Below are 143,556 nucleotides of genomic sequence, written 5' to 3' on the forward strand. Positions count from 1 at the left end.
GCCTTCTCTTCTCCAGCTAAACAAGCCCAGTCTCCTCCACCTTTCCTCGTAGGAGATGTGTTCCAGTCCTCTGATCATCTTAGCGGCCCTCCTCTGGACCTGATAGAAGAGCTCTGCATATTTCTTGTGCTGGGGGCTCCAGGCCTGGATGCAGTACTCCAGACGGGGCCTCGCAAGAGCTGAGTACAGGAGGACTACCATCTCTCTTTCCTTGCTGGCCTCCCCTGTTTTAATGCAGCCCAGGATATAGTTGCTTACGGGCTTCAAGCACATGACGCTTGCTCATATCCAACTTCTCATCCACCAGGACTCCCAGAATATTCACAAACATTTATGTGATCCCCCCTCAGCCCTCCTTTCCCCAGGATGAACAGACTCAGCTCCCACCATGTCTCATGTGTGATTGCCATGACATCACCCCCCTGTAAGCACGCACAGATCTCTAGTTCTGCCTGTTTATTCCCCACGCAGCGTGCATTGCTGTACAGGCACTGTAGGGAAGCAGAGGGTGCAGGAATCTCTAGAGGGATGCAGGAAGGTTTAAGCCAGGCTCTTGGCCATGTGGTCTTCCCTGAGGAGTCCTCACAAGATCCTACTGCACAACTGCAGGTTTCTCTCCACAGTTTACTTAGAAGACATCATTCCCAGGCCCTTCTCTGTTGCAAGTGACACGCGGAATCAAAGTCTATCACCACAGAGCAGTCATAAAGCAGGCATGTTCACTCAGAGCTGCGCACCTATGCTGGATGCAGGGGGGTACTGCCTCCTAGCCTGCGTACGGGAGGTCAAGAAAGGCACATGCTTAAAGAGCAAGCTGCTCACATATGCATTGGATGTCCAAGAAAAGGTTGTTTTATTGCAGCCAGTCCCCAGAACGATTGACATTTTTCCCCGCCCTGAGTCTCAGTTCCTTCATGCACGCGTGGCATTTCTCCCTGGTCATCTGGTGGTCTTTCTGATGAAGGCCGTTGTCTTCCTGGCTGTGTACTCTTTGGCCTGGGTGGAGCTGGAGGATGCTTGCCTGGCTCTGAACGGTCCTCTTATCAGCATCAACTCCATCCACCAATCCGCTGCTTCTTTGTTAATTTGTGGTTTACTGCCCAGCCTGCTGCCTTGCATTCCAGAGATGGGATAGCTAACAGTGTTATTTGGAGAAACAGGAGACTCGCTGTCCGCACTAACTCTCTAGGTCTGTATAAAAGCATCTGTTATCGGCAGCGAAAACCTGGCTTAGAAAGGTCAGATCTGTAGCTGCCAATTCAGCACCTCATGAAGGCATACAACTTCTAACCTAGCTTATTTTCCTCATTTCACAAGGAACTCCATTCCATTCCTCCATCAAATGTGGTTTAATCAATCTAGCCCGCTTGCTTTCCAGAACACTTTGGCCCCAACTCCTCAGCTGTGTTCCATCTCATGCCCACACACCTCTCCAAGATCAAGGTACACAAAACCTTGATCCCAACACCATCCCAGTAATCAGCCAAGAATTTACCACCTTTATTCTCCTCCTTCCTTCTGCGACCCAGCCTCCAGTCAGAAGGACAGAGGAGAACACTCCTGGTGCTCCCAATCCCTTTAGTGTCTTTCCATGGCATGCAAAGTCTCTTTCTGATATTCTGCCATTTCCTCGTGGCAGCCTCCCATGACCCTACTTGGATGACAATCAGCAGATGGTGGTGTTCTTGTTTGGTCAGATGCGGTGGAGTCTCCTTAACATCTCTGACACGTGCCCCCAGTGGACAGCAGAGCTCTGTGGAGAGGTTGTCGGGCAGCAGATGGGGGCCTCAGTGCCTCCCGGCGTGGAGCCCCCAGTCACTAAGACAACGCCGGGCAACGGTGCCCAGCAGCTGCTCCCTGGCAGGGGCTCTCCATCACCCGCTGAGGTCATTCCCTGCGTCAGCATGGAACCGGAACCCCAGAGCCGATTGCATCACACAAACGTGCTGTGTTTGAGGGCCTGCAGGGTTGCCCTGGGGACCTGCCTGCTCCCCAGCCCGGGGCGTGTCATTCATTCTCTGTGAGGTGACACTGCAGTGTGGTGTCACAGTGGCCGCCTCATCCACCCTTGTGGAGCGGTGGGAGCGGTGGCTCAGTCCGCTTGTGGGACCCGCAGGAAGTGGAACCAGAGAGAGCTTTGCGTCTACCTGGAGGCATCCTGCTATCATGGAGAGGCTGAGAGCCCTTCGAGGTGAGTCCCTCCACCTCTCTGGACACCACGACGCTGCCCGGGCACACGTGTGCCTCCAGTGTCTGTTTAGGACGTGCCAGCAGCGCTGTCCTTGCTCTGCCGAGTGCAGCTGCTCACCGTGGTTTCCCCAGCACCCCAGCAAGGGGAAAGCTCCCTCCCCTGCCCCCGCCAACCACACGCAGCCTCGCGCTGTGGAGCTGGAGGAGCGTTTTCCCCCCACAGCTGGCCGGGTGCTCGGCCCTGGCTCCAAGCAACACCTGCAGCAGCTGCTCTGCTCTTTCCTTCCAGGTCTCTTTGCTTGTGTGGGCTGCGTGCCCAGGCGTACGCGTCGCAGGGAGAGAAGCAGGGTGTCGAGCCCTGTCCCTACCTGCGCCGCGACCTTACTGCTTCGGCGCCTGCAAGATCAGGAGGTGAGTTGGGCACATCCAACCAGCAACCCTTGCCCTCCTGGCCCCTCCAGGGCCACGGTGCCGTGGGTGCCAGGCCCGGCAGCACATCCACCGAGCGATGGGTGGCAGCGGGCAAAGCGAGCGTGACTGATCCTTGTCCCCAGGGTGACCGAGCGCAGGCGTACTGTGAGCTGGAGAGCGCCCTGTGCCAAGACAGCAGCCGCCCGCCGTGCGGAGTGGTGAACCGGCTGCTGGCAGAGGTGTCCCGGGACCTGACGGCAGCCCAGGTGAGGGCTCACTGCCAAGGGCAAAGGGAACCGCCTGCCCACGCTGGTGTTCTGCTGGCGGATGGTGGTGGCTTTGCTCTTCCAAGGGCCTCAGGCAGTCTCCTGGGCCGCGTGTCACCAGTGACTCTCTTCCAGGGCGTGACCAGCAATGTCAAGACAGCTGCCAGCAATGTCCTGGTGGCTCTGGCTCGGACGCACTTCACCTTGGTGATGGCTGAGCTCCAGAGCCACCTGAAGGCCGCGGGGGACATGTGCAAGGAGTCGGTGCTCATCACCCTGAGCAAACTCTTCAGCACCTATGGTAGAGTACCCTCAACCTCCTGACACCTATAACAGCCGGGAAAGGGGTCTCTGCCCTCCGCGTGTGATCTGCATTGAGCTGGGGGATGCAGGGCTGCAGCCCCTCCTCCCTCGCTGCCAGGACTCTGACTGTGGCCCTCTCCTTCCTCTCTGCAGCTCCGCAGTGCATCCCCTTTGTGTGGCTGATGCTGGCAGGCCTGCGCAGTGTGGTGGGCCAGGTGAAGAGTGGCCAGATCCTGCGCATCGCTTGTGCTGGTGAGTGCCGGCCCCAGAGCAGCCCTGCTGCAGACTCTCACAGGCTCCCTTTTCTCTCACTCCCTTTTTCAAAAAAATAGTCTTATTATTGTCTAAGTATTTTGTTATGTTTTTTCAGTTGTGAAACAGTGGCTGGATGGCGTGAAGATTCACTTGTCCGCAGGAACGCAATGCCCCTGGCCTGCCATGGAGAAAGAGCAGATCTATGAGAACCTTCATGAGCTGCTCTTCTCCGTGATGTGGAACTGGCAGGACTGCCAGGAGGAACAGGTGAGCACTGCTGCATCCCCACATTCCCAGCCCAGGAAGGCAGCAGGGGCACCCATGTCGGCAGCTCTGTCTGTGCCCAGTGGGCTGAGAGCTGAGGGGTGATGAGAGGGAGTGGGCTGGCTCTGCAAAGGGCCCTGAAGTGGCTCCGTGCCAGGGAGCAGCTGCATGTCACAGCACTGTGGCAGGAAGAGCTGGGGATGAGGGGATGGGGAAAAGCTGCCTGCCCTCCAGAGCGAGCCCACCTCCTGCTGGGCGTGGGGGTGTGGGGAAGGGGAAGGGAAAGAGAAAGAGAAAGCCCTCTGTGTAGGAAGGGCAGACCTTCAGTCTTTGATGCCGGGCCTCTGCCATCCTCTCCAGGACAAACAGGCCGTCCTTGGGGCTGTGGCTGCCATGTTGGAGGTTCTCCTGCAAGAGGAGCGGCACCAAGAGCAGGTCTGGGAGCAGCTCCTCTGGCTCGTTCACCCGTGTCAGGAGATCCAAGACATCTGCAGGGTGGCCAAGGTGAGGCGTTGTGCAGGGCTCAGGGTGGACGTGGAGCCCTTGCAAGTGCCACGAGGGGTCAGGGGCATGCAGGGAGGAGGTGGGGAGCCCTTGGAGAAAGAAGGGATGGGTGTTCAAGGGAGGTCTGAGGCTTCCTGAGCTCTTCAGTCAGAGAAGGAATGGCCTGGACAAGAGCCGGGAGGGAGCCAAGACTCACAGGGGCTCATCTCCTGGGGATGGGAGACTTCGTCACCACCACCTGGGTGGTGGGGCTCTGAGTGCCTGAGGAGCTGTGTGCTAACAACTGAGGGGACCACAGCCAGTTGCATCTGATGGGGGAGAAGTGGGCTGCTGGGTGGGAAATGCCTGCAGATGATGCCCAAACACGGCTCGATTGAGAGCAGAGAGACTCTCTTGCTGCTGCTGGGTGGTGGAGGATAAACAAGAACGCCTGTGCAGGAGCTTCTCCCTGCAGAGAAACAATTGGGAAACAGTTTCTCCACTCCTGCAAGTGGCTTCATCCCTTTCTTCCTCTCCTGGTTTCTTGCAGAGCCTCACAGTCTTCCTGGAGGCCTTAGGGGGCACTGAGTCTGTCATTCCAAGGGACAAGTTTCTGGACGTCACCAGTGCCGTGTTCTACCAGGTAAGGGGAGCCTATCCTTGCGCCCACAGCAGTTTCCCTTGTGGCTAAGTCGACTGCAAAGCTCCGAGCCCCTGAATAAGGCGGCTCAGCCTTAGCTCCTGCATGCTCAAGGCTGTTCCAGAGCCGTGCATGTACTCCCGGGGATGCCGTGGGGCGGGCTGGGTTTTGTCTGCCTGTCCTCTTCCCGAGAGTGCCCAGGGAGACGAGAGCGGGCAGCACAGTGTCTTTTCCGTCCTCAGTGCTGATGTGATTGTATCAAATGGACCTTGTTCCCACAGCTCTATGACGACAGCAAGCAGCACAGCGAGGCTGGTCGTGCACAGCTGACCCACTGCATCATGCTGCAGGGTAAGGAGAGGAGCCTTGGCCATGCTTGGCGCTGCCCTGGCCAAAACCTCTCTCACAAACCTCAGGCATGGGCGTGAGGTTCTTGCTAACATAGCGTGGGATTTCCTCCCTGCAGCCCGGATCTGCCCAGAGGAAACCATCCTGTTTCTGCAGTCGCAGCTGGGCGATGACTGGGAGCCTGGATGCGTGGCAGCCCTGGGTCTGCTGGGTGCTCTGGCTCGCTCTGATGGTCAGTACCACGGGTTGGTCAGTACCACGCCTTGGCACTGCCAGGGCTCCCTTCTGCCATCTGCGCTGTGGCTCCGCTCATGCTTCTGTGCATCTCTTGCAGAGCCCATGATGACGGAGATGCTGCCCCAGGTCGTCGAGGCTGTGCAGCGTCTGTGCAGCGACCCCAGCATCCGGGTGAGCTGGTTTGGGAAGGGAAAGCGCTGTCGGGGTGGTGATGCTGCTGCCAGCACGGGCAGGGCTGGGGTGACTAGAGAGGTGCTGGGGCATTGGCCACACGGTCATGATGGCTCCTGTGGGGAGAGCAGGCAGAGTGGAGCGGGCAGGTCCCTGTGCTGTGCATGGAAAGCGCACAGCCTGGTGCTAAGGCCTGGCCCTCACGTCAGAAGCCAAAGCTTCTCCTCTGCTCTTGATTCTCTGCTCATGCCCAAAGGGCTGCCCTGATGAGCAGCTGGCTTCCCTTTGCCTTCTGACCAGGAAAATCACACCCATAATTGACCCCTTGCAGGTGAGGACGGCTATTCTGTATTTCATCAAGGATCTGCTCAGTTCGAACACCCGGAGCTGCTCAGCCTGGGATGTGGTGGGGCACATCTTCAGGGAGTTCAGCCGCGCCACAGGAAGAAGGGTAAGGGCAGTGGGCAGCATCTTCCTTTGGAAGACCCGTGCTGCTCGGAGGGTGGCACAGAAGCACCGCTGGGGCCGCACCTGAGCCTCCCGAGAGGCTCCTGAGAGCTGAGCATAACCAGTGTTTCAACACCACTGTCGTGCAGGCAGCCGGAGACCTTTCTGCCCGGGAAGCCCAGGAAGAAGGAGCTCTCCAGGAGCTGTGCATGGACATCCTGGGATCACTGGACGTCTCTGTGAGAGGGATGTCCAAAGTAAGTCACGCTCTGCCCTGCTGCTGCTCCCTGCCCTTGCTCCCCGTGTTCCTCGTCCCATTCCAAGACCCCAGGTCTCTCCTCCAATGTGCTCTGAAGCACACGGGACTCGGGGAAATTCACAGAGTCCTCTTCATCTCCGAGCAGAGGCAGGAATGCTGACCTGCTCCACTGCCTCGTTCCCTACAGCTCCTGTGGCCGCGGCTGCTGTTGTTTGTGGTGCCAGCGCAGTACACAGGCATGCTGATCCCAGTCTCCCGCTGTGTCTGTGCCCTGGCTGAGAGAGAGGAGCTGACAGGACGGCCGATAGAACACCTGGATCCCCATTTTGTCAGCTCCATGTTTCAAGGTAGGAGCAAAAACTCCCCCAGTGAGCTCTGCTGACCTGTGGTAGCACCCAGAAGGGACAGCGGAGGTGTGCATGGCTGGGCACGCAGTGTCTTGGAGTCTTACTCAGCACTTTTTCCTCTTTGCAGGCCCACTGCTGACGCCCCAGACACTGCTGGCACGACTGCTGGTGAGTAGATGCTCCAGAGGCCGGTGCTACGAGCAGCCAGGAGGAAACAGCGTGGCCATGGGCAGAGCTGTTGGCTGCTCCTTGCCTGCCAGAGCAGAGCCGAGCTGCTTCCATCCTGGAGGGAAGCCGTTGCTCTTGCTGCAGAAGTGACCCTGCTTTTTCTTGCTCTCGCTCAGGTGGTGGCAGGCAGCCCTGTTGCAGGCAGCAGACTCCAAGCTGCTGCCTTACTGCTGATGAAAAACCTCCACAGCAGGTTCCACAGGGCTGTGGGGGCCATGTGGGCTACTGAGATCCCCCTGCTGCTGCAGTGTCTTGAAGGTAAAGTACTGGAGGGGAAGAAGAGGCAGAGGCAGGGAAGGGAAGGGGGGGAGTGAAAATGCAGCTCTGCAGAGTGGCAGAGGGGAAGCACTGCCTGCAGCCCAATTCTTGCTCTGCTGCTGTTCCCATTCCTGGGAGTCAGCACTGAGGCCCAGGGACCCATCCCACCAGAGATCTGCCCATTCCAGGACATGGATGGGCCCTTCCTGTCCCCTCAGACAGCAGCCTTGGAGCACTTAGTTCCGTGTTCCTGTGGAGGCAGTGCTTGTGGGGAGGGACAGGTCATTGTGGAGGGGGTGCAGGTCCCAGCTTGGCAGTGTCAAGCGCCCAGGCCAAGCCAGGTTTGCAGCAGCTCTCCTTCTGTGCCTTGATCCCAAGTAAGGGTCTTTGTCTTCCTATTGCTGTGCAGGGAAAGATGAGAGCTTCCCGGACACTGCCGAGTTTGAGCGCCGTCTGCTAAAGGTACAGCACTGCCGGGAGGCGCGGTGCAGAGAAGTGCTTGCCTGCCCCAAGTAGCCCCGCTCCCACGTGAGCCACTGTGGGGCAGGAGCAGCCTCTCAAGCGCTGCTGCGGAGCGGCCGCACGCCTTTGTGGCGCTGCCTCTTCCGCTCTGTCCCAAGCCCAGGGGGGTCTTAGGAGAAGAGGGCGGGCGGCTTTAATGGAGGGAACGCTGGGGGAGCTGGGAGAGGCACTGTTCTTCCAGGCACCTCTCCCCAGAGGGCTGCGGTGACTTGGGAGTGAGGGAAGAGGCAAAGGGCAAGGGAACATTGTCTTCTCCTGTTCTCCAACAGTTCCTGAAGGCGTCGCTGGACACCATAGAGGAGAAGGCATGGATCGAGGCCCTGAGCTGTGAGCTGAGCCAGCGGCTGAGCAGCTCTGCCAGCAGCTCTGCAGAAAAGGTGAGTTCCCCCCGGCTCTACCCAGCGGTGCAGCTGCAGGTGTCCAGCTGGGGCTGGGGCTGCGGCTGGTGCTCTGCCCACGCGGGATGCTGATGCTGCTTCTCCAGTCTATGCCTCCCAGAGGGCCTTTCCTGCAATCTGCCCGGGGATGGCTAAAGCTGGGCCCTGCAGCTGCTCTCAGCAACCGCCAGGGAGCTTGGCTCCTTCCCACCTGGCCCTCCCCCAGCACGTTAAGCTGCTGCCACATCTCAGCTTCTTCCTTCCCTTCCTGTGCAGTCGTTCCTGTACAAGGCTCTGGGCACAGTGCTGGGATCCTGTCAGGGAGTCCTCCACGTGCAGGAGAAGCTGCTGCAGCACCTGGAGGAGGCAAATGCAGAGGAGCCACGTGAGGCCCAGGTGAGCTCTCCTTTCCTCCAGCTCCTGCGAGCATCCCTGCTCTGGCCCTGGGGCAGAGGGTTTCTCCTGGCCCTGCTCCAGGCCTTTCTATGTCCTCACTGCTGCCATTTTGCTCAGCAGAGGACCTGTAGATTCAGGCCTGTGCCAACGGCCCCTTGTTCTTTTGTGCAGGGAATCGTCTCTCTTCTCAGCCATGCTGCTGAGAACAACTTCCACACAGTCCTGGCCACGCTCACCATGTTTGCGTCCAGGCTGTGCAAAGGCCGCAATGCCAGGATTTCCAGGCGCAAGAAGGTAAAGCGTTACGGGTTTCCATCTTGGCATTCTTCTGCCTTGTTTTCCCTGCAGCTCCTGCCTTGGGAGCCCAGGTGCATCGCGGGGCACTGGGGGCCGTTAGCGAGTGTCTCAAGGCATTTCTTCCCACACAGATGGAGCTGGACAGCACGAGAGCTCATGCCACACGCAGCGCTCTCATGCTGGCCCACGGCAGCGTGGCACTGCGTGCCTCCAAGCAACAGCTGCTCGCCCACCTGGAGGGAGACATCGTGGGCAACATCCTGATGCTCTACAGCTGCAGCTGCCGGGTGAGAGCTCAAAGCGTGCCAGGGTGTCTGAGCGCCCAGCTGCAGCCTCTCCACATGGGGGGATGCTGAGATGGGCCTTTCCTTTCCAAAGGTCCCTCGGGGAACTGTTTGTGCCCAGATAAAGATCCAAGCCCTTCCCTTAGTGTTGTCTCCCCGTGTGTCCCTTGCAGCCCTTGTCCCTTCCCGCAGTTCAAAGAATGTTCTTCTCTCTTGCTCCTCAGGACTTGCAGAACAACCTCGCGCTGGTGCAGAGCATCACCGACTGCAGCTCTGCCTTCCAAGCTGTGGGTGGTTCTGCAAGCTTTAACCCCTCCTTGAAGAGCAAGCTGCTGGAAATCCTGATGGTGAGTGCCTGGAGACAGGGCTGTCTGCAGAGGAGCTCTGGGCTGCGCCACAAGGCTCGCTTCCCTGGGGGCATGCAGGTGTCCAGCAGCCACGCGTCTCCAGCTGGTGGGGACCTTGGGTGCTGGCAGGCAGCGGCTGGGCAGCGGGCTGGGTGCACCAGCTGCTGCATCCTGCAGCGCTTCCATGGGAAAGTGATGGGGCTGGTGTGTGGCAGCTGTGCCTGTCTTGGGGCCGGGTGGAACAGCTCTTGTGTGCCCCTTGCCCACTTTGACAGTGTGTCTCTGGGACTTGCAGGACCTGATGAAGAAGTATTACTCGGGCATGCCTGTCTCCCCAGTGCCTCTCAAGGTGGTTCTGGCCCTGGAGCAGCTGAGGTAAGGGCTGAGGTTGCAAGTCAGGATGGTGATCCCCATTTTGGGTAGCTCCTGAGGGCCCGGAGGGGTCGGGGGGGAGGAGCCACATCTACAGGAGAGACGGCTGGGCTGTTGTGCCCAGCAAAGCTGAGGTTCTGGGCAGGGAGCAAGGCCCTGGTGCTCCTGTCCCCTGGCAGGGAAGAGAAGGGAGAGCTGGGGTCTCCTTCCCTCCAGAGCGGGAGGTGGTTCACTGCTGCCGGGGAGGAGGTGGGCGCTGCTGGAGCTGAAGGCAGTGCTCAGCAACATGAGCTGGGTGGGGGTATTGGCTTTGTAGCTGTCAATTAGGAGAAACTCACATGTTGTCTGAACCAGTCTGGAGAGGTAAAGAGCCTTTCTGATTTCTCTCCTGTTTTCCTCCTCTCAGCAAGCTGAAGCCCTCTTTCGAAAGCAAAGACATGCGTGAGATGTTGGTCCTGTGCTGCAAGAACATCGTGACACACCCTTCAGCAGAGAAGATGCTGAAGATCAGGAAGTCACAGCAAGCAGCACAGTACCTGCAGGTAACCTGCCGTAACTTTCCCGGCCACCTCTCGGTCGGAACCCTACATACCTCAGCACACACAGCCTCTGCTCTGGCAGCAGCCGTGATGCTACACGTCACTCCCGTCTTCTGCTTTCAGCTTCAGCAAACAGCACTGAAAGCTCTGGGCCGGCTCATGGTGGTCCTGCTGGAGACAGAGCCCAGCGGCGGCTTCTTTCAGAACATAGTCCATGTGAGTACTCGTGGGGCAAGGGAGAAAGCATGGTGCCTGTCAATAGCGGGGGCAGAGATCTGGGGACTGAGAGGAGGATCAGAGGGGGAGAAATCTCCTGCTGACGTGCCAGCTCACTGCGAGCTGAAATGGGCAGAGAAATGGGCCCTGCAGGGGGAAAGCAGGAGCCAGCCCCTGGAGGCCACAGCCGAGGAAAAGCTCCTGGGTTAGGAGGCAGGAGTGACTGCAGAGAGCGGGGCGGCAGTGCCGGTGCTCAGTGAGGCAGGAGGCCACATGGAGCAACAGGGCAGGCCCTAAGGGAAAGTGCTGGGAAAGGAGGGACAGGGAGAGGGGTGGCAGGAAGGGAAAGAAAAGACATCCTCAGTGAGACAGATGCTCTACCCCAGGTCCTGCAGAAATGCATGGTATCGAGCAACGTGTGGGAGCGCGAGAGGGCCCTGCAGACCTGCTCCCAGCTGCTGTCTGTTTGTGAAGAGCTTCAAGTGAGTAAAGAGCCCCACCGCATGCCCCCTGCTCCCTCCCCAGCGCCCCTGAGCTTGAAGGCGAGCTCTGCCCAGCTGTGCATGCTGTGTCACGGTGGGAAGGCACAGATGGGAGAAGCTGGGGAGAGCTGGGGCCATCTACAGCTTTGTTCCTGCCTCTCACCCCTGCAGAGAGGAGATGCCTGTGAGCACTTTGGCTCCTTGGTGGGATTGCTGGCGCCTCTGACTTGTGACCCCATGCCCGCATCCCGCCAGCTGGCCGTCACCTGTCTGAGCTCCCTTCTGCGAATCCAAGGTGAGTGGAGCAGGCGTGCTCCAGCCCTCTGCCCTCCTCCGTAGCACTACCAGAGCCCCACGGGCTGGGCCCTCTTGACAGGAGGGAGAGGCACCGTGCACAGCTCTCTTCTTGTCCCCACCCTGTCCTCTGTCTTTCCCCCGTGGAAAGCAGTTTCATTTCCAGAAGCGTGACTTCCCTTTTCTCTCTGTGCTCTTTCCAGCCAAAGCGACCAACACAGACATCGAGACGGGTGACATCGGGAGCCTGTGCGAGGGGCTGCATGCCTGCAGCATCGCCTCTCAGCTCCAGACCACATCCAAAATGGCCATGGTAAGTGGACCCAAGAAGAGGTGGTGTGATCTCTGTGTGTAGGCTTCTGCACGACCCTGTGCAGCTCCCAGCCTCTCACACTGTTTCCAAAATGAGCTGTTACCCTGAGCCCTGTTTTCTCAGCAAGTAGCAGGAGGCTCTGAGCTACGTCTGGCCTTCAGGCACCCAGTGCAAGGCTCTGACTCCATGATGTGCGTTTGTGTGTGTGAGTGCACTTGCATGCATGTGTGACTGTGGCTGCTGGGAGGTCGGCTTTGCATGTAAGCAAACAGCATGGGTGCAGAAGCTGAGAGAAGGCTCAACCGCCTTCCGTATCAGCAGCAGGGTACAGACAGCTGCAGCAGAGCAGTGATGGGATCTCTCCCGCTTCTCATTTCTCTGCAGATCGTGTGCAGGAACTTCCCCCTAGAACGCACCGTTGACTTCATGACTGCCATCAAGGAGACGATCCGGAAAGCCAACGGAGTGCGTGTGCGTGCTGCTGGGAAGTGGATGACCACCTTCCTGCAGATGCACGGGAAGGACCTCAGTTGGAACGTAAGAGACTTTCTGCCACGTGTCTTGGACTTGTTCTGGCCATTGCACATGGCTAGGCCCTGCAGAGTGCAGGATGCAGCAAGTCATTCTTTCTCCCCTTCTTCTCTCAGGTGCCTCCGATCCTCTACATCCTGCGCAGCATCACCTCGTTTGCGCAGCAGAGCACGTTCCTGCCCTTCCTGTGCCAGGCGGTGGTCATCCTCACCCGCCGTCACACTGAGGCCATGATGAGCAACTTCTCCCGGCCGCTTGGGCCAACGGACAGGTACTGGCACTCCCGCCTTTGCTGTTGCTGCAGAGGGATGTAGGGAGGAGGCAGCTTTTCTTTTTTGTGAATAGCCTCAAGTTGCGACTCTACTTTTTCTAGTGAGACGTGGAGGAGAATAAGAGAATTTTGTCTTCAGCGATGGAGCCAATAGAAAAAAGAAGAAAGGATAAGAAAGGAAGGGAGGAGAGGAAAGGAGCAGGGAAGGAAAAAGGGAATGAAAAGGGAAATTTGAAAGGAGAAAAGGAGAAAAGGAGAGAAGAGAACGAGAAAAGAGAAGATGAGCTTAAAAATTGTACTATTTATTATAAATAAATAAATACATACATACATACATAAATACATAAATAAATAGTAGTTGTTTTTTTTTTTTTTTTTACCAAGTCTTTATTTCAATAGCTGCTGTCTCTTCTCCATACCAGTTACAGAATCACAGTCATCGAATTGTCAGTCAGGGATTGGAAGAAACCTCAAAAACTCATCTAATCTAATCCCCCTGCTGGGAACACCTAGATTAGGTCACACAGGAATGTGTCCAGGCAGGTTTTGAACGTCTCCACAGAGGGAGACCCCACAACCTCTCAGGACAGCCCGTTCCAATATTCTGTTACCACCACCATGACGTTTTTTTTCTAGCATTCATGTGGAACCTCTCATGTTCCAGCTTGTACCCATTGCCCTTATCCTGTCACTGGATGTCACTGAGAAAAGCCTGGCTCCATCCTCCTGACAGACATCCTTGACATATTTAGAAGCGTTCATTAGGTCACCTCTCAGTCTCCTCCAAGCCAAAGCTTCCTCAGACTTTCCTCGTAAGGGAGATGCTCTGGTCCCTTCATCATCTTTGTGGCTCTGTGCTGGACTCTCTCAAGCAGTTCCCTGTCCTTCTTGAACAGAGGGGCCCAGAACTGGACACAATACTCCAGATGCGGTCTCACCAGGGCAGAGTAGAGAAGCAGGATAACCTCTTTTGACCTCCTAACCATGCCCCTTCTACTATGTCCCAGGGTGCCATTGGCCTTCTTGGCCACAGGGGCAGGTTGCTGGCTCATGGTCACCCTGCTGTCCACCAGGACCCGCAGGTCCCTTTCCCCTACGCGGCTCTCCAACAGGTCGGTCCCTAACCTATGCTGGTATGTGGGGTCGTTCTTGCCCAGATACAAGTCCCTACGCTTGCCCTTGTTATATTTCATTCAAGTTCCCCCTGCCCAACTCTCCGCCTGTCTAGGTCTCGCTGGGTGGCAGCACAGCCTTCAGGCATGTCAGCCACTCCTCCCAGTTCTGTGGCATCAGCAAGCCTGCTCACAGTGCGCTTTACTGCCTCATCCAAGACACTGATGAGTATGTTGAATAGTACGGGTCCCAGTACTGACCCTTGAGGGACTCCACAAGATACAGGCCTCCAACTTGTCTCACTCTGTTCCACTGACCTCAACTCTCTGGCTTGTTTCCTTCAGCTGGTTCAAGTCCACGTCACTACTCAAGCTGTCAAGATCACGCTTCCTCAGTTTAGCATTTAGTATTTATCAATATTTATTTATGCACACTTTGCTTTGTTTTATTTTCTGCCCCTGCCGACAGGCACGGCTTAGGCAAAACGCTTGAGTATTTTGTCTGGAAGTATTTACTTCCTCAGAAACCTCCAGCCTGGCACCCAGTCAGATTCCCAAAATAAGCCAGTAAGGACTTAAGTAAACTGCTTGCAGGTGTTGCCCAGCTGCTTCATTGTGAAGAGCCCTTGAACTTTGCACAGGCCCTTCAAGCCAGAAAAGGATGGCCAGGACCTACCCTGCTGCCTACTCATCCTGATGGGCTGCTCCTGCCCCCAGGCTGGGATGGGGCTGCCCAGCCCTCCTCCTCCAGCTGCCTGCTGCTGCCTTTTTGCCACTCACAGTTGGCACTCTGAGAGCATCTTTAACACTGCTGTTTATGAGATACTTGGCCATCTCCCCCACCGCAGACAACGGAAGAGGAAAATGAAGCAATTGGCAGCAGCCAGCCAAATGGCTCCCTCCAGAAGTTGTCTGTTGTCTGAAGCAGAGGAAGGGGGCCCACGCAGAGACCTGGGGAGTCCTGTCCCCATCCAGATCAAGGGGCCTGGCAAGAAGGCAGTTTCATCCCCTGACTGAGCAAAAGCCAGATAACCAGGTTAGAACCTGGTTAGATAACCAGGTTATCTCCACCGGGTGTAGATGATGAAGAGAGAGTTTAACACCAGGTTTCTGCTGTCTGTAACATGCATACATCTGGACACAGACCTATGCTCCACCAGCAGTGTGCATACATCTGGACACAGACCTATGCTCCACCATAGCCCTACTTACCCCCAAGCTTTGCTCCCACAAGCCAACCCTGTCCCCCACTACCACTAACAGCAGAGCAATTTAAATCCAGGCCACAGGCAGAGCTGTCAGCTGCTGCAGCTGGGCTGGAAATCTGCTCCTGCTGGTGTTCGCCATAGGGAATTAGGCCAAGGGAACGGCACGGGGAGGTCAGCCTCCAAATCCAATGTTTAAAGGGAGCTTTTTTTACGCTCATTTTCACACATGCCTATTTGTGTGCCTTCATGCCATTGCGGAGCTCACCTGGCTGCATTTCCACATGCAAATAATCGGTATGCGTGTTTTCTGTGCTTGTGTATGCACGTGCATACATACACACTGCCGGGAGGAGAGGCATTGCATTAAGCTGACTGCATCTACGTTTGAAGCAGATTTGATAATGACCCTAAATATGGACCCAAGTGTTTCTTCTGCTGCTAACTGACCTAATGGATTTCATATTTGTATTTGTCACCACAAAATGCCAAGGAATCCTCAAGCTTGATAATGCCCCTCTCCTTACTCACTCAGCTGCAGCCCCTTACACAATACTTTGTCTGTCTGATTTACACCGAATTCCTGACAGGACCAACATACACCCCGATGGAGACCAGCTCAAGAAGCCTGGGACAGACGGGCTTAGGCTCTGGTGGCACAAAAGCAGTGTTTATTGAAGGCTCATTCTTTTTATAGACTGGATACACTACAAGATTGTAAATAATCAGGTGTTGTGAAACAAAGCACAAAGCAGAGGCTTGTGTGCAAGCAGCTGTTCTTGTACTCCCTTATCTTAGTTTCTTGCGTTCTGCCTACCGAAACATAAGTTCTTTCTTCCTTTGACAGTCAGTTACTGTTGTTTTTGCTAGAAGTATCCATCCGTTTCAGGATGAAACACTGTAACACGTTACTGACCCTTTCAGGCCACTCACGTAGTCTGCACAGCAACAGTTCCCTTCAACATACACCCTGTGTATTCACAGTTTCACTGAATGTCAGGGATTGGAAGGGAACTTGAAAGATCATCCAGTCCAATCCCCCTGCCTTAGCAGGAACACCTAGATCAGGTCACACACGAATGTGTCCAGGCAGGTTCTGAATGTCTCCAGAGAAAGAGACCCCACAGCCTCTCCGGGCAGCCCGTTCCGCTGTTCTGTGACATTCACCATAAAGAAGTTTTATTTTCTAGTATTAATGTATTCATTTTTGATCAGATGCGGTGGAGTCTCCTTAACATCTCTGACACGTGCCCCCAGTGGACAGCAGAGCTCTGTGGAGAGGTTGTCGGGCAGCAGATGGGGGCCTCAGTGCCTCCCGGCGTGGAGCCCCCAGTCACTAAGACAACGCCGGGCAACGGTGCCCAGCAGCTGCTCCCTGGCAGGGGCTCTCCATCACCCGCTGAGGTCATTCCCTGCGTCAGCATGGAACCGGAACCCCAGAGCCGATTGCATCACACAAACGTGCTGTGTTTGAGGGCCTGCAGGGTTGCCCTGGGGACCTGCCTGCTCCCCAGCCCGGGGCGTGTCATTCATTCTCTGTGAGGTGACACTGCAGTGTGGTGTCACAGTGGCCGCCTCATCCACCCTTGTGGAGCGGTGGGAGCGGTGGCTCAGTCCGCTTGTGGGACCCGCAGGAAGTGGAACCAGAGAGAGCTTTGCGTCTACCTGGAGGCATCCTGCTATCATGGAGAGGCTGAGAGCCCTTCGAGGTGAGTCCCTCCACCTCTCTGGACACCACGACGCTGCCCGGGCACACGTGTGCCTCCAGTGTCTGTTTAGGACGTGCCAGCAGCGCTGTCCTTGCTCTGCCGAGTGCAGCTGCTCACCGTGGTTTCCCCAGCACCCCAGCAAGGGGAAAGCTCCCTCCCCTGCCCCCGCCAACCACACGCAGCCTCGCGCTGTGGAGCTGGAGGAGCGTTTTCCCCCCACAGCTGGCCGGGTGCTCGGCCCTGGCTCCAAGCAACACCTGCAGCAGCTGCTCTGCTCTTTCCTTCCAGGTCTCTTTGCTTGTGTGGGCTGCGTGCCCAGGCGTACGCGTCGCAGGGAGAGAAGCAGGGTGTCGAGCCCTGTCCCTACCTGCGCCGCGACCTTACTGCTTCGGCGCCTGCAAGATCAGGAGGTGAGTTGGGCACATCCAACCAGCAACCCTTGCCCTCCTGGCCCCTCCAGGGCCACGGTGCCGTGGGTGCCAGGCCCGGCAGCACATCCACCGAGCGATGGGTGGCAGCGGGCAAAGCGAGCGTGACTGATCCTTGTCCCCAGGGTGACCGAGCGCAGGCGTACTGTGAGCTGGAGAGCGCCCTGTGCCAAGACAGCAGCCGCCCGCCGTGCGGAGTGGTGAACCGGCTGCTGGCAGAGGTGTCCCGGGACCTGACGGCAGCCCAGGTGAGGGCTCACTGCCAAGGGCAAAGGGAACCGCCTGCCCACGCTGGTGTTCTGCTGGCGGATGGTGGTGGCTTTGCTCTTCCAAGGGCCTCAGGCAGTCTCCTGGGCCGCGTGTCACCAGTGACTCTCTTCCAGGGCGTGACCAGCAATGTCAAGACAGCTGCCAGCAATGTCCTGGTGGCTCTGGCTCGGACGCACTTCACCTTGGTGATGGCTGAGCTCCAGAGCCACCTGAAGGCCGCGGGGGACATGTGCAAGGAGTCGGTGCTCATCACCCTGAGCAAACTCTTCAGCACCTATGGTAGAGTACCCTCAACCTCCTGACACCTATAACAGCCGGGAAAGGGGTCTCTGCCCTCCGCGTGTGATCTGCATTGAGCTGGGGGATGCAGGGCTGCAGCCCCTCCTCCCTCGCTGCCAGGACTCTGACTGTGGCCCTCTCCTTCCTCTCTGCAGCTCCGCAGTGCATCCCCTTTGTGTGGCTGATGCTGGCAGGCCTGCGCAGTGTGGTGGGCCAGGTGAAGAGTGGCCAGATCCTGCGCATCGCTTGTGCTGGTGAGTGCCGGCCCCAGAGCAGGGGGCCTCAGGACAGCCCTTGCACCTCACCCTGCTGCAGACTCTCACAGGCTCCCTTTTCTCTCACTCCCTTTTTCAAAAAAATAGTCTTATTATTGTCTAAGTATTTTGTTATGTTTTTTCAGTTGTGAAACAGTGGCTGGATGGCGTGAAGATTCACTTGTCCGCAGGAACGCAATGCCCCTGGCCTGCCATGGAGAAAGAGCAGATCTATGAGAACCTTCATGAGCTGCTCTTCTCCGTGATGTGGAACTGGCAGGACTGCCAGGAGGAACAGGTGAGCACTGCTGCATCCCCACATTCCCAGCCCAGGAAGGCAGCAGGGGCACCCATGTCGGCAGCTCTGTCTGTGCCCAGTGGGCTGAGAGCTGAGGGGTGATGAGAGGGAGTGGGCTGGCTCTGCAAAGGGCCCTGAAGTGGCTCCGTGCCAGGGAGCAGCTGCATGTCACAGCACTGTGGCAGGAAGAGCTGGGGATGAGGGGATGGGGAAAAGCTGCCTGCCCTCCAGAGCGAGCCCACCTCCTGCTGGGCGTGGGGGTGTGGGGAAGGGGAAGGGAAAGAGAAAGAGAAAGCCCTCTGTGTAGGAAGGGCAGACCTTCAGTCTTTGATGCCGGGCCTCTGCCATCCTCTCCAGGACAAACAGGCCGTCCTTGGGGCTGTGGCTGCCATGTTGGAGGTTCTCCTGCAAGAGGAGCGGCACCAAGAGCAGGTCTGGGAGCAGCTCCTCTGGCTCGTTCACCCGTGTCAGGAGATCCAAGACATCTGCAGGGTGGCCAAGGTGAGGCGTTGTGCAGGGCTCAGGGTGGACGTGGGGCCCGTGCAAATGCCACGAGGGGTCAGGGGCATGCAGGGAGGAGGTGGGGAGCCCTTGGAGAAAGAAGGGATGGGTGTTCAAGGGAGGTCTGAGGCTTCCTGAGCTCTTCAGTCAGAGAAGGAATGGCCTGGACAAGAGCCGGGAGGGAGCCAAGACTCACAGGGGCTCATCTCCTGGGGATGGGAGACTTCGTCACCACCACCTGGGTGGTGGGGCTCTGAGTGCCTGAGGAGCTGTGTGCTAACAACTGAGGGGACCACAGCCAGTTGCATCTGATGGGGGAGAAGTGGGCTGCTGGGTGGGAAATGCCTGCAGATGATGCCCAAACACGGCTCGATTGAGAGCAGAGAGACTCTCTTGCTGCTGCTGGGTGGTGGAGGATAAACAAGAACGCCTGTGCAGGAGCTTCTCCCTGCAGAGAAACAATTGGGAAACAGTTTCTCCACTCCTGCAAGTGGCTTCATCCCTTTCTTCCTCTCCTGGTTTCTTGCAGAGCCTCACAGTCTTCCTGGAGGCCTTAGGGGGCACTGAGTCTGTCATTCCAAGGGACAAGTTTCTGGACGTCACCAGTGCCGTGTTCTACCAGGTAAGGGGAGCCTATCCTTGCGCCCACAGCAGTTTCCCTTGTGGCTAAGTCGACTGCAAAGCTCCGAGCCCCTGAATAAGGCGGCTCAGCCTTAGCTCCTGCATGCTCAAGGCTGTTCCAGAGCCGTGCATGTACTCCCGGGGATGCCGTGGGGCGGGCTGGGTTTTGTCTGCCTGTCCTCTTCCCGAGAGTGCCCAGGGAGACGAGAGCGGGCAGCACAGTGTCTTTTCCGTCCTCAGTGCTGATGTGATTGTATCAAATGGACCTTGTTCCCACAGCTCTATGACGACAGCAAGCAGCACAGCGAGGCTGGTCGTGCACAGCTGACCCACTGCATCATGCTGCAGGGTAAGGAGAGGAGCCTTGGCCATGCTTGGCGCTGCCCTGGCCAAAACCTCTCTCACAAACCTCAGGCATGGGCGTGAGGTTCTTGCTAACATAGCGTGGGATTTCCTCCCTGCAGCCCGGATCTGCCCAGAGGAAACCATCCTGTTTCTGCAGTCGCAGCTGGGCGATGACTGGGAGCCTGGATGCGTGGCAGCCCTGGGTCTGCTGGGTGCTCTGGCTCGCTCTGATGGTCAGTACCACGGGTTGGTCAGTACCACGCCTTGGCACTGCCAGGGCTCCCTTCTGCCATCTGCGCTGTGGCTCCGCTCATGCTTCTGTGCATCTCTTGCAGAGCCCATGATGACGGAGATGCTGCCCCAGGTCGTCGAGGCTGTGCAGCGTCTGTGCAGCGACCCCAGCATCCGGGTGAGCTGGTTTGGGAAGGGAAAGCGCTGTCGGGGTGGTGATGCTGCTGCCAGCACGGGCAGGGCTGGGGTGACTAGAGAGGTGCTGGGGCATTGGCCACACGGTCATGATGGCTCCTGTGGGGAGAGCAGGCAGAGTGGAGCGGGCAGGTCCCTGTGCTGTGCATGGAAAGCGCACAGCCTGGTGCTAAGGCCTGGCCCTCACGTCAGAAGCCAAAGCTTCTCCTCTGCTCTTGATTCTCTGCTCATGCCCAAAGGGCTGCCCCGATGAGCAGGTGGCTTCCCTTTGCCTTCTGACCAGGAAAATCACACCCATAATTGACCCCTTGCAGGTGAGGACGGCTATTCTGTATTTCATCAAGGATCTGCTCAGTTCGAACACCCGGAGCTGCTCAGCCTGGGATGTGGTGGGGCACATCTTCAGGGAGTTCAGCCGCGCCACGGGAAGAAGGGTAAGGGCAGTGGGCAGCATCTTCCTTTGGAAGACCCGTGCTGCTCAGAGGCTGCTATACAGAAGCACCGCTGGGGCCGCACCTGAGCCTCCCGAGAGGCTCCTGAGAGCTGAGCATAACCAGTGTTTCAACACCACTGTCGTGCAGGCAGCCGGAGACCTTTCTGCCCGGGAAGCCCAGGAAGAAGGAGCTCTCCAGGAGCTGTGCATGGACATCCTGGGATCACTGGACGTCTCTGTGAGAGGGATGTCCAAAGTAAGTCACGCTCTGCCCTGCTGCTGCTCCCTGCCCTTGCTCCCCGTGTTCCTCGTCCCATTCCAAGACCCCAGGTCTCTCCTCCAACGTGCTCTGAAGCACACGGGACTCGGGGAAATTCACAGAGTCCTCTTCATCTCCGAGCAGAGGCAGGAATGCTGACCTGCTCCACTGCCTCGTTCCCTACAGCTCCTGTGGCCGCGGCTGCTGTTGTTTGTGGTGCCAGCGCAGTACACAGGCATGCTGATCCCAGTCTCCCGCTGTGTCTGTGCCCTGGCTGAGAGAGAGGAGCTGACAGGACGGCCGATAGAACACCTGGATCCCCATTTTGTCAGCTCCATGTTTCAAGGTAGGAGCAAAAACTCCCCCAGTGAGCTCTGCTGACCTGTGGTAGCACCCAGAAGGGACAGCGGAGGTGTGCATGGCTGGGCACGCAGTGTCTTGGAGTCTTACTCAGCACTTTTTTCTCTTTGCAGGCCCACTGCTGACGCCCCAGACACTGCTGGCACGACTGCTGGTGAGTAGATGCTCCAGAGGCCGGTGCTACGAGCAGCCAGGAGGAAGCAGCATGGCCATGGGCAGAGCTGTTGGCTGCTCCTTGCCTGCCAGAGCAGAGCCGAGCTGCTTCCATCCTGGGGGGAAGCCGTTGCTCTTGCTGCAGAAGTGACCCTGCTTTTTCTTGCTCTCGCTCAGGTGGTGGCAGGCAGCCCTGTTGCAGGCAGCAAACTCCAAGCTGCTGCCTTACTGCTGATGAAAAACCTCCACAGCAGGTTCCACAGGGCTGTGGGGGCCATGTGGGCTACTGAGATCCCCCTGCTGCTGCAGTGTCTTGAAGGTAAAGTACTGGAGGGGAAGAAGAGGCAGAGGCAGGGAAGGGAAGGGGGGGAGTGAAAATGCAGCTCTGCAGAGTGGCAGAGGGGAAGCACTGCCTGCAGCCCAGTTCTTGCTCTGCTGCTGTTCCCATTCCTGGGAGTCAGCACTGAGGCCCAGGGACCCATCCCACCAGAGATCTGCCCATTCCAGGACAGGGATGGGCCCTTCATGTCCCCTCAGACAGCAGCCTTGGAGCACTTAGTTCCCTGTTCCAGTGGAGGCAGTGCTTGTGGGGAGGGACAGGTCACTGTGGAGGGGGTGCAGGTCCCAGCTTGGCAGTGTCAAGTGCCCAGGCCAAGCCAGGTTTGCAGCAGCTCTCCTTCTGTGCCTTGATCCCAAGTAAGGGTCTTTGTCTTCCTATTGCTGTGCAGGGAAAGATGAGAGCTTCCCGGACACTGCCGAGTTTGAGCGCCGTCTGCTAAAGGTACAGCACTGCCGGGAGGCGCGGTGCAGAGAAGTGCTTGCCTGCCCCAAGTAGCCCCGCTCCCACGTGAGCCACTGTGGGGCAGGAGCAGCCTCTCAAGCGCTGCTGCGGAGCGGCCGCACGCCTTTGTGGCGCTGCCTCTTCCGCTCTGTCCCAAGCCCAGGGGGGTCTTAGGAGAAGAGGGCGGGCGGCTTTAATGGAGGGAACGCTGGGGGAGCTGGGAGAGGCACTGTTCTTCCAGGCACCTCTCCCCAGAGGGCTGCGGTGACTTGGGAGTGAGGGAAGAGGCAAAGGGCAAGGGAACATTGTCTTCTCCTGTTCTCCAACAGTTCCTGAAGGCGTCGCTGGACACCATAGAGGAGAAGGCATGGATCGAGGCCCTGAGCTGTGAGCTGAGCCAGCGGCTGAGCAGCTCTGCCAGCAGCTCTGCAGAAAAGGTGAGTTCCCCCCGGCTCTACCCAGCGGTGCAGCTGCAGGTGTCCAGCTGGGGCTGGGGCTGCGGCTGGTGCTCTGCCCACGCGGGATGCTGATGCTGCTTCTCCAGTCTATGCCTCCCAGAGGGCCTTTCCTGCAATCTGCCCGGGGATGGCTAAAGCTGGGCCCTGCAGCTGCTCTCAGCAACCGCCAGGGAGCTTGGCTCCTTCCCACCTGGCCCTCCCCCAGCACGTTAAGCTGCTGCCACATCTCAGCTTCTTCCTTCCCTTCCCGTGCAGTCGTTCCTGTACAAGGCTCTGGGCACAGTGCTGGGATCCTGTCAGGGAGTCCTCCACGTGCAGGAGAAGCTGCTGCAGCACCTGGAGGAGGCAAATGCAGAGGAGCCACGTGAGGCCCAGGTGAGCTCTCCTTTCCTCCAGCTCCTGCGAGCATCCCTGCTCTGGCCCTGGGGCAGAGGGTTTCTCCTGGCCCTGCTCCAGGCCTTTCTATGTCCTCACTGCTGCCATTTTGCTCAGCAGAGGACCTGTAGATTCAGGCCTGTGCCAACGGCCCCTTGTTCTTTTGTGCAGGGAATCGTCTCTCTTCTCAGCCATGCTGCTGAGAACAACTTCCACACAGTCCTGGCCACGCTCACCATGTTTGCGTCCAGGCTGTGCAAAGGCCGCAATGCCAGGATTTCCAGGCGCAAGAAGGTAAAGCGTTACGGGTTTCCATCTTGGCATTCTTCTGCCTTGTTTTCCCTGCAGCTCCTGCCTTGGGAGCCCAGGTGCATCGCGGGGCACTGGGGGCCGTTAGCGAGTGTCTCAAGGCATTTCTTCCCACACAGATGGAGCTGGACAGCACGAGAGCTCATGCCACACGCAGCGCTCTCATGCTGGCCCACGGCAGCGTGGCACTGCGTGCCTCCAAGCAACAGCTGCTCGCCCACCTGGAGGGAGACATCGTGGGCAACGTCCTGATGCTCTACAGCTGCAGCTGCCGGGTGAGAGCTCAAAGCGTGCCAGGGTGTCTGAGCGCCCAGCTGCAGCCTCTCCACATGGGGGGATGCTGAGATGGGCCTTTCCTTTCCAAAGGTCCCTCGGGGAAGGGTTTGTGCCCAGATAAAGATCCAAGCCCTTCCCTTAGTGTTGTCTCCCCGTGTGTCCCTTGCAGCCCTTGTCCCTTCCCGCAGTTCAAAGAATGTTCTTCTCTCTTGCTCCTCAGGACTTGCAGAACAACCTCGCGCTGGTGCAGAGCATCACCGACTGCAGCTCTGCCTTCCAAGCTGTGGGTGGTTCTGCAAGCTTTAACCCCTCCTTGAAGAGCAAGCTGCTGGAAATCCTGATGGTGAGTGCCTGGAGACAGGGCTGTCTGCAGAGGAGCTCTGGGCTGCGCCACAAGGCTCGCTTCCCTGGGGGCATGCAGGTGTCCAGCAGCCACGCGTCTCCAGCTGGTGGGGACCTTGGGTGCTGGCAGGCAGCGGCTGGGCAGCGGGCTGGGTGCACCAGCTGCTGCATCCTGCAGCGCTTCCATGGGAAAGTGATGGGGCTGGTGTGTGGCAGCTGTGCCTGTCTTGGGGCCGGGTGGAACAGCTCTTGTGTGCCCCTTGCCCACTTTGACAGTGTGTCTCTGGGACTTGCAGGACCTGATGAAGAAGTATTACTCGGGCATGCCTGTCTCCCCAGTGCCTCTCAAGGTGGTTCTGGCCCTGGAGCAGCTGAGGTAAGGGCTGAGGTTGCAAGTCAGGATGGTGATCCCCATTTTGGGTAGCTCCTGAGGGCCCGGAGGGGTCGGGGGGGAGGAGCCACATCTACAGGAGAGACGGCTGGGCTGTTGTGCGCAGCAAAGCTGAGGTTTGGGGCAGGGAGCAAGGCCCTGGTGCTCCTGTCCCCTGGCAGGGAAGAGAAGGGAGAGCTGGGGTCTCCTTCCCTCCAGAGCGGGAGGTGGTTCACTGCTGCCGGGGAGGAGGTGGGCGCTGCTGGAGCTGAAGGCAGTGCTCAGCAACATGAGCTGGGTGGGGGTATTGGCTTTGTAGCTGTCAATTAGGAGAAACTCAGATGTTGTCTGAACCAGTCTGGAGAGGTAAAGAGCCTTTCTGATTTCTCTCCTGTTTTCCTCCTCTCAGCAAGCTGAAGCCCTCTTTCGAAAGCAAAGACATGCGTGAGATGTTGGTCCTGTGCTGCAAGAACATCGTGACACACCCTTCAGCAGAGAAGATGCTGAAGATCAGGAAGTCACAGCAAGCAGCACAGTACCTGCAGGTAACCTGCCGTAACTTTCCCGGCCACCTCTCGGTCGGAACCCTACATACCTCAGCACACACAGCCTCTGCTCTGGCAGCAGCCGTGATGCTACACGTCACTCCCGTCTTCTGCTTTCAGCTTCAGCAAACAGCACTGAAAGCTCTGGGCCGGCTCATGGTGGTCCTGCTGGAGACAGAGCCCAGCGGCGGCTTCTTTCAGAACATAGTCCATGTGAGTACTCGTGGGGCAAGGGAGAAAGCATGGTGCCTGTCAATAGCGGGGGCAGAGATCTGGGGACTGAGAGGAGGATCAGAGGGGGAGAAATCTCCTGCTGACGTGCCAGCTCACTGCGAGCTGAAATGGGCAGAGAAATGGGCCCTGCAGGGGGAAAGCAGGAGCCAGCCCCTGGAGGCCACAGCCGAGGAAAAGCTCCTGGGTTAGGAGGCAGGAGTGACTGCAGAGAGCGGGGCGGCAGTGCCGGTGCTCAGTGAGGCAGGAGGCCACATGGAGCAACAGGGCAGGCCCTAAGGGAAAGTGCTGGGAAAGGAGGGACAGGGAGAGGGGTGGCAGGAAGGGAAAGAAAAGACATCCTCAGTGAGACAGATGCTCTACCCCAGGTCCTGCAGAAATGCATGGTATCGAGCAACGTGTGGGAGCGCGAGAGGGCCCTGCAGACCTGCTCCCAGCTGCTGTCTGTTTGTGAAGAGCTTCAAGTGAGTAAAGAGCCCCACCGCATGCCCCCTGCTCCCTCCCCAGCGCCCCTGAGCTGGAAGGCGAGCTCTGCCCAGCTGTGCATGCTGTGTCACGGTGGGAAGGCACAGATGGGAGAAGCTGGGGAGAGCTGGGGCCATCTACAGCTTTGTTCCTGCCTCTCACCCCTGCAGAGAGGAGATGCCTGTGAGCACTTTGGCTCCTTGGTGGGATTGCTGGCGCCTCTGACTTGTGACCCCATGCCTGCATCCCGCCAGCTGGCCGTCACCTGTCTGAGCTCCCTTCTGCGAATCCAAGGTGAGTGGAGCAGGCGTGCTCCAGCCCTCTGCCCTCCTCCGTAGCACTACCAGAGCCCCACGGGCTGGGCCCTCTTGACAGGAGGGAGAGGCACCGTGCACAGCTCTCTTCTTGTCCCCACCCTGTCCTCTGTCTTTCCCCCGTGGAAAGCAGTTTCATTTCCAGAAGCGTGACTTCCCTTTTCTCTCTGTGCTCTTTCCAGCCAAAGCGACCAACACAGACATCGAGACGGGTGACATCAGGGGCCTGTGCGAGGGGCTGCACGCCTGCAGCATCGCCTCTCAGCTCCAGACCACATCCAAAATGGCCATGGTAAGTGGACCCAAGAAGAGGTGGTGTGATCTCTGTGTGTAGGCTTCTGCACGACCCTGTGCAGCTCCCAGCCTCTCACACTGTTTCCAAAATGAGCTGTTACCCTGAGCCCTGTTTTCTCAGCAAGTAGCAGGAGGCTCTGAGCTACGTCTGGCCTTCAGGCACCCAGTGCAAGGCTCTGACTCCATGATGTGCGTTTGTGTGTGTGAGTGCACTTGCATGCATGTGTGACTGTGGCTGCTGGGAGGTCGGCTTTGCATGTAAGCAAACACCATGGGTGCAGAAGCTGAGAGAAGGCTCAACCGCCTTCCGTATCAGCAGCAGGGTACAGACAGCTGCAGCAGAGCAGTGATGGGATCTCTCCCGCTTCTCATTTCTCTGCAGATCGTGTGCAGGAACTTCCCCCTAGAACGCACCGTTGACTTCATGACTGCCATCAAGGAGACGATCCGGAAAGCCAACGGAGTGCGTGTGCGTGCTGCTGGGAAGTGGATGACCACCTTCCTGCAGATGCACGGGAAGGACCTCAGTTGGAACGTAAGAGACTTTCTGCCACGTGTCTTGGACTTGTTCTGGCCATTGCACATGGCTAGGCCCTGCAGAGTGCAGGATGCAGCAAGTCATTCTTTCTCCCCTTCTTCTCTCAGGTGCCTCCGATCCTCTACATCCTGCGCAGCATCACCTCGTTTGCGCAGCAGAGCACGTTCCTGCCCTTCCTGTGCCAGGCGGTGGTCATCCTCACCCGCCGTCACACTGGGGCCGTAATGAACAACTTCTCCCGGCCGCTTGGGCCAACAGACAGGTACTGGCACTCCCGCCTTTGCTGTGCCTGAGGTCACAGTTGTAGCTGGCCTCTGCCAGAGGAATCCAGGGAGGAGGCAGCTTTGAGTCTGTTTGAGGTCACAAGTCACAACTTGAGACTCTCCTTTTTCTAGTGAGACGTGGAAAAGAATAAGAGAGTTTTGCCTTCAACGCTGGAGGCGGTAGAAGAACAAAGAGAAAGACAAAGAGGAAGAGGAAGGGAGGAGAAGGAGAAGCGAAGCGACGAGAAGCAAAGCGGAGAAGCGAAGAGAGAAGCGAAGCAAAGAGAGAAGCGAAGCAAAGGAAAGCGAAGAGATACCATTAATCACATAGAGAATTGTAATTGTAATTGAATTGTAATTGTAACACTATTATTATTAATATCTTTAATCATAAATAAAATCACTATTTATATTAATATTATTAATATAAAAATCTCTCTGCTAATGGGATTGTAAAAGCCAAATGGGAGGTGGCAAAAGTTCAGACACTCTTCCTTATCATAGCTGAATCAATTGGTTTGTTCAGAAATATGGAACAGACTCTAACATCTGCTTCGAGCATTTCCTGCCTCGGAAGAATCAGATCACATTATTCTTGGAAATCTAGAAATGATGGAGATTAATCATCAAGGGATGATTAGTTATGGCTCTGACCGGTGAAGGACTTCCTCCCCAAGATGGGCTGCTGTGATGGAAATGATGTTCCTTGAGTAACAGACCAACAGCAAAAAGCACAGAGAGCAGCACTGCAAACTGGTGAAGCTGGTTGCGTGGAGGGCTTCTATCAGAATATTCTGCAGTGGTTTTAAAGGTTTGTTTCCAACTGCTTGAGTTTCCATGTGCATCCTGAATGGCCAATATGTTCATCCCTCAGTCTGTCACTGGCAGGAGATGGTATGTGACGAGAAACTGGATGGGAGCAAGCAGGGTGCGCTTGCAGCCTGGAAAGCCAACTGTGTTCTGGGCTGCATTAAAACAGGGGAGGCCAGCAAGGAAAGAGAGATGGTAGTCCTCCTGTACTCAGCTCTTGCGAGGCCCCGTCTGGAGTACTGCATCCAAGGCCTGGGGCCCCCAGCACAAGAAATACGCAGAGCTCTTCTATCAGGTCCAGAGGAGGGCCGCTAAGATGATCAGAGGACTGGAACACATCTCCTACGAGGAAAGGTGGAGGAGACTGGGCTTGTTTAGCTGGAGAAGAGAAGGCTCTGAAGAGACCTCACTGTGCCCTTCCAGCTCTTGAATGGAGCATACAAACAGGAGAGGGAACGACATTTTACAAGGGTGGATATGATAGGACAAGGGGGGATGGTTTTCAACTAAGACAAAGGAGATTTAGGTTAGATATGAGGAGGAAGGTTTTCACACAGAGGGTGGTGACACACTGGAACAGGCTGCCCAGAGAGGTTGTGGATGCCCCATCCCTGGAGGCATTCAAGGCCAGGCTGGATGTGGCTCTGGGCAGCCTGGTCTGGTGGTTGGTGACCCTGCCCAAAGCAGGAGGCCTGAAGCTATATGATCTTCGAGGTCCTTTTCAACCCAGGCCGTTCTGTGATTCTATGATTCTGTGACATGTCTTTGCAACTGCATCTATCTCTCAAATACAACAGATACCAGCCACATGAGGCATATGTCTCCTGACGGGGAAATGTAAATAAAAAAGAAGACTTTTAACATGCAACTCAAGTAGAAGTATGCAATTATATCAATCCCAACATAAAGCTCTCAAAATCATTTCCATCTTGTGTAGGAGGCAGCTGGGATAGCAGGAAAAGCAGAACACAATACTTTAAAAATGGCTTCTTTAGTAATTTAATTGATTGATTGGGATACCAAGTCTTGGAGTACAAATCTGGTCAGAGAGCAGTAAAAGGGGGCAGGCAGAAGAATATACTCCACAACTTGAGACTCCCCTTTTTCTAGTGAGACGTGGAAAAGAATAAGAGAGTTTTGCCTTCATCGCTGGAGCCAGTAGAAGAACGAAGTGAAAGACAAGGAGGAAGAGGAAGAGAGAGAGAGAGGAGAAGAAGGAGAAGGCGAGGCGAGGCGAGGCGAAGAGAAGCAAAGTGAAGCGAAGAGAAGCAAAGCGAATAAGGAAGGGAAGGGCTAAAAAAAATTGTATTACTTATTAAAGATAAATAAATGCCAGAATCCTGGCTAAGATGTGAAAAGAGTATTTCTTTACCAAGTCTTCCTATTAATAGCTGCTGTCTCTTCTCCATACGAACGGCAGAATCACAGAATCACCAAACGACAGGGATTAGAGGGAACCTGGGAAGCTCCCCGAGTCCAATCCCCTGCCTGAGCAGGAACTCCTAGGTTAGGTCACACAGGAACTCATGCAGGCAGGTTTTGAATAATGTCTCCAGAGAAGGAGACCCCACAACCTCTCTGGGCAACCTGTTCCAGTGCTCCATCACCCTTACCATAAACAAGTTCTTGTGCATGTTAGTACAAATCTTCCTATGTACAAGGTTTAGGCCGTTACTCCTTGTGCTCTTGCTACACACCATCGAGAAGAGCCTGGCCTCACCCATTTGCCTCCCACCTTCCTTTAGATAGCTATAAATATTTACCAGATCCCCTCTCAGTGTCCTTTTCCCCAGGCTGAACGGAGCGCGGTTACTCAGCCTTTCCTCACATGGGAGGCCCCCACTCATCCTTGTGGTCGTCCTCTGCTGGACTCCTTCTAGGAGGTCCCTGTCTTTTAACTTAACTTAATTGAGGTGCCCAGAACTGGGCACAGCAGTGTAAATGTGGCCTCACCAGTGCAGAGCAGAGGGGGAGGATCACCTCCCTCAACGTGCTGGCCAAGCTCTTTTGATGCCAACATGCAGTTGGGCGATTCCACATGGGCCACTTTAACTTTCTGTCAGTTTCCAAGAAACTTGTTACAGAGACTGGTATTTTCAGGGACTGCTACTTGCTTGCATCCTGTGCAAGAAGGTGGTATGAGTGCCTAATTCACCTAGGCAGCTAGACACAGAATTTGATTTTAATAAAACAGACCTTCAATCTTCTCAGTTTCAGGCACCCTGGTCTGCTTGAGATGCAGATGTCACACATTCTCCAAAGAGATCACAAAGGAGAAAATGGTCTTTTGCCCACGCTTCAATCATTCAGCTTTTCAGTACACGTGGAACCTGGATTCCAGAGCTTCCTTACACAGATGTACCTGCAGAGGCATGTGTGGCAGAGAGTGGCAAGATACCAGCTTCTACTTTGTGCGAGAAGAGTCTGCTTCCTTCTCCATTCCTGGGGAGGCGGGCAGCCTCTATCCATTTTGCTGAAGTCTGAAGAACATGAAGGGACTTGCAAAAAAGATTTATATTTCTCCATTGTGTCATGTAAGAATGAGCCTTACTGTGAGGCCACTAAACCGTCCTGTCTACTGGAAAATGAACATGGTTGTTTCAAGGCTCTGCGCAGTAAAGAAGGGCTGTAACCCAGCAGGAACTTGTCTGCTCCTGAAGGTCAGTACAGAGTGTGAAAATTTCTTTACTTTTTTCATTACCAGTTGGTAATATCATCTCTATGTGATGCATATTAAATGCCTATGAAAAAAAAGCGGATCAATCCTAAACAGTGATTTGTGTGACTTAAAGACACTGATGACAAAGAGGATATTTTGCATATTGTATCAGCAATTAAAATATTCCTCAAAGATGTGACTCCACTTAAAATTTAGCTCCATGAAGACAGGAAAAAAACCTCCTCATTCTTCTAATTGTTTTTTAATAAATTTACTATCTACATATTAAGTAAGAAGTTAAAATCACATCACCAGAAGTAGTAGCATCCTCTTCAACACTGCTTTGTGTTCTTGTGAAGTAGAAATGCAACAGACAACTTAAGAACAGCCTTGAAAAGAACTTTAAGGAATGAAAGCATACAGAATTTGTAAAAAAGCTAGACACATATTTTAATGCCTCAGAAGCCCCAACCTTGAGTGTTAAAATATAGTAGTGCTATATTCAAAGCACGTATCAGATCTAATTCATAAAGAGTGTGCTCTGCATCTTGCACCTGTCAGTTGCCGTTTGCATTGCTGCACTAAGTTCAAGGTACAGGTTTTAAATTTACGTTTTCCTTTTTTTTATAATGAAAAGATTAAAAATACACTACTAGCAAGGCAAGAGTTGAAAATAGGGCTAAATCCAGAATACTCAAAATATCCATTCTCAGGTGTCTTCTGGGCATAGACCAGGAACTAATAGAACATTGTCCACTCCAATTTCTCCAGTTTTGCCCTTCCCACGTTCTGATTCAAAGGTGATCTGTCACAAGAAAAGAGATGCATTAACAGTGAAAATGTAGTTTATCCAACCATTTAGTGACTCTTAAACAGTTTTAATGCTATATCTGAGGAATGTTTAATTGTAATTCATGAAAGACTTAATGACTCAAATCCCTGCAGCTTTTAGAATGTTTATATATTATTTAACTGGACTGATAATCCTCTGTACAGATTTACAATACCAAATGGATTCATTTAATAAGATTGCTTATTTTCACCGTACAAAGAAAATGCAAATGGAGTGAAATCCCATTATAATAATGTGGCATTATTACTTTATGAGACGTTAGTGCCCTCTTTTTTTGGAGACATTACAATTGTTCATTTTCCACCTATTTGGACCTTTAGTATTAGGTTATATAGCTGGTAAATACATCTATTTCAATCTATTTCAATCAATATATATAGTAGGCTATCCATTATAATTGCAGTCACACACATAGTAAATTCATTTTTATCAATAGAGTGTCTGGGGTTTTATTTTATAGACTGACTCTTATTTACGTAAGACTTCCTCCATGTCTTTCTGTCAGTGCAAAAAACTTCAAAAAGGACTTCAATTTCCTTTATGCTTCCAGTACTCAATTGTAAACATAACCCTTTGCCCTGCATTGAAAATATTCAGTCATATAAATGAAAATCAGGCTCTAGAATTTCAAGAAGAAACTTGCTGAAGTCTCTACTGAGGCAGTTTTCAGAGAAGTTACAGGGCAGAGTGTTCTCTGCTGGCAAACATACCCTGTACCTACGGTGACTGCCCAACCTTGATTATAAATGAGGTCTCTTTTTGCACTAATAATCTGTGTGAGTATGGCTTCAGAGCATCATCTTCTATGAAACAGAGATGATTTTCATTTTTCCAAGCACACACTTATGCCTTCTGTTGCATGAAATAATAAACAGAGATTCTGGTAGTTTGTGATAATTAGAGATCTGACGAAGTTTTTACAAAATGATGGGATTATTTGGCATCAGTGTCCTAGCAAACTGGAGTCATTCAGTTATGAAATTACAGTCATACAACTTCTCAGCCTTCTAAAATCTATACTCCTCCATTTCCAAACAGCCTTTCAGTTGCAAGCATACGATGCCTATAAAAGAGCTGGTGGAACACTGGAGGATTAGGAAAAAACCTCTTGTGTTGGCTATAGCAGTTAGGTTACACACTGCATTAGACTTACACTGTTAGTTGTTTCAGTACCCTGCCATATTTCCACTTTTCCAGTTCTCCACCTTTCATCTTTTCCCTTGTCCTGCTCCCAGACAGGAGCAGTTCTTTGGTTGGCCATGAACACTCGAAGTTTTCCCACTCTTTCGCCAGCGAGCCGATAACTGAAAATCAAGCAGTAGGTGCTCGTTGGTTTGAGGTCGGTCAGGAGAAGTTTTAAGCGGCCTATATCCTTCTTGTGACCCACAAAGGCTGGAACAGCCATGTAGTATCCATCACCTTGTAACAAAAAATGGAAAATGAAACTTGAATGGACCTGTACTACTTGTTAGTAAATTGAAAGCAATTTTGCTAAGAAAATAAGGAGAAGCTCTGTTACTTGAATAATTTAAAATTAGACTGGAGAAAAGCAGCAGGAAGTCTAAGTTTCAAGGAATAAGCTTTCTCTATTGGAAGTCAGATCCCTTCAGAAAGGAAATGAGTTCATATTTCACTGGCAATCACAGTCATTCTTCCTTGCGTTGCAATTTTCTGTATATTTCAAAGACAAAATCATCTCAAATGCAATAGCCTGAAACATGGTGCTGTGCCCCTCTGGTCAGACCATTTCCAGCACTTGATCTAGCTCAATACGCTCTGCAATCTCCTCTGCAGTGATGACAAACTCATAAAGGAACCAGCAGTTTATTCCTTAAATCCTGGAGGAACAACAAAATGAGAGATGACACACAAAGGGATGAAGGAATAGAAGAAGTGAGTCCATAAATAGACGTAATTAGCAGACCTGTGGTTGTGAAAATGAAGTAAGGCCATGGTAAGGGCTTCCTGAAAGCTGCAGGAAAGAGAAAGGTACTGGGAAAAGGAAATACAAGGAGCAGGAGAGGAAGGATTAGCAAAGAAAGACTGAGACGGAAAGACTGTGAAAGAAGAGAGAGAGAATGTGCATGTCGGGACTGGAACAAGTGCTCTACATTATCCACTGGGTCTACTGGAACATTTTCTGCAATGTTTCCTCACAAAGGAAGATCATAGAATCACAGAATGCTTTGGGTTGGAAGAGACCATTGAAGATCCTCTCATTCCAACCTCCATACCATGGGAAAGACACCTCTGACTAAATCAGCTGTGGATGGGGCATCCACAGCTTCTCTGGGCAGCCTGTGCCAGTGCCTCACCAACTCATCATGAAAAATGTCTTCCTTACATCCAATCTAAACATTTCCGTTTAAATTCACTGTGTCTATCACTATCACTATCACTATACTCCCTGATAAGAAGGCCTCCTCATCTTTTTTTCAGTCCTCCTTCTAAGGACTGAAAGGCTGCCATGAAATCTCCCCACAGCCTTCTCCAGGCTGAACAACTTGTTACAATTTCCATTTGGACACTGAAGTGCTGTCTGCAACTCTTCAGACACAGGCATACAGCCAATTCTTCAGCCATCTAACAGCCCATCTATCAAACTTCTATCCCTCCAATTGACTGGTAGGAATGTTGTCAGGGTCTGTGTCAAAGGCCAAGCAGGAGTAGATGACATCACCACTCCATTGGAGAAGCCAGGCACAGTTATCACAGTGCTATGTCTAAACCCTGTGAGCGACAACATTCCTACACCCACCTAAATGGTAGATGTGCTTAAATATCCTACCAGCCTTGGAGAGACACAATATGTAACTAAGAAGGTTTCAATTGTTTTGCAACTTGCAATTCTTAACCGTTAATTCAAATCTTTCTGCTCACCTTTTGATTCATTTGTACTGAAATATACTGCCAACTAGCAATTGCCACTGGAAAAGCAACTTCCACTCTCAGCCTTCTCTGCTGCCTTAATTAATTCTTGATTCTATTTTCTTCTTCACTTTCCCCTTTTTTTGGAGAGGATAAGACATCACAGCTGAGCTTAGGGATAGGTATTGAAATAAATACCTCTGTCTCGATCAGCAGGATTCCAGTCAAAGTCATCATTAGTATCTTGTTTCCAGTCGCAGACTCCTCGACTGAAACTGCAGTCAACTAGGAAACAAATTGGCAATAGAAACACACAGGTAAGAGAAGCGTTGCATCTTAAGTACTGATACAAACAATTTGCTCTTTATTCACCTCCTTGTAAGTGTATAGATCGTGCTAAAACTATCCCCAATTTCAATTCAGACAGCGTTCACCTAGATTAATTTCCAAAAGAAGCAAAACATCCCAATTTATTTAGCAACTCTTTCCTTAGCTCACAGCAAAACCTATTGTGTCTTTTCACTGCCAGTCTCCCACATGCACATGATTTTATATGCTATGACTTCTGTTTACTGCATGCCTGCTGGTTTCCAGGTGCAGTTTGAGATGTTGGTTTTTAATTTGAACATCGTAAATGGTTTGGGGACTGCAAATTTTCAAGCTCTGCTCTTCTCCACATGTGCAACTACACTGCTGTAGCTGCATCAGCTGAGATGCTCAAGCTTTCCTTCTTGCCATTAAAAAAAAGAAGCTGGCTTCCCATGAGAGGAATCTGTTGCCTCACACTAAATACTACATGGAGCTGGGAGCAACCCAAATATGTCGACCTTTAGAGCACACTGCAAAAAAAAGCGTCATCCAGAGCATACCACAGCCTTCATGGGCTGTGTAAATGAAAATGTAAATACAATTATGCATAAGCAAAAAAAAGAAGAACCAAGCAATGTTAGCATGACAGATCAGATTCATATGTCAGCCATCTGAATTTCCTTAGAAAGAATAATTCCTTTTGGTTCTTCGCTTGGATTTTATCATGAGACAGAGAAGTGTGGTATACAGCATTTAAAGAGCACTTTTATATAAATCCAAGTCTTGTTTCCAAACCTACTGCTCTCTGAATTGGAGAAGAAAAAACATCATCTCACACGGAATGTCAGCCATCATATTTGCATTTTTTTTTACAGTCTAGGAAGCACTTCCCCATTGCTTTCAATTGAAACCAACCTTGTCCTAAAATGAATCTCAGATACAGTGAATCCCAACTTTTCATGCCCTGCTCACTTAGCTGTTAACTCCACAGAAGAACGCTGCTGTCCTATAAGTGCATTAGCTCACCGTTTCCCCTCTAGGATTCTGCTTTTTTCCTTGGCTCTCATGATTCTCCAAAGCCATTTTTCAGCTTCTTGCTATCTTTGCCCATCTCATAAAGGCCGCACAACTTAAAATCAAGTTGCATCACAGAGAAACTTGTTTCCCATCAGCAGAGAGGGTGAAAGTGTCCCCTGATCTGCTCACACACTCTGCTTTGACCTTAGATACGCTGCGGTTTGTCATAGTTACCAGAAGGCAGTGTAGTTTTCTGTGTGGAAATGTATGAAGTGGTTTCCTAGGTCATGGCCAAAGTTTAACTTGTATGCATAAATTGACCAGTTTTGAGCCTTGTATGCTGACAACTGATTTTGCAACAATTTTAATGTTAAAAAAGAAAGAATCATCTTACTTTGATATCCACAGAATTTACTGATGAACTGGGAGCTATCATGAATTTATAGACAGGTTGTTAAAGGATAAATATTTATTCAGTTATTTTCAAGGGAAACTGAAATTAGGACAAGACCCAATAAAAATGGCTGAAGGGCACTGGGATATGGTTGCATGCTATACAACATTTCTCTAAAATGGTTTAATTTTATAGATGACCAATATGAGCTCATTTTTTCCTGAAAAAAAGATGTGAAATTCACTTGCAAATTAAATTTCCATGTGGGGAAAGAGCTAACATATGTTAGCTAACATATGTTTTGAAAAGAACACTAAAAAGAACACAAAACACAAAACAAAGGTTCTCACATTCGAACTGGCAAAATGATTTGGCCATATGCCATCTCACTAAACTTCTGTTGCATGTTAAAGACCTCTAACTGCTTCAGCTAAGGCTGATACAGGTTCTCAATAAAACACACAATATGAGATAAAATAAATATTACAGAATAAAAAGAATCTACCTTCATGCTCTTGTCTTGTCATCGCAACTTTTCTTTGTGCCAGGAGAGGGCCAAAGGCAGCTGCTTCTTTACCCTGAGGAACTGGTGAAAACAACTTGTCAAGGGCCAAATCATAACAAGAACAGAAAGCAGAACTTTATTTCTCTATACCAATTACAATCATTCATTTAAGTAATTCAATGTATGTGTTTTTCAAATTTCCATCAAATTTAATTTCCTAACCCTGGCTAGAGACTAACTCTGAATAGTAAAACTTCATTCAAATTGTGAATTCCCTCAGCACTGTGCCTTCTAAGATGTAGGCAATTCAGCTGCAAGGTCCACAAAATCAAAGATCTTTGCATGTGCTCTTTCTTCACCATGACGATCTGTTCTCTTGCTTACAAAATTTCAGCTACCAATTGAAGTACTTCAACTGCAAGAGATGATGAAGGCAATGATGTGAACACCTGGCAGCAAACAGGAAACTCAAAACATGGATAATGTGTGAGGTTTTGTAAAAGCCATAAATCTGGGGAATCAGAGGCCCATAAACTGCTGTAGTGAGAGCTCCAGGAGATTATTTTTCTGAAGCTGTACTTTCTTCTAAGGCATATGCAGGCCTCATCAGCTCATGTAGGCACACGCAGACTTCATCAGCTCATCTTCCTGTTGGGAAGGAAAGGCATGGCAATCGCTCTGCTCTTCCTCACCCTCCTTGCCACAGCTGGCAAGCACAGCCTGACAATTCAATCATCAGGCTTGGCAGAAACTCTGCAGAAAGCTCTTTTGTAAAAAATAGTTGACTTGTCCTGTGCCTAACCGGAAGAGTCAGTGAGTCAGCAATAAATGTCAGGTGCATTCTCTACAGTATTGGCCTAAAGAAGTATTGGCTTATGCAAAAAGTGCTATTTTTTAGCAACAGCCTGAGAGAGAAAGGCAAAATGTCTTAGGTCTGACAAACTCTTATTTTCCATGGACTGTCAGCCGGCGGACAGTCTTAGTACTTTTGAAGTCTAAGTCTAAGTACTTTTGAAGTTCTGTGGTTAAGCTTCTTCTGTATTACTCTAAGTGACAACTAGTGAAGTGCACACTAGAAAAACCAATGGTCTCAAATTCTTTGTGTGGTGTCTATGTAATTAACTAATCACAAACAAGGTGATGGCCAGAGATGCTTTCACTGGCAGAGGGCTCTATCCTTTGCAAATGCATATGCAGATACCTTCAATATATACATATATACCTATGAAAAAGGAAGAGCTAAAATGCCCCATTTTAGAGGAGAGAGGGAGGATCCTTTGGATTACTGCTTACAAAAAGTGCTTACAAAAGCCCAGCATAAGGAAGTTCACTTTTCAGACACACCACGTGGACAGCAGCACCAAGAAAAGCTCAGGTTTCCTCAGCAGCGCCAGGTGATAGGAGCTATGGAAATCAAAATTACATTTCCCTACTCAGTGCCACATTAGTCATGCCTTAGGAAGTTGCAGATGCCAAGTATTTTAAAAGTCATGAACTTCATATGTATGCTTCTTGTTTTTTTTCTGAGTTCAGAATCCAGTTTGTTCCACGAGTTCCACTTACCTACAGATTCTCATCAAAATACTCCAACATGCTTGAATTTGTAAGTACATGATCAATATTAAGAACATGTTTACAAGCCACTGCAAACCAGTCTCCTCGTACCATAAAGAATATGCCATTTCTTAACTTTTCTTCTCCTTCAAAACTGTCAAAAAATTGTTCTTTATGTACACCAGACAAAACACACAGCAATGAAGAGACCCTGGAGGCTGCTCCAAAGGGACCAGCTGAGCCAAGAAAGGAGACTCCTGCAATCTTACAAGCTTTCTGATGAACTGCCAGGAGCTTGTTCCCTCTTGTTGCCCTTGCAGTTTTTTCCTCCTCACCCAGAACACTGCTTACATCACCTAGATAATATTCTTACTTAAGGCAAAGACTAATATATCTTTCTCCAAATTAATCTATGTCTACATGTATACTTTTAGGAACAGGCACATAGGGTTTAGTCATTACATTTAATATCATGCCATAAACTTGGCCTCGTATTTTGTGAAAGAGGCTCAGGCTACGAACACCCTTGCCAAAATGAAGAAAGCTATTAAAATGTCAAAAGTTCTGGAAAGTGTGGAGAAATTTAATAGAAGATAGCAGCTGCCAGGAAGATTTATTTACAGAGTTACTGAATTATACTTGAGGGATACACATGCAGGTGAAACTATGCTGCAAATGCTTCCAGTGAATAACCATCATATACATAAAAAGGTCAAATTTTGTATCCAAATCTATTTTTTGCTTTCAGTGTCAGACATTACAGCCAGATTCTCCACTTACTGGAAGATATCACTAGTGAATCATGAGAAACTCTATGCTTCAGCTTACAGAAAGGCTTCCAAGAGCCCTTATTTCTTGGAAGGTGCCTACGTTTGACAGAGCCATCACTCCATCACTGGACATAACCAGAATCCAGAGTCTGTCCCCTCCTAAGTATTAGGCAGGAGTCAGGCTTGTTCTTTTCATCTCTTCTGCTACCCAGTGGTGCTTGCAGAAATACAGGCCTTCCTCAAAAGTCCTAATATCTTGATCCCTGAGAATACAGTCTCCAACAAAAGCTCACATAAGGCCCACTTCTGGTACATCAGAGTTCACCCCTTATTTCTGCAGTACTGGCATCTACAAACCTACATATCTGCAGCACTAGCTGTTATATTATCTGCAGTTATATATAAAATTCTTTGCTTCAGAGTACTACACATTCTTAAGGGCTGGTGCCATCAGTGTAGTCTTATGAGGTAAGATGTGCTTACCTTATAGGCAGAAATTAGTGACAAAGAGAACTAATACCCTAGTCTTCCGAGGTACCTATGTAACCAAACACAACCAATTCACCAGTTCACCAACTTGGACTACACGGCTTCTTGTTTGGAGCTGGCTTGCACTCAGATTGCTTGGAGTGCGCACAGGTCTACCTGCAAAGTATCATTTATATAGATTCTCAAGTCAGTCTACAAGTTAAATAAGGGATAAAGAGATCACAAACACAACAGGAAGTCTGCAGGAGCACATCTGAAAAAGATACAATACTAAAAGACTCAAAGTTAAAAAAAAAAAAAAAAAAACCCACAAACCCAATGAGTAGAATAGATCTGTGGAGTACCATTTTACGGGCATGCCTCAGAAGAACACCATTGGTAAGTGAATCGTGTGGTAAAGAACCTTACTAAAAACCCTGATAGATTTTCCTTTATGTGCACTTGATTTCACCTTTCTGCTTTGCCAGCTACTGCATTTAAAATTACATAAACTGCATTTTAAACTCCTGGAAATAGCATTTTGTCTGAAAAAATACTGTTTGGTTTATAGCTTGAACGTTATTTTCTAGTTGTCTGCAGTAATCAAGTGCTATCCTTAAAGCTTTAATTTCTTTTTGCATTTCTGTTAGTGGGTCTGTATTTCTTATAAATCACCAGCAGCATCAGAATGAGCTCTTCCTGAGACAACAGTATTGGAGGAACAGATAAATAGCAGAATACTGGAACCCACACATCTTAAGGAGTTAACTGTGGGGACTGTGGTGTATTTTTGTTTCTTGTTATGACTGTTCAGATTTTCCAATCCCTGGAAATGCCTATGCTTGTTTTTGCCTAAGTAGTCTAATTATTCTACGTACAGAAATAGCATTAGATCTGGGAGAAGCAACTCACTGTCAGTAATTCTCACACATACAATCCCAAAGTGTCTAAAACTGCAGCATGTAGGATCTCTCAGAAAAAAGGTTTTTGCTGTCAATCTGACACTGCTCTCTGATGAGCAGAGCTCAATGAAAACTGTGAACAAACAAACAAAAACTCTAAAAAACAACTCTAAAACCACTTCCACTCCAAAAACTAGAGTGAGCACTGTAAAAGAAATCTATCAGCATATAAGAGATAGTAAAATGTAGAGTGGTTTCCTGTACACACCGTAGATCACTGTCAGACTGAAAGGAACATGCTACATTTCTGCTACCCATCCTCCTCTGAAAGAGTTACATCTGCCAGATGCCCGACATCTTTGGAGCCCTTTTATCTATAGCTTTGGACTGAGCTGCAGCCTGAGCATTATTTGCTCACACAATGGTCTAATTATCAGAAAAGAATGATATTAAAAGCAAACATCTTGATTAACGGAGAGTTCTCTTGTTCAGAATTAAGAGTCAAGAATGCATAAGGAAAGCAGCCCACTTATATCACTGCTGAAGCCAAAACCTTACCACTGTTGGTGCTGTCAAAAGAAGGAGCTTGGTAGTTAACACAGCTGGCTAGATTACATGTTTGGGCTTTACAAATATTAATGTACTAATTTTCATGTGACTTTTAGTGACTCCAGTAGTTGTTTTGTTCACACATCATGGTGTGCATATCCAGAATGATACCTGGGTCTTGACATTTCAATGCCCATTGCATTTCATATCACTGTATAAAAGCAGTTCCTACTGAGTCAATAGCTGTAGTTGAGGGTGTTTATCATTTCTGGAAATCAGACCTTAGGATCCCATATCACACAGAAAATAAGGAAAGGAACAAACACAACTCAGAACCTGAAATGACAATTTTTTCCCCCCTTCCCTGCAGTTCCTGCCTCTTTTTCTGCGCATCTGCAACTGCTCTGATCAATAACACACAGCTATGTATATTGAACCACCCCTTGCACTGCAACAGATACTTCCTTCACACTGAACAAGACAAAGACCTCATGGAAAACACCCATTAAAATCCATTAAAGAATGTATCACAAAGTATAAGAAGAAGAAAAAGTAAGTTTTCACAACTAACAATAATTTTGACATTTCTTCAATGTTAGGGCTTTATTTTTGCTATCTTTAACTACTGCATTTAAAAAAAAAACAAACTGTGATGAGTAGTTTTCATAAACAACCTATTTTACGTGGCCTCTTTTAACAATTTAGATCTTCACATATTAATTCTTTTTTCCCTTCAGCAGTTTTCTGCAGCTGCCCATATGTTTCAGATGTAGTAAAGGTCCTGTGATAGAATAGTGCGTACATTTAAAAATAATAATTAGGATCTCTGAAAAATGTGACCTATCAATTATTCCTAATTGACTCCTTTTCCTGGAAGACAAACAATACAGATACTAATAACACAAAGGCAGATGCAGAATGAGTACTTCTGGGGATTACACGGAGGAACTTAATGTGGTAGTAAGGGAATTGTTGCCGAATAGACATCAGCAGAGGAGGAAGAAAAAAGGATGTGTAAAATTACCAGCTGTAAATTTGAGATACTCTCATACTCCAGAGATCATTCAATAACATTAACAATGAAAGTCGTTTTAAAGCCAAATGTTGAACCAGTTAAGTGGATGAATCCACACGTTAGTACAGTAATGAGGATCAAGAGGCTCAAGAAAATTTAAAAGGGAAGGAAACAGTTAATAAGCACAGCCCAACTTGAAAGAAAAATGTAAATGGAACAACACGTTAAGTCATGCGCATGGTTGGGATCAAAACAGAAAGTCATAAGTAAAACAAAGTTCATATACTTAATGAAACTACTTCTAGGACACAGAAGTGTCCCCGTACAAAGAAGCACATCGATCTCCTTCCAGAGCTCCCTGGTAGAATAACATCTCACCGGCATGTTCAGCAAACAAATCCCTTATATCTCTAATGTCAAATTCCAGCCAAATATGACTAGAACAAAAGAATAGAGGAACAAAATCAGATAAATCACAATGGTCAGTATTTTCAAGCAATAACAGTAAAGCCACCACTGTCAATTGTAATGACTATTTCATAGAAAAAACTGTTTCAAATATCCTGGCTTGGTTGAAAAAAACCTCAAGAAGGAACCCCACCAAACACCATGACAGAATTCTCTTGTGCATTATTTTGATTTTGATTTTGCTGTGGACAAAGGATTTTCCTGATGTGCCTTTAGTGACATTGACAACTTGGAATTGAATCCATTCCACACAGTGTAGCAGTGAGTATTCCAAAAATACTTAGAAAAAAATATCCAACCATACTCAGGTTTTCAATATCTGGCAATATTTCCTGGACTTTCCAAGCATGTTACATCTGAGTTACTTTCCTCTGCCTACCAATCCATCTATCACAGAAAGGCAGAAAGAGATCCGAGGGCTGACTTTATGATATTTTCATCAGACTGCATTGCCTCAGGAAATGAAATAACCTACAGTCCTTTATGGCACCAAGTTCTGAATAAAAGTATCAGTAACTTATAACAATGTTACTTATTCATATTTAGTTAATTTAGTTAAGACCTGGGCTTTATTGCTTCTTGTGAGACAATGGAGGTAAATCATCTAATTCTTTTGTCTGAGACTCTCACATGTATTTGGCAGTACCAGTATGGATGAGACTGGTTCAAGGGTAGCTTGCCATCCAGTGAAAACATCAGCCCCAACTTGACTTCATCTTCTGCCCCTGCTATCTTTTTCAGGGAAATTATTTATGAAGAGATCCTTAGAAGCTGGACAGAAAGCTGCATAAGCTTATCAAGAGTGGAAGGCTGGGTAAAGAGGTAGGGCGTATCTGGTGTGGCTGGCCAGAGGAAGAGTGGAGCCCTGGGTATAGGATCATCAGATTTGGAGTCGTGGCACCATCAGCCAGAAACCTTTCACAAAACATGGAGTTGAGTACAGCCTGGCGATTAGGATGCAGGTCTAATCACACTGGATAGCACTATTTTTGGTACTACATTGAAATGCTATGTTGAAAGAACAGAAAAAATCATAGAATTATATAGGCTGACCTGCTGATCAGGAGATTATCTGAGGCCCATCTATCAAATTATGAGTATCTCCAAGGATTCATATTTCACCTGTATTCCTGCACCAAATTTTGGCCGGCTTTGTGGAAATAAAGTATTCTCCTTCTATCATAAAGAGAATATTATACAAGATAGCAATTAAAAGGAAACATATGAAATCCAACTGAGAAAATTAGTCAATCTTCCTGATAAATGACTAGTGTCAGATATTAAGTGAGATACTTGAGATGCATGCTCAAATACCATCAAATGTTTTAAGAGTGAGAGAGTCCATCCAGATAAACTCTCACATCTAAACAAAAGAGATAAAAATCCTCTGTGATTCACATTATCTTTCTGGTGGAATGACACAAAAAAACAATGGCATCTATTGTACGCTTTATATTTTGAAACACAAAGGCACAAAAGTGTATGCTTTTAGTATGAATAATACACACTATTTGAGTGATGAATATGTCTATTACAAATCAAAGATAGTTCTTGTCTTAACCATAATGAAACAGCAAAATATCCTGTTTTGTTGGAGCTTCTGCGAAGAAAATGGGAAAAAGCTATATGTAAGCTGGTGTAGGTCCTTTCCAACCTTGTGATTCTATGATTCCAACAGCTGGAAGAGTGCCTCCCAGGATAACACACTCTTTTCTGTCAACATTGACTGCAGATAGTTTCCTCTAAAAGGGAGAATCACTAGCTCTAATCCCACAGTAGGTTTATTAGCTTGATTTTCAGTTTCTGCAAGTAAATTAGGATAGAGCAGCTACAATGTCTGGTAACTATTTTGTTCATATATATACTTAAATTAAAACTAGCATAAAAATCGAGAAACTTACAGAAGACATCTCCTCTAAGGCTTTGCTCATAGTCAATCTGATTCTCATAATCTTCCTTCTCCTCCTCATCTGTCTCATCGACTTCCTCTTCTATGGTGACTTCAGTTCTTTTTTCTCCCACAATGTAACTCCCACCAAGATCAAAACCGCCTTCATAGTCCAGTGACTGCAAGTGGGTTTTAGAAGCTGGCGTCATGGCTGCTTCTGGGATCACATTCTTGATTGCTTTATGCTTTGCCACGCTGTTTTTATGTGCAAGAAGTTTCTTTATTGTGTCCTTAGCTCTTCCAGGGATTCTTGGAATTTCCTTCACTGATTTTTCAGGAATAGCTAGAAACCAGAAGAAAGTAGTAAATATTCACCTAATGAACCATTCAGCAAACACGTTTATAAATGGCATCACATTGTCCTTGATAATACCCAGACACTCATACAGCTAAATTCTCTACCATGACATTTAAGTTCACCTCTGTACTATACTATGTATGCATTTACCTCTGTTGTACAGACAGCTCTCTGATTCAAAATCGTAGAAGCACCGAACGGTGTGGGTTGATAAAGAGCTTTAAAGACCATTTAGTTCCAGCTCCCATGATCCATTAGGCTGGGTTGCTCATAGCCCCATCCAACCTGGCCTTAAGCACCACCAGGGATGGGGCACAGCAGCTTCCCTGGGCAGCTGCACTAGCACCTCACCGCTCTCATAGTAAAGAATTTACGATGAGTTACAATGAAAACACAAAAGTTCCCTCTCTTACAACATCACTTGGCCTCTTGTGTAACACAGGCTACACAGCTCCTTATAGTCTATATTTATATACAAGAGCTTGGAGGAAAAAAATAACTCCTCATTTGGTGGACTACTAAAAATTGTCCACAGACATGATTCCCTAAAACAAATGTCAGCCTACTAGCAGTGAGAATTTTTTTTAGATATCTTCTGTGAAGTCCTCAGCCCTTTCACTACAGGCTGAAAAGCACTGAAATAAAGCATATTTTGAGGGGAGATATATCAAGATGATACATCATATTTCATTTAGTTCTAAAGGATAAAGCACTAAAACTTCAGAGAGGCATCCAAGAATTCCAAATTATTATCTTGAAACTGCAAGTTGGGCTAGAACATAGATACACAATTTCATAACATTTTTACTATTTTACGATTCCTCTTGACTGACAAATACTAAAAGAATATCCAGCCCTGTAGTATTTGCAACTTCTGATCCTGTCCAGAAACACATAGGTGAGAACTGTAAAACTTAGAGTGGAGTAAAAGTCAACAAAGATTGTTCAAATCTGTAAAATAAAAGACATAAATCAGAATGTGTGGGTTTTCTCCATTTTTGTTCCATAATACAGCATAATGAAGTCAAATATCCTCTACACCCAGACAGAAAACTTCAAAACACTTAGTGATAAGAGGGTATTTTTCAATTTAATTAGCAGCCATGATTTTCATATTATGCTTTTCTTCTCTATAAACTGCGTCTCAAGACAAAAACATTTTGTTTCTTTTCAAATCCAATTATTCTCTCTACGATCATCAAACTATGTTGGGATGCTTGAATGAGGGACTATTTTTACAGAATCCCATTTGAAGATACAATTCCATCGATGCAGGGAGCCAGAACTGATTTTCCAGCAGTGATGAAACCCAGAAGCAGTGCAAAGGGCTCCTTTTGGGTGGTCCTGTGTGGAGCCAGGAGTTGAACTCAATGATCACTGTGGGTTTCTTCCAGTTTGGGATATTCTATGATTCACCAATACTTTTTTCCGTATGTTTCTTTTCAAATAAGCAAAGACAAACAGAAGAGAAAACACCACTTAATGAAACAAAGCTACAGCCTAGTAGGAAAAGATGAAAAATCCCAGAATTTATATTAATTCCTGGATAATATAATCCTGATAAAAGTTAATTGGTCAGATTTTATTTAAAGGAAATGCAGCTACATTTTCTACTTCGTATCCCAGTACAATTTGACTCTTGGTTAATTCACTGGATTGTTCAGAGTTTCTGAGATTCTCTGAAATTGCAATTGGAGGCATAAAACAAATAATTGACAATAAAACATGAAATAAACAAAAACTGAAAATTTTGTTTTTCTTGTCCTTTGAATAAAACTCATAGCCTTGCTTGCCAGATACTTGCAAGTTAATGATACTCCACAAAGCGAGCCTTTACTCTGGAGGATGATATTCTCAAGGTTATATGTGATTTAACTGCTGTGGTTTTCTGAGTCTAACCTCAGAATGCAGCAGTGAAAGTTATCAGGAAGAACTCATTCCAAACAAATTTCCTCTTGACAATCAGTAACAAGAAGCTGCAGGCTGTTGATAAACATGCTATGGAAGTTTTCACGCCAGCCCAACTGCTTGGCAACCTGAACACCTGCTTTTAGTTCCTACTTTGAAGTCTTCCCAGTGAAATGAAAAATTCTTACAGCTTAACATAATAATCTCTGTGATGTCAGAAAACCAATCTTCTTGTACGTGCAAAACTAAGCAGTGTAGAAAATCAACTGACAGGTGTGACAAAATATAGGGACAAAAGCGTATAATCCCCACATGCTTGCAGACTCCAGTTTGCTGGAAATAAGAAAATCTTCATGTTCATATTTTATATCCTGGACAATGAGGGACCAGACACCAAGCATAGTTCAGGATATATTGTGGGTATCATAATCTGTATTCAGCTAAAGAACAGCCTGAGGCGTGGATTTAAGGCTTTTTATGTCTACCCATAAATTGCAGTAAGAACAGAACAGTCTAAGGATTGGACACATAAAACTCTGTCTGTCCTGCAGAAACCACAGCACTTGCAGGTTGCTGAGATAACACAGCTGAGGCACAAGTATCTCAAGATCCTTTGTGCCACTATATTTACATAAATAGACAGGTATTTCTCAGACATTTGCACATTTATGCATCTCTGTGACTGCACAGAGAATTTAGAAATTGAAAAGAAATGTAATGCATTTCATCCCAGCTCCTCTTTATGCATCTTCTGATGGGAAGCATGCAGACCAAGACCTCCTACTCCTATACAGTCTATAAATACAGACTGTATGAAAAATATCTCAGTTTCCAAAGGTATTTCATTTCTTTGAATCAGAAGGAATTACAGTAAGAGGTGGAAAAACAAAGGCAAATGGTGGCTGAGGGCTAGAAATAAATCTTCTAACATCTATTGCTGCGGAGGACTACGAGACCACAGATATGTGGTATGTCTAATGACTAAGTAGTGAAAGCTGAGCTGGAAAAAATATGGAGAACAGATGCCAACCTCCTGCCTCTGCTGTATCGTGTGAAGGGAAATGCTCTGGGGATGGTACAGGAGAGGGTCAGGCAGTAATCTGTTTTCCTCACACACACCTTGTGACTGCAACTGATGTTGAACAGGGCTCTGAGTGCAGGAGGGCTGCAACAGGAGATGGCTTACTCTGCCCACACAGACACTGCACTGCTTTCACCTTGCACCTAGCAACAGATTTGAAAATCTATTAAGTGGTAAGCCTTGAGACTGCCTTTCAAGTTCTTTTGTAGCTGTAGCTTCTGTATGTAAAAGTGGGAGAGGGGATGAGCAATACAGACAACCATTCACAGCATTTAGGGGTCTGTGGATGTGATTACAGATTAAATCAACAGTTTCAGAATTCACTCTAAAAAGTTCTAGAGCTCATGGTGAAGGATATCTCTTTCAGAGAAACCTAAGACATTCTTAAAGTTTTAACACCTAATTTAATACAGAGATTCTAGACTGTTATGGTCTTCTAAGCACCATCATCTTAAGTACTACACATCAAGGGATGGCAGCAGCATTTGAGTCTATACTGAATTGAATCATAAGGACCTGACAAGTGATATGACTAGAATGGCTTTTTAAGCTTTGAAATTGTATGATGCCAACCCAAACTTTTTTCAATACAGGCAAGTTAACAGGAAAACAAAATCTTGTATAGGTTTACCCTGTGAGCAAAACTGGAATTTGAGTAACATAAAAGGGACAAAGAGAGTTGTCGTGGTTTTGTATTGCCATTTAGATATCCAGCAAAGCAAAGCATAATGAAGAACAGAAACCTCTGTCTGCAGCAGGGCATTAAAAAGAGTGCCACTGTCAACATTTTAAGAGCAATGCCTGAAGGATGGAGGCTTTAAGATAGTTCTGCATTTTCCTGTTATTCTGTAGCTTCCTGTAAGTAAAGTGAACTAAAGACAGGTTCGCGTTTCCCCAGGAATCTTAATTGCTTATGGAACCTTCTGGGACCCTAATCTTAAATAAAAGCTGGAATACACATTGAAGCATATGGTGAGGGAAATGTGGTTTTTCAATTCACAATAGGAAATCAGGAAACATATGAACCTGAGCAAAGCAACAGATTGCAGCAAGATAGAGGCCAAATGTGGAAATGGCTAGGACCCTTTTAGGGAGCATTGGAAAACTTACACTTCTATAAATTGTTAAATGAAATGTGTGCTAGAGATAGTTCAGAAATAGTGTCCAACATTTCACACTGGATGGATAAAAGGAACAACCTCTGGTCATATTCAAACAAGCAGCACTGACTGCAGCTTGATGTCTCAGCAGCTTTCTGCTAAGTTGGCATATTGATATATGAATTGCATAAACCCCCAACTTCTGTACAAAGATGAATCTCACATCATCTCACTTATGTTATTTGGTAGCAGGAGGAGATACTGTCATAGAAGTTTCATTATAAACAATGTGCTTAGCTCCTCTCATTTCATAGTCTGAAAACTAAGCTATATATTAAAATGTTTTTCATTTGTTATATGCTGCTGTCATGGTAACCAGTTCATTATATATTTCAGAAAATTGCTATGAAGAATTGATGGTTCCTTGTGGAAATGGGATTGTCACCCTATGGGAGTAATTATATACAGTACTGATGGCATATTTGAGAAGCCCTTCTTTTATCTGCAGCAGAACCCCAGGCACATCTGCTGGGAGCTGGAATTGGCTGCAGAAGCTGCAGTCACTGCCACAGCCTCAATCCCCCACATTCTGAGGACAGTGTTCTCAGTCTATCAAATCCAATAGCAAAATCTCCTCTGACTTCAGAGAAGCTAAAGATTTTCCACAAATGTCTTATAACATGGAGAAAACTTTGCATTTCAGTGTATACTGCTATATCTAATTGTTGTTTCTGTCACTGTTTGAATAAACATTTGCCCAAATAAAACTCATCTGGCCCCGCTTTGTTACATTGCTTTTTTTTTTTTTTTTGACAATTTGAGTATAAATCAACTATTGAAACATTCAAAGTCAGCTTTCTCCCTCAAAGAAAGGCAGTATTTGTGTGGGAAGTACCACGTGAGAATCCAGTCTCTTTTTAGCACTGCTGCTTTTCACGTGTATATACCTCTGATTTTTTTTCTATTATTGTATTCTTCTTTGTAGTTGGTCCCTGCTTTTTGACCTTCTGCCAATGGCTCTCATTGCTGTGTCTTATTCCTCTATCCTCTCCTGCATTACATTTATTTTCTGTTCAGCATGTTCTAAGTTCACAGCTTCTTCCTCTTCTAAATGACAAATGGAATACAGTAATTAGAAATAGGACATGAGGAAGTGTGCAGAGAGTGAACAATTTAGTAGAAATGCTAGTGGAAAACAAGAAACTGTCCATCTTCAGCAATTTTTTTAACTAGGGCCAGACATTAAAAACTGTGTGATAGCCTTTCCATAAGCAAAATATTTCCTTTGTTCACATTTAAGCAAGCATTCCTCTTGCATTGTTTCTGCTTGAGGAAAGAATAACTAGGGCAAAATGAAATTTTCCTTTGAAAATTTCAGCTTCTCATTAAAAAGGAAAACCAGAATAATGCAAAGATATATTTGCCCAGAGATATATTTGATCAACACTTATTGACGATGTACTTTGTTTTAACAGAACCACGTTAAGATGTGTATTATCAATTTGTCCTGATGTTCACCCAGCTCTCAAGACTCATTGTGTCTTTCTTTCCTAGTCACTTGCAGTGGTAAATCACAAGGGATGCAGTCTAGCAAGCAAACTGGCACATAACTGGAATTTGAGAATGGCAATCCCTCCAAACAACTTTGCTGAGGTCCAAATCAAGCCTTTCATTATCAGCCAAGTTTTTGTGTATTTAGTTCTCCTCATCAAAAGTCAACATTTTTCACTTTAGTAGAAAGTAGAAATTTAACAGAAAATTAACTTAGGAGTTAAACTTTGTGTTTTTCTTATTTTCCCAAATACAGTTTTAGCCCTACTAAGGCAACTGCTTGCTTTGTGTTTAACATATGTTAACATGCTTCAATTTTACAGTGATAGGTGCTAATAACTTCAGATACTAATAACAGATAGAACCCTCTTCACTGGGCTTATTGCTCCCTTTACTTTTCATTGGAGTTGGAACCATTGATTTCAAACCAATGCCAATACACAGTGAGTGTATTTAAAATTAAAGGCAGAAAGGATTAGGATTGATAAACTCTCATGCAGATAAAGTGTATTCCAAATGCTGCAAGTGTCAACACTGATGCAATACTGGAGGTTTCAACTACCATTATGATGAGAGTAGGAACATGAGTAATAGAGAGACTCATAAGACACCAGAATTCATGGATAATAATAATACATATCTGATCATGGATTACTTGGGGAAAAAAAAAAAAAAGAGGAAAGAAAAGGTTTATATATCGTGTAGACTTCATTTTCTATAGAAAAGAGCTTTAAAATTATTCGCACATCCTTTATTAAAAAAATTTGAATATCTCCTGAGGAAAACATCTCTAATAACACTGTGAGGAAAATCTGCTAACTCTAGTAAAGGTAAGTAGAGTAAGTAAGTAAAGAGATTTATTTAAACACATAAGGCAGCCTTTTCCATCTTTCTTCTTGAAGGGTCACGTGCAGTTAGAAACAATGATATTTTTAAAGAAAGTCTTCAATATTCAATAGACAAAGGGGAAATTATAAGTGGAAATAATTTAGCAGAGGAGTCATGGCTTTCCTCCTTTCTCTCATTTTTTTTCTAAGTTACCTTGAATCTCTTCTGGAAGAAATTTAGTAGCCCTCCAAAAGGCTAGTTGTAAAAAATTAAAAAAAATAGTAATTGTTTAAAGCTATTTTCCCTGTTTCTTCATAATTATATAATAAATAAATAAATAAATAAATAAATCCACTTGACACTTCAAGTGATACTATGGGGAAGGCAAAGTTCATAGGCAAAGTTCATTTGAACTAATAATAATGACATATAATAAATAAATGATTATGTGTGGAGATTTGCTTTGGTGGATATTATAGTACTTTTCAGCTTAGTCTTTCCTAGAAAAGTCCTTGTAACCAAAAATTATTGCAGAAAAGGAAGATAGTACTGTTCCTGAGGTACTCACCAGCACAGTCAAATCCATTTCCTTGGTAGCCCTGATTACATTTGCATTTGAAGGATCCCTCTGTGTTGAGGCACTCTGCATGGAGGTTACACCTGTGTGTAGTTGTCACACATTCATTTTCATCTAGGGAAAGACAGAAATGCCTTAGAACTGGGCTGATAATCATGCTTCATGATAACCTGCTTGTAGCTGTACTGTAAGCACTAGAGTTAATAGTGCTAAGATGGTCCAGAGGCCATTGGAGGCAGAAGAATTAACGTTAAGAGAATATGCTTAGTTTCAGCTCTAGCCATACAGCTGTAGGCTTATGCAAAGCATCCCAGAAGAGTGCTACTGTCTTCTGAATGAGAACAGGATTCAAACTGTAGGTTGTGCACGGTATTCTGCTAACAAAAGGCATCGCGAAATGTGTAATGTCAACGAAAATAATTCACCAAGTCTTCCCCACTCTTTCACTATTTTGCTACATCACAAACACGTTTCTGACTTCTCCCACATGAGGGAGTCAAGTGACTGTACAAATATTTGAACCATTAGCATTCTACCCAGATTGTTTCATTTTTAGCAGCTGATAGATTCCAGGTAGGTCAAGTAGGACACAAGTAGCAGGAAGACTGACTCAAAAAAACAGAATTTCTGAGAGCAAGATCCAGGTTTCCAGATAAAGTGATAAAATCCTGACAACTGAGAATTCTCAATCTTTCCCCCATACACACATACTGTATAAAAAATTAAGCACTTTTTCCTCTTTAACACTGGAGCTACTTACAATACGAAGCTCTAATTCCAATACCCAGTATCCAAAACCTGCTTTGAGATCTCCCTCCCACCCTTAAGTGCCAATCTCAAGCAAAAAAAAAAATAATCAGAAAACATGAATTTGCTTTTGGATGTATTGTTGTGCTAACTCTTGCTGGCTCTCAGTTAGTGAACTACAGTGCCCAGTGCAGAACCTTACCCTTTGCCATTCTTTCACCATTAGCTAATGGTCTGAAACAGAAATAAAGGTCTTTTGATGTTTGTTTAACTGGGTAGATCAAGATAACAACTTTTCCTCTATTTCTGTTTGTGAGAAACGCCGACATGCAAAAAAGACCTGAAAAGTAATTAAGACCTCCTATTTTATACTTTTTTTTTTTTTTTAGGTTCCATACTATCCATCCAAACAACTATTTCTACTGTTGTGAACTGTCTTGATTCACATTGCTCATTAACTACACACAGAAAATAAAAAAGATTGTGAGACTGTTTAGTCATCAAAGGTTGAAAGTCGAAAGAACAAGCTCTTTGACTACAGTTATACCAAAATTAGCGCTTTCTTGGAGTTCATCAATTGTTGTTAACATACAACACCCTTTTGTACGTCATTTGCAAAAGCTTAAAGATGACTTGGTTCAAGGAGGCAATGTAATTTCCAAGTACCAGTGATCAAGTTTTTAATAAGGCCACAGAGAAAACCGAGAAAAAAAGCTCCAAAAGTCATAAAAAACATTCTTAGTGACATTTCTAAGGTAGCATCTCTAGACAAGGCCAATGTACTTCAGACAATGATGGGAAAGTTGCATTATGTGGGAACGAAAAAAAGATAAAAATGGAGAAATAAATTACATGGGCTAAGTCTTACCTACACAGTCATAATGGCCACTGATGTATTTCAGTTCATAACCAAGCTGGCACTTGCAGTAGTAGCTTCCAAATGTGTTGACACATCTGCGATTGAAAGAGCAGACAGCTCTGCCAGTGGAGCATTCATCAATATCTAGAGCAGGAATAGGGATGCTGGTCAGATCCAAAAGAAATTAAAACGGTCAAGCAGGAACTTGTTTGGTCTTGGCTATCACACAGCATTCAATAAATAAGTCCTATAATGAATACACTTGGGAATGGCTTTTGCATGTCTAAATATGAATGAAACAGCAAAACGTCCACTAACTTAATGGAAGATTTTGAGACTTGACAAGCAAAATCCATACTGACTGTATGGGCTCTCCACTGAGGTCAACAATTTCCCATAAGGTCACAAAATAGGACAGGGAGGGACTCCTGAAAAATCAGGGAATAGTTTAAGAGAGGGCCTCAGAAACAGGAAACAGAGCAGCAAGGAGTGGGGGCAGCAGCTCTTTCAGCTGAATCTTTGCACCGTCCCTTGCTGGGCCAAGTCAAGGCAGAGACTGCAGACTGCAAGTGCTCTGCCCAGCAGGAGGTAACAGTGGCAGATGTTCTGGACTAATAAGGCAGCTTGGTATGGGAGGAAATGAACACTGTTAAATAGTCACTGTAATTAAATGTTATCAATTTAATTCGTGAATAATGCAGCTTCTTAGGAGGATTCAGCTAAGACAAATAGCCATGGATCTTCAAGCATTTACCTATTTCTAACATTTCTGTAACTAATACTCAAGTATTAAGAGTATCTTAGAATCTTTTTCACATCCATTATGCTATACAGCAGGAAGTCGCTCTCTCATTTTAGAGATAGAGGACATGTGATAGAAAAGAGTGACCTAACACAAGTTGTATAGCAAGAAGGGGTATGCTATTTCTAACCACTGGATACACCTTTTTGTGCGTTTTACATTCTATCAATATGTACCAGCAATCTTCCAAATCCATTTGGGCAAGCAAGGTAAATGCAAATAGACTCAATACAAGAAAATAAAAATAACTGCCTGAATAATTCAGGAAGAGAACCACTTCTTGATTCTATTTAATAACATATTTCAACAGTGTTCACCTTCAAGTAGCTCTTAAACAATTCAAACAAAAATTAACTTGCTTGCTGGTAGTCTGAGAGCCTTGCTGATTCTTCAAAGCTGAATATTTCCAATTAAAAATTCATTTCACTTGAAAGAGAGAAATAATGTTCTCATGTTGGAGTGTTTACAGTTTAGAAATTAAGCAAAATATCCATATGGGCTTACTCTGTAATTCCTAAAAATGAAAAAATAGCCTCATGCTGTATGACATTCATACTTGACTTGATACTATAGCTGTACATTAAGGAGAATAATTCATATAGTAACTGTCCTTGTATGCAGCACTGCCTCTTGGATGATGCATTAATTTGTTTGAAATGTTAAGCATAATATTGTTTTGGCCATTAGAGCTGAAATTCATTTCTATATCTGACACGTCAAACTCCTCAACATTTAAAATATTTTTACCAATTTTATATATTTTTTACCAATTATATATTACCAATACAGTAAGAGATACCATTGGAGATTACCAATACATTGTTAGAGAAATACCATACTGCAATGTGAAATCAGGTATGTTGTTAAAGACATTGTACTGACTAGAACTCATTGCAAAAACTTGTTTATATTTTGAGCAACTCGAGAAAATGAAACATTTCCCAGCTACAATTTTCAATTTTCTATTAAATTTAAAGCAATTTAGCAGAGAGCATACAATCTGAAAAATAAATGCTTCCATAGCCTTTCAAGTTTGTTTGTGATGACCAACAACAGCAATGGAACAACAACAGCTTTGGAAATGTTTCTGTGCTGCTCCTGCACATACTGAGAGGTCTCGCACACTTGAACCAACCTCATCATAGATTTCCACCCAACCATGGGCTGAGGAGTCCTATTTCAGCTCCTCGGCCTTGAATTCCTGTCCAAAATGTGCTGCAATCACGTCCATTTCCAGTCCTGTCCCTGCATGGACCTCAGGACTACTCTGTTGGTAGTTTTATTGCAGATCCATCTCCTGGATGGACTCCTTGGATGTACATTAAAGCTTTATTTCCCATCTTGTATTCCTCCTGTTGACCAGACTCCTTGGACAGACACTGGACCTGATTTATCACCTGACCTTGTCACTTGCCCTGTTATAAGCACTGGTCAGCCAGTGTGATCAAATGCTGTGGGAGAGGACACGGGTCAGTGCAGACATAACACTGCTAGTGGTGGGGTCACCTGTGGCTCTCAGCTTATCCCCTTCAGGGAATAAGCCTGCTACTGCTGCTCCCTGACATGTGCTTCACTGCCTCTTCTTCTCCATCTTGGGCTGGTCCGTGCTTTGGAGGGTTCATTCATGTCCACTGATGTTTTGACGCTAGCTTAGTTTCAATATTAAAATGGGTACCATTTCAGCACCGGATTGCAATACTGTAGTCCTGCCTTTTCAGATAGCAGTGTAAAACTGTTGTCACTGAACAGTACAAGTGTTACGAAGCAATGCTACCTTATCACAGGAAATCCCTACGTAAAATGATGTCGAGTTTTCTGTAGAAAAATATAGAAGTTCCTATTGTGGGTCATCACAATACAGGAAAAAACAACCAAACATGACTCCCAAATCCTATAATGCATTATGTCACCGGGACATATATGTCCTATAGTGCACGTAGCAATTTCAGAGAAACAGAAAATCTCTTAATGACTACAGTATATGTCAAAGCATTTGATTCTTTATTGTGGAAGGAACTAGTCCAAAGAATTATATTATAAGAATTATTATTTAAAAAGCATGCACATTTTGCATCACTGTAAATAACAAGAAGCATTAGAAAAGCTAGTGAGGAGGGATAAATACTTATTACTCATTCTCCAAGCTCCTGAGTTTTTGGGGATCCTATAGAAAAGAAGCTGAGAGTGAGCTCTCTAACCATACCAATGCATGTCCTCCCACTTGGTCCCAAACGGAGGCCAGCTGATGGACAAAGACAGTGTACCTCCTCTTTGACTTCCTCACAACCATACTGGCAATTCGCAATGGCACAGGTCCTAGAGCCTGAAAACAGTTTTTAAAATAACAAAAAGAGCAAAAATCTAGGCTGGTAACACACACTTCATTATTAATTTAGATCTGAATGAGTGTAGAAAAATAATTAGGACAACAAAATCTCATTCATCATTAGTCAAAATGTCAATACGTTAACATATTAATAATACAATTCATGAGATAGATCTTTTGTCCCCTCTTCCCTTCATTTTGTTGTTTTCCTGTCTGCTCTTATTCCTCATTTTTTCTCCATTATCCGTTCTGATTTGCTGTTATCTTTTAAATACAGACAAAACTGCTCAAACTAGAAAAAAGGCTTTTTAAATTTTCCATCACTTCAGCTTTTTATCATGCAGTACAGTAGAGAAATGTTTTCATTATTAACATTTAACATGCTTTTATACAGACCTCGATTCCTAAAATTACTTAAAAATTACTTAGCCTGATGGACTTTGAAAGTGCAATTTATTTTGATCCTTTACAGAACAGATACTTGAATCTAAAGAGGCACTAGTCAGTACATAAGTCTTGTTTGTCCAGGATTGGCTAGGAGTGTGAATTACTGGAAATTATTTTGATCAGCCTTTAAACAGAAAAATGTGTTTAGATCTTGTCTGAGAGCGCGTTATGACAGGCTAGAAAAGCAGACTAAATGTAGTAGGTATATAAGAAGTCTAAAATCCTGAAAATATCCTGCATGCATTAGTACTGCGATGACAGGGAGAGAAGCAGCATTTGGAAGTGTTTACTAGAATAGTTGGAGGTGTATGCTAAGGCATTTTTTTTCTACTACATCACTTTTACTGCATTCAGGGAAACACAGCTTTATATAGGTTCTTTCTAACTGGGAGATCTGGAGTAGTTGCGAAGTAATCCGAGACAAAACCAACTGCCAGACTGGCGCATCACTTAAGTGGAAAAAGATACTTTTATTTTAAAATGCAACTTGTTCATTGGTGGAGGCACAAGAAGGTTCAAAATGCGTGCAATGAAGTGCATAGAAAAGCCACTGATGTGTGCAGGTGAACCTATAGCTACTGCCACGTAGTATTAATAGAATGCACATACTGTTGCTGCTAAATCATTTGTCTTAAGCTGGTTTGCTTAGGCTCTGTGCGTAAGTGATAAAATTGACAATATTTGAAATAGGGTTTTATTTTAGTATTGATGAAGACAGTAGCAGTAGGTTAGATTAAAAAACATGGATATACTTTTGTCACAGTTATCTACCTCCTAAGTGACAATAAAGAAACTAAGTATTCTTCTTTAATTGGTCATTCTGATTTCTTCCTCTTTTGTTTGAAGGTCCTATTGTTTGCCAAGTTAAGACAGTATTAGCTTAGACAAATTACTGCTATGATTTAGCACAGTAATTCCTGTAGAATTCAGATGATTTTGTGTTAGGCACTAACCTACTCTCTGCATGAGGAAGTGGCTCCCTGTAAACCCAAACACTTCTGATACCCTTCTACATCTGGTTCCACAGTACTTGGTATGGTTCCCCCCATCAGCCTGAATGCTCAGACTAAGTGTACTTCTGTTAAGGAGATTAACGTCATGGAGACTTTGATTTAAAAGGAACAACATTTGCTCAAAATGTTTGCCTGAATAAAATTATAATAAATAAAATTATAATAAAAATTTATTAATAATAATATAATAAAAAGTAAGTAAGCTAGTTGAGTAGTGAGTTAAACCAGCATTTCGTAAGAGTACGATCTTAAGTTAGCATCAAGTGAGATGGGAGTCAAGTAGAGTTAAGCAAGAATAACTTCTAGTTGAATAAACAGTTTATTATTTCATTTCATATTCATAGTTTCTGCTTTAAAAAAATACAAAATCTCTTTGGAAGTGGAAGATAGATTAAATTAAAGAAGCTCAGGATGGATGAACACACAGGTCTTTGTCTCCTCAATTATGTTTGTCTCCTGAAGTCATGAAGACTTCTTGTCCATTGAAAAATCACTTTTTTCCCCTGAAATTTAGTTTCATTCTGTATCAGTATTTGTCAGGTTCCACTGTTCTGTTTGGAAAATAATGTTTATGTGCCAAAATGAAATACAAGCTTCTGGGCTCACAGCTGTTCAGGCAGTTTTTTCATATATACTCTGAACTGGATACCGTTGCTGAGAAATTCAGTGTTTTGTATTGGCTTAAGTAAGGGACAGCGTATCTCTCATTTCTGTACAAATTTGGTACAAACATGGTTTCCTAAATCATGAAACCCATCCAGAACTAAGACTTAAAACTAATTCAGCAAAAATGTCTAGTTACAATCTGGATCTAGTTTTCTGACTTGGTTCAGTCAAGCAGCTGTACAGAGCATTCATGCTCAGAGTAGTGAAACCGAGGAATGGATGGCACAAAATAGGATCAAGTACCCTCTGGGTTCAAAGGGAATTGGGCTCAAAGGATAGGTTGCTTTTGACAGTACTTCCAGCTTCTGAAGTTCAGCTGTCCATAATACAGTGACCTTGCTGAAAACAGCTCACTATATGATGTCAGCAAATACACAGATTATCTTGGAAGAAACAGAAGAAATATATATATCCATTTCTTAGAGATCTCAAAGAATCCACAGCAGCTGTCTGCTGGTAAGATGCACCAATCACTGCAGGGAAGGGGAAGCCTCCAAAAGCTCTGGCCCCAGACACATTCTGCTGCAGTTTCAGTCTTCCTGCCATAACAAAGACAGAAACCAGGAGATCTAGGACTAGGGGAAATGGATCCAAGTTGAAGGAGGGAAGATTTAGGTTGGATGTTAGGGGGAAGTTCTTTACAAGGAGAGTGGTTAGGCCCTGGAACGGGCTGCCCAGGGAGGTTGTGGATGCCCCGTCCTTGGACGTGTTCAAGGCCAGGTTGGACGGGGTCCTGGGCAACCTGATCTGAATGTGTACGTTTGGTGGCCCTGCTAGGCAGGGGGGTTGGAACTACATGATCCTTGAGGTCCCTTCCAACCCGGGTGATTCTGTGATTCCATGATCTTACTTTTCTGTCTGCCCCAGACCTGCAGGACCCTGCAGTCCTGCTTTCACCAAGGCTGCATATTTTTCTAATTATCTCAAGATTGACAGCAAACTCACCAGATGGACACTCTGTCTGGTGAATAGCTGTCTACAAAGTTTGGAGATTAAATCTTTTCAGAGTTAGGGTTGTCTCTCTTATCCACAGGAATGACTGTGCAACACCTGATGCAGTAAGGTTCATTGGTTGAGGACAGATCTCTAAAACAGGTTATTCAATTGCTGAGATCAACTTGCTTTCTTGTCTCACTGATGTATCTGCTTCAGTCCAACAGACTCTAAAAAGGCCCCTGTGCTACCTTGAGTTTTGTGAAATTCAAAGCAAAACTACCTGTATGGAGTGGTTTTGCTAAGGTGGAAAAAGAAAGTATTGTTCAGAAACAAAACAGTATCACTGAAAAATAAGAAGTCTGAAAATTAGGCTAGCTGACAATGCAGAATACATGTTCAGCCACAAAGACAATAGGCAGAAATTCAGTTCAGATAAGACTTAGCACAGCAGACAAATGTTAGCAAGAAGCCAGCAGCAACTGTGGGAAGCATATCAGCACTCATAGAAAATAAATTATTCAGGGCATGCAGAAATTTAAAACAAAGAGTAACAGCATGAAGTTCAGCACAGTAAACTATACTCAGTATTGATGCACTGTTTGGATTGCTTCATTCATTCATTCAATAGATGAAACAGCAAGGCTGTGAACCAAGCTTATGTAATGACTTTCATTTGAGCTAGCACTATCAAATATTTTTACTTCTAAAAGGACAAAAATTCCTCTGGATCCCAGAAATACAGTTATGACCTAACTTACTTGGTCAAACTGAAAGCCTCTGTCAGCTGCTTACATTATCAAAATTGCTGAGGCAAAAATCCCATCCTAAATGAGCAAAATCCTTTTATCACAAAATGAAATTTTGCTGGAGTCCAATGTGATTAGGTGATCTTGGTGTGCCTATCCTGTCAGCTCTGTTACTTACTTGCACATGTGCCATCTGGCATGAGCATGTACCCGTTCAGACAATAGCACTTGTAGCTGCCATGTGTATTCATGCATCTGTGTTCACAGGGACGTGGTTTCAGTCCACATTCATTCAGATCTGCAGAAGTCATTGAAATGAAGTGAGTGTTGAGTATGTATAAGTATATATTAATGTGTATAGGCTTATAATATTGCTTAATGCCTTTAATTCCCCACAGTAAAAGAGCCTAGATTGAGAATGAGCCAGCCCCTTGCAAAATGAGAATGTAGCAAACCATCTGTCTGGAAGAATGCTTGGAAAACTATCACATATAGACTTCTGCACATAAACTTCTACACCTGAAAAACTAATGCAACTCTGACCACATCTGGCAGCCCATTAGAAAGAGGTGAAAGGGTCAGTTGCTATGTTTTCTGGGAGTTATTCTGCCAGGCTTCTCTGATTCTAGCTGGAGATTTTAGCTCTCCAGATGACCTCTGTACTAGAAGAGCTAAAACATTAGACTAAGAGCTGCAAATCAGCTTCAGATAAAGTGAAACAAAGAAACAAAGATTTCCCGAGTGCATGTGTCGGCACCAAGGTTTTCAGGGCAGGGATGTATAGTCAAGATGAAACTCAGTACATAAAAAGAATCACATGATGTTAAGAATAAAAGTACAAGAAATCTCAGTTTCTCAAAATCCAGAGAATAAAAGCATCCCAACAGCTTTTCACAATCTGCAATTTAAAAGATTCTGCAAGAAGCTAAGTTGATTTCAAACTCCCATTGTTATCTTTCACAGGGAGAAAACCAGAATCCCACCAAGTTCAATTTACGTGCTGTCAGTGCCACCGGTCCTAGAACAAAGGAACAACATCTGTACTTGTGATTTCTGTGAACTGATACCTTGGTCTCTAATATTTTGACACATGGTTTGCAACCAGACAGAACTTATAGCAGAACACATCAGCATATACAGCTCATTCAGCAGGCACTTAACAGCACAAATGACCAACTGTATAACTTCAATAGAGATGCTACTCTCCAAGCACTGAGACTGTGCAGCTCCAGATCTAATAGGAGAAGCAGCTGTTCTCACATCTATGCACCCTACAGATCAGAGAAAATGAACTCCAGACCACTCATAAACTTTGTGATACCTATATATGCACAGAACTATTTGTTACAGCTTAGATCAGGGGAGAAAAAGAACAGTGTACTGTTTTTTAAACATAGGGTCTGTTTGAAAAACAACAACCTATCAGCTCGGAAATCACATTGGACTTCTGATGTTACTTTAGTTCCACTAACAAACCAAGACCTCATAACAAAAAAACCAGAAGGGAATAGAAGTTATTCCACTTCAACCACACATTTTCAAAAGTGCTTAGCTGCACCTGTGTTGCACAGTAAAGCAGAGGTAGTGTGCACAGCCCTAAAAGAGAAACTGAGATAAGGTAGCTTTTTTAGCTCAGACTCAGAGGCAGACTAATAGAGGTCCCTATCTCTTATTTAAGTTAGTTTATAATGAACTTGTTCAATGGGACACTGCACTGTAAGGACAGACCAATGCTACATTTGCCTGTACACTGAGTGTCTCTGAGTATTCCTGGCTACTGGGACACAAACACCTCTGAGGTTTGCAACAAGTGAAACAGCTCTGAGGCATTTCTAGCCTCCACTTTCCTAAAAATTTCCTGGCCATGAAGATAGAACAGTCCAGGGAAATAACAGGCAATTTGCACGTGTAGGTGCATACATTACTTCCACAAAGTTTCAGTCTCCGAACCTACTGCAAGTGAAGTAGTACTGCAAGCGCAGTTGATGCAATAAAAGGGAGGGGAAGCCATCCAGAGGGACCTGGACACACCTGAGAAATATGCACACAGTAATCTAATGAAGTTTAAGATGACCAAGTGCAAGGTGTTGTAGCTGGGTTGTGGCAATCCCCACAGAAATACAGACTGGGACAAGAACTCAGTGAGAGTAGCCTTGCAGAGAAGGACTTGGGGGTACTGATAGGTGAAAAGCAGGATATGAGCCAGCAGTGCGCTCTTGCAGCCTGGAAGGCCATCACTGTCCTGGACTGCAACAAAAGAGAGGTGGCAGCAGGGAGCAGGAGGGGATCGCACCCCTCTGCTCTGCCATTGTGAGAACCCATCTGCAGAACTCTGTCTACATCTGGGGCCCCCAAAACAGAAAAGATGAAAAGCTTTTGGAACAAGCCCAGAAGAGGGCCATGAAGATGCTCAGAAGGCTGGAGCACCTCTCCTATGAAGAAAGGTTGAGTGAGATGGGCTTGTTCAGCCTGGAGAAGAGAAGGCTCTGGGGAGACCTCACTGTGGCCTTCCAGTACTTGAGGAGAGCTTATAAACAGGAAGGGGACTGACTTTTTACATGTTCTGATAGTGACAGGACAAGGGGTATAGCTTAAAATTAAAAGAGGGAAAATTAGGTTAGATTTTAAGCACCTGCAGGTGCTTAGGAAGGCAGCATGCATAGACCCCATCTGTTTCTGGTCCTTATGCCATGCTTCACTCATCAGCAGTGCAGTAGAATGGCTTCTCCATCCACAGTGACTCACTCCTTTCATCTGATCACATTCACGGGTTCCAAATATTTCAACAGTAACAACAAAGAAGCAGAGTTGTCAAAAATATGACATCTGAAATTTGACTGAGAAATAACACATCTAGCATATAATTGCATGTTTTTTCTGAGGAAGTTAGTTAAGAAAATAGCATGGCTTCTGGATTTGACTTTCAGTTCTTCTTGTTTTCTGTATCATCTCTCAATGCCTTAATTCTCTGAGACAGTTTGCCCTTATTACCAGTCTGAAGGAAATACACGATATGGGTTCAAACTTCTGTTTGCTGAAGGAGGCTTAGAGCTTGCATCTCCAGCACCCCTCTTGAGGTAAGAGCCTCAAACTAGTCTAAACTCTGCTATATAAATAAGAAAAGGTCTCATTTTAAAAGTTTGGAAAGTGACAATCCATATTAAAAAAAAAAAAAAGAGCACAGAAAATTATCAGTCTGTTTTCTGGAGTAAAATCCCCATGTGCACAAACCTTGATTACAGGTTTTTCCTGTAAATCCAGGGAAACATTTGCATTTGTTTGGTCCCATGCATTCGCCATACTTGCAGCCATGTCCACAGATAGCTGAGGGGATCAGGCAGAGAAAGGAGAGAAAAAGAAAAAATTAGAAATATTCTACTTGAGAACTCCTCCTCTGCTTAATTGTCCAGACATTTATAATGGAAATTCAGCATCCTCCAGACCTCTCCCTCTAGTTTGGACATCATAGCTTCCGATCAATGCTTTATTTCAGTTGGAGAACAGGGATGCTGGCCACAGCTTGCCTGAGTGAATTTTCTCAGTTTGTAAATACCTGGAAAAGAAGGCTCCTTTTAGCACCCTCTCCAATGCTCCTTTCTGCCATACTTCTGATGCACATTTTCATACTTTGTACATACTCTGCTCTTTTCCCATTTCCTATTTTGGGAAGCCACCTGTAGGAAGCAGCTAGCCAGGAGCTCCATTTGCTACATTTGGCTGCTGGAGCAGGCAAGAGGCAGGAGCAGTCTCCTGCAGCCAGAAAATCAGTCAATTGATGCTAGAGTGGCTCTGGGATCTCCTCACTTACATCTGAGAACATGTCTATCCCATAGAGGAATATCCAGAGCACATCTGTCAAATGATCAAACACCTGTCCTTACCACACATACCAATATTCACAATTTCATCAAGTTTGTATGAGAGGGCTGGGCTTACTCTGGATGTGTTAAAGAGCAAAAATTTTCTCAGCCTCATAATCAGCCAGAAATTAAATGCTGTTTTTTGTAAGGCTTAAGGCTAGACTTTCTAAAGTCAATGTAATGATCAAAATGAGTGTTCTTTAGGAAAAGCAATCCAATGTATTTAAATCAGCACTAGCTCTAGCAAAAATCAGCAAACAAGTATGCACCAGGTTGTGCATCCAGCCACTTTCTGTAGTTACTCTGCTAGCTGAAATATAGGAAACAGTAAAATCACAATGTAAGTTGCTGTATAGATAAAATTCACAATTCATAATTCAAACCCACAAAATTCATCTTGCTTAATTCAAGCACCTTCCCTACATTTAAAGGTTCATTCACAAGTACTGAAGCACTATGTCTGAAGGATAGACATATTTTGACATCATCCCTGGAAAACAAATGTGGATCAGTTGAATATTTGGCTCTGAATCAGAGAACAACATTATGTTTTGATTTACAGTGCAGGAGTACACTACAGCTTTTCAAAGAAATCTGACAAAGAATCACCTTAAAAACTTATGAAATCTGGATTCTAGTACGAAAGTAACTTATTGCTTTAAAACAGAACAGCTTACTCCACTGGCTCCTCAAAGTTACATTTGCGAGTTGTCCCTCCATTGATTCATTTGCACCAAACCTAAGCTGCTATTAAACAATACGGTAATATTAATAAGTGCATCTGTCACTTTTTTTTATCAACTGACATACTATACAGAGAAGAGACTTTGGGACACCTTTCCCTTTAAAACATCAGGATGTTGATTTTTAGCAGTGACTAATTCTAAGCCTATGTTCAAAATCACTAGATATATAACATCAAACTGGTGCAAAGATGCAACATCTGAGATTCCTCCAACACGTATTTTAAGATTTTTTTGTGTTTTGCTTAAGTAGAGCTAGGAGAGTCCACATTAACTTCCTCCTGGGACTTGTAACAGGTTAGAAAAGTCTACTCATTGCCTCTCCATTAAGCCAACAATCCACTGATCAGAACACTGGTTGCCTACCCAAGATCAAATCAGGTGCACCTACTGCTTAGGTTACATTTATATTTCCAGAAAGTTAAGCTTCCTGGTTCTCAGAGGCTGTGTACTTCTGAAGAAAAAAGGGAATCAATTGATTTCACGCATCCATATGTAGCACCAGAAGATGTTGCATGTTTAGCACTTATTTGACAGCTGTAATAGCAGAGGCATTGAATGTTTCCAATCTCTCAGTCTGAGTATGCAGGAGGTTAGAACAGATGGTCCCTTCTGGACTTAAGAATTTTTGAATCTATATTTTACTGCCTGGTGCCATTTACCTAAAGCTCTGCTTTTTTAAGGAGATAAAATCTCAAACACATTTTTTTCACTCTCCCAAATAATCAATATATTCAATCCCACACAAGCTTTCCTCCTCTGACTTCTGGAAGCCCTATATGAAACCCCTTTATTAATACTAAGTACACAGCCATGGAGAAGAAACAAGCATAAAGTGCTCATATTACCTTCACAGTGGCCCTTGTTGTTCTTTTTCCAGCCATAACAGCAATCCAGCCTAGAACCATAGCGACACACTCCTGGCTGGCTCACAGTCACCAGCTGCCCACGAGCTCTTGAGCTGCATGAGGAAGGATGAAGATGAGCTCCAGCAGGCAAATACACTTTAGTCCATCCTGCCCTACAGTCCTTTGCGCATTTCCCTAGTGTTTTATCCACTGTCAAGCATTTTCATCTCACCAAACCTTGGAGCATTTAATAGCATTTCTTGACAAGATTGTGAAATTGCACTCAGTTGGAGAAAGGGGCAAAGGGAGCATCCCACCTGCAATAAATCAGCTGCACAACATAAATCTCTTCTAATGAGAAACATGGCAAAGGCAAAAAAGTAGGCCCAGGTCCCCTGCTAGAATGAGTCTTTTTTAATCTCAGTGAAGTCAGTGGGGCTATTCCAGCTTGCATCAGAAGGATCAATGATGCTGTTTTGCTCCAGATGACAAACTACTGATTCTACAGCAAAGCACCTTCCCAAACATCCAGTCAGCCCCGTAAATTCAGTGCCCTGCAGGCTCACAGCCAACGCATATGTGCTCCTTGATTACAGAAACGCAGAGAGTACTGTGTGCTCTGGCTGCACACAACTCCCTGCCCATACAGCCATTTTAGTCATTCCAGTACTTCAGTGTGGCCCAAAATTGCTCTTCAGATCAAGTGCTGCAATGTTAGCTGTCAAAATTATAAGTCTGATGGAAATATGCAGCAGCCTAAGGTGTAATCTATGCTGCAAGGTGTGTGATGATCCCAGTTTTCTTATCTCCCTGGTCGTTGATGCTTAACTTGTCCATACCACATGCATGTCCCCCTTATAAAATTCTCTTCTTTAACCCAAATCCTCTATCTCTGTTGCTTTTTCCAGGCAGTAACTCAAAACGTACTTTCTTCAGAGTCCAAAGTGCTGTTTCTGACACAGTAAATACCTTTTCTGTGAGGGTTTCGCATCAAGTGATTTGGGGGTGCTGAGAGGGCAATATATAGCAACACCATGTCCCACAGTAAACAAAAAATCAACAATCCAGGAATTTTTGCATTTTTTTTTTAGTCTAATGCACAGTGATGGTATTGCTGGTGATAACACCTAACAGTAGAACTTCACACATATCCTCCTGCACTTATCTGTAAGAGTTGCACTCTTATTGGGAGAGGTACTGCAAACATCATTAATGCAAACTATTAAAAATAGTGAATATATACACACACTTCAAGCCACACAGCCTTCGCGATTAGCCCCATGGTTACATGACTACCTATAACCCATTTTGAGGCAGGAGAAAAGGTGTATGTAAAAGCTACAACTCCTCTAGATATACTGACAGTAAAAGAATCCTTTTTCTTTTTATTCGTCCAAACGCTGCTGGTTTACATCACTTGTGAGTATGCAAGTTAACTATCATGTTCTGCTTACAGGCTAGAAAGCTTCCCTGAACTTTATCTGTAATAGTAAAAGTGTTCTGCTTTCATTTCCAAGCCACCTCTGAATTCAAGTGGATAGTGCTTTTACTCCTCTGGAAGGTTAAACTGCCTGAAGCTTAGAGGAAATTGGATCTTATTACTTTCCAGAAGATGCTCATTTCCACAGGAAGACAGACTCACTCAGGAACTTTTTATTTAATAATTCAGTTCAGAAGCAGATAAATAAAAACGCCTTTCCAAAGTATATAATATCCACAGAACTTCAATATGAACTTCTGTTAAAACTGGGAAATCTTCCATAATACTGCAAACAAAAAAAAATGCAGCTGAACTTTATTAGATACGGCTCTGGACAAGGCCTTTGACTTGCTCCAACTTCCACAAAAAGCACCAAGTTAAAGCCAGCCTTTGGCAGTGGGAAAGGTAAACTGAATCACCCAGATCTCAAAAATCTGTGAGCAAAAACAGTTTTGCCAAGTTAGCTCATCCATAAAAAAATATCACTCATCAGTTCAGCTATTGCTGTCAGGAGTTCAGCATTTTGTACAAATGAAAGAAATAGATCCTGGTAGCGAGAACATCACTTTGACTTTTCCAGACATCGTTGGGAGAAGTAATACAAACCAGAGATGTCCGATCCCTTCCTAAATGATATTGCTGTATGATTTCATAAGGAGCACTGAGAGGTCTAAATGAGATAGCTGTGCTTGGCACTGTCCACTTGATGTAAGAACAATGCCTGGCCTTGAATAACTTGCAGTTTAAATATGTGAGTGAAGATAAAATGTACAGATCATCTGGCAAAATCAGTCTCCACATCTCTGCTGAAGTATTCTGTCCTCAGACTCAGTAATGTACAGCACTGGGACAATTTGGCCATACAGAAGGCCAAAACTGCAGCAAACTGGTATTATGGGACTGTGACTTTGCTGACACTAGTAAGATGGCATCTAGTAAAGTACATTCAAGATGGATTATAAGAACTTTTACAGTTAGGGCCTCACTAGTTGAGGTGACAGAAAAGGAGCTGGCCATTTTGTCTAGCAGAATATCACTGTGAGCCACTAGCACAGCTCTAAGAAGAGAGATGGGAATCTTAGGTATATCAGATGACATTCCAGTAGCGATAGAAAAGTTTAACTGCTGCTTTATCAGGTTATATTATGTATACTTCTTTACATTCATGTCCAAGAAATGTGAGTTACATATGGTGTGCATGGTGATAAAAGCTACAAAGAATGAAAACTTCAGAGGAGATAAGAAGAACTTGGCTTCAGTTGAACATTCCAAAAGCTTAGACAGGATCTGACAGCTTCCTTCCAAGCACTGAGCATTGTGTGCCTGGAGGTGCTCAAGAAACATGTAGATGCGGCACTGAGGGACATGGTTAGTGAGGCTGAGTTGGGTTGGACTTCATGATCTTGGAGGTTTTTTCCAACCTATGATTCTATGGTTCAGAAAGTTTATTTGCTCCACAGATCAGGATGCTAACAGCAACTCTGATCTAGTAACAGCAGACAAGGAAAAGGCTGAGGTACTCAGTAACTTTTTTGCTTCAGTCTTCACTAGCAAATAGGGTTGTGAAGAAACAGGTTTCCCAGAGAGGTGGTGGATGTCTGGTCCCTGGAGACATTCAATGTCAGACTGGATGGGGCTCTGAGCACCCTGATCCAGCTCTAGAGAGAGCTAGCTCCTTCTTCACTGCAGGGAGTTGTACCAGATAACCTTTGGTGGTCCCTTCTAACACCAGCCATTCCATGATTCTGTGATTCTAACGTCAGTTGATCTGGATTAGTTGATACACTGGGACTAATCTCCTCAATATTGTGGTGAGACACTGAACAGGTTGCCCAGAGAGGTTGTGAATGCCCTCTCCCTGGAAGAATTCAAGGCCAGGCTGGATGGGGCTTTGAGCAACCTGGTCTAGTGGGAGGTGTCCCTGCCTATAGCAGGGGGTTGGAATTAGGTGATTTTAAAGGTCCCTTCCAACCCAAAACATTCTATTATTCTATGATAGTAACTGGGCTAATAGCTGTGTTGGACTCTAATTCTCATTAGCAGCTATTATAATAATAACAATTAAAGTAAATGGAAGTAAAAATCTCAAAAATGGAAAAAGTTTCTTGTCATGTTTTCCTGACCAGCATTAATGAGGGATCTATTCCATCTGAACAAAATTATATGGCAGCAACAGCTGCAGATGAAAAGAGAGCAAGTCTTTAAAACACTGATATGTCAGTTGTGATTTGAGCTAAAATAGAGTTGTTTGTTTTCAGCCATTATTAATCTTGTCTTTTACTAACATTTTCTGTGGAGAGGAACATTTATGAGCTTTTACTTTTCTTTTTTTTTTTCTCTCCAAGACATCTGCTGAATAGATTTAGTGTACTATTTCCATAAGATCTCTACAGGATACTTTTTTCCAGCTCTTGCACACACAATAGTTGCCCACTGTTGATGGGAAAAAAAGTCTGTTATATTATTAGCAGTTTCCAGTTAACTTTAAAGACAGGATATTACCCATTTCTTTAATTTTGCTTCTAAAAGATTCTGAATATTGCTGCTAGCGAACAATTAGCATCAAACCTAACATTTTGACCAGTAAGTTTATTCAGGACCAAAAGATGTTCTCCTACAAGTTAGGAATTTGTAAAAAATTCTTAAAAACTCTCTTATGAGTTCACATCATACATTCTGCCAGATGACAGAACATTTTGTTTGCTTGTTTTGTTTGTTTTTATTATTTTTTTTTTAAGGGTGACTTCCTTCTAGAATAAAAAGTTTGCCAACAGTTTCTTTTTTTAAGTAAAACTAAAATGCACCCTATTATCTTTTAATGGCTACCTTTGAAATCCCTTTGGGCAGTTTCAGGCACTCCACATGACATTTCTGGGAGTCCCTCCCAAAGTATAAAAAAAAAAACAAACGCTCAGCTTAGGCTCACAGAAGTTCCCGTAAGTCTTCATGTGATCACCACATTCCTTAAAGGAAGTGCTCAAAGCAGGAAAGTGAATACTCCAGATGTGAAAGGCACTCTTCTAAGAAACAGAAATAAGCATAATTAATTCATTTTTTTCCAAACCGATTCTAATTTCTACTATTTCCTGTTCCTTCTTCCTAGCTATTCAGAGTGAATATAATTTCTTTGTTCACTTATATTAGAATCTTCTGTCATCCAAGACTTCTATCAAGATGTTTCAAATACTCTCTCTTTCCCCTTCCTTCCAGTACAAAACGGGGAATGATAATCTTAGTAGAAGATGCAGGTATCTGCCCAGAGAGGTTGCAAAGTTTCCTGTTCTGGATATACGCAAGATCTGATGCTTTTTCCTTTGTGATAGACAGTAAAGAACAAGCTTTAGCAGGGAGCTGGACTTGATGATCTCCAGAAGTCCCTTCCAACTCTTTCAGTTTTGTGATTCTATGATCACACAGCACCACCGTGGCCAAAACAGGCTGTGGAGCAAACTTACACAGGGTTTCCTGTAGGATTTTCCAACTTAGTGTAAAAAGCTTATGTTTTCTTACAATAGAAGACACAGCATTTGTTTTGCAGTTTTACATGTTCCAGTATGTTTGAAATGCAAATACACAACATCTCAAGAAATAATCAACGTGAACATTTGAGAGTTTTCACCGTAAGGAGCAAACGTACTTTCTACAGAAGCAGGTTTGGAATTCCTGAAGAGTGGACAACTTGCTGGCCTCAAAGATGCTAGAACAGCACATTTCCGCTTGATTATAAACCTCGATGCTAAGCAAAGAAGCCACACAGCATCCTGAAGACTGCTGCTGTAGTTGCTGTCAATCCTCCTCTCACTGGCTGCTTATTCGCTGTTGTATTTGTGGGTTTTTATTTGGTTTATCTACACTGCAAGGTGAAAGTTTGGAACAGCTTCATCAGGAGTAGAGTTTTATACATCCCTTCTCACTGAACCACAGAACCATGGCAAATCCCGAGTTGGAAGGGACCTACAAGGACCACAGAGTCCAACCCGTGGCTCCAAACAGCACCACCCAAAATCAAACCCTGTGTCTGAGAGCATCAATCCCAGCACTCGGGGCCGTGCCCACTGCCCTGGGCAGGCCGTTCCCCGCCCGCCGCCCTGTGGTGCAGACCCTTTCCCTGACCTCCAGCTGCCCCTCCCCTGTCGCAGCTCCATGCCGAAATGCTATTCTACTTCTGGCGCGTGCCTGTCACCGCGGAATACAACAAACACCTGCCCTGTCAGCCTTGTCAAGTACCTACTTACACAAGCAAAGCAAAGACTTGAACAGCTCACACCTTTCTACACTTGGTGTAATTGTCTCTATCCTCAAGAGCGTCTTGAAACTATCACTTCTCCCGAAGGAAGAGACACAACTTTGATGTCACCGTGCCTTCACCGTGCCCGGAGCTCCCGATCCGACCCCCGCGGGGCCGCCAGCTCCTCGCCGAGCCCCTTCCGCCCCCGCACCCCGCGCCGGCCGGTCACCCGTCCCCGCTCACCTGCCCGCGGCGGCCAGCGCTGCGGCGAGGAAGGCGGCGAGCAGGGTTCCCCCGGGCGCCGGCACCATGGCCCGGCCGCGGCCGGTGAGGCGGCAGACGCGGCGGGCGAAGGCTCTGCTAGCGGTAAGGCGGCGGGCGGCGAGCCGGAGCCGATCAACCTGGCGTGGAGGGGCGGTCCCGCCTCCGCTTTGGCGCGGCCCACACGGCCCGGGACGGGGCGGGCGGCGACCCCCGGGCGGGACGAGGGGAGCCGGGGGAAGGAGGAGGCCGGGGAGCGGCCCTGGGACGGGCGCGGAGCTGCGGGCGTGTGCCTTCGGTTAAATCCTTCCAACCCGTGTGTTCCGTAGGATAATCCTTGCATTTGCAGGGTGCTGGGTTTCAGATGAGATAGAACTTATTTTTATTCCCCCCCCCCCCCCATATTAATAGTATCCCTCGATGCTTTCCTTGTACTATAAAAGCATTCAGCAGGAGGAGATGTTTTTTGTGATAGCAAAACGTTCACACTAATCTACTTGCTAAACACTTTCTGACGGTCAAGAATATTGTGTCAAAATATCGTGTCATTGAAGACCTGGAGTGTGTCTACAGAAGGGCAACAGAGCTGTGAGGGGTCTGCAGCACAAGTGTTATAGCGAGTGGCTAAGGAAACTGAGATTGTTCAGTCTGGATAAGAGGAGACTCAGAGGAGCCCTTATCACTCTCTAAGGCTCCATGAAAGGAGGCTATGGTGAGCCGGGGGTAAGCCTTTTCTCCCAAGTAGCAGTGATAGGATGAGATGGAATGGCCTCAAGTTACACCAGGGGAGGTTCAATTTGGATATTAGGAAAACTTTATTCCCTGAGAGAGTGGTGAGGCACAAGCTGCCCAGAGACATGGTAGTCTCACCATCCATGGGGTTTTCAAGAAATGAGTAGATGTGGCACTGAGGGACATGGTTAGTGGGCATGGTGTAATGGGTTGGTGGTTGGACTAGATATTAGAGATCTTTTCCAACCTTAAGGATTCTATGATTCTGAAGTATTGATGCCAGTCCCAATTTCCAAAAGTACTAAAAACAATTTTCCAAATCCTGAGGTTTGGATAATTGTTCCTTCTGAAAGCAACACCTCAGCAGAGGTAAAGCTGTGGAGTGAGTGACTTATCAGGTATCACCCAGGAAATTGTGACAAATGCAGGGAAACAAAACAGCTCCTCTAGCCTAGTCACGTGGGTTATCCTATTCAGTTCTGAGGATATCAACATGCACTCCTCTGCAGATGAAGCTGGGATGGTTGACACAGTGCTGCCAGCTGTCTTCTGTCCCAGGGATTACCTGGAATGCTGAAGGAGAGTATTAAAGGGTAGATGTGGTGCCAAGGGACATGTTTTAGAGGGCATGGTGGTGATGGGTGGATGGTCGGACTAGATTATCTTAGTGGTCTTTTCCAACTTTAATAACTGTATGACTTGTAAGCTAGCAATTTAGTTTTTTAAGCACAAGTCTTTGGCCACCTTTTTCTTCTATCATCCTTACCATGGGATTATCAAGAAAGGGGATAACAACTCTTTGCCAGAATTTTAGAATCTAGAATCTCTTTCTAGAATCATAGAATCCTTAGACTTAAAAGGGACTTTCAAAGGTCATCATTTAGTCCAACTCCCCTGCAATGAACAGGGACACCACAGCTAGTCTGCCCAGGGCTTGATCCCGCCTCTCTTTGAAAGTCTCCAGGGACAAGGTATCAATCACATCTTTAGGCAACTTGTTCCAGTGCTTGAATGATCCAAAATGACATTTTCCCATATTGCCCATCCACTACTGGTTTTGAGTGTGTGTCAAACTGTCAACTACCATGGATTTCTTCAGACTCCTGAAAGTACACATGTCCTCCCTGAAGGAATTTAGATCGTTTTAGAGAGTGGAGCAGTAGAAAGCTGGAACTACTGAAAGAAGGGATTCAAAATATTTGTAATTAAAAAACAAACAATCAAACACAAAAACACTAAACCCAACAACCAAACAATAATGTATGCTATGTTGATCATATGCTGTAAAGGATGGCCCAGGCATTTCTTCCTCTGGCTGCTGGGCAGAAAAGCCATTCTTCAGCTATTCTGCTGACTTTCTGAAACACTGTAGTACCTTTAGACTTCTCTTCATTAGATTTGCCTTCCTGTATTTTAGTTAAATCAGCATTCCGATTCTTACGTCTGTATTCAAAGACACATGGTTTTCATTATGCACATTTATTCCAAATGGATATGAATGTGTTGTTTGATGCTGGACTTGCCATTCAAGAATTCTTGGTACTCAAGGCAAGTTTTACTGCTCAGAAGAAAGTTCAGTTATGTACATTATTACTTGTATTCTGTTAAGAGCTATAATTATCTCCTTAACATCTTTCTTTTTCACAAAGAGTGACTTTGGATAGATAATAAAACGATGAACTGAAGCTGTGTTTAGAATAATAATTGCAGAAGAAAATAGAACAATGTATTTCATAAAGAATGTTTGTATTTGCTGGGTTATTCAGATATATAATTGGCACGGGCTGCCCAGGGAGGTGGTGGAGTCACCGTCACCGGAGGTGTTCAAGAAATGTGTAGATGTGGCCCTGAGGGTCATGATTATTAGGTGTGTGATGGGTTGGTGATTAAACTAGATGAACTTAGAGGCATTTAATGATTCAATGATTTTATGATTCTATGTCTGTATTCTTTAGCCTTTGCAGTCTGCAAAATTCTGAGCTTTCCCAAGATTCATTGTCACGTGGCATTTTGCTGTATGAGAAGTCCTCATCATAGGTCATGATCCATTCCTGAAAAGAGGGAACAGAGTGAAATAGGCCATGGATACTATTCACATTTAAATTCTTTTTGCCTTAATGATTAAAAAATGTGCAAGCATTTTTGCCACAGAAGATGTCAAGTCTCCAACTGCACTTGCACTTGCTCCTGGCACAGCCTCCACATTCAGCTTCTATTCAGATGAAGATCCAGAGCTTGCTATAGAAATCACGTGTATACATATATATATATATATATATAAAACTATAATAGCCATTCTGATTATGTATTTTTATAGGTTACTGCTATTTCCATTTGTTTTGCCAAGTAACTTCAGATCAAATCATTGCAGAGTTCTTGTGCAGTGTAATGAATAAACTGAATAGACAGAAAATAGAGGAAATCATTCATTTCTTGTTGACGTGTCTTTACAAACACAAAAGTCATGAATGGAATTTCTGAAATGGATTAGAATCACGACTATGAAATGATTCGCGAATTGTTTTTTTATTTTGCCTGTTTAAGTCTCAGAAATAATTAGTATTGCTGGAGGCTATCTGGATTATAAAAATTAATATGTGAATGCTGAAATTCTTGTACTCGTTTAACTAAGATCTGAGGCCTTTAGGAAAACAGTAAAAAAACCAGAGATTTATGTGACCTGGTAATGCTGCTTCACTGACACTGTGTGTTTGAGGAAAAGCTGATAGACAGGTAGAGCACAAGTATAAACAAATCTCTGCTGCTAGTAATATTTAGTTGGAACTACTTCAACCTTCTTTTCTGGGTGAAATCATGAAATATCCTCAATAGCGGAGTGTTTGTGCTATTCTGATATTTGATAACATTTCTCGTGATTGTATGATAGTTAAATTCAACACAGTAGTTCATGGGGCAACACCTGCTGACTTTTGTGAAGCAGAGGATATGAATCTATTGGTACAGTCACCATGAATCTCAGATAACCCTAAGAAGGGATCAGTGCATTTAGTTAATTCTGGTTTCTATGAGGGAATCTTTATTTCTGGTCAAAATAGTGGATGACATAAAAGCTTAGTGTTTAAGAAGCGCTTTGCATTTTGTTATATTTAAATAATTAAAGATCATGCATTCAAGATGGTGGGTGGCTTGATACAACAATAACAATGTACTGTTGAAAAGACATAATTGGGTAGTAGTATACTTTTCTAAACATTTAAGTAAGAGGTTTCACATGTTAGATGTACATACCACAGTATGGATTTCCAAGTGGGGTTAGAAAGGTATTTGGCAGAAGTGGCTGAACTGGAGGATATACATAGATGCATATTTGATGGCTTATGCAAGAGAACCCGAAGAAGAATTCAGTGAAAGCTGAGAAATATTTTGCAAGAGAAGGAAAGGAAGACAATAAAAATAAAAATGTGCATGGAAATGTCTAGTCAGTGTTTTCTTTTCTCTGGTACAAAAGTTATTCACTGGTTTGGTTGCATTAGGTGTGCTTTTGGAGTACATGTTAACATTTCAGCTAAAACCCATGGAGTCTATTTCACAAGGTTTGTGTGAACCCAAGTATTCTAATTACACTCAGTCAGGAGATTTACTTTAAAAGTGCAGTTTTGCTTTAAAGAAAATGCAGACCTCGACACACTGTCTTTGCATTATGCGCTATGGACAGTACTGATATATATAACAAATAACTTGCTTTTTGAAGAACATCTTTCCAATGGAACTCCTCAGTTGTTTTTTTAACCTGGCTCTCTACCCTTATCTTTTTGTGACTCCTATTGTAAACTATTTCCTATTCTCTAGACTTTCATTTTTTTATGCTCAGAAAGTTATCTATCATTGTATTTCTGAAAAACAGAAAACAAATGAACAAAAAAACTCCCAAACCCCAGAACTCCTTACTGATCTCTTTTCCTAAATGAACCATATTGTGAATTTCCATGTGTGTGGAAATTGTATTTTAGTTCTGGAAAGCCTGTAAATGAACCCTGTAGTCTATTTCCACTGTGTCTTTCAGAAAATGAAGAGTACACCGTTGGTTTTTCTGGGTGACAAGTAACTTGGTATCTTGCTTTGGTTGCTTCCTTTGTCAGTCTACATAACCTTGATATAGCTTTCATTGTTAGTGATCAATCAACATGATTTATGCTTCTGATCACTATACTTACAATATTAATATCCCACTAAAATGCTTGTAATTTTTTCCTTTTTTTTTTTTTTTTTGTTTTGTTTGTTTGTTTTTTGTTTTTCCTTGCTGATATCACTGAAGCCATCCCAAACATCTGGTCAAAAGATGACTGCAAGATGATTTTGCTGCATTTCTCAGACTGGTGCTCAGTTCTTTGTTCCTATTTCTTGTAGGCAGAACAGAAGACAATGTCTGATACATGCTTTCTCCTTCTGGTAAGACTAAGCAAGACAAAAGAAATTATACCTCGTAATTTTCTGGGCTTCTAGGGGCTTCTGCAAAGATTTTTCTCAGCCTCTGAGTACTGCAACTGTAATATTTCAATTACAACATACTTTGGGATCTTTCTTGTGCCATTTTCTGATGCTTTTAAAGCTGACTGTAATATAACCAACATTTTCTGCATTGTCTATAAATTATGAGATAGAAAAAAATAAAATGCATGCGAACATTTCCTGATGAAAATTGTACTTGGAAAGGAAGAACCTTACATGAATGTTATTGCTCTTACTGCACTGATTGCCATACAGAAATCATTCAGGACTCTGGAGTCCAGTAGGATAAGATACGGAAATGTTAAGTAACAGTTCTGGAGGAGGTGTTCTTACCATTCACATGAATTTTCTGAATTCCCTCAATATTTGTCAGTGCCCTTTACCTCTTTGTCATAAATGCTCTGACTTCTCCCCATATACAAGTCTTAGTAAGATCTAGGGAATATGCAACAAAGACAAGCAATGCAGAACTAAGTTGAATGAAAAAAAATCTATAAACAAAACATTTTATAAAACTTAGTTTTTCATTAATGACTATTCACATGAACATTCTGTTGACGCTGCTTTATATTTACTAGTGCACACTTTTCATTCTTCGTTGTGTCAATGCTCTTGATACTGTTATCACTGGGTTTGGTCCCAGCCTGAGATCTAAGTATAACTGAGAGTTCAGTGATTACTTAATGCAGAATCAAAGCTATTTACCTTACATTGATCTACTATCTTTTTTCTTTTCTTTTCTTTCTTTTCTTTTTTTCCACAGTGCTTGAAATGCCAGGCTTTTGAAATTGAAAACTATTTATTTCTACTGGTAAGATAGAGACCTTTTATTGCTCCACACTGTTGTAGTATGTAAACATCTATGTCCTTGGTCTTAACCAGTCTATCTTGGAACTTTTTCCTCCGACGTGTATCCCTCTACTTTAAATTATGTATGTGAGCCAATTATTTCTTAAGTATATATCTGGGGATATAATATGGATATTTTTACAACAAACATCTGTTTAACATCTATCTGTTGCTAATATGTAGCATATAAAGCTAAGTGTGTGCCTTAATTCTCTCCTACAAAATATTTTTGCTGCATTTTGTGGCTTCTCTTTTTCTTAATGTAAATAGAATTGGATTCTGAAGCCACAGCGTTCATGTCCTACTGCATTTCTCACCCATCCTTCCTTTCCCTTCATTCAAGGTGGAGGTTTGGAAACATCTGCTTTTGATTACTCTGTTAAACAGAAAACAATTACAGTGCTCATTAAGAAGTTTCCATGCTTAATCTTTGCATGGCAACTGTCAGAGAAAAAGGACCTCCCAGCCTTTTTGTGAATAGCATTGTTATTTTCTCACCATAAACTCTCAAAAAAGCTTTCAGTGCTTTTCCGTGAGACTTATTTGCTTGTCTGGAGGCTCAATATTCTGAAATATCTCATTCACATACTCTTCAGGCTTCAAGTCACATTGGGTGCTTCAGTTAGAAGAATAGCTGTTGTTTTAACTTACAATAGTTCAGGCTTTTGTTGTTCACGCCACAACCAAGCAGTTCATTCCTATGAATGGATAGTATCATTCTAAGTGAAGTTTGTAAGGAGTCAGTCATTCTGTTTCATAGCTGTTTTGATGAGCAGACTCATTTGATCTACGATTTTGTGTGGTCTGAGTTCAGGAAGACAGAAAAGCTCTGTTCCTTGTCATTGGCCAAGAACTGTTGAGGAATATATGTTATAGGAAAAATTCCTCAGTGGAAAGAGAAGTTAATGAGATTGTATTGATGAGTAGTAATTTCACAGAAATGCAGTGATTCTTGTGATACTTGTGGAATTACAGCTGTGCAAGGCTCTAGCATTTTGAGTAACTGGTTCTCCTCCCCATAGGTGAGACTGGAGTTGTACATGGTTTGGTCTGAGAATACATTGTGGCAAACTCTTCATCTCAGAAAGCTGCTTAACTCTAACGCTTGTGGGAAAGCAGAAGAGAACCCAAACCCACATCAACTTATTGATATGTGAAAAAATACAGTAGTGTGAACACAAAATTTAACAAGGAGAAGTCATGTGTCTCATTAAAATACTACCAGATCATGAGTGATAATGCTAGGACGAAGAAAAGTTTCGACTTTGAGCTTGAGGATTATCTTTCTTTTGAGCAGAATAAGAATGATATCATTATCCCCGAACACAATGAAAACAAAACAAAAACATTTTCAGCACTAGCCTGCTTTGGAGTTTTTATTCAGTGCGGGGAAAAAAAACTTGATTTATTCATCTGTTGAGATGCTTCCCCTCTGGTTTCATTTTTATCCTTTGACAAGAAACAGTGGGACTGTGACACCATTGTGTTTGAGGAAATGGAGATCCCATTCCAAAGGCTGGAAGAAAGCAGACATTGCAGATTAACAGTAGACACTCCTAGCTGATAGTAAGAATGAACAGACAGCTGTATACTTTGTTTTATGATAGTGTCCCTCACTGGTATCTGCTGTTCTCAACTATGTGTTCAGTTTTTCTGTTCTTGCCACAGATTTCCCTCTTCTTGAGAAGGAATTGTTCCATTTTGAAATCTAAAGTGCTTCTCCATTGCAAGCATTTAATGTCCAGCCCTTCTATAATTCAACACAAATGGATTCATACACTGCCTGCCCTCCCCCCCTCCCTCCCCCCCCAGGTGGAGGTGGATAAGTATACATGCAGACAGAATGACAGAATGGGGGCTAGATATAGAAGAAATCTGCATGATGCTGTCAGCAGGGCTCAGCAGTGCTGTCAACAAAACCAGACTCACAGCCCTTGTATCAGCAGTTACAACCAGTGCCACAGTGGGGTGTTATGGGGCACTGTGCTTGTTAAGCATCACCATTCTTGATCAGGCACAGTAATTTCAGATCTGCTTTTGGAGCAGCACCAATATTTCTTACAAGGAAAATCCATACCCTAGGTTTCAATCTATTTTGTAGAAGAATGTAATTAGATAACACTCCTAAGGGATTTATTTTTTACTCCTCCTTCAATTATAACCAATCTCCTGAATACTCTCCATTTTTCATAGAATACATTGCAAGACATGAACCAGAGCATGGAGAGAAATCCTAAAACTGCACTGCTGCATGTTTAATAGTTGAAAGGATTGCAATAAAACTATTACTAACTTTATACAAAAGAAAACAAAAAGAATTATCAGAATCATTTAACTTAATTCTTGATTATTGCCATATCTGGTAAGATACTTTCTAGATTACCTTTACAGTTATGTTGAAGTCCTTTTCCAGCAAAGCATTCAGGCATTGGCAAATGGATGGAGTCATCACCCTGTGATAAAACTTGTGTACCCAACCCCAGAAGCTTTTTCACTATTTAATGCTCATTGACTTCAGTGAAGGTCACTCCATTATCACAGCACGCTTTCACTCTGCTCACACAAAGCCATCTTATTAGGGTTAAATTGCATTTCTCTAGCAAGAGAGAACTATATGGAACTATATGAACCTTTATGTCCACTTTACACAGTCCAGAGATGTTGGTTCAACCCACAGTTGCAGTCAAACTGCATAATTTATAAATGTATGTTGGGGCAATGCTAAAATAAGCATAGCTGTAACAGCTGCGGGCATATGTTGTATTTTGGCTCCTCATCATTCTGAGTAAAAATGTATTCTACTGTAGGCAGTAATGTTCACATGTTATGCATTTGGGGAATCTGCCTATAGCACATTCAAATGTCACATGATGCACAATTTTAACATTGAAAAAATTAAACGATATACTGAGGGGTATTTTATGTATCGCATTGTGATTTTCACATCTTTATTTAAATGTAGGCCATGGAATCTTCATTTTATTGAAGTAGTACACAGTGCAAGAAAATCTGCAGAAACAGTGCTTGCAAAACTGTTGGGGGGTTGGACTCGATGATCTCTGGAGGTCCCTTCCAACCCCTACAATTCTGTGATTCTGTGATTCTGTGAAAACAATTCCTCTCATTCTTTAACATGCGCAATGTTCTTCTGTCCTTTCCATAGATCTGCTCTGAGTTCTGTGACTTACCACAGTGGGTTTCCTTTCGCCAAATGAAGTCAAGCAAAGCGACTTTTTCATCCGTTATAAAACAAACAGTTAATTTTCTGATGTAAATATGTATTAGAAGTTTTGCTATTTTATGTATATGGAAGCTTCTTACTGCTTACATTGATATAGCAGATATTGGGGTTTTTTTTGTTGTTGTTGTTTTTTTTTTTAATAAGATTTTTGTCTTTAAGAATTAAAAAACTTATGTGTCTTCATTTTTAATCCTTAAATAAATAATTAATAAGATTAAGTACAATTGTAAACTTTAATACTGCATACAGGAGTTTCAAAAATGTAAAAATATGATTTTATTTTTAATATTATGATGATTATAGCATTGGGGTAATCTAAATATTGTTTAGCATTATTGCTATAACCTCCAGGATTGTTTGAGATTATGCAGGGAATGGAAGTATTTGTTAATGGCATCTATGCAACTTGTAAAGTAAATATTTGTACTTAGTTCTTTGTAACTACACACACACGCACCATTTATTCTACATATGAAATTGTTCTTTTTGCTCTTTTCAGTGCTGTGGTCATACACCATGTAGCAGAAATGCTGAGCCATGGCTTGAACCAGTGATTGAGCACCTGTTGGGAAGGCAGGGCCAGCTCAGGGGAGCAATGTGACGGAGAGACCAGGTGCATCCTGGCTCCACCCCTTCCCAGACCTCATCTAAGAGCTGGCAGCACAGAGAGGACTATCTCACTGGAGATCTCTGCTTACCTGAGGCCTTCCAAGGGTAAGCAGATTTATTTGTTTCTGCAGTCATAGCTTCGCCATTAAGCGTATCCTCACTTGCTATCTAGGACTTGGTTGTTCCACTATCACTGCAGTGCTTTCCATTGCATTATGGCATTATGCACCAGTATTGCACTTTCTGTCTAAGCAGTCTGACTATATGGAGGAAAATTAAAACAATCTTACTTATGGGTTTATGCTATTCCATTAATCGAAAACTTTTGTAAGTAGAAAAGCCCTATAAATGTTTATGATAGAATTTCAGAATACGGGATTTGAGAAACATGATGAAAACCCTTTGTTTATTCAGAGTAGCATAGGTGTCAGGATATCTTGACTTTTCAGAGAAGGCTAATATAGAACTAATATAGAAACAAAGAGTTTCTTTATTTAGTAGGTAGGTCTTATTTTGCTAGAGGAAATGGAGATTCATGTGCTTGCAGGAATTATCATGATAGTGTACAGTGTTACAGAGATACAGTAAAATGAAGAATACACTTAAATCATATACCATGAAAATTTATCAACTACAAGAGTGGATGATATTTAAAGGGATGGGATAGGAAACACAATTGAGGGGCAAGTAGAGAGAAAAATCTTCTTGCTGCATGCTGGTAGTGTGTGAGAGAGCCAAGCTGCAGAACATAGTGTTCCACTGTATAGCTTTGACAGCCTCTTCCAATACAGATGTGGAATAGGATCAGGAGAAGCACAGTTTTACAGCAGCAAGCTGAAATGACTTATTTCTACTATGCTATATGCATATCTTATGAAATGGGTAATAGTTTGTTTTACTAACATTCTAGCACTACAGTATTGTTTCTTGACAATTGTCACATCAAGAAACAGTAACTTTTTATTCTTTTTCTGAAATGAAAAAGTGAAGAAATTCTAGTATTTGCCTACAAAATGAAACTGTGGGTAAGGAAAAAGTCTGAGAAGAATGGTTTGAAGTGAAACAAACTTAATAGTAAACTCAGTCACAAAAATCAAAGCTTAAAAATTGAATGTATCATTGAATTTTTACTGACTGAATAATCTACATTTAGCCATAATCAGCTTGCAAACACTTGTATACTGCCTTGGTTCATTAAAGAGCACTAGTGTCACATATTGAGTTGTGTAAGATAGACTTTTTTTTTTTTTTGCTTGCTTGCTTGTCTGATTCCACAGCTAAGATCATCTGAAAAGAACAAGGACAGGAAAGTTCTATTAGCTGTAAGAGATTACGGCACCACCCAGTGCTTCCTTTTACATAACTGAATAAACACACATTTTGAAAACCTTCTCTCCTTCTTTCTTATAGGAAATATCAAAATAGAAAAGCAAAACATAAAAAAAAACCAAAAACAAACAAACAAACAAACCCTATCTCTTCACACCCCTCCCCCCACTTTCTCCTTCAACCTGACCTTACTCAAAATATCCCAACAGCCCTAATAAAAGAGCCTCTAATTAAGGCCCTATTTACAGAGCAACACAACTGTCTCAAAAAAGATGCTGAAAGAACTGATAGAAAACACCTGGTTCAGCAGCTGAGTCTGTTACCTATGCCATAAATAGTGGGAGCCTTGGCAGTCTCCCTGATAGTATTGGTAGCTAGGTTGTTGGGAGTGCTTTTTTTTTTGTTGTTTTTTTTTTAAAAATCTTTGTTTAGGTCACTGATGAGGGTGTTGGGCAGGATGAGGCCTAGTACCACTCCCTGGGAAACAGTCTAGTTACAAATCCACTGATAGCATTTTGATGATAGGGAATGACAGGAGATTGAAAAGGAAAGCGGCTTGTTTCCAGAAAGCAATATCAGTCATCTTGTTTGCTTGGCGAATTGGAATTTAAGTTCTTTATCATTAATTTAAATCAGCAAACTGAAGAAAAAGATTATTTTTTACTAGAATATGATGTGACAATGCTGGAAATTGGACAAGAAGCTGGTAAACCCTTCCTTGCCTGTATAATTCTGAGGCTTCAGAAACTCTCTGACATTTTACAGCAGTCTTCTATTTCCAATACTATTGTCAGTAAAAAGTATGTGGTGTTAAGCTAAATGATAATATTATATGCTGCTTATTTATAAGGAAAATCTGGCTTATGGGAGACTTTGTGTCCCATTCATTTTTCTGAAAGGGGATTACAATACTGAAAAATGCCAGCATCTGTAAGGACTTTAGTGTGCATGTTTGTGCTGGTTCTACTTATTTAACTGAAATTTATTTACAGGTGTGCTGCTAATTAATAAAGTAATCCCATGTGAGGGGAAAAAATGACAGGGAACAAAGTGGAGAAATCCCAGCCATCCCACCACAAAACCTGTGTTCTTTTGTCCATTCTTCTTGTTTGATAACTGTATGCTTCATTTGTTTAGAATTAAACCAAAACCCACTGAATTAAACTGATGATGAGCTCTTATTGCTCAGTTTGGAAGTTTGGTAACTGAGGAGTGTCAGCTGTGCTGAGTGTAACGCAGATGCAGGTGATCAGTGTGGGGACTAGATGGCAGAAAGGAATGAAGTCAACTTGAAGTTATCATTTTCTGGGGCAATTGCAGCATGTGAAGGCTTCTACAGTCAGACCAGCAACATAAATTCTACCATTGAATTCTAAATTCAGTATAAACTACTCAGCCATAACATTTTGCTTCTTGCATAATCTTGGAATTTGATGTGAAACTGGCAGCACCAAGCTAAGGTAAGTCTTTCTACAGAAAATAAGAAATAAATGAAGGCATAGTTTTGGAAACGCACAGTTCTTCGTGATGATACATAGCTGACGTGCAGACTGGATTCCACCCTGGGGATTATTCTCACTGAATATTGAATATTAGAAATTTGTAGATATTGTATATTTGTAGATATTCTGTGTACAAATGGCAGCGTAATCTACTGTGTATACTCTGTGTTCTGTGTTAACTTGCTTATGAGATAATGTGTGGATTTTCACCAGCACGTCCTGCTTATAGCCCCATCAAAGACAGCTGGGAGCTGTCTGTTGCATTCAGTGGACAACTTCACCCATACTTTCTGGTCCTCATGATACCAATCTCTGTCTCTGTTTCACACTGACTAGTGGCATTCTTTAAGCATGCAGTGATTAGTTTGGAAGTGGCATTCGTTTTATGTCTTAATGTTACTGTGCCTTTTGTCCTCTAATCTGTCATAGCAGAAATTTCTCAGCATGATTTGCAAAGGCTTTTGGTCTTTTCCTGCTGCAGCAGTAATGCATTAGTGACTTGAGCAGCAGAAAAACTTTGTTCTGGTATTTAGGGAAAGTCTCCACAGGACATAAAAGCAGTTGACTTAATTTTTGAATTTATTTCTCTTAAGGATGGCATAGTATATAAAACAGTGCATAAATGCTTTAAACAAAACTCATATAAAAATCAATGTGAATGAATAACTTGGAACAAAGAAATCACTCATCTTTTGGTTACCCCATAGCCTAGCAGAATGTCAGTTCAAATAGGCTGAAGAGGGTAAGTTCTACCAGTAACTGATAGGCCAAGTCGCATAGTCAAACCATACCATCCAGCCAGGTGTGGAGTCTTAAATGCACAGTAAAGGAAGAACTCGAAATCTTCAGATACTGAAGGCTTTTCCACTGGTGGGAAGGTCTGGGTTATTATTTCCCTTGCCTCATTTTTTTTTATGAGAGGCAAGTCAACAGGTATCAATGATTTGTCTTCCTGTAGCACCCTACTGATTAGTTACGTGAATGTCAGTTACGTGAATAAATGATTATTTTCAAGTATTTGCAGTAACCTCTTCTGAGGGAGGGAAGGAAAAGATACATTAAAAGGGGATCCTAGGGAGCAGCTGAATATCACTTTTCTGTATTTTCAGAGACTTGTTATTTGCAGTCATGTTAAAAATCCTCAGCTATTATTCTGGAAGAATAATACTAATTCATACTCCATCCATCTTCAGACTTAGGATACAAATTGTGTGCATGTGCACATTATTAGTATTTAGACAGGTACATGGACTGAATAAAAATAAGCTAGTTTGGAAGTGATCTCTGTAGGTTACCTGTTCCACTCCCCTGCTCAAACCATCTTTGATTTGATAAGGTTATTGAGTGCAGTTTCCTGCCAGTTCTTGAACCTCTCCAAGGGTGAATATCCCTCTACTTCCCTGGACACATGTTCCAGTATTTAACCACTGTCACTGAAAAATATATGTATATTCCTTAGATCTTATTGGAATTTCCCATGATCCAAGTTGTCTGTTGCCTGTTGTCTTATTCCAATGTACCTCTGAGAAAAAAGTCTGACTCTCTGTATCTTCCAGTCAGGTAATTGGAAGTCATGAAGAAGGCTTTCATTTTATTTCCTCCTATGAAGGCTGAGAAACCTTAGTTCTGTCTTATCATATGTGTGATGTGCTCCAGCTGCCTGATCAGCTGAACATGTTCCAATATATTAGTCTTTCTCACACTGAGGTGTGCGGAGGTGGATGCGGCACTCCAGATATCATCTCACAAGTGTAAGTGGACTTACAGAAAGGTCTGCTGGTGTATGATGTGCCCAATACAGGGCCTGGCTGTATCTGTAGTCTTCAGAGAAAGAGAGCACTTTGGCACTCTTCATTCCTAGGCCATAAAGAAATCCAGAGTCTAGAGTTAGATGTTAGCTCATTAAATCAGAGAAGCAGGGAAGGTAAATCATATTCTCTTTCCAATTTGATTGCATTCATGGGGCAAGATTTCAAAATGTCCTGAATGCTAGCCATAGTCTCTTGAGGCTTGTGGGAGGCTTCTATTTTTTAATGCACTTTTGAAGAGTAATTTCACATATGTTTCTCTGTCAGAAGTTTTGCATTAATCATTTTCTATCTTCATCTGCTAATTCTTGTCCACAGCGTCACTCTGTTGGGCCATTATAGTTGTTCTGTGAATATCTGACCTTTTTCCCCATCCATGTTGAACTGCATAGAGATTCAGGTCTCAACTCAATAGAGATTTGTTTTCAAGTTTCCTTCTTGAAGGCGTTTATATTAAAGCAGCCAGCCAAAGGAACATCTGCATTTGTCTATTTTGAGTTGAGACTTTCAGCTTTGTTAGTAAAAGATGCAGGGAAAACTACCAGAAGTGCAAGGAAAACTGTGTTTTACACTTAAAAGGTTTCCCTAATAAGAGTATGGAAGATTCTTACACTATAGAAAAATATAAGGCCTTAATTAACTATCACTACAGCTTTAATTTTGTCATACTAGTTTTGTCATAACATGCTAGTTTATCTAGCAAAATGGTGGACATCTATTTATTAACTTTGCTTTTGTGTTTTTGATAGACTCCAAGTAGATACGTCTTTCTCATTATTTCACTTTGGAGAGACACTGGAGACTGTCACTAAGATGTGAGTGAGAATGAGAAGAGATGGAAGGCTATGTTCCCTTTATTGCTAAAGGGGGAATTATTGTCTAATACCTTCCACGTCACTCTCAAAATGCATTTTTTAAGGTTTTTTGTTAAAGTATTATCTGTAAATAAATTCTCTTGAAATTTGAGAGATACTAAGCTGAAAGCATTTCTTTTAAAATGTTCTGCTCAAGTTACCAGTAAAAGGAATGAACGGTGTTGAAAATTACCATTAAATCTGCCAAGAGGATTATTACAACTACAGAGTAATCACTTTCAAAATGAGTTTATATAGTAAATGTTGCTTTAGTAAAATTGGAGACATTTCATAACAGCAAAATTATAACATTAAAATTGTCAAAATGAGACGATCTTTCCATCAGGACGTTACATATTGAATATGTGCTCCACCTTCTAGTAGAATTTTGTAAACCTGCTCTTAGATTATTGCTTATCTATGTGTGGATTATCTGTGAGAGAGTTATAGGGCTGTACCAAGTAAAGAAAGGCTGGAAGCTGTTGAATTTTATAGGTCAACAGACTATTCCCAAGGTACAGAGACCTTTTAGCTTTTTCTACAAACTAGGGTTACCTGCCATAGAAGAGCTGATTGTATGCTATTGTGTAATGTTCTCAAATCAAAATCCTAAGATCATGAAAATGGATCTTGTATATGCTCTGAATGAAAGGGTATTCAGACTCATGTATATTTTAGAAAAAGGCTTGCTAAAGCTCTTGAACAGAATCTCAGAATTCTTGTGGTTTTAGAACCCAGCTCTGCCAATTTTTTTCTGTTATGATGCTGGTAAAACCATATGAGGAAATTCCTACTTATGTGGAGGAAACAGAAATTTCTGTGTGGGGAAAAAGAAATGTAAGGATAGTGCTTGTGTTATACTTAGGTCAGGAATAATACATGTGGCGAAGTTCATAATTTAAGAAATGAGCAGTCTGTTTTTTTGGTTCAAGAGTTGATGATTGCATGGTTACACTAAAAACTTTCATTGTCTAAATTCTACATAGACTGCGTACTCTCTTCTTGTTCCCTTCTCAGAGCTAAAATAATGTTGGTTCCAATTCAAAAAAGGGAGAGAGAATATGTTCATTGTAAGATTTGCTCTTATAGTATCTCCAAAACAGCCTAAGAGGATAGCTTCCAACAAAAACTAGCCTTATGAATGTAAATTATAATTTAAAAAAAATACAATAATTCTATGAACAGAAATGTTGTCCTTTTTAACATCTGTGGAATTTTATAGTAAGTGTGTACTAAAGTTAGTGAATGGTGAATTGTGTCCATAAACTTCAAAAATTGAGTTTGCACCAAAACTTGAGATTCCTTTTTCTGTGTGAATGAGAAGAGAGATTTTATAGATTATTTTACTATTTGCCAATAAAATGTGTTGAACATAATAGTTATGAGGACTGCAAAGCTGTCAGTTTTCTTTAAATCATATTCCCCAGTCAAAACCGAATAAGTTGGTATTTCAGGTTTGAAGTCATATCCTTTCCTTTAGGATACATGGCAGCAGCATATCCAAAGTATGGCTGAAATTGCTGCAAATGATAAACAAAATAAGATCCTGTATTCTCCTCTTTGCTGGGACAGATTGTGGATGTCTGACCATAGTGCCTGTGTATTATCGAGTGACACATTTCACACCAAATCTGAGCCAAGTTGTTATAGTTGTTAGTTGTAGTCAGAATCATTTTATACATGCTGAGTTGCCTGAGGAGAATGCCACTGTGAAGCAACCTGCCATCCTATAGGTAAAATAGGACATGTGGCTGTTCTTTCCTTTCCCTCCCCTGTTGAAGAGTAACTCTGCTGCAATCAGGGTTTGCCAGAGTTCTTCATAAATCTTGTGAACAAAGACTTTAAACAGAGGGGAAAGGGGAATACTGTATTCCTCAGCTATAAGGAATCTGTGTTTCATGGTAATTACAAACACATTAGCCTAGGTGTAAAACAGCAAATGTCTGTAATTCTGTGTCTCTGTGGTAAAATACAGCTCTCGAGGTAACGCTTAAGCACAAGGACAGGAAGGAGTGTGTTCATACTATTATTGAGTTGGGAATATAGAAATGCATGAAGATTAGTTCAGTGCATTTGTACAATGCTTACTACTTGTAATATTATACTATGCTGGTGAAGGGTGTCTCTGCATTTGTATTTCTCTGTGCTTGCTTCACCAAATTGGGGTTAATTCACATTAGCCTTTTAAATTAAGGGAAATGAAATATTATCATTGTAAAGTATGAATTCAGCACTAGTCTGGCATGTAAGTAGAAAACTGACAAAATAGCAAAGGGTGTTCTGGTTATAGTTGACCCAATAATAACTACCATGAGACTGGAGAACAGAGAAGGATCACATCTTAGTCTGATATGTTGCTGTTTGCCTTCTCAGGGGGAAATAGATGTATGTGTGCAAGGGAATAATTTGGCCTTGCCGCAAGGTTTTCAGACCTGGCTCTGTGACTATCCTCCTGAGATGAACTCATAAACTGTTGTTCCTGTTGTGGGACTATTCTTGGAAAATAAAACGTGTTTCTCTCTCCTCATCTGTGCAATAATCTTTTCTCTGACTTTGTGAAAGGGTTTTAGACATTTCTTCTTCTCTTCCTTCCAAAGCTTTTCTGTCTCCATACTATCTAGGTTTCTTCTTTTCTGTTCTGGAAAATAAAATCATGTTTCTTATAGTTCTTGGAAACTTTGGTAACTTTTCCTGTGTGTGTCTTAGTTTGGTATACCAGAAATGTTAGTGAGACTTGCAAAATTAATACACTATTAAAAGAAACATAACAGACAGGTCCTTCTTCCTTCAAAGTATTGAATTTATACGCGTGATACACAGCAGTTACACTGAACGGACGAACTTGTACAGAGGCAGCCCAGTACTACTGCATTGTGCCAGCAGACTGGTAGTAGCTTTTCTGGAGATAAATGACTAAGATTTGCTACCTGTTACTTGGTTTTACTTGGGAGTGGCTCCACATGTTGTAGGATGCAGGTTTGGCCCTATTAGATTTGTGTTAACTTAAGGCATTTAGCTGTGACTTAATCTGTCATCTTTCTTGGGCACTGAGTCAATACCGTGTTTGCTTGGAAGCTTAGTCGGTGCGGAAGATAAATTTCTACTGAGAGTGTAAAATTACATACAGAAACCGTGTCTTTGAATTTCAAATCAAATGCTTAGAGATGTCAGTAACACTCAACATTTTTAGAGAGGAAAATATGACGTTTAGAATGTGTTGGAAAAAGTCTGGCTATTGTTGCCCACTGTCAGCATAAAATGTACCTCTAAAAAATGGAGAATGTATTTTCAGCACTGTACTTGCCAGCATGCTTCAGCTGCGAACCATCCCGATATGCGAAATGCTTCTTTGATTCAGCTCAGCATTAAAAAAAAAAAAATAAAGAAAAAAACCTAACAAGCTTTGATAAAATCTTTTGCATAGTTTAGAAAATAGCTGGCTATATTTAACTTGCTTGTCTGAACAACAGATCTTAGTTTTGAAGGTACCTTACTGGTGTGAGATTTGTAATTGCTCATACACCTCTTCTGGACAAAACAGTTTCTTCCTATTAGCCTTCCCCATTGGCTTGCTGAGCTAGTGCATACATGAATATTATCAAGAAACTTGTGTTTTAGGCCCATTTACAGTCTAAGTGCAGCAGTCTGATTTCAGATATGACATTCAAGTAATCAGATAAGGCTGAATGTGTCCATTTCAAGCTACTGTTATCTGACCAACTGTTAGAAAGGACTGCACTTTACAACATATACCACTGTATGTGAAATTGTAAGGAGACAGAAATTTTGCTGCAGCTCTAGTCGTAAGAGCCAGTATGTTGGTGTATTAGTTTTTCTATCATACACCTCCATTTTAGCGTTGTTTTTTTAAGGTCAGGATTAGAAAAGTTAAAACATTTATGGAAAGAAATATCATCATAAAATTTGATAATAAGTTTTAATTAACAGCACAAAATAGTTGAGATTTTGTTATTAATCCTTATTATGGTGGTCCTTGAGATCAACCACATTTGGGACTCTTCCATGTGAAAACAAAGCTGAAAAAGATTCTTTTCTTTTTGAATTTTGCATCTGCAGGTTGTCACCACACCTGAAGAGCTGTTGATGAGTTGAACTTTTTAAAGGATTGTTCATAGAAGGATGGCATGGCTGAGGTTGGCAGGGACCTCTGAGTTTGTATTGTCCTAATCATGCCCCATCATAGACACTGAAAGCAGGGGGACCCAGGCCCAGGTCCATGCAACTCTTGCAGATCTCCAAGGAGGAGACTCCACAACTTCTCTGGGCAGCCTGTTCCTTACCAAAGTTCATTAAAATCGGGAGAATGACTCCTATGTACATTTAGTTGATTTTTGGCATAAGTTTATGATGAAACTATGGCTTTGATATTCATGCTCTGAGTTGAAAGGTGCACGCATTTTTACTGTATTGCATGTCTTCTCCCAGCCTCTTCCACATTGCTCTTTTTTGTCTTTAGGCACTTCTGGAATAGCTCATAGCTATTCTGTATTCTGTACTTTTAGGTACAGAAATCATTATTTAGGAACTATCGAATCCTAACTGTTGTACCTCCTGCTTCTCTAATTGTTTTTGTCAGCTTCTTTGGCAGTCCATCTGTTCAGAGTCATGTTCACAAATGTGGACACCAGTGGCATCATGAGATCCTGATGATGCTTGATTGTCAATATTCTGAGAAGAACTGATGCTGTAAAGCGGAGAAGGCAAACATAAAAATGTACCTGGCAATTCTGCCTGTGACTAGAAAGATCATTACTAGTTAAACTAGAAAGAAGTGTCAAGTAATTCCATTTTCATGCAGCAATCTGTGATTATGCTGTTCTTTCCTTTGCACTGTTGCCTAACCATAGCTGGATTCCTGAGAGAGTGGCAAATGGAGTATCGAGTATTTCAAATATGAGAACGTGTAGCACATTTTTCAGCTTCACATCCATGTTTGTAAGTACGACTTGCAGATGCAAGGTTAGCAGTTGTCAGTTGCTCACAGACATGATCATATCTTTTATCACTATTCACATCATCCTGAAATTTAAAGCCTGGAAAGAATGTATTTTTTAACAACAAACATCCTTCCAGCTCCAGGTGCAGAGGAGTGTGTCCAGGAATGCTCAAGGCTAAGTGGTTTTGAAACTGCAGTTTAATTGTCTTGGAAATGAAGAACTGACCGTTATTTAAGGGAATTATTGGCAAGAAGTTGTCTTTGGTTTCTACTCCGAGAAAAGGCATGGTGTAACTCTGGGCAAGTTACCAGGAACCTGTCTCCTGAGTAGAATGTGAGGATGAGAAGTCAAGCCATTCAGTGATTTCTACCATATCACTCAGTGATGAACAGTAATTCAAAATTTTCAAAATGTAGAATAGTTATGAGCAGAACCACTCACAGCTTATTCCTCAGCTTTTGTGCAGTTTCACAGTTTAACAAAATTACAGGTGTGTAAAAGAATCAGCCTGAAAGAAATCATGCATTCTAACACCCACCTATGTCAGAGCTGCTTCACTGATTTACACCTGCTGAGTTAACGGCTTGTTTCTTGTAAGTAGATTGTGCATCCTCTTAATCTTAGAAGTTGTTGCTGTGGAGTGACCTGTGATGTAAGAGTGAGTTGGATCTTCTCTCTTTTTTTTTTCCCCACTTTTTAAGGAGGAGGCCAATAGGAGTATTATTTCTATAACCTACTTTGTTTTTCTGAAACAAAAACTAATTATATATTGGTTCTGTCTGAAAGTATTTCTTCTTTATTCTTCTCTTAAAGTGATTACTTTGCTGAATACAGAAAATAGTATGAAATGCACATTTACTTGTGCCCTTGAGTGTTTTTCTGATTTTGTAGGTCTCCAGAGATCTTCTTTTACGTAGTATCTATGTTCTATTGGTCTGAGAACTAGAAATTTTAAGCAGCATGAACACTTGATTACAAATAGAGGGCTGAAATTCTACCAGCTGTGGTGGTAATAATAGAGCTATTTGAAAATTATGTATTAGAATGAGTTGCATTTATTAAAAGTAGGAATATTTATTAGTTCTTGTGAGCAATGCTTATCACTGACTAAGGAAAAAACCCCACACCTAATTAGATAAGATTAAATCTAGTTCCTATTGTTGTCTCTCTTGCTTTTACCACCTCTGTTACATTATGGCTATGGAAATGACAGAGTTAGAGTTTGGCACGTTGAAGGTTGTGGCGACATCTGTACAGGAAAGTGAAATGTAAGAGAGAATCGAGGGAGCAGGAAACTACCTGATGTGGCTCTTACACTAACAGAGGCAACCTTAATTCTTTCAGAAGTTTTGCTGTTGGGGGCTTTCTGTTTTTGTAGTTGTCTTGTGCATCCAATGCAGCGTGTACTTTGAATGTACTACTAGAGAGCAGAAATGCCCCATAAACAGGTTGAATGGAAATGGATGGAAATGATCATCTGAAGTCAAACCAGTGACCATTCCTAAATATTATAATTAGGAGAATCATCTCTTGTTTATAGATCTAGTTGAAACTGATTCATAACAGAAAAATTAATTTCCATACTTCTTTGAAATGTATTCCTTAAAACTAGAGTAGTTCCATCATAGTTCTGAAATAATACCTTGTTTTTGAATTAATCACCACAAGCCTAATGTTCTTAGAGAACTTCAATGCATAAATTTACATTTTATTTAGGTTTGGAAAGAGTTTGTACTTAACCAGATCTATAAATTACAGTACAGTATTTATAAATCTCATTCCCATAGAAAGCTTATTATAACAGGAGAAATGCATACAGTTCCATTTCTGATGTTTTTTAGAAAACAGTACATTTGACAATACTTCATGCTTTTAGGTTATATATGGTAAATTTATTAAGATGAAGGATTTTTTTTTGAGTGTAGAAGGTGGCTCTGACATGTAATAAAAAGTAGAATATTATCAAAGGTAATACACCAAAATTCAACTTTGAAAAGAACTTCAGTGAGAAGGTAATATCCAATAAGTGAAGGAATGCCTATAGCCTGCTTTCTGAATTATAACATCATATGGAATGCTGCACCTTCATCAGAAATTCTTTTTTGACCTTGGCTGAAAAGCAATAAATGAAAATGAGTAGAGTACCTATGTGCCGGTAATGATTTCAATCACTTACATAGAATGCTGATAAGCTGATGGCCTGAATCCTATAGCAGAACTGGCGGGTCAGAGCAAACCCAGTAACCTATTTTCTGAGCTTTATTGCTCATTTTTCAGACTGATAGTAGCTCTTAGAACATGGAAAGGAAATTGCTGTTTTTCTGATAATCTCTTTTTGGTGCATTTCATCAGTACTTACTTCAGACTCTATTTTGCAGTCCATCACTTGTCTGCTCTCAGAATGTTCTCAGGATTTCTTAAATTAAGGAGCCTGTGGTTTATGTGAGTCTGCCTGCTTCATCATCTGATGTTACATTTTTTTCCCCATTGAAGTCTTTTGAAACTCCTGATTTTTAGCCAAATATGTGACAGTAAAATCAGAGTAATGCTTCAATCCATTTCAGGAAAATCAGTTAATTAAACTCCCTTAGGGCCCCAAAGAAAAGCCTCTCATCTTTTGTCAGTTTAATTTCTACTACATCTGTTTGTGTTGGTGCTTTGTGAAAGAACACTTCCATTCCATTGCTTGTTTAATTTACTTTTTCCCTTTTAGATAGTTCATTAGATTCTAAAGAATTTATTTTAATATTTGTAACAGACCACTGGCCTGATCTGGAAGCAAAACCTTAAAAATCTTACAACTTCGCATATTTCTCCTTTTCTCATGTTTGCCCTCTTGCCTCCCAGATGGCAAGTATCACAAACATCCTGTAAAAATGTTATTTATAATAAGTTGAAATTAATATGAAACAAAGGGCATAAAGCCTCTTCTCGCTTCTCCTTCAACCTTCTTTCAGTCTGCTTTAACAGCAGAACAGGTTGTGAAGAAAATTTGGAAGAAGAAGGGGAAATATGAAAGGTGAGGGAGGGAGAGAGAGAGAGACAGAGAGGGGGAGAGACAGAGAGAGAGAGACATGAAAATGGTAAGAAGTGAAAAAGCTAACACAGAAAACTTGCAGGACAGAGAAGACTTGGATAAAAATTCAGCTGAGAGGAGAATAACCTAATACACATCGAAGTACTCAAAAATATATCAGCTGAAGAAGTAAGCAGGGTAAGGACTCCCCTGCTTTGCTTTCCATTCCTCATCTCACAAAGCATAGACTGAACTTACTCTGTTGAATTTCACTATAGCAAAACTTGCAGTCCTCACTGCAGTACACTGAAACAATTCCCAGCCTTCATTCTGCTATGCTGTTAATAGAGTTTTATTATATCTCAACTCTCTGTGCTCCCATTATATGTAATGGAAAGAAACCATTAACTCCTTTGTGTCCCTGTGAACGTGTGACTTTCCACCAGTGAAGAGCTCTGCATGTGGCTTTACAAATGTGAGAGCTCTCAGGAGTTCTCAAGCTCACTAGCCCACAGTTGCCTTGAGTAGGCACAGTAAGTGGGTAAGTAAATTCCTGAGTGTCAGTTAAAAAAGAATGGGATCAGAAAGTGCATATTCTCCAGCACAGAATCAAAGATAATGGTCTGAAAAGGACCTCAGGAGATGCTCGTCTAGTTCTGAATATTTCTGAAATTAACTGCCAACAACTGCACTGCTGTATGAATACAGTGGAACAGCACTGTGTCGACCAACACCTTGATGTAAAGAATAACCAATCTCATACAAGAGGGGAAGGGGCATTTGTTCTGTTTTTTCCTGTGCTTCTATGGCACCATGACTTCAAATACAGCTATCCTCTTTTTCTGACACTGAACAAGATATATTTATACTCCTTGGCTCACTAAGATCCTGGTCTGTGCGTGCCTTCACTGTAAAACTCCTGTTGCTCAGGCTCTCTTGATCTCCATGTTTCCAGTTCAGTGGCTGGAGTAGTTTACACTGCTTGCCCTTTGCCTCTGCAGTAGGTGCAGGGGTCTTGTGTTGTGACAAGGTGTTTCTGGAAGCATTGTAGGTAAGTGTGGGAAGAGCTTCATGCTATGGACGTGGGAAATCCATTTCATTTTTTCTCCCAGGTTAATACAATCCTGGCTAAGAGACTACTATTGCTTCAAATTCTGAAGTTCATCAGTGCCTTGTGGAAATTCTATCACAAGGATCATAGGTGGATTTAGGATCATTTATCACGAAAATCACAACACCAAAATCCTGCTGTGTTCAGAATAATTGTTACAAGCTCCAGAGAGGAGGTAGTGACACCATCCCTGGGGGTGTTCAAAGAACCACACTGAGGGACATAGTTGGCATGGTGTGATGGGTTGGTGGTTGTACTTGATGACCTTTAGAGGTTTTCTTCCGACTTTAATGATTCTATGGTTCTAAGCCAAACCTGGTGCTGCACTCCTCCCTAAACTGTGGGAGCTTCAGTGCAAACTGCTGAGGTCTTCTTGCAGGTGCATGATGTCCTTTCTCATGACTTCTCTGGTGCCCTTAGCCCTCATCTTGTCAGGTGGCCGTAGGGCAGAGTCCCTGCTTAACATGAGCCATCAAGACACTAGTGGCTTCCATGTTTTTTCTGTGGCCTTTCCTAAAGAAGCAACTACACTCAAATTAAAAGACCTGCAAAGAAGTAACTGGAGAGACTGGCAGGAGCTATTGGGTGGTCTCTGTTCATCTTCTGCTCTCAATTCCTGAATCAGTTTGAGTCCCCGTGAGGAATTTTTAATTCATAAGCATAGCAAAACTCTTTCACTCCATGCACTTTGATCCTGCTCACTAATCAAATATGCTTTGGAATATATTTATGGATAGTATTCTTAAGGAGGATGAACTTAAAACCACTTATAAAATAGTATTACAAAATCTTTTTAAATTGATTGTATGACTTATTTTTGTGTACACTTAGGTCTTTATCTTTCTTACAAAATTCTCTAATGAAGATAATGCTTGAAAAAACAAGAAGCATTTCTGCTGATGTATCAATATCCTACTTCGCATCAGTTGTTTGGTTTTCTGCTTTTGGTTTTTTTTTTTTTTTTTTTTTTTTTTAATGAAAATCCCTCATAGGACACCAATAGCATGTTTGAGAGTCAAGATGGATCTGATGCTTCACTGCTTCAATTCTTTGCTTGAAGAGGAGCGTCAGCAGTACTTACGTGTCCTTATGTAGGTCAAAAATCACAATTTCTGAATGTGCTGCCGAGATCTTGTTATTATAAACGCTGTAAAGCAATGATGTGAGTATACAGTAGGCTTTGAATCAAGCTGTTTGAGAACTCTGAAATCTGGAGTATTAGCATGATTCATCTATTTTAAAGCAGGCTACTATGGGTTTTCTACAAATCACAACTGTGTCCTGTTTGAATACTACTGTATATATCTGACTCGACTCTGCTTTTTATGGCATCTGCTATGGCCACCTGATAAAGCATTAAAACATACTATATATATATATCATATATATATATATATAAATATATATATACACACACACACACTATCATTTGTACTGTACTCCACGGATTCTTGCATGGCTTTTTAGCCTCAGGGGCAGGATTTTTTAATGTCTTGACTGGGTGTTTTAATGTGAAGATTAAGCTTTTAGAATTTAAACATGGCAAGTAGAAAAGAGCAATTTATATTTAGAGCAATTATAATGTTTATTTTCTAGTCTCCAGAGGCAACGTGACTTAGGCATATTAAAGCAGTGTATTTCATAGTTAGGTTACCAGATTAGAGCAGGGGCTTTTTTTTTTTTTTTTTTTTTTTTTTCCCCACAGTAACTGAAAACTTTCATTGTGGATTAATGGAATTTAGTCAGGTTTTTAATCTAATGACTGGAAATTGCACCTTTTGTTATCTTACTATGAAACTTTTTTTTTCTGTGGCATGAACATGACACCAGCTTAGTTGAAAATTATCTTCATGGTGTGGGTTGAACTCATGGAATAAAAAGGGAATGATTGTATTTGTTTGCTTTTATTATCCTGTGCTTGAATATACAGAAGTTTTCCTTATTTACTCAAAATTTGTTCAATTCATATACTACTTTATTGCTTATGAAGATACATTAGTACAAATCAGGATGCCATTAGCCATTTGGGCATGGTGCTGGCTCATGTTCAGCCAACTGTTGACCATCACTCCCAGGCCCTTTTCTGTCAGGCAGCTTTCCAGCCACTCTGCCCTAAATCTGAACTGCTTCCTGAGATTGCAGAACCTGGTATTTTGTCGTCTTGAATGCTATACAACTGGATATGGCCCATTGATTTAGCTTATCCCAATTCCTTTACAGAGCCTTCCTATCCTCAGCAGATCAGTAGTACCCTTCTCTTGATTTTGCTCAAGTTTTAGGACTTTGTCGCACGTGGATATCAGAGCACAGCAGATTGAGTTGTTAACAGGCAGCCAGGCACTACACCATCTCTCTGCTTGAACTCTTACAGAGCACTGTATCATGTAAGTTACCCTAGAAAGCACAGACAGCTACTTCTAGCATACGGTAGATAACAAGCTGCAAATTCACACATTTCCTTACCTGTATTTTAACTTTCTTGTGTGAATAATGAGAAAAAAAAAAAAAAAAAAAGCTTGTTGAAGAAACTGGAGGCTTAGTAAAAATGAAGCATGAAGGAATGATTGGGAAAATCAGCCTTTCTGATGTTTTTTATTCTCTAACTGTAGGATGCTATGAGTAAAACCAGTTCTTTGATAAGATTAGCTGTGTCTGCTCTGTAGGAACTCTTCTCATAGGTGCAGTTATGAAATTCTGAATGCAGTGTTAGCAGTTTAGAGCATCCAGTGGCCATTAGAGGAAATGTGTTCTGCAACTTACTGAGCTTTTATGCTGGAGCTGTGTGTTGGAAATCCCCCTTTGGGGAAATTCTGAGTGTAGTCTCAGAAGTTAATGAAAGTGTTTGTTTTGACTTGCATTAATCTTCAGAGAAAGTTGAGGGAAATTCCAAATGACTGAAAAGATACAGAATAACCAAAGCCTTTGGACTTCAAATCTGCTAGAGCCTTAACTAATTTTGTGTGTCTCAATGTAAACATTTTCATATCCTCTAGGATACAGGGTCTGATCAAGCAAGTCTGAGATATGTTCCTTCAAGTCAATGATTTGGCAGCATATCATGAAGTTTTTTTCATAGTTTGTATGACCTACTGTAGTGCTGTAAAGACTGGTGGCCTGTCCCCATGCAGTTGCAGATATTTAATTTTCTTGTTCTAATGCCTGCTGTTCTTTCACAGAACGAACTGGAAAAAAATAGTAATGATCTGAGAAACTTGGTAAGGTTTTAGAATGTAGACCTGAAACTTGGGATATTTTAACTGTGCTTTATTTGTTTACTATTTGTTCATTATCTTGCTGATGTGATTCATATTTGCCTGACCTCTTACTTTTGCATAGAGACTCTGGGCTGTCTGACACACTTGAAGATTGTTTGGCTCATGATTAATTAAACTCATCACAACTGGATTTATGTACTGGGAACTATAAGGCAATCACAGTGATATCACCAAGATTCTAACTGTTCTCTTCCTTTAGTCTACTGCTAATATTACAGCTCAGTTTCTCTATCTGATAAGATATGCATGAGTGCACCTGTTCTAACCTGTATTTTAAATCGGTGCCCGAAGGAGAACTTAACAAGCAAAAATAGAAAGCAGTATACAAATTAGAATTTGAAGTGCATAGAGAATGTGAATATACGTTTGAAGAAATGAACCGTGCATTTGCATGAAGAGCATGTGGCTGAATGTGCTTACTTCGTGTCTATGCGAGTCTTCCTGCATGTTGGTGTTTAAGTTGTACTTGTGTGAATCGAGACCGCCATCCCATGGTTGTTCTCGGATTTGTTCAGAGAGATAAATGACTGTTACCCCCCACCCACCTTTCTCAGCAGTGTGGTTATACTGAAACAAAAGACCACATCCTTCATATATTCAGTGCTGTGTTCTGACATGCTGTGTATCGAGTTAAACCTCCTCAAGCTGCCAAAAAACCTCAACTTCACTTGCTTATAGTACGTAACTTTCATAGCTCTGAAAAGTTATCAGAGGGCAGGAGGGCACAGGAAAAGAATAAAACAAAAAAGATTTTATAGCCAGACTATGGTGAACCTGTAGTATAGTTATGTTGGTATCATAGAAGTAACATTTTGGATGCTGCTACATTTGTTTGCATAGCTAAATGTATAGCATTTTTTTGCATAGCTAAATGCTGTAGCAGAGCTATGGCCAAATGAGTTCCTGTAAGTAATCTTTATTTGATAAAGAGACAAAATGTGGTGCCACAGTAATTTTGTATTGCAGTATTTCACTATGCTGTAGTTTCTCACAGGGGAGGGTTGAATACCAAATGTTGTTTAGGGAATCATGATAGCTTTTACATTTTTATAGATGATTTCTAAAATAAGCTAACATCACCTGCTTGTTTTCCAAGCATTCTCTGCAGAATGGCTTTAGTGCACTCTTAATACAACAATTTCTGTTTTCAGTAGGAATCCTCAAAATAAATCCTGGTGATGGGAGGGAAGGGCAGGATAGCTTTCTGTTTCTGAAAGGGGAATAGCTGTTTGTTTGAGATTACTTACTGGTATGTGTCCCACTTGAAATGTTGAGTGTTGCTGCTAAGTTTTACAGGACATTTATCTAATATGAGTTTCTGCTGAATGAGTAAATTTTCTTGACTACACTGTGCTTGTCATATCCATATGTGAAACTTAAGAGGGCTGATCTGCACAGGAACAATCCATAAACGTAAGGAAATGGGTTGAACACATAAAGTCAATACACCTAAATTACTCTATCTTAAACTCTCCTGTGTATAATCTCTTTCTGGAGTAGAGTGATTTCATTTTGTTGCATAGTAAGCCAAAAGGCAAAATTACTTCACAATTGAATGAGAACATCCATGCTGTGTAACTGACTCTAATTGAGGGTGTTTGCAAACATCTTCTTGTGGTTCTGGTTAAATTGAGGTAAGAAACCTGTTTCCCAAAGCAAACCATCATCATTTAGAAGACAAAGGCTGCTGTCTTTACCTATACAGCCAGTTATCTAACAACTCTGACCTGTTTCAGTACAAATTTAGACAAACCACATTAATAATTTTTAATAACTAAGTCACATAATTTGCTTAGAAGATGTGCTCTATGAGTTGAATTGGTAGAATAATATGCATTAGATTTTGTAATAAAGATCAGCTGACAAAGCAGGAGATAAAAATTTTCTGCTGTGACTGAATGTGATTTTCTTCATTCTCCATTGTTCTTTTGTTTTCACTAGCACAGCATGGTCTGGACCAGAATTAACAGCATCCTCTCCTTAACATTTACCGAAACTCCTTGAAACACATCTTGCTCATTTTGCTTTGTTTATCTCAAAATTCTATTGCAAATGCGGTTAACTATGCTCCTAAAATGGAATGATTTTCTTCAGAATATGATGTCATTCTTCAGTGCTGCTTAGATGTTGGAAAATTAGAAAGGCATCGAGTGCAGTTAATTCCATCGATTGTTAACAGTACAAACAATACAATATATTTATTGTATTCTTCACTTAGTTCATGGCCACAGCCTTGCTTAAATATGGTAATATTTCCAACACCTACACCCATGCAGTGATCAGAAGCCATTGTGCTTTACATCAAAAATAGGTTCCTACATCTGACATCCTGTATATGTATAAAAAGAAGCAGGTACAGACTGAACAATAATTACTTTTATGAATAGTTAAATTTTATCCAAATATGAAATTTGTGAATATACAATACTGCTTTGTTGACATACCTTGTAAAGCTGTGAAAACTGTAAGTATAATGTCTTCACTGAAAAAGATTGAACCAGTGAATTATTCTGTTAGTAGTGTACATAATTTTTGTATGGATAAAACATGTATTTGATTCCCTATGCTTGAAATCAATTTTTAAAATATTTATATTGCAAAACAGCCAGTAGGTGGCGATAGCTATTTAATTTATTAAACTATGGCAGCTTCCCAACTCATCCTCTCATGTTGGTATTCCTGTTACCTTTTTTAAGAAAGGCTCTTGAATAATCTGAGTGTATTCTCAACTTTATAGCTGAAGGATTTGCTGTGCAGGGAAATGCAACAGCATTTGTCAGAGCAGTGTCAGAGTCGTGTCAATTTAAGCTCTGGTTTCCTGTTCTTCCGTATATTGAATGTATTAACTTATAATGAATTTTGGATCATTTTTCCTTACATTATATGTATATTTATGATGTATTCTTTTGTAACTAGGAGCAAACATCCACAAGGCCTTTTTTTTTTCTGTGCATGTATATATGCCTTTGTACTTAAACTGAGGGAGCCACTTGAAAGCTGTAGATTGTATGCAGATGCCCACTGGCAGTATAGGTGCAATATCAAATAAGATAAAAAATTAGATTTATTTTCTGTCAATGATACAGAATGTAATGGTAGGATATGAGGAAGGAAAGGGTTGTGTAATAGTTCTTAAAAGTGTTTAGAGTACAATGGCAGTGATAGTTAGCAGTCTGTTTAGGACAAAGCCATTCTCAGATTAGTGAGGTATTACTCTTATAAAACATTATGTAATACTATTTTGAATAACTATGTTAAATGAATACATAAAAAATCTAGTCCTTGACTTGTCAATTGTTTTTGTTTTCTGCAAGTAGACATCAGATGGCTTTGCTGCTTGAACCAAATATTCAGCTTTATCTTCAGCCAGAAATTTAATATGAGATGAGAATGAAAGAGAATGTCTGAAAGAAGAGGATAAGCAGGAGGCAGATGGTCCATGTGCGTAACTTGCACTGCCAAATAGTGGATTAAGATGATCTTTTTGAATGCTACTTCACAACCTTAGAGCAACTGAGAGAATTTAGGTTTCCATTAGCTATAGAACAAGAAAATTTATTCCAGTCTTCGTAAGATCATCTCCCATTTCCTGAACTAGAGGAGGAGATGCTAGTCTAAAAAGTGACCTAACAGCAGTGCAAGTAGAGGGAAGCACAAAAGTGCCATCTCCCTGCATGGTTCTATAAAACCCATTTACCAGACTGATCAGAGACTGAGTCAGAGCCAGAAAGCAGATGAAATTAATAGGAAAACCACTTGAGCACTCAATGATTTGGCAGTTTGCAACAGTGCATTAAAATTGCTGCTTCAGTCACAGTGTTGTAGGACGGTTACCCTGACCGGAGTGCTATGATGAGGTGTGCTCTATATAACAAAGCTGCTGAGATGCAAGGAGCTTTGCTGTGGAAAGGACGAGTCTGTCAGCAATTTATGGGATCAGAAGGGAAGCCACAAAGCAGACATATTGATAGGATTCTGTGACTGATTGCCCAGACAAGAGAAAGAGAAGGTGAGCATCGCCTTCCTTAAAGAATTGGAAGAAGTCCTATAGGCCCTGCTTCTCAAATGGAGTCTTGGACCATTCTGACATCTGCTGGATGGGCATCTCATCAGGGAACAGGAAATTGATGAGGTTTCTGGAGCACATGGGGGACAAGTTTGTGGTTCAGGTAGGTAGGTAGGCTGACTAGAAGGGCTCCAGTGCCCTGACCTTCTGAATATGTAAGAACTGGTACAGAAGGAGAAAGCTTGACAGCTGACTTGGCTATAAGTGACCGTAAAAAGGTGTTGAAGGAATTAAGGAAAAGGAATAGTAGTCTGACAACTTAGGACTTCATGCACTTTTTCAGGGAATTAGCAGGAAGAATCTCATGAGAAGTTGAAGGGCAAATATACACCAAATATCCTTGGCTAGACATCAAGGATATTCTGTTTAAATCAGAAGAAAGAAAGAAGGAAAAAAGCCTAAGCATAGAAAAGAAATGGATAGAAGCTAGAAGCTGGAAGCAGGGTAAAGCTACCATAACAAATATGGAAGTATCAGCTGGGTGTACAGTGAGGACCTCAATTGGGATAGGCAGCCTTCTACCAAAGGATACAAAAACGTTCAGTATCTTCATTGCTTTGGTTTTTACTAGCAAGGTAAAATTTATCAGGCTCCTTTTGTCCAGTAGCAAAGCTTGAGAGAAGGAGTATTACAAATGGTAAAGAACTATGAAGTTAGAAACTACTTAAACTGGAGGTACCGAAGTTGACAGGCCTTGATGGGATTAATGCATTTGAAGGTGCTGAGGATGTTGGCAGATGTCATTACCAGGTATCTTTTATCATCCAAAGGTCATGGTGAGCATAGTTTGACAAAGAGAAATGTCATGCTTATCTTCAAAAATGGTAGAAGAGGTCCTGAAACCGAAGGGTGGTGAGCCTTACCTGAGCCTGTTAGAATAATAGAATCATAGAATTGCTCAGGTTGGAAGAGATGTTAAAAGATCATTAAGTCCAACCACAACCTGACCATATTACCCTAACTCTAGCAACCCTCCGCTAAATCATGTCCCTGAGCACCACATCCAAACGTTTTTGTAAACGTGATGATGCTAGTTTTTTTTTTTAACATCTTCCTCAACAATTTAGCTGATGGGATAGGATTTTGCTTTCATCAATCGCACCAAACTGGAGTGAGCAGTTAATACCCTGCAGGGCTGGGCTGTCACTTGGAGGAACTTCAACGGCTAGAGAAATGGGGCTGGTGGAGCCATCATGAACATAAACAAAGTCCTGAACCTGTGTTGGAGTGATGTCGTGCATTCTGAGGAATAACAGCTCTGCAGAAAGGCACACTACAGGCAAGCTGAACACAAGGAAGCTTTCTACCCTTGTGATGATGAAGACCAACCATCTATTGGACTATACTAGTAAAAGTGTATCAATCAAGCTGAAAGTAGTGATTATTCACATTTCATGTTTGAGACCATATTTGAAGTACCCTTCCTAGCTTGAAACGACCTATTTAACCTGAAGATGACTCTACTTTGGGTAGGAGGTGGCACACGGTGATTTTCAGAGATCCTTTTCAATGCATTTTCTTCTGTGAATGCATGATGATCTTAATATGAGGCCTTAATGTGATTACTGGCAAGCTAGATATGTTTCATAGTAATCATTAAAATTTTAAAAAATGTAATTCTTCATCAAAGTCTCCCAGTAATGAAGACAGTGGGCAGTCTGCATTTATTAATCATGCTTACCTATGGCCAAACCAGAAAAGATCTGAAATGTCTAACAGTGCCCTGAGCTCACTAATGGCTATGGCTTGAGGTTACTAATGGCCTGTCCCTGCCCGCTGCTGAGGCTCCCTGACATGCCCAGGACCACCATGACATCCCAGTGCCACTTACCCCTGCCCCAGTAAGGCAGCAGGGATGGGCTCCAGCTCCTGAGGACTCTGCCCTGCCTGACCATTGTCTGATGTAGTTTGCAAAGGGCCATGAAAGTTGCCATGAGGACCAAGAGTACTTCTTTGTTAGATTTATTTTTATTTTTTTATTTTTTAAACTTCTGCTGTTGAAGCTAGTTTAGTTTATGTAAATAATTCAAATACATGTTGGAGTAAGAAGTTGAACTTGGTTCTCCTGTACTCTTTCTGAAGGTTTCAAACACTGAGCAATCTTTGATTGCATTAATTTCTTTTCTTTGAAATCTTTAGGTGTTTCTTGGAGAGAAAGTAATCTCAAATATATTTATGAGCTGGGAATTTTTTTTTTTCCCATGCAGTTTGCCTTGCAGAAAAGATGATCTCATTTGCTGAGCCATGCTGCCAGCAATCTTCCTTTTCATGAAAGGAAATTATGGTTCCTGTGGAAGTGTCACAAATGACACGGAGGGCTGGCAGCACAGAATCATTACTGCTTGTTGAGTAAACATTTTCAAGCAGAGAATAAACAAATCCTTATCATAACTAAAGATTTGGAGAGGGGTGATAGAGAGCTGTATTAGGGCATTGTTACCATTTAAATGTGTGTGTTACCAAGCTATAGCAAAATTAACTACCGTGACTACCATTACACTGTCTGCAACACTTGTCTTGTGCCCCCTCCCTGGGGCTGCTTGGCCCCCTAATTTTTCCCACAGAGCTGGGTGGTGTTTCCAACCCAGCCTTTGCCCCCCCACCAGCAAAGAGAGGCATTTCTGTCTACTGACTGAGCTCCCCACAGCCCCTTCCAAACTTGCAGGGAATTTCTCTGCGCAAAGGGAAGCTCAGAGCTGGCAGGTGTGGGGTGCGGGTGGCTAGGAATGGGGGGAATGCGATTATGTGTCAGGGAGGTACAGGAGAGGGAAAGGCTTCTCTTCTGCTGTGTGCTGCAGGCTTCACCATGTGCTGTTGACCTCAGCACAAAATCAGCTTACAAAGTAAAGACCCTCTACCTGTCTCATTTTCAAAAGGTTTTATTGCATTTTACTACTTTGATGGTATTGGATTTATGTAAAACTTATTAAAAAAGTCACATGGTGACTCCTACAATTGAAGTGACTTTTCTTTTGTTTTCTGCCCAAGTGAACACGTTATTTGGCAGTGTGCTGGTGACTGGTATCTCTGACAGTATGGCAGTGAACTACTTGCCTGACCTTAAAAGAGTGACTGCATTATGATGGTGCAAGTTCCTGCTATACTGTTAGTGGTTTGCATGCTTGAATTCACACTTTGCAAGGCTCTGAAGAAGTGACAGTTTACACAGGATTGCAGGGGATGAAAGATGACCTTTAAAAGTCTCACTGAAGCAGCACAGCATACTTTCTAACCAGAATGAATGTTCATATGGGCTGATGACCTGGAGGTGAGAGCACAGATTTTTGTCTTGGGTGCCAGATAGCAGAAAGATCTCAGTGCATGAGCTTTTTATTTAGGAATTCGCTCTTCTAGGGGGTCTTTAGGAATGCCATGTCTGAAACTGCAGCTGTTTGTCCAGACCAAATATGTACCGCTTTTATTCTGCCAATACATACAGAATGCCACCTCTGAATGTATTTGTACCACTTTCAAGGAAGCATACTTAGTAGACGTCAATACAAGCTCAGTTGGACTATCCTTAAGAAATGATTATTGTATAATTGTACTATCTTATGCTGAAGGACCGAGGTGATGGATGCACTTAGTTTTTGATAAATGAAAAGTTATTACACTAAATGAGATGGTTAATTCACCAAACCGTGTTTAATGTGGAATTCATACCCAACTGCAGCATATGTATGTTACTACTACATAATGAATAAATTATTAGAAGCTGCGACCCCCAGAGGTATCCAGGTGCCTGAATGTCTCCCCTCCAGTGAGTGAACTGTAACCACTTTTGTGGTAGCTGGTGCTTAGCACATCCAGCTCAGAAGTAAGTCTCCAGGCATCCATAAGAGGCTTTCCAGCAAACAACATAGCCCCTCTAACAATGAACGAGTTCTTCTTTATTCTTCTGGTTTGAGGTATTTATCTGCTTGCATCACTTTCAGATTTCCAGTGTTATAGTAAGACTACTGTAATTTGGAATGTAAGAGTAGTGTGCAGCTCAGTTTGTTTAGTATAGTGTGTGGACTGATATTCAAGTAGATAGCAATATTTTAAAGCAAATAAATACATCTGTGTAAGTTAAGTCAAATGCTAAGGCACAGTCAATCTCAAAGTGAGGTATCATTTGACCGGTGAATGAATTCTCCAAGCTGCTAACAGTGAACAAATTGGAGTTTCTCAGTACATGAAAGAAGTTTATTGCCTAGAGATGATAGTGCTTGTCTCCCTGTGGACTTGTGGGGGAAAAGCCTTACATCAGTCTCACATACGCTGATAAAGATCAATATTTTTTATTTCCCTTACACATTTATTTTCTTTTCTCATAGGAAGGAAATTAATCCATGGAGTTACTTTAGAAAAATAATCCAAGTGGTAGATTCAGACAGAGGAATTCAGTTTTCTTCCACAGGACGCCTAGTGATTACTGCTTTGCTGATGCAGTATCTAATCTGGAAAAGCAGCTTTGAGCATGCATAGGAAATGGTAGCCACCATTTGCCATTGCATGGGCCACTCTACACTCAGTCTTTTATTTTAATAAATATATTCCCAGTGGGACAGAGTTTTTGCTCACCCTCTAAGAAGGTATCCTTATACCCATACTTCAGTTTCTCACATAGACTTTTTTTTTTTTTCCCCTCAGCTGTTTGTTGTTAATATAGCTTCGGGTTTCCATTACGACAATATTTGAGTGTCTGAGTCTAAGGTTTATTTTTTCAGGTCTATGTGAAACAGGGAAGGCTCTCTGATTTTTCTTTTTAGATCATACTTGGGTGGGGAGAGAATAGAAGCACAGAGAAGCTCGGATTCTACAACACAGTGAGGTGCCAGACTCCTACGTGGCAGAAATTCCTCCATGTGTTGGAGGGTCTGAGCGTGGCTTAGTTCAAATTGCAAAGCAAGCACGTGGCAAGCTGGGGAATCCAGACAATGAATTGGCCTCCTGTGTCTCCAGTGAAAATGGGCTTGGAGGGCATGCACTTAATGTCCATCCAGAAACAAGAAAGAAAAATAGTGAGCAAGAGGGTTTGGAAAAGAGTGCTACATTTCTTATGTAGAGTCTTTACTGGATCTAAGGTATGGCCATACCTTACAGCATGAATTGTTACTGCACTCAGAAGAGGCTGTTCATTGGAAGATACTCAAATTAGAAACAGTCGTGTATTTTCAAGAACTGTAGGGCACAGGGAAAGAATATTCATACCAAAGATTTTTAACATACATATATTGGTATTACTGGCCCCAGCTCCTGACTCAGTGACAAAAGCATATGTGCATAAAGTGATTTTTTTGAGGAAAAGTTCAGACTCACATGCTGAATGCCTTTTGTTAATCTTCTCTTTCTGCATAAGAGCAGACCTGCCACAGTCTCCATGTCTTGTCTTTCCTTTCAAATCACAAAGGATTCGCTTTACTTATAGCAGCCCAACTAAACGTGCAATTCCAACACTACAATATGTATTAAAAAAAAAAAAAAAAAAAAAAAAAGACAAAAAATAATTTATCAGGTTTTTAAAAGAAATTTCTGGAAGCTTAAACATAGTCTCAAGGAACAAAGACTCAGGGTTTTATGCAAAGCCTTGAGGATAGTCTGCAACTTTGCTGAAACAATAGTTTCACTAAAAATACATTGTGAAAAGCAAAAATAATGTAGATAAGTTCATAATATTTCCCTTGTACCTTCTTTTGTTTAAGTTTAAACCAACCTTTTGGAACTATGAGTCACTTTCAGAACAGAAAGTGATTCAGGAGATATAATCTTCATGTTTTATAGACTGACATTCATTAGATAGGCCCTATGCAAATTAACAGAAGCGTCATTGAACAGCATTGACTGGCTTATCGTGTATTTATGGTTGCTTCTAATTCTCTGCCAGAAAACATAAATGTCTCTCTGGTGGAAACATATTTGGTAAGCAATAACCTTCTCAGTTTGAGAAGATCCATCTGTCTTTCCTTCTACTTTATGCATCTTCACCACTGAAAAAAAGTTCAAGGAAAATCAAGTTTCAGTTGTCAGAAAAACCTGATGCTTAAGAATGATTCTGTGAAATAGACCAAAAAAAAAAAAAAAAAAGCAGTTGAATATTTTGTGGCTTAATTTCAAGATTCCCATCAGTGCTATAAAAATACAACTGAGTTTTAACTACTGCCTTCGTACTATCAAGATTATCTAATAAAACTTAATTATTTTGGTGTTTGCTATTATCTGATTCTTTAGAACAAAGAGGAAAGCAAAAGTATTTTCCAAGATTATATTAGTATTTTCTTTTAGTTACAAACTATTTTAATTAGTTTCTTTATAAACTCTACTATAACAAGTTCCTTCTGGTTCCTTGTAAGTGTAAATAACATCTAGTACTACACTGGTGCACAAGTTCTGTAAACACATACATTAATATCCATCATATCCTGATGTTTCACAAGAATAAAGCTAATGTTCCACTAAAAAAAAAGAGCTGGTAGATGTCTATAGTGATTTCACTTAAGTTACAGTGTGAAGTGTGTGTGATGTTAGATACTTTACTGGTACTTCTAAAGAGAGAAAGAATGTGGCCACAGAAAGGGAATGCTGCCTGCATGTTTGGTTCTTGAAATGCACATTAAAAGATTTTTATATATAATAAAAGGTAAATAGTAATAGAACCCTGCAGATGGAGACAACTGTAGCACAGAGAGTGAAAAATGTCTCACAGTAGGGCAGTGGCAGAACCAGCAATGAAGCACAAACCTCTTGCTCTGCTGGTTTACTCTCCAACTTATTCACATAATACAGGGTAGGGCTCTTTGCAGTGCTTCAGGCTGATGGAGGTTATGTCTACATAATATCCACGTTTTCATCCTTGCACAAAGCCCCTTTTACTTGCTTTTGGAGCCCTCACACAGACCCTGGAGTTCAGAGGGGAGCTAGCTATCTGCATGTGGATCAAACAGCAAATCATAGCTGAGAAGGTTTTAAGAAAAGGTTTCTGCCTGCTTCATGGCTGTGTGCTTCCCAGCTGAGGAGGGAGCCCATCTGTGCAAGCCTTCCTCCTTCGTTTCAGTGCTGGCAGTGAGCTGCAGTCTCTGCTTATGAGCGGTGCCATGAGCTGTGCCTTTCAGGAACGGGAGAGGATGCAGCGTGTCCATGTGGGTGTGCAAGGGACCCTCTGGGCCCCAGATGCAGAGACAAGACAAGCACAAAAGGTAAAGTAGGGAAATGGAATATGCACAATGAATGCCTGGTTTAATGCCATGAGTTGTACACATCTCAGATACCAGTGTTTGCACTCATTATGTGATGTACTTTCTCTTTAACAACATTCTGTTAGACAAATTACTTATAGGCTCTCTTCCCATCTCTGCTTGAATTCAAACATTATGGCTGATTGAAAATAAGCATGCATTTTTCTGCTTTTTTTTTTTTTTTTGGTCAGTTGGAATAAATGAAGTGAACTTATTTGTGACAGGGTCTTCTACTGACCTCTCCAAGGTGGTGTGTAACAAGGACATAGTGGAAATTCCATGAAGAGGCCCATAAGCTTTTCAATCTGGGCAACTGTGTTGCTGTCTGTATTTTATTCACATCAGTTAGTTTTTTTCACACCCATCTTAGCTTCTTATTGGTACCACAAGTCAACGCTTGCAAGAAAACGTCACCCTTGGAAAACAGCCTGTACCATACGACTGCTGTCTCTTTTCATTTATTTTCTGCTCAGATCTTAACACGCACTTCTTCTGAAGGCCACCAGTGATAATATTCACTCTCTCTCCAAGAACACGTGAGTAAATCCCTCCTCACACAGGTGGGGTTTGGGCTGGGAATATACAGAGGAAGATGCCTAGTAAACACAGCACTGCTGGGCAGCTTTGGTGGATCTCAGTGATATTGTCTGGGTAATTGAGGGGAAGGTTTCACTAAAATGGTGTCCTTGTCACGCGAAGAGCGGAGAACACCTTCCTCGTTCTGGCTTACAGTCGTCCGTGCGTAACTTCTTTGCATGACGGCCACCGGCCAGCAGGGGGCACCCAAGAGTGCGGCTCGTCCAGATCCACCCTCTTCGTACAGCCCCTGGGCTGTATTTAATGCCTGCGGCCGCCTTGCAGCAGCGAGGTCATTGCTGCCCGCCAGAGGCTGTGTAGCGAGGCTCGCCCAGGTGCTAGGGCAGCCCTGCGGAGTGAATGCCTTTCTTAGCAGTGAAGGCAGCTGGGAGTTTGGTGACGGGCAATGCGAGTTGTCGACCCCTTTTGCGAGGTCACGCCTCCTTCCGGACGCTTAGATCAGGACTCAGCAGAGGCTTTCATCCCACTGGCTGTAGATGTTAAGGTTTCACGTTTGCTTTCAAAGTAACCAGAAGGGATGGTGTTGTGGTTTTTTTTGTTGGTGGTGGTGGTGCACATCTCCCTGCTTGCTTGGGAGAACTTGGCTGGAAAATGGGGAGCTGCAGTCCAAGGGGAATACCCATGCTTCTGATGGGAAGCTGGGGACAATGGTGAGACTGTTCCGCTGTAGGAAAGGCAGCTGAAGGCTCAGACAAGAAGAACACATGGGATCAGGCTTTGTGTCTCAGGCTTTGCAATCCTTTAGTGAAAGCCCTTGCACAGGATGGGGAGCACAGTTTCAGTCCCAAGTGTCTGTCTGTGTCTGTCGTTTGATTATTCAGTGCATAGTGGCTATTAAAATTAAGAATTAAGAATTCCTGATCCATCTTGTTCTTATTTTTCCATGTCTTTCTCAATATATATTTTTTTAATGAAACAGAAGTGTGACTATGGTGCTATCTGTGTAACAAAATGCAGTTGGTGTGCTGGTGTTCTCTGTTCATGCATTTAAGCAGGGAACTTAAGAAAAAGGAGCCTTGTTTGTAATTCTCCAGATGGGGGCAGGCACTGAGATGCACAGCTAGAATGTTAGGCTGCTAAGTCTAAGAATAAGACAGCTCCTACAGTGGTAGTGTTTTTTTAGGTGTTGGTATACAGATTCCATCTAAATTTTACAGTAATCAATTCAAAAAGCTTCAGAAGTGTTCGGACCCAATTTTTATAGAAGACAATCTTTGCACTTGCCAGCATTTGGATTTCCTTTCCTTTGTTCTCTTTTGCAGTTCCTTATGTGTGTGTGAGAACTGTGCTGCCTTGTGGAGCAAAAATCTTGAATTTATCTATCTGTATTACATCTCTGTCGAAAATCCCATTTGCTGCCTTGTCTGACTTCTTCATTTATCTTGGCGCTGTTTCTTTCATCATTTTTTTAACATCGCTTTTTCAAACATGAGGATAAAATCTGCCTCAGAAATAGCAGGCCAAAAAAAAAAAGAAAAGAAAAGAAAAGAAAAATTAGTAGGAATGTAAAGCGTGTGGCCTTTTGCTCAGGTTGCACCTGGATGCGGAGAGCCGGGCACTCAGTCACGCTGGTGTGGGAGCCGCACCCTGTCCAACAGCCAGCCGTGAGGTGAGCAGTGCAGTGGGGAAAGCAGCTGGATGCTCTGTGTGCACACTGAGCCAGCCCCGACCCCAGTGCAGACAATGATGCCAGAAAGGAGTGACCTTGTAGCTGTCTTGTTTGGGATCCAGTTCCAAGACATCTGTTAATTTAACGTTGGCTGTGAGAACTGTCAAAGCAAATGGCTTGGAAATGAGGTGCCATAGTGGGAAAAAAAACTGATGCTATATAACACTGCTGGTTCAAAAAATCCTCTTAAAGCCCCGTCCTCTCCTCCCCCTCTCTCGCAGCTACAACACACTCTGTCATTGTCAGTGCACGGTGATGAATCGCCATTTTAGGCAGGCAGTTTATGGCTCATAAATACTTGGGTGTGTCAGGCTGTAATGGATCCCTTAGGAATGACAGTACTGCTTGGACAGTGGCTCAAACACATCCCTCTGAATTCCCATCTCTTCAGCATAGAGAATGGATTTTAATGGTCACAAACAGATGGTGTTCATGAAAGGGAGAGAAAAAAATCTGATTATAGCTCATGTCGGACAGGCTGGAGAAAATAATGTGCTGTATTTAAATCTTTATTTTATTAGAAGCAGGAATATAGTTGCATGCAGTTCTGGTACAATAAAAAAGATCTATTATTACAGTCACTAAGTGGGTCACAAAATATAAAACAATTCAGGTCAAACTAGGTGAGAAGAAAGATTGAAGTTATTTTTCTGTTTATTTTGTTCACATCCTTAGAGATTGATTACCCCAGTTCAGCTGTCAGGGAGCAGAAAGAATTAAACCAAAGTTTCCTGGATCCCGGGAAAATGGCATTACTGAAACTTCAACATTTTGAGGTTTCATCCTCATCATGTAAGTCCCTTGGGAATATTGTCCTTTGCATTTATTAAAAAGGCCACTAAAAATATCCAGTCTTGGTTCACGCTGAAATAATTATTTTCAGCGGTATGCTGCACTGAAATATCCCTGGTTCTAACAACTTTGGTTCTAACGCTTGTTCAGGCATTTAGAGGGCACGTAAACACTCATTAATGCATACTTCATGTGTAATATAGTGACAGATACAAGGCCCATTATTGATTGAGGCTCAGACACAAGGCTTAAATTTCACTGTAGACACTTCACTTGGTGAATATAGTCTATAAAAAATTCCATATCATGCCTCAAGTGTTTGTTTCCATTATCTTCTCTGATAAGCAAATGCATCCACAACGCTGGGAGTGGAGACCAGAGCCCATTAGCCCATTAGCCCATTTGCAGATTACAGCAGGAGATTTGCTGCTGATACATGCTATTTCAGATTCTGCAAGTCTCACGTTTCTATCTTCATGCATGCCCAGTTTCAGCAGGGTTAAAAACTGTCTTTTTTCTTTCATTTCACCCAATACAGTGTATGCCCACCTAGGACGTAGTGCCAAACTTTGCCTCATGCACTAAGAGGTGTTTTTCTGAATGCCACTGAGCTTGGCTGAGTACAAGAAGGTTAAAGTGAATAGCGGCAGCTCCTCTGTGAGGAGACAGTAAAGATCTGCATCACGAAGATATGACAGATATCCAAGCACATTTGTGGTCTGTGTGGAGAATCTTTCTTTTGCGCTGACTCCTCTCACAGGGTGCCAGAAACTTTCTTCTGGGATCACATATTACTTTTCAGTCTGCTTTTGGCTGCTGGGTTTTGTGTATTATGAAAGTAAATTTCCAAGTGCTTAGCCCTGCATGGACCATGTTTTAGCCTATGACATCCATTCCTAGGGTCCAGTGCCTGGAACGTATTTCTAGGACCGTTTTTGTCTCTGGATTCAAAAGGGAGGTAAAATCTTTTGCCTGCTTGAGATGCTCCAATGTCAGCCACATAAAGCTTCCAGCAAACTGTGAGAACTGCAGGCCATTTACTTGATATAGGGGGAAAAAACGGAGGAAGAGTTTGATTAAGCTGCTGAAGTGATAGATGTAGCCTTTTGCTGTGGTCCTGCTTGCTGGCCAGCAACACTGGGCAGCCTGGAAGTGATGGAAGCACAAGGACTTGGGGAAAGCAGATAATGAGAAAGTAAATTGTATGGCATCTCTGTAAATACAAGAAGTTCCTGTCCTGAAGACACAGCCTTCTTTGCCATAATATTTTATATTAATCTTCTTGCTGGATGAATGATGGCACAAAGGAGAAAATTAACTTTCAGAGTCAAAACAAAAAGTGTGACATATTTCTTGTGCAGTGATGAAGGGATCTATGCTCTCCTGGAGAGCACAAAGCTTTAACCTCCAACAGCGTCTGTTGGGAGGGCTGAGAAGCAACTGAGGCCACAGCTCTGCTGAGTTTGTACCACAGAGTCTTAATTTCTTTACAGGGTTCTTTGTGAGACTTGCAATAGACAAGAGCCCAACATTAGTCTCTCTGGCCCCAAACCAAGTGTATTGCAATTGGTTCTCCATCCCACCAACCTCCTCTAAGCTCCACTGGGAATCAGCTACTGACATTTGTGCTGTGCCTGGAATGTGAGCCGCATTGTGCTAAATCAACGCTGGGGCAATGTTGCCAGCTCCTATTTTTTTATGAAGAAAGCATGAGAGTGCTTGAAATGTTCCTTGAAGGCTGTGCTTCTGGATCCCCGCAAGCGCTCATGTCTCAAAGTTTCTTAAGAAGAGGGAAAAAGAAAAAGAAATTAAAAATATAAAAATGAAACAAATGCAAAAAATCAAAGGAGAACTGAACAATATAAAATAGAATATGCTGTTTAACACTCCTGATTTTTATGGCGTGGCCAATTACTTTTCAATGCCTGGGCTCAGCAGAAGTGGAGGAATTACAGAAAAGTATGGACAACATTTTTTGCAACTCTTTATGAGGGAAGAAAGAACTGAGGAACAAAGGGAACATGAGAAGGTCTTTGTCTATTTCTCAGTGGGTGACCATGCCTGTCACTGAGTGAGACAGAAGGCAGCAGTGTGTGCCTGGTGGCCCTTGGAGCTTCGGGCCATTCAGAGGATGATTGAATGGGCATGGCTATAGCCTGGGAGAGTAGAATGTGTTGGGCAATAATATCAGGCTGGTCTGTGTGACTGGACAGCTGTCGTCAGACAACCAGCTCGTTTTGCTGAATGCCCCTCTGATGGCAATAACTTCTTGCCTCCACTAACTGCAAATGGTTGGAGATGGGTGACCTGGAGGTGAGAGGTGCCATCTTCAATTCCAGTGCTCTGAGACACTTGCTGGCTCCTCACAATGAGCTCTCTGTGCTGCTTTGAGGGATGCTTTTGCCTTGCTGTTTTCCAGCAAGGAAAGCAATTGGAACAAATGAGCTGTTTTCAACAAACCCTTCCCCTCTGGCCCCTTGTTTATTTTAGAGGGCATGGTAGCTTGTAATGTGTAGTCTCAGCAGCATTTGCTAATCACAAAGATCTCCCTTAGTTTCACTCGTCTTGACAATCTAGATCTTTGCAATAGCCTGGGGACTGTGCAATTCATACCAGAGTATGTGCTGTGGCCTACCAGAGAGGAGCAAACACGGGCTGCAAGAGACTGCAGGATACTACTGGGCCGTGGGCATCTTGATCTAGTGCCTGGTTTGCAACTTTGCCCCTGGTGTGTGTGTGTGGAGAGGGAGGTCCCTTCCAGCACAAGTCATTCTAAGAAGTCATGATTCTATTGCTTGAATATATAATGGAGCAGAAGACACTTGTGTATTCTACTGGCACTGGTCTAGCTGAAATCACTGGCAGTGATGTGCTGATTACTGATATGTTTACATGCATGTGGGAATGTGGATCATTATTTCAACCATCCAATTCACTATTGACCCACTCCCCTCCTTGTTCAGACAGACACGGTGTGGTGTGTCAAAGTAGGACAGACGTGGTGTGAAAAACCTGCAGCATGTAAGCCACATTAAGAAATGTTACACTGCAGCCACAGTTCTTCACTGTGCCGAAAACATGGAAAACTTGTTAACTGAAATTAGAAGAACAAGAAAGGACTGCATGAAGCTCCCTCCTAGTACTTCCCATCCATTGTGCTTCATTTTTTTTTCTGTTCTGAGGCCTTTGCCTGGAGTGTCACACTGAAGTGCTAATGCTTACGTGTATGTTTGCTCTGCCTGGTTACAACAATGTCTTCTTGCTATTTATTTTTGCAAAATAAATGTGAACCTCTGTAGGGCCCTGGTGCCCTTCTGTTTTGCAGCAAAGGTCAGGAATCTATTCATAAGACTTTCAAAGTGTTATTGTTAAAACATCACTTTGCTATGTCACTGTTTTCCCTTTCCTCTCCTCACTCAAAATAATACATTGTCATTAGCACCTCATAACCCTCTCTAAGCACAGCGTATTCAGCTTTCCTTGATTTTTTTTTCCCCAAGTTTCCTTCCTATTTAAACAAAGAATTGTTTTCATGGGTTTGGGCCCGAATAGTCCTAGCCTTGCTGTCATGAAAAAAAAAAAAAGATTCTGTTTTATGCCACAATTTCTAATCACTGCAGTTTTATTTCTGTTATGAACATTATGATTTATTCCAACAGAAACATATGTTCTTATATTGGCATTCTTGCATTGTCCTCTCTGACCTTTGTGAGAGCCATTCTATGGGTAATGTGACCACAACTTTAGACTTTTAATATATTTGTCAGTTTATGAATCCCTGTAAATGATACTTCAGCAAGAAGGGAGAATGAAAGATGTGTCATTGTAATTCAGAGATGGTGTGTGTTGCCAGCTCCTGTACTAATAACTAAAGGTTTGTCAGTTACACCACATATATTGATCTCAGAAGTCTTTAACTTGGCATTTAATTTCTTACTCAATTGCTTTTAAAGTCAAAAAGATCCACCTGATTATCCAAAATGACATTTTCAGTGATGTGGACTCAAAGTCATTACTGAGGCAATCTTCATTCTGAACCTAGCATGACGTCCTGGACCAAATTTCATCCCACATTAAAGTTACTGGTCCTCTATCTGAATACACAGAGGAATGTAAACCAAAACTTGCTCACTGCATGCCAGAAGTTGATCTTATTCATTGTTAAAAGGTGTACATACTTCTTCAGAGATATCTATCGACAACTTGAAACTACTAGTTTCAGATCATTCTTTTACATTAAAAATTTGTATTTTTCCCTTCTGAGAGCATTTGTTCACTCTAACCTTATTACCACTGGGTCTTAATTTTGATAAACTGAATAGAGGAAGCTCTGCAGGTGTCTTTGTTAGCAGGGCAAATTCTGCACCTGATATATAATAAGGAAATTCAACTTAGCCAACTTCTGTAAGGGATCAACAGACTGAAAGTAGCTAGTGTCCATACTGTGACAGGTATTGCCAGGCTGACAATGAAAGTCTTGTTAGTAAGTTGAAGAGCTGTGTGTAATGACTAGTTTTGGAATCAGTGTCTTTGATCTCTTAATCAAGGACTGGCATATAAAAGAACATAGCCATTAGCAAAAATTTTCAATTGACAGTTATGCTGAGGCTGAAGGGCAGCTGGAAAAAGGAAATTAATGGAACATTCAACTGAAGTTATTAGTTGGACATATTGTTATGGGTGATTTTGGAAGTACAGCATTTCAAAGACTAGTCCAGCCTGGTCTAGTATTAAATGTGGAGGCTGATGGCCCTGCCTGCAGCAGGGGGGTTGGAACTTGATGATCATTGAGGTCCCTTCCAATCCAAGTTTTCTATGACAGTATTTGTTCTTTTTTTCCCACTTCCATGGAACTACTGGTGTGATTTTTGAGGGAAATGCGATTTATGTGATCACAGCAACTGTCTGTCCAACACTGTCTTTGGCAGTAGCAGCTGACCTATTAGCCCATGGCTGACTGGCTAGCACACACACAAGAGGAGACAGCAGCAAGCGTTTTAGAGGCTGAATTGGGCTATTGCAGTGATGGTGGAATAAAGGAACAAAGGATACATTTTCATAGGAAACCAATCTTCCTATGGAGTTTTATGAGCTGCAGAACTAATTATGAACTGGGCATGGATACTGTGTGGAGCATTCCATGCTCAGATGAGATAATTTCCTGTAAATCAGATATAGATGTCACAAAATTAAAGATGCTACCTGTGTCAGTTACTAGTGGCTATAAGAAAGATATTTGCTATTTCTGAATGTTTATATCTCTATGACTGTGAATTTGAGCTTTGTTGATATGAGTGAGCACTTAATGATTATTTGTCTCAAAACGTGGTCTGCATTATACAGCACTCTACAGTGCTATGAATAGGAATCTGCAGGCTGAGGCAGACAAGAGATTTCTCTGTGATTATATATATATATCTGCCATAACACAAATGGAATAAAATATTCCTACCAGCTCTGGCTGTCATCCGCTTCTGGTAATTAATATATTTTGTGATGACTTTTACTATCCCTACTATGAATTATTATCCTACCTATTGCCTTAAATGATTAGTAACACAAATTCCAATATCCTGGCCCATTATACTGACAAGCCAGCAATTATATGTCCAAATGTATGGACTTGCAAGATAGGCCATCATCTCTTGGAGAAACAATTACAGGGCAGTGCATGTCAGCCAGAAGATTAAGAGTCCCATGCTAGCTCAAAGAATGAGTTTCAGTTCCTACGATGTCACATCAGTAACTTCTGGATTAATTGCCACCCAAGATCAAGATGATATGCCTAGAAAAAATTAATAATTGTACAGAAAAGTGCATGCAGGTCAGACATGTATGACTGGTGATTAGTGTTCGTGGAACTCTTGGGAGTACTGATGAGCATCAAGGAGTGAGCTAAAAAGAAAGAATCAAGAATTGTTTGTTTACTTTTAAATATGAACAATCTACAGGCCATTAAATCTATTTTCTTTATCCTTGCATTTTTCAAAGAAAGAAAGAAGCCTTCTGACATGAAATTACAGTTTTAATTCAGGCTTTGGCTCATTCAAAGATCTTTAATAATTTATTTTTTATTACTTAACCAAGGAAAAGCAGCCTTGATACTATCCAAAAAGATAGTGTCCCTGACACAGAGTTCTCAGAAGATAATATTACATATAGTATAATATACAAGGGCTGCTCCAAAAGAAGTACTTCTAGTTTATCATATTGGCCCACAGTGACAGAGGAGGATATTGGTGGTATGGCAGTAGAGGTCGAACCTTCCCACCAATATCCCTTTACATGTTGCCATGTGATAGATGGCAGCAGGGAGGCAGTTCAACACCATGGTGTCTGACGTGGAAGCGCGGATGAAGCAAAGGGGTGGCACTGAATTCCTCCATGTGGAAAAAATGGCATCCACTGACATTCATCGATGCTTGCTGAACGTTTCTGGAGACCAAACAGTGGATGTGAGCACAGTGAGGCAGTGGGTGGTGCATTTCAACAGTGGTTCACCTCTGCTGGTGCAGATTTTTATGAGTGTCAAATGCATTCTCTTGTTTATCGCTGGTGAAAACATATAGCTAATGGTGGTGACTGTGTTGCAAAATGTGTTTTGTAGAAGAGGATCTGCTCTGTCAAATAGTGTTACAGGGCTCTTTGTATCTGTCATAGTTTCCATGGAAATAAATAGGAGGAATAATGTTCAGATTGACCTAGTTATAACATAAAATGTATTATGCAATGTTTAGTGTTATAAGTGTTATAAATATAAACGCATGATTTTTTATAATGTGCATTACCTAATATATGCTATATGCAATTTTAAATAGCCAGGTATAATGCCTCACAGCTCTTTTGTTAAACCACAGACAGTATACAGTTTTTTTAGACTGTCATCTATGTGAACATTCTAAGATGCTCAGAGCATTAATTGCTGAAAAATCTTATATGTGGCTAAAATGCTGCACGTGTCCAGAGGTGGTTTTGAGCTGTAAAACATATTCATAGTTTTCTGAAGTGCAGTTATGTTGATTCAAGCAATTTCATCTAAATTAAATTTTGATATTCATATTCTTTGTCTCAGAGAATCCTTATGCAATCCTCTTAAATGAGAAGTCAAATAGAAGGTTTTTCTGATTACCCATTCTGCAAACTGAGACTGAAGTGGAAGATTCAGAGTCATTTTTGTTGTTTTTGCCCTCTTTCAGGCTGAACTCCCCCCATTCCCTGTTAGCCACCCAGACACAATTTCTCTCCTCTTCACTTTACAATTGCACCTGAGAGCAGCAACTTTGTAATAAATCTTTGGTTTTACCTAATATTTTGTCTATGGAAGTAGAGTCTTGGTAGTAGATTTTTTGTAGAAAGTTACTTTTTTTTTTTTTTAGACTGTAACAGCTATGAAAACTTTTACATACAAAATTGCAACAGCATTATTTCCCTCCCGTTTTGAATAGGACGGACTGAAGCATTCTATACAGCATTCCATACAGCTCCATATTTTGGTTCCTCTTTTTTATTACCTTCGTATTTTCTTCAGCTAATAAAAAGCAAAAAAGCAGAAAGGAAAAAGTATCAATTTGATTCAGACAGAAAAACAAATATCTTCCCTGTCTTTACCAGATGAGTAACAGATTACAAAGTCTGTTTCTACCTTACCAAAAGCCTGATAAAAATATTATGAAAACTGTTGAATGAACGAAAAAATCTTTCCACTCCATTTCCTTATGATGCAGTCTGATGTTTATTACCTGTTCAGAAACTACATAGGAAGTTTGGATTGCAAGCTTTTGTGCCGTGTTGAAGAAAAGAGTAGATGTTTTAAATTGAGTTTTTGAAAAATCTTAGAAACTAGAGAGCAGAGTAGCTTCCATTAACTGCTGTATAAATGTTTGTAAAACAAGGAGCATACAGTATATAATCAGTCAGTAGTTTTTATAGTGTGATTCCTTGCTGCAAAGACTTTTTTTTATTTAGCACTTGAAATGGTCCCAAGTTTGTTGTGCCTGACTGACTTACAGAATGATTTTAAGGAGGTGGCCAGAATTAGAATATTATCTGCAACAAGCCAAAACTGTGAAAAGTGCAGAATAAAACAGTTGGTAAAGTGTTACTATGAGTAGAGAAAAGGGAAGTTAGGCTGTCTGAGAGTAGAAACACTGCCTTTATATATTCTGCATAATAGTTCCTAACATGAGGTACATTTCCAGCATGAGGTAGATTTCCATCATTCCATCACCATTAGGGAAAGCACACAACTTCTCTGCTGATGATATTGCAGAATTCTGCAATAACCACTACGTGTGGTCGTGAACCATCCATGGCAAGTGTGTGTGTGTACGTTTTTGGGGAGAGCTCCTTGGAGAGGTCCAAAATGGGGCCTGACAGAGACCTAAGGGACAAGCAGAAGCCCATTTCTGAAGCTCATTCTTTTTTATTTCAGAAAAGCTATGCTTCATTGGTGGCAAAGCTGGTAAAACTGGATCCCACCATCACGTTTGTCCTCCAAAGTGATGTCCACTCATGCGATGGAAAATACCTTATACTTCTGATGATCAGTGATTACTGATTCTTTGTTATCTTCACTGAATTTAAGTTGAAGGATGAGTTTGTTGGATCTCAGCTTTCAACTACTGTCTCATTAGCCATTGGTTTTGTTAAATCTCTGCCCTGCTCTAAATGCAAGTAGGCTGTAATCAAATAATTTCTTAACCTCTTAATAAACTCTAGTAGATTAAGTTTCTCCAGTCTCCACCTAAGAGCCTGCTTTAACCATTCTCCCCTAAGCCCTTTTCAAACTTTTGACCTCCTTTTTTGAAGTGTGGATTCCCCAAAAGGACGTCGAATTCCAGGAATGAGCTCACTGATGACATATGCACAGAAAGCACCATCTCCTTGCCACTCAGTATTATTTCCTTATTTCTCCATCCAGCAATCTTTTATGCTTTTAAATATGAACTGTTCTGCTCACTTAGCTGCCTGGTGGAGCCCTGAGGCAGTTCCCATTGTGGAGCTCTAATCTGCATTCTTTCTTCCCAGCTGCCCAAGCTTTTGTTTTGAAAACTCATTTTGCTTGAATGGACATAGCGTATCAAGGCAGACAAATTGCACTGACTGCTCTAACCTTTGTGATACCTGTGTATTTCATCTGCTGTTTTGGACTTGCTGTTAGATCATTCCCTATCCTGACAAATGATGATTACCCTGTTGCAACTTCCCCACAGCTTTTTGAAGGTCTGTGAATTATCCATTCTTTAATCAACTCAATATGTGCTCCAGCGATGGCTTAGAGGATTGTGTTTTTCCTATAGTTAGTATACAATGGTACCAATATGATATGAAATCATGTGTGGTGCAGTTGCCTAAGAATATGAAATGTACTGAATTGTTTTTTGAGTAAATCTTGCAGTTTCAGAGAACACAGGCAGATTTGTTTAATGTGACAAATTTCTCTTTGTCTGTGACCGCCCTACAGCAGAGCTGGACCTTCCACTGATTGCAAGCCAGTTTAGTTTAACCTGACTTTTCCACTGGCTTGGGGAACGCACAAATAAAGGACTGATATGAGTCACTGATGAATAAGGACAATTTGTTTTCCTTTTTCTGTTGTTCTCTGAGTTTGAGAAGAAAAGGAAGAACTTAGATTTCATTTGCTCATTTGTTTCATATGTTCTTGTACGTTACCATCTAGTTGTAAAAGTTTGAATGCAGTTTACGTGGTGATTGGAAAAATGACTTTCTTTTCTTTTTAATTCGCAAGTGAATAAAAAGCGCTCTCCATTTCTCTTAGTCCTTTTGAAAGGTCTGTATGAGGTTGGCAGAGTTGTTTTGAAAACAGAAAAGAAGATATAGATAGAGAATTTTCTTTTGTACTACATCATTCAACTAGAACATTCTGTACTCTTGCTGCATACAGCCCTACTATGTCCCATGCAAATGTGAAGTGTTGAGAGCTAGCTGCATCATTTAAGAGGATGACCCGTCCCAGAGTGTATGCTTCAAAGTAAGCTCTTCAAGACTTGTTCTCAGTGTAAAAAGACAAAAAAGTCTTTTAAGCAAGTATCTAACAGAGAAAGCATGAGTACTCTCCACGCTCTTCGGAAAGGTCATCTCTTCACTTTTTGCTCACTGACTAAAGACTTCTTTATATTTGTATATGCAGTTCAAAAAGAACTGATTTTTCCCTATCTTTGATAATTTGCACAGATCACAGAGTCATGGGCCATAAAAACAGTACAAACTGTACAATTCCTTTTTTTTTCCTACTAGTAAAATACCTACAATTCGTTACGTATATGGTCATTCTAAAAGCTTATTTCCCCCATATATTAATGTTTTCTTAATTGGTACAGCTGCCTGTAGAAGTAGATCATTAACATTATTCTCTAGCCTTTTTCTTCCTCTCTGGCTCAGCAAAATTGCTGCTGTTGTTGGGAGACAGTAGCCCCAAAGTGAGGATCTGAATGGTACATGTGTCTTAATCTACAGTACTGAATCACATATTTTTCTAAAGAAGGATCTACCAGGGCTTTGATAAGTACAGTGCATTTTTACCTACTGTCATGACTTCCCCTTCTGCCTTCATGTGGAAGACAAAACAGATAAACAGTTTGTTGGTTTTTTTTTCCTAATTTGTATTCAACTGAATATATAACATTGCAGTAGCAAAGCAGGGGGAGAGCTTACTGTACAAAAGTAATCTGCCTTAAAGAGTTACCCTGGTTGTGTAAGGACTGATTGACAGAATTCATGTGGCAAATTCCTCTTAACATTGTCTTTAAATAATGTTGCTCCCAGGGCTCTAGGTTAATTGTTTCTCTGTCTGCCTTTAATAGCACCAGCTGAGAAGCCTGTATTGTCTCCTAGGTTGTTAAGTGCTGAACAAGTCTGAGACTCTGAATTGAATCAAAGGAAAAAAGAAGACACGTTTGAAAACACTTTGTATAGTGAATTCCCTGCCTGCAGCCCAAAAGTACCTTGCCTCAGCCAAGAGAAATATGGGCTAAAAAGAGACTCACTAAGGTTTAAAAACCCATAAAGATTTCGTAACAGCAATCGCAGCATGGAGAGGGCGCTCACCTCTTCTTCACAGACAAAGATTCCCAAACACACACACACACACACACACACACACACACACACACACACACAGAGGGTAGCTGCAGTGGCTTTATCATGGACCACTTATTCCAAGTGTCCCAATGGCCTGGCTGAGTGTGCCAAGTGATGACTGTCTCAGGAGTGCATTGACTGATCTACAGGACTCAGGCCTGGAGCTCAGGGTACCAAAGGCATCTTTGTGAGGGATGTCAATATGCTTCAGTTAGATACAGAGGGAAATGTCTGGTGTAAAGCCTCTGCTTGGTTCATGAGCAGCTGTGCTGTCAGGTTTTTGAGTTTGCTGGCTGAGAGGAAAAGTACTTGTGGCTGTTTAGGTGTGGACTGAAGCCAGGACTGCAACTGCCTTTGTTCTTTCCAACCAACTGAAGAAAGGTAAATGTTGTCATCTGTGATTTGTCTATAGGAAAGGCTGTTACAGCAATTAGGTTCTAATTTTCATTTCACAGTTTCTGCTTGTTATCTTTGATAAATGATGTTTAGGATCAAGACTGCCTCCTGAGATTGAGGGGCCTTGCCATGACACCTGTATGTGCAAGAACAAGCTGAAATCACTAGTGCAATGTTGGTTCACATTGCCACTGCTCTACCACCTGTTAATTGCTTCACCTCAGTGCTCTTCTGGGTCACGTCCCAGTGAGCACTACAAGCATAATCTACCTCTGTGCTTGGGCATCAGGAGTAAATTCACTCCTCTCTCTTTCTGTCTCGCTTGCCTTCCCTCTTGTGCTTTGCATGATAAGATGAAATGTGCACTACTGGACTGGAATAAAACTGAAAGTCACTTCCAACTTTTTAAAATATGATGAGGCTAATGTGGTGAAGGGGAATGACCTTCTCAGTTGATCAGACATCTAGGAATCTTTAAGAACATTGTTCAGCCTGTGCTGAACCCCCACACATCCATCACTGCTCCAAATCCTCTTCTGATTAAGCTGCTTGGAATTCTACTTGGCAATGACAAAGAACAGCATTTCAAAAAGGTCAAAAGGGACATTTCCAAGTTTACTCATCTGGAATAGTTGTGTATTTAGTTTGCTTAGTTGTACTGTATTGATCACCACAGTGATTTCAGAGTTCTGCATTTTAAATAATAAGAATGATCTTAAGTAGCAGACTCAAACCTATCAGCTCTTTGTTGTGCATTTAGGGCAGGGCCATAACAGGCTGTTCCTTTGTGATGGGGCAGACTGTGGAGGTTCACCATGTGGGCTACCCCAACAATTATTGCTTCTGCATGCCCTCTCTCCCAGTGAATGCAAGGAGCAATCAATATAACTGATCCTTCCATGTTAGTGGGGTGGCTTCTTTCCATTAACGATGGGATAAACTCGTGCACACTGCCTCAGAAGAGGCAATATGCTGAGTCACCATCCCACTTTACCTCATGGTAACTATCCATGCTTGCATTCTGTGTTATGACTCCACAGTGAGTGACTGATTTAGGTTGAGGCAGACAACCTGCCTGAGCTCACCAGCCACATGCCAAAATCTTTTGAGAAACCGCTGCAAGGCATGCTCCCCATGGCCCAGGAAGCCCAGAGGAATAACTCCAGAAACAATTCACAGGCAGGCTGAGAAAATGGTTCCATGAAGGATGAGACTGTGCTTGCATGATAGCTCTATTCAGAGCAATTGGGTGGTATTAGCAATTACGGCCTCACTTTCTTCATAGGGATCAAGTTAGCAAACAACTCTTGTGCCAATACAGCTGCCGTGGTCATGTGGTGGTAGTGTGCCAGGAGAGCTCCATGAGGGCACTGCTGCTTTGAGTATCTGTGGACAACTGATGCACCACTGCTTGACAGCACTTGCTGACTGAAGAGTGGTCCTCTTGCTTGTGAAAATGAAATCAAAACAAATGAACGTGCTCAATCCATTTGCTTTCCAGACACCACAAACATTTTAGCAGTCCAACTCTATCCAGCACTACCTTTGATGTACAATGAATACATGCTGTCTTCCTACTGGAGGCCTGAGCACTAAGCTTTTTGCAAATGAGAAGCTATTCTCCTTTATACACCTGAGCTACCAAAGGTAATACCTGGCTAGCATATTAACAGGTTGCAGAGAAATCTGTGGCAAATTCTGTTTTGTATTGTCTCTCTTCAGTGTTAACTCTGCTGCAATGGAGCCTGAGGATGGAGCATGGAGCATATAAACTACAGGACTGCAATCCAAGAAAATGTGTGCAGTTTAAAGTCCACTAAGTCATCAGTAATAGAATTCTTGCCAAACTCAATCACTCCCACCCCCCCAAAGCTGAATTAACTTGCCTCCAGTGCAGTAATAGCAATATTTTTACTGTCTCAATACAGACTGAGGTAAAATGATGTAATTGAGTAAAACCTTTATACTTATCTGCCTCCCGAGTTTCACTGTGGGCAATCTACAACTAGATATATAAGTATACATTTCAAATCAGTAACCCAAAACTTTTAAACACCTCTGCTTTTGAATTAGACACATGTTGTCATTTGCCATCTAGGTATTAAAAGACATTGACTACACCCATTTTTTCAAGAAGTTTCAACACAAACTAAGATAGTCATATGCTGTACATGCATTTTGGGTTTCAGTATCCTGATCTCCTCTCAAGTAGAAAACTGCCTCAGAGGTGTGAATGGATTTATATGTAGAACATTCTGTAGAAGCAGGGGTCCAGGTTTAAACATTGACTTTAATTGGTGTGGAAGAGACAGTGGGCAACAAAGAAGTGGGAGCCTGTTAACCAAGCCTCCATGTTTGAAGTATGGCATGGGGCTAGAGCTGCGTATACTATTCAGTTTGCCAATGGGAAGCTGCCCAGACTGCCAGTTTTACATTCACTTGCAAACAGTTAAGTGTATGTAGGAGAATGGCACAGAGAAACAACAGTACTCCCTGCCTCATGCTTGTTGTCAAGTCCTGATGTACATAACTACTCCACCTTCACAGGGAGAAGAATAAATGGAAATGATGTCTTACTGGATCAAATGTTATCTTCTTACTCCTTTATGTCTTTGTTATTAGTAATAAACAAAAGCGAGTTAAATGACAAACTCTTTTGTTCTGCTCGTGTCATCAGGACTCATTGTTTGGGATTGTTTACCCTTTGCTAGGAGCTGTGATGACTTTGCAGGACTTGGAGAGCATGAAGTGAACTGTCCTGGCTTACTCACTGAGGTGTGGCTGGCACTAAGTGTACAAGAAAATATATTTAAAGTAGCAGTGCATGTAAATCTGGTAGCTCTACTTTTTCACTTTATCATCTAAATACTTCGTTATGAGAGGAAAAATGAAGAACAATTCTCTTTTCATAACATCTGTCTCAGGAGACATCTTCCCAGTGCACGTAGGACGCAATTTTGAGATATTTTCTTTTCAAGAGACATGGGAGTTTTGAACAAGAGAAAAACAATTTCTGCTATAAGGTTAATAAAGATGTACAATAACTCTTAAGTCTTCCTGAGGTTCATATCCTGATTTTGCCATTCCAGATAATTTTTATGGAGTTCTTAATAACTTGGGAGACGAGATCACCATCCTTCTGATCTCATGTCTTACCTGGCATACAGTTAGAAAAGTTGCAGTGTTGTCCCACCAATAAGCACCATGGTTATGGCTAGCCCAGAGAATTGTGTTCAGAAAATTCTTCTATATGCAGAGCATGCAGGGGTGAAGCTGTGATATTCTGGCACAAGTTGTTCATATTCTTTAGGCTCCAATTGGAACAAAGCTCTTGGTTATCCCCTTTTTCTGTAAGAGAGTTTGTACATTCAGGTTTAAAATGCTTAATTATATCATTTGAAAATCTTTTAAATTCACTAATATGGACTGCAAATATAATAATTATGTAATATCAGCAATAGCACTATAATAAAGCCAACGAGGACATCCAGGCTGGTACACTCTAAGGTTAAACATGATATCAGAAAATTAATTTTTTACATAGCTTTGCTGCTGCACAATCCAGGGCATGGTGACAAATGGAACATGGTCAGTCCAGTGGGAAACACCAAAAGAAATAGCAGGCAGAGCCAGGAAATTGCTGTCAGGCAGCAATGACATCACCCTGCAGTCCTTGCCAGCATCCCTTGCACCATGGCCACAGATTCAGATTGCTGCACTGGAAAGGGCCACTCCCTTCCTGTTAAATCACAGCACACAGGACCAACTCAAACATGTTTTTTTCATTGTTTTTTAATCAATTTGGAAGAGTGGTATGAATACTTGTCATCTAATATTGTGCGTGCAGTTTGTTTGTTCATGTCAACAAAATATTCAGCGTTTCAGATGATTGCCTTTCTTCTTGCCCTACTGTGATTCACTCTGCAGTTTTTCTCCTGAACCTGTTAAAAGGTGAAGGCTCCTGTTCTAAGATACAGATTATCCTTCCACCATGTGGCTCATTACCTCCCACTTTTACACTGCATCCACTCCTGCAACTGTTTCTCCAGGCTCCTTTTGAGATTGTACATAATATCTGTATTCTTGAATAAAGAGTCTGTCATTATGGAGGTCAAAAGAATGAGGAATCCAATTGCTAGTTCAAGTTTGGTGCTTCCTTGGCTTGTTCTTTTCATAAATACTAGAAAATGTTCTTCAGTTAATGACTGATTTGTTTTCGGAGTTTAAAAATGTTAAGAAATACCGTGTGGGAAATGGAATTTAATCTTCCCAAAGGACAGACTGGCTTTCAGTTTTCAGGTATTTAAATATGCCTAAAAATCACTGATGGTTAAATAGTACTTCTATCAAGAATGTTCGGATAGTTTACAAGAGACAAACTAGAGGTTATTTTAAGTATTTTAAGTTATAGAACCTTCAAAAGACAGTGACAGCTGAAATAACTGAGTAGTTTTCTGTAGTAATCAATAGAATAGCTGGAAAAGCATGAGAAGGGATATATATATGTTTTAGAACACATGGTAACTCAGTGGTAAAAAACAGAAGTAATATTTTTATTGGAAGAGATGTTTTCTATTCCTCAGGATAAAAAGCATACTTTCCAGTACAATTGGAAAAAAATTCTGTGAAGGTAAAGTATTTCAATTTTAGCATGAGGTAAACTCAGCAAAATCAATTATGTTGTCCTGATTGGCAGTTACTGAGTTATCATGGATTACAGCTGGAGATATCTTCTGTTTTTACTTTGTAATACCTCTCATAAGTTGGTATTACAACTTTGTTACATTATGGTGGATAATCAATATAAAAAGTAAATTTTTTCACTTACTTTTTTATCATGAGACTTAAAATCACAGACACTCTATTAAGTTATTTATTATTTATTAAGTTATTTATTTATTATTTGTTCCTAACACTCTGTCATAATTATGGTGGACATGCTCCAGGCTGAATTTTAATGAAAAAGGAAAACGGAAGGAGGGAAGGGAAGGGAAAGGAGAGGGAAGGGAAATGTAAGGAAAAGGAACAGGAAAACAAAGGAAAAAGTCAAATACATTGTTGACTAGAAGATGATCTTATTGCTGTAGCTGTATTTCTGGTTTTGAAAAGCCTCCTGGTCTTTCTACAGTTGTCCTGAAAGATCTTCTATTTGTTTGCCTTTGCCTTTCCCTCACTTGTTATTGCCTCAGACTGCAAATAGCTTCATTCTCACTCTTTGTCTTTTTCTCAGATTTTTACTACTTACAGTCTGCCTGTTTAGAATAAGGATATTATATTCACTAATTTCTGACACTGCAATAAAATATGCCATAAAAATAGACAAAATTTTCTGCTGGAATTACATATGAATATTTGAGTGCAGAATTTATCTCTTTTGCAGTTTTGATCAACATTCTAAAAAATAATCCTGGAAAAAAATGAGTAGTACATTGAAAAAGATATGGAAAATAAGTAATTAAAAACAGATAGTAGTACAAATAGAAACTTGTGAGTACACTGAAATGGGATCTTACACGGTCCATGTTTTAGTCTTCTCATGCCTTCCAAAAATAACTTTGAATCCATGCTCTAAAAAATAACTCTGAACTGTACTGGCATATTTGAATGAAAGATATACAACAATTATTTTGAGTTTTGGACAGTCTAGGGTCTATTTGATTGCTCATTTATTTCATTCCAAATTGAAAACCTGAATTGATGTAATTTCGTATTGCATTCGTACTTTTAAACCTGATATATAAAATTTAATTAAATTTTCTGAAGAGGCTGGACAGCTTTACCATTTATTTTAAACTGCTGAGCTTATTTGTCATAAAAAATTATGTCCTCCTTTTAAGAGAGGTTAATATTTGCTGAATCAACATTAGTTTATTACTAGACTTAGTTGATTTGACCCTGTGTTTTGGGTAATGTGTGAATTACCTTTTAAATGTTATCCAGCTCAAGTCTGAGTACACTAAATTTTATTTTCTTATATAGAAGTCAAACTGGCTAATTATTCCTGTAAGTTTGCCATTGTTAAAAATTCACTTAGTGTTGAATCCTCCATATTTGTTTCAAACAATATTTAAATTATATACTTTCTTTTGATATTGAGTGGAGCAATAAATGTCATTAAAAATTCCTCCCTTCAAATAGAAACAGCTTCACAGAGCTTGATCTGCCCTGACACAATTACAGCTGTTCCAGCTTCTGAGGAATGTATTTCCATTAAAGAGTCATTAGGTAAAAATGCACAATCAACTCCTCAGCAGGAACAAGAACCCAAGACCACTCATCAAGCCATGGGAGCACTCTAGATAGCAGTCTAAATGCAGACACTTTTGTTCCTTCCTTTCCCTGACTATTGATCTACCACTCCTTCCTGCATTGTAATGTGGCTTCAGTGCACTGACGTCAGCACTGCTGAATGTTAGGTAAGCCAAATGATATACTGTATTATGCTGTCTTTGGCTAGATCTATATCTGTACATTCCATAGATTAAAGATGTTTTGGGCACTGAAGTCAACTTGCATAGAATAGTCCACATCTATCTATGGTAGCAAACTTCTGCCTGAGCATGAACAGGCTGGCTGCCTACTGGGAAAGGTCTCTACAGCTCTCAAACCATGCTTGGGAATTACTTGGGAGAAAGCCAGTCGATGTAGGCGTAAATCATGCCATGAGACATCCTCAGAGTATATTAGTCTGGACAAATCTAACTCAGTAGCAAGAAATGTTCCCGTATACCATTTTCATTTACTAATGAAAACCTTGGAAGACTCACCATACTTGAAGATGACAGCTTGGCAAACACCAGAGTGCTGAGGTGCCCTGTGGAGTCAAGATGGCTTTTTGGTAGGCATAGTTGCGAAAATGCCTATAATTACAGACTTCCAAGTAAGGACAGGTTTGGGAGGTTTGTTTTGATATGGGTTTCTGTCTGAGATTTCAATATCTACATGATACTCTGAGTGTCCTTGGCTGTTCCAAGAAGTGTTAGCCATGATAGTAATGCAAAGCACTTTAGAAAACCTGCTTAAAGGAGTGCAGTTGCACATTTCTATGTTAAGCTCAAGCTACGCACACAATCTCAGGTGACAATCTAAGGATGTACAAGAGCTAGATCTGTATTCCTAATTAGATTTGAAGTTCTCTGCAGAAAGAACTGAGCTCTTAAACAGAGTTATCTGTTAGTGTTTATTACTATTGAATCTCTAAGCTGAAATGTCAAGATAGAAAAATGTCATATTTTATTTTCAAGTAAAATCAGAAACAAAAAGTAGGAAATGATTAAACGGCTTCACTGATCATGAAGTTAAATGTGTTACTCATGATGGACTTATTTATATAATGAATAATAGTTTTACATGTGCTGCACTAATTTTTATAAGAAATTATGAGAAAACAAAGGGAAGGCATGAATTTTAGCAAGAAATATCTTTGCTAAGTTTCTCTATGTGCTTCTAAATACTTGTTCTTACTTCTCACTCATTTTGACTTTCCAAAATGGAATGACTTCCTGAAGTCATTTTGGAATCAAAAGAGTAGAACCTGTCAACCTTGATTCTTTGTCAGTTTATGATGCAGTGAAACTTGCCACAGTTGTTCTCAGGCTGCCTGTAATAGGCAACACAAGAACAGAAATAGGCGGTGTTAGTCTTACAAGGTGTTTTAGTTTTACATGTCATCTTTTTGTATCCCAGGATGTTGCTATAGTCTTAACTATTGTGGAGTTTTTCTTCAGGAATAGTTTTGCTTACTGGCTTTGGCAGAGAGAGATTTACATCTAAGCAGTAAGTACAGGTGATTTCCAGTGTTGGTGAGAACTCATAATGTAAAAATCCCAGCTGCAACACCTCTCTGGCTTCTATCTCTACTTTTAAGATGGTTTGAGATGCCAGAAATGAGCAGTGCTGACTTCTGTGCCATTAAATATCCAAGGCATTTCTCCCCTCACTGCACAGTCTTTGAAGTAAACTTGACCCTGGCTGTGAAATTCTCTCACGCACTGAGATAGCAGCTTTTTGTATCCCACGGACATGGCAGGTTTCTGACTGATGTTTGGCTTGGATGCATATATAAAGTGACTGAGGCACCCATGGAGCCTAAACAAAGAGGCCTAGGGAAGGTCTCACCATATCTATTGTCTTACTCTGACACTGGTCTTTCCATTACAATACACTGCAAGACCTAAAGTAATCAATAATGATGAATGTGGTTTCTTCCCTGTGTGCATCTCAGACAGATGGAGACTCACTCTGACAACAATGGCCTGCACACAAGGGCCCTGATATGGCAGCTTAAAAAGAAAAAAGTGCCAAATTTTGTTCTTTCTTTTCTCCATGTTTGCTTGTTTGCCAACAGATTCCTTCAGAAAGCTGTAACTGGATTGTTTGCTTGCACAACGATCAGTCCAGTTTCTGAACAGTATACATCTCTCAAGGAAACGATGGTCAGCTTTTCTAATTGGTCCCCATCTCTGGATCTCCCTTTGGATCTCCCTTTCTTTCCCAACACCTGTTTCATGAGATCTCTTTACCCCTGTACCCATCTCTCTTCTCTTTTGTTCATGCTGTTTACTTCCCCATTGCTCTTTTATAAAGGCATCCTAGAGCCAAAATAAATGGTTCCATTGATCTCGGAAAGAAACTTGTAATGGGCTATTCTGCAATTTAAACTTCCATAAGTACAGCTGAGCTGGGACTGATGGAGGAGGCAGTCCCACAATGACATGTAGAGGTACAGCTGGATGATGAAAAGTTGGGAAAACTTGGGAGGGATGACGAAACGTCATTAGTGGTACCTATAAAAGCATTTGCAGTAGTGCTCACCATAGAAAGTTATTTTAGTAAATCTGGGAGCATTGAGTGAACAAACCAAGAATGTAAACAGGAATCTGTGAGATTGGATTTGGCTCTTGGTTCCAAGGGGATGAGAAAGAAGATTTCGTGTTCAATCAGTATTAATTGAAAGCCCAATGTAAGCATATTGACAGGTTTTTATTATGATACGTTGATTCATCAGAAATTCTAGTAGCATTTTACATACTATTCAGCAGATTGTGTAGCAGTAGATATTTATAAGGGAATGTTGCATGAAGGACATCAGACATTAGACTTTTAATTAGTATGTAATGGGACTACTTGATTTTAAGGTATGATTGACTTTTTTCTGAACATAGGAGTCCCTCCTCATTGATACACAGATCTAATTGTGAACTGTTCCATCAATTACTTAAAAGAATATGTAATAATGATGGCACACTTTGCTTTTCTGGACAAAGGCATGTACTATCAATCATCTGCAGAATCCTTGCTGAATTACTGATATATGTGTCTTTGAGGAGGGAAAAATGTTGGAGACAAAGCTTGTGACATCCAGTGAAGGCTTCTTAACTTCCAGACTCATATTTGTGTGGATGCTAGTGTAGTGGAAATGCTGTCATGGCTTGAACTAGTGATTAAGCACCTGGTAAGAAGGCAGGGCTAAACGAGGGGAGCTCAGGTACAAGCAATGCACCTGAGTGACTAGAAGGGATGGAGCCAGGATCCACCCCTTTCCAGACTTCATTTAAGGGCTGGCAGTGGAGGTAAGAGTATCTCTTTGGAGGCACTGCATTGGCCTTCTAAAGGGAAGTATTTCCTCCACTTTTTTTTTTGTTTGTTTGTTTGTTTGTTTGTTTTGCTTACTGCTGTTGTGTCTGAGTGGATCTTTGCTTGCTGCAGCCTGCGGTCTTGCTGCTCTGCTGTCTTGTTGTGCTTTACATTCTTTGGAAATCAAGGCTTCTAGACTTAGTGGCCTTGCAAATCAGGGCACTGTTTAGCTCTGGATAAGGCTAACTTCTCCCTGTGGATGGCTCTTGAAAGAGAATGAAGAGTACACCCAAAGACAGATTGTTTCCTTTACGTTACTAACGAAAGTTTTTAATGTATAAAAAGCTGGAGAGGAGCAATTACAGGCTTCAGGAAATTCACTAAATGAAAATGTGGTTTTGGTTATCCTGGAGTACAGATAATTTACTAAATTACCATGTTTTACTTCTAGTGGTAACCAGTGGCACAGTGACCCTGATGTGGTAATACTCTTCTGCAGTGTCCTGAAAAACCCAGTAACCATTGCAGCTATCCCGGGATACTGCTCTCTACTACATATCTGAATCCTAGCAATGTGCTGAGTGCCTGTTGGAAAAGTCCCCTCCTGTTTGCTGTCACTGGGATGTGTATGCCACCATGGCTACCCAGAGACCAAATATGTCATCCACTGCAACGGGAAGGGCAGATGCAAGGAAGATGACTCTGAAAGCCTTTCTTGTGGTTTATTTGAAGCAACTCTATATTTTCAATATGCCTAAAAAAAGCCTTAGTCTAAATCTATTTGGCAGGCGACAGTTATCAGTTCCCAAAACTTTATTTACGCATCTGATCTGTACTGATTGGAAGAGATGAGGTAAGTGAGAGAGCAGGATGGAAAGACGTGCTCAGTCAATGTGAACTTTACTTTCAAAAATACAACTCTGTCCAGTCTGCAAGCAGAGATGTGGGGGTTTGGAGCTATCCTCTTCCTCTCAACCACTGATACCTTTCCTTCAAGGACGTCCATCAGTCTTTCATAAGAGATATGAAGAAAACTTTTTGAGACTTGCAGCTCTTCCCCTACTGCAACCTAATATGTCGTGGACCCAGCTATTTTAATTCATTCCCACTATATTCAAACAGAATTTTAGAAAAACTCTGTATACTTCTCTCAACCTTTACCATCGTTTAACATTTCTTCTCCTCCCTTAAAGACTTGTCTTCTGTTTTAGAGTTATGTACAACAGGTTACTAAGTTGAATCTTTAGAAAAACACTGTGATAATCAAGTAACAATACCCTATTCTCCCTTAGATTATTTTTTCTTTCTTTTTTTTCCTGACCTCTCTCTCCAAAAGCTTGGGAATTATATGTTTTGAAGATCGGCAGACTGTTGTATCACCAATTAGCTGATCCGGAGCAAAGCAGCAGGCAGAATTCCAGCCTTGTAACCCGCTGCTAAGTCTCCCTTCCTGCCTGTAATCTGAGATCTACAGTACAGCCTTTTGCAGCACTGCAGGAGAGAGATGCAATAATTTATACAGAAAGGTAGTTAGTCCTTCTTGCAGATCACTGGTTTCATGCTTCTGATAAGACATCCGTCACTAAGCAGTTGTCAGTTTCCATCTTCAGATGGCTTTACTGCAGTATATATCTCCATCCTCTGCCATAAGTTCTGTGGTGACCTCTTCTTGGCTGTGCCCTGGGCAGCAGCAGCAGGATCCATACCTGACAGGAAAGTCTGTAGGGTTTTGAGCACATAAAGATGGGAAAACCCTGATTTGCCTAAAGCTGCTACTATAAGCATCTGTTGCTATAAAACGCAGTAAGCCACGAAGAGACAGCAGATACACAGTCCTGGTTGACTGGCAAGTGCAAGCCCTGCTGGTCCCCAGTGTTTTCCTGTCCTTGTAGCAGCGACTCTGCCATGTGTGGGCTGAGCTGTGGGTTTCTCATGCTTTGTCAGACTGCTCCTGCTGAGTCATGTGAACCAGAATATATGAAGGGGCACATGTGTCACCCTGTGAAGCACAACACTGAACTCAGCAACTGGCCAGCCCAAGTCTTGTTCCGGCAGCAGTATTAATGAACTATTTCCTGATGGACCCCTCTCCATAATTGCAAGAGTGTGCTGTGTTTCGTGTTGCTTACAAGACTAGGTAGATGTGGACTGGATGCAAATAAAATACAATGATATATGGCTGTACCATCTTGCATGCAGCAGCCAGGGGAGAATGGACTCTGGACTGTGCTATTCCCAGCCCTCACCTGTGAGCTGTGATGGGAATATGTGCTCAGGGCTTGCCAGGAACCATTCTGATAAATAAACAGTGCAGATGACCAACTGTCAGGCACTGGGAATGTTCCTTGGCACTGTAATTGATGGAGTATAACAGATATAGCCAAGCAGCCCACATCCAGGACAAAAAGCTCTGTATTTTCAGACCAACTGTTTTCTAGCATCCCAGACACCTTTGCTTTGGATTTCTAAGGCATGCTAGAAACTGCTGCATCAACACACCACACAGCTAATTAGATATCTTGACCGTGTTGGACTATAGCTCACAGCTCACTCCTCATTTAATCTTTCTCTAATGCATTGCCTAGCTTCAAGCACAGCCAAAAAAAGGAAAGAAAAGAAAAAAAAAAAAAAGCTTGCATTCCACAAAGAGTTTAAATTATACTGCTGATACTGAAATTACAGTGTTCATCCTCTAAACTGCTCTTCCAACTTGGACTTGGACATTACCTATTCCTGCTAGGTCAGTCTCAAACCCACAGGGCTTTTCCTTTCTGCATTCAGTCATGAAATGAAAATGCCTCACTCCTGAAGCATTCCTGTGGTCTGCTGCGATCAGCAGAGTGCTGTGGTTGTATGTCAGAGCCCACGCCCCAAGCGATGTTTTTTTGAATGTTTTTACTGTCCTGAAACTGCCACTGCTTCTGTGCTCTTGGAATCATGTGACAGGAATTATGTTTGACAAAATCTGCCTGCTGTAAATTACCTTCTGCAACTAAATGATACATCAGTAAGGTCTAATGAGGGCAAGAGGAAAGCTGCTCTGAAACACTTCTGTGCATCTTTCATAAGAGTACTGGAGCTCACAAATCCATTCTGCTCTTGATCTTGAAGATACTCCTTACTAAGCAGTTTCATGGGTGTGATAAACAGAGTGTTTAGAGACAGACATGCTCATAAGGAGCTCATTGTGCTTGGTGTCCACTCCATCCCATACTGGTTAATGTACTGTGCTGGTGCCCCTTGTCTCTCTACCATTCGTTCCTTGTTCTGCTGGTGGTCACTCATAGGACACTCCCACCAAAACTCATGGTGTGGTATAGACAGTGAGCTCTGACTTCATTTTCAGACTTTTGGAATGGGAGAGTCTTTGTAATTGTCATTTTAGTTTCTATTATGCCCATGGATTAGTTTTCTTATACATGTGTACATGGATGTAAGTTTTACTAATTTTTAGTTACCCACAATTTCCCTGCATTTTTATATGGAAGCTCCAAATTTTTTGATGTGGATACAAGTTGATTAAATGTAACATTATGTAAATGAGCATCATTACCAAATGATAGTTTTAAATAAAGAAAGTTGTTTATTTGTTTATATCTAGGTTTTTTCTATTTTTCCCTTTTATATGTTTCAGTTTTCTTTTGTTGTCATTTGAAAAGGGAATCTTCAAAGTTTCAATGTATTATAGAATAACAGAATTGCAGGGGTTGGAAGAGACTTCATGAGATCAAGTCCAACCTCCCTGCTAAAGCAGGTACCCTACAATAAGTCATACAGGTAGGTGTCCAGCCTATTCCAGTGCTCCATCACCCTTACCATAAAGAAGTTCTTCTGCATGTTAGTACGAATCTTCCTATGTACAAGTTTTAGGCCAATACTCCTTGTGCTATTGCTACATGCTACCAAGAAGACCTGGCCTCACCCATTTGCCTCTCACCTCCCTCTAGATATTTATAGACATTTACCAGATCCTATCTCAGTCTTCTTTTCCCCAGGCTGGACAGATCCAGGTTACTCAGCCTTTCCTCATATGGGAAATGCTCCAGGCTCTTAATCTATTCATTGATCTGATTTGATGGGGTTGGAGAGAAACTGTCCCCTTGTTCTATGAAGGAAGACCAGCATAACCTAGTGTCTATTTATATACACTGATACCTTGAAAAGTGTTAGGAGAGCCTGTGCAGCTTTGCCTTCCATCATATGAAGACAAGACCCTCTCTGGTATAGTGTAGAAATCAAAGATAACTGGTGTGATTCGTTTCTTAACTGTGAAGCCTAGATATTCGGGGTTTCCATATGAATGTCACTGTCAGAGCTGTGTGCAGTGCTACCAGACAGTCTGATAGTTGCTTGGCAAACAGCACTTGTGGGGTGTTTTCTGCATCTGTTTCTTGCTTACCAATAGCTGCTTGATAAACCTGGGGAGCAAAAATACTCCTTCAAATCAGCTGTGTTGTTCACAACTGAACTAGCCTTGCTACCACATCTTTATGGTGGAAAATGGTTATGCAAGACAGTAGAGATGACATGTTTTCTGTCTTTTTGTTGTAATTCTGAGTGCTTATACCTCAGGTCCTGCGCTCTTCCTTCTAGAGAAGCTACTTGCTGTTTCCTTTAGCAAACTTTGTTGCTGAGATTGGAAATGCTGTTCTGCTGTGGGACACAGCAATTTTCTTTGGTAGTTTCAATGAGCAAGTACTTTAGCACCAAGGACTATCAAAATTAAGTTTAAATTGGATTTAGCTTAGATGTCAGTGATAAATTTTTTACTGAGAGAGTGATGAGGCACTGGCACAGCTGCCCATAGAAGCTGTGGTGCCTCATCCCTGGAGGCGCTCAAGGCCAGATTGGATGGGGCCCTGGGTAGCTGAGCTGATGGGGGGCAGCTCTGCCCATGGCAGGGGTTGGGATGGGTGGGCAGTGAGGTCCCTTCCAACCCAAACCATTCCATGATTCTATGAAAATTATTTCAATTTCGTTGAAGGTCTTGGCAGAAAAGCTAAGAACGTAAAAGATTTGAAAGCAGATGTTGAAGTCAAACTCCCAGAGAAATTATTGTGAAAGGATAATTGCACAGACAAGGCATGTGTAGACTGAAGGTGGAGGGTCCATTTTTAGACAGACAATTTTGGGTCAGTTACTGTTTTCGTGCTCTCTTTCAGTTGCTATGAAGAAGTCACTCTTTTACTATATGCTGTACTAAAAGTCAGACAAGGAGCAACCTGGGACATGAGGGAGACTGTCATGGTTTCAGACCTAACTGTCCTAGCTGATGTGTTATCCCTTCTTGTAGTGTACAACACAATTGCTGTGCTGGACGTCAGGGTTCCTCCCCATCCACAGCACAGTTATATTTTCCCTGTGTGTTCCATATTGGCAGAGAAAATCCAATCAATTCCTTTATTTACCAAGGCAGAACATACCAGCTGTAGTGCTTAGAATTTTTGCAAGTCATACATGGTGAAAAAGCAAGGCTGACTGTTTCCAAGAAAGTGAAGCTGAAAAACAAAAATAGATAATCTATCCTTCCTTGCAGTACAATGTGCCAGATATTTGAGCCTTGTAGAGAAAAATGGTATGAATTTAATGATTAGGGACTTAATAGTTCTTAGAAATGAATCATTGCTGTCTGAGTTTCTATGGGAACGGAGAAATAAATGAATAATTAGGCTATTTTCAAATTAATTTTATCAGAAGATTCAAATGTTGTGCAATGGTTAGAAGTATGCAAAGAAATAAATCATTATATTATTTTGGTTTTCCTAGTTACTGTTCCTGTTGTTTTTTTTTAAATATTTTTTATACAACTTAGTCACAAAATGTTTAAACTCAAGAGAAGCAGGACATTTGGCTGTAAGTTCAGAACAATGAACTCATGTGGTTTATTTTTACATGCAAGTTCAACTTGGATGCATGCCATGTAACACAAAAAAGTTACCACTTAATGCCTCTTTTTTTCTCTCCTAAAATGATGAGGGCATCTGGATCCCATTTTAAATTGCAAACTAGGCTTTTAGGCTTTTTAAAACAATTTGCATAGCTTGAACTAATTAATTCTTCGGTCAGTGTGTAGGCAGTAAAAGACAACATGACCCCAAGCATGAGGAGGTGAGGGGGAAATGCAGAAGTTTTGGCATTTCCTCACTATTGCAAGCTTGAATTTGCTACTATAACATTTCAATGTAAGTAGGCCATATGAGTAGCTGATGTCATCAAATGATACAAGAAGGAGACCCCTAGGATAAGTTAGGACCGTTTTCCAGCATCACAAACAAATGTTTGAAGAGCCTAAATAGCCCGATGTTCTGTTAGTTGCATAAAGCCAACAGCCTCAACCAGCTGCATCTGTCCCTTGTGAGTTAAGGTCTATTTACTGCAGTCCCTGAACAGCTTGTGAGTTCCAGATGCTAGGTGCCTGACTTCTGTGAGCTGCACTTTTGCTGCTGGTACTGGGCCCAGTTCCAGGTAGGTCAGCACCTACTGATACCTGAATAATTTCTTCTCAGATTTTGGAGTGATGATTTTCTCTCTCCTGTAGAACTCAAGTCTTGGCCCTTATTTGCATTCAAGAATTATTCTTCTCCAGCCCAAAGAGAGTTTGATGTCTTACAGCTGAATTATCATCAAAGCAGATGTTACAGGAAAACAGAACCCTTCAGCTGTATGGAAACCATGAGAAACACAATTTCTACTCTAGATGAATTCATTTTCCATGGAAATGAAAAAGCCTGAACTACAGCCCTCCAAATCCTAGTATGAGGTGTGTAGTCCTAAAAGGGGCATCTTGAATTAAGTCTTGCTCAGGTTACAGTGCTTTGCAGTGGATGGCTGGAGGAGAGCTTACCTAATGAGTGCAGCATGAACAGACTGTTGAGGTGTTTCCAGGAAGCTCTGCAGGAACCCAATTCTCTACAAATCATTTTGGTTTCATGATACAGCTTGTTTTGCCAAAAGTGTTGTGGCATTTTTATCTTGCTAACCTTCAACCTTCTACATCATGCATATCTTCGCAGACATCTTGGCCACTACCAGAGCTTGTTCTCAGAAGGTGGCAAAACACATATCCTGAATTCCAAGAACTGGCAAAAGACTCTTGCTGGAAGAAGATGTTGCTGGATTTCTTTTCAACTTGGACAAAGACATTTTTGTTCCATGCTCACAAAAGTAATTAAAAGTGTTCCGAAGTAGTTTTCTTCATGGCAACTGGACATGAGGCTGTGGTATTCATTGTCCTATGATCATACCAAATGGATGTGAGCTCCTGCTCAAGGCACGCTTAACTAATGGTAGTGCTGCTGATGCTGCCTAAAGCAGATGTGCTGTTCCTAAGATCAGAACTGTCATCACAGAAATGATGGATGGCATTTAATGAGCAAATGGTGAGACACCTAATTCTTCTTCTGTTACTTTTTATAGGTATTTGACAAGATAGTGAGGTCAGCATGAGTCTTCCAAGTAGAAAGCTAAACACACTGATTAGATTATGTAAAAGTTATCAACTTAACTGTGCTCAGGTTAAACCACTGTTATATTTTACTTTATGCTATATGATACAGATTAGATTTGTAATTTGAGAAATACTGTAGCATCCTTTTCTGTGGCTGAGCAATACAAGTAATATTAAGTTTAAAGTTGATTCAGATGACATTTAAGCTGAGTCTAGAGCCTTGTACACTATCCAGCTTTTCTTAGTATCTGTCACTGTTACTGTTTGTTATGACAGCTACATTATTTGTGAGGTAATGGAATATTATAAAACAAAGCAGAACTGTTTAAAGTATCCAAATTCTCTTATTATAAATACTTTCGTCTCAGATTTCATTATTTTTCAGGTCACCCAGAATATACATTTGTATACTGTAGACATGATAAATCTCTATATTAATCTTTGTGGCCTGTGTTTGCCCTGGATCATGTGGTCTCAGTATTTCCATGGTAAAAAATAATAGGAGATTCAGTCAACTCTGTGTAGAAAATTTAAGACATTTATTCTGTTTATGATAGTCACTATGGGCCTGATCTTTTAATCTGTCTACTTGGTTAAACTGTCATTATTCATCTGAGGTCTGAAGTAAAACTTTACATGTGAGGGAAGGTTTGTAAAATGAGGCCTCAGTGGGATGCTAACATCAGCAGCTATCATTCCTGTCTTCCATCAAGCCAAGGAAGTTGTGAGCAAGAAACAGAAAGTTCTTGTGGAAATGATGACATCAGCATTGCCTGCTGGGGAAGAATGGAGCATCCCTCAGTAAGTTTGTTGTTGTGCTGCGGCTGGAAGGGACTGAGGCAAGAGGCAAAGAGAGTGCCTCTCTCTTCATAGGGCTAAAGCACAATGAGAATGAAATGAGAGTGCAAAGCAGATAGAGCACTTGGGCGAATCTAGAGGGGGAGGAGGCAGCTCTGGGCATCAGTAGCGAGAGTTTTTAAGAACTATTCTTCACATTAGTCCATGATGTCCAGGCATTTGCTGGTTTATTATCCATACTCCATTCTTATTGAGTTACTGATATTATTCCTTTAACTGTTCCGTTTAGAATCAGAATCACAGAACAGCCAAAGGACCATCTATCACCCTGTCCAGTCACATCTTGAAAACCTCCATCGATGGGGATCCCACCACATCCTTGGGGAAGTTGTTCGATTCATTGACTGTTTTCACTCTGAAAAATTTTGTTCTGATATCAAGGTGAAGCCTCTCCTGGTTCATCTTGAATCCATTGCCCCTTGTCTTCTCAGTGCTGCTCACTGTGAAGACACATACTCTGCCCCTTTTGTAGCAACTCTTTAAGTGCTGAATACAGTGCTGAGGTCCCTGAGTCACCTTTTCTCATGGGTGTAAAAACCTACTTTCTTCAGTCTTTCATCATAGGGCTTCTTCTCCAGTCCTTTGAAGAAATCTCAGGGCCTCGTTTAGACGACCCTCTCCAATTTGTCCACATCTTTTTTTTTTTTTTTCTTTTCCAAAATGCAGGGACATAGTACTCCATGAGTGATCTGACAAGCGCTGAGTAGTGTGGGATGATCACATCTCTATTTCTGCTGATAAAGCTCTCATAGATGCAGCCCAGTGTCCAATTTACATCCCATGATGACTACTGACTGCTGTTTGCTGTGGTCCCCCAGGACCCCAAGGTCCCTTCCAGAAAGGCAGCTCTCAGCCACACAGATCCCTGCCTGTATTGGGATCTTTGGGCACATTCTCCCAGGAGTTGGCTCCTGTCTTTGTAAAGCGTCACACAGCTCTTGGCCTATTCCTCCAGCCTGGTCAATTGGATACTAAACAAAATAAAAAGCAGTGAAAAAAAAGCATTCTTTCAAGACCTGGCTGCTCTGCATGCCTTACCAATGCTGGTAGGTATTTAGCCTCCCTCATCTTCCCATCAGCATTTGGAGGAAGTCTTCATTGCCTCCCCATTAGAGGTGATGGCTAACT

General features: G+C 42.7%; 3 protein-coding genes across 3 annotated transcripts; 2 read left to right on the top strand and 1 right to left on the bottom strand.

Moving 5' to 3' along the window:
* The first annotated feature begins 1,970 nt into the window (after positions 1-1,970).
* On the top strand, positions 1,971-12,669 carry LOC128071700 (maestro heat-like repeat-containing protein family member 2B). The gene is made up of 31 exons (XM_052664685.1): positions 1,971-2,191; positions 2,480-2,601; positions 2,745-2,867; positions 3,003-3,168; positions 3,324-3,422; positions 3,541-3,692; positions 4,050-4,193; positions 4,723-4,815; positions 5,094-5,163; positions 5,279-5,392; positions 5,495-5,568; positions 5,900-6,019; positions 6,165-6,272; positions 6,462-6,621; positions 6,749-6,789; positions 6,966-7,107; positions 7,517-7,569; positions 7,899-8,006; positions 8,283-8,402; positions 8,574-8,696; positions 8,831-8,986; positions 9,208-9,330; positions 9,626-9,705; positions 10,109-10,244; positions 10,365-10,457; positions 10,844-10,939; positions 11,111-11,234; positions 11,437-11,546; positions 11,931-12,083; positions 12,194-12,348; positions 12,451-12,669. The coding sequence occupies exons 1-31, from the start codon at positions 2,167-2,169 to the stop codon at positions 12,500-12,502; spliced, it is 3,435 nt and encodes a 1,144-aa protein (XP_052520645.1). The 5' UTR covers positions 1,971-2,166; the 3' UTR covers positions 12,503-12,669.
* Positions 12,670-16,153: 3,484 nt separating this feature from the next.
* LOC128071701 (maestro heat-like repeat-containing protein family member 2B) lies at positions 16,154-26,916 on the top strand. Its single transcript, XM_052664686.1, has 31 exons — positions 16,154-16,374; positions 16,663-16,784; positions 16,928-17,050; positions 17,186-17,351; positions 17,507-17,605; positions 17,752-17,903; positions 18,261-18,404; positions 18,934-19,026; positions 19,305-19,374; positions 19,490-19,603; positions 19,706-19,779; positions 20,111-20,230; positions 20,378-20,485; positions 20,675-20,834; positions 20,962-21,002; positions 21,179-21,320; positions 21,730-21,782; positions 22,112-22,219; positions 22,496-22,615; positions 22,787-22,909; positions 23,044-23,199; positions 23,421-23,543; positions 23,839-23,918; positions 24,322-24,457; positions 24,578-24,670; positions 25,057-25,152; positions 25,324-25,447; positions 25,650-25,759; positions 26,144-26,296; positions 26,407-26,561; positions 26,695-26,916. The coding sequence occupies exons 1-31, from the start codon at positions 16,350-16,352 to the stop codon at positions 26,744-26,746; spliced, it is 3,435 nt and encodes a 1,144-aa protein (XP_052520646.1). The 5' UTR covers positions 16,154-16,349; the 3' UTR covers positions 26,747-26,916.
* Positions 26,917-28,760: 1,844 nt separating this feature from the next.
* EGFL6 (EGF like domain multiple 6) lies at positions 28,761-71,112 on the bottom strand. The gene is made up of 12 exons (XM_052664677.1): positions 70,939-71,112; positions 64,988-65,100; positions 62,768-62,860; positions 59,715-59,834; positions 55,606-55,725; positions 52,610-52,744; positions 50,986-51,108; positions 43,605-43,934; positions 35,978-36,058; positions 33,951-34,037; positions 32,038-32,303; positions 28,761-30,836 (listed from the first exon to the last, which is right to left on the bottom strand). The coding sequence occupies exons 1-12, from the start codon at positions 71,004-71,006 to the stop codon at positions 30,741-30,743; spliced, it is 1,632 nt and encodes a 543-aa protein (XP_052520637.1). The 5' UTR covers positions 71,007-71,112; the 3' UTR covers positions 28,761-30,740.
* Between the last annotated feature and the right edge of the window lie 72,444 nt (positions 71,113-143,556).

The sequence above is a fragment of the Tympanuchus pallidicinctus genome, unplaced genomic scaffold, assembly GCF_026119805.1.
Source record: "Tympanuchus pallidicinctus isolate F22 unplaced genomic scaffold, pur_lepc_1.0 scaffold6, whole genome shotgun sequence".
Classification (NCBI taxonomy): domain Eukaryota; kingdom Metazoa; phylum Chordata; class Aves; order Galliformes; family Phasianidae; genus Tympanuchus; species Tympanuchus pallidicinctus.

Excerpts from the sequence above, each read along its gene's own strand:
- LOC128071701 (XM_052664686.1), top strand. The coding sequence starts at position 16,350 with ATGGAGAGGCTGAGAGCCCTTCGAG. Across the intron at positions 19,604-19,705 it reads TGCTCTGGCTCGCTCTGATG|AGCCCATGATGACGGAGATG; the intron begins GTCAGTACCACG and ends CATCTCTTGCAG. Across the intron at positions 23,200-23,420 it reads TCTACAGCTGCAGCTGCCGG|GACTTGCAGAACAACCTCGC; the intron begins GTGAGAGCTCAA and ends CTTGCTCCTCAG.
- EGFL6 (XM_052664677.1), bottom strand. The coding sequence starts at position 71,006 with ATGGTGCCGGCGCCCGGGGGAACCCTGCTCGCCGCCTTCCTCGCCGCA. Across the intron at positions 59,835-62,767 it reads AGGAAAAACCTGTAATCAAG|ATCTGAATGAATGTGGACTG; the intron begins GTTTGTGCACAT and ends TGACTTCTGCAG. Across the intron at positions 55,726-59,714 it reads GCCAGATGGCACATGTGCAA|GCTCTAGGACCTGTGCCATT; the intron begins GTAAGTAACAGA and ends AACTGTTTTCAG.
- LOC128071700 (XM_052664685.1), top strand. The coding sequence starts at position 2,167 with ATGGAGAGGCTGAGAGCCCTTCGAG. Across the intron at positions 6,020-6,164 it reads GCCGCGCCACAGGAAGAAGG|GCAGCCGGAGACCTTTCTGC; the intron begins GTAAGGGCAGTG and ends ACTGTCGTGCAG. Across the intron at positions 8,697-8,830 it reads GGATTTCCAGGCGCAAGAAG|ATGGAGCTGGACAGCACGAG; the intron begins GTAAAGCGTTAC and ends CTTCCCACACAG.